The sequence below is a fragment of the Ailuropoda melanoleuca genome, chromosome 4 (genome assembly GCF_002007445.2).
Source record: "Ailuropoda melanoleuca isolate Jingjing chromosome 4, ASM200744v2, whole genome shotgun sequence".
Classification (NCBI taxonomy): domain Eukaryota; kingdom Metazoa; phylum Chordata; class Mammalia; order Carnivora; family Ursidae; genus Ailuropoda; species Ailuropoda melanoleuca.
In genome coordinates, this window is record NC_048221.1 from 20,119,813 (window position 1) to 20,241,692 (window position 121,880).

At 54.7% G+C, this 121,880-nt stretch overlaps 2 protein-coding genes across 10 annotated transcripts in view; one reads left to right on the plus strand and one right to left on the minus strand.

The window, feature by feature from the left end:
• Positions 1 to 16,887: 16,887 nt before the first annotated feature.
• POC1A (POC1 centriolar protein A) lies at positions 16,888 to 87,785 on the minus strand. 9 transcript variants are annotated; one of them, XR_004624714.1, is made up of 12 exons: positions 87,376 to 87,780; positions 84,219 to 84,303; positions 83,174 to 83,345; positions 82,604 to 82,783; positions 81,197 to 81,304; positions 80,104 to 80,219; positions 72,184 to 72,374; positions 62,669 to 62,737; positions 60,657 to 60,755; positions 36,915 to 37,058; positions 34,294 to 34,398; positions 16,888 to 17,641 (listed from the first exon to the last, which is right to left on the minus strand). XR_004624714.1 is itself a non-coding variant. In XM_034658405.1 (11 exons), the coding sequence occupies exons 1-11, from the start codon at positions 87,391 to 87,393 to the stop codon at positions 17,543 to 17,545; spliced, it is 1,281 nt and encodes a 426-aa protein (XP_034514296.1). In that variant the 5' UTR covers positions 87,394 to 87,774; the 3' UTR covers positions 16,888 to 17,542. The 9 variants fall into 9 exon arrangements, 8 of the variants coding, with proteins under 8 accessions (XP_034514296.1, XP_034514298.1, XP_002919021.2 ...); XM_034658405.1 differs by lacking the exon at positions 34,294 to 34,398 and having other exon boundaries at positions 87,376 to 87,774; XM_034658407.1 differs by lacking the exon at positions 34,294 to 34,398 and having other exon boundaries at positions 84,219 to 84,374; positions 87,376 to 87,773.
• Positions 87,786 to 112,384: 24,599 nt separating this feature from the next.
• ALAS1 (5'-aminolevulinate synthase 1) overlaps positions 112,385 to 121,880 on the plus strand; it is an 18,058-nt gene continuing 8,562 nt past the window's right edge. Inside the window, exons 1-8 of the mRNA XM_002918952.4 lie at positions 112,385 to 112,537; positions 113,701 to 113,920; positions 116,492 to 116,719; positions 117,507 to 117,656; positions 118,051 to 118,273; positions 119,292 to 119,476; positions 120,009 to 120,188; positions 120,525 to 120,689. Coding sequence (XP_002918998.1) covers positions 113,722 to 113,920; positions 116,492 to 116,719; positions 117,507 to 117,656; positions 118,051 to 118,273; positions 119,292 to 119,476; positions 120,009 to 120,188; positions 120,525 to 120,689 — 1,330 coding nt within the window. The 5' untranslated portion in view covers positions 112,385 to 112,537; positions 113,701 to 113,721. The remainder of the gene's footprint in view (positions 112,538 to 113,700; positions 113,921 to 116,491; positions 116,720 to 117,506; positions 117,657 to 118,050; positions 118,274 to 119,291; positions 119,477 to 120,008; positions 120,189 to 120,524; positions 120,690 to 121,880) is intronic.

The window sequence follows — 121,880 nt, forward strand, 5'->3', positions numbered from 1 at the left end:
CCGCGGCCTGACAGCCCCAATTAAACGGCAGCTCCGGCGGCCGCGCGCCGAGGCGTCCTCCGGGGGGCGGGGCCGCGGGGCCGGCGCCCGGGCTTAAAGGCGCCGCGCCTCCGCCGCCCCTCCCCAAGGGGTACGCGAGCGCGCTCGCGGCCCCGGGAGCCCTGAGACATGCACCAGCCCGGGCCCTCGCCCCACCTCGACCCGGACCTGGCTAAGACCCGCCTGGGGTGCCCGACCAAGACCCTTCCCCTATGCCCGCGCTCCCAGCTCTTCCGAGTCCTACCGTGAAGGGCTGCCCTAGGGACGTCCTGGCATCTCCTCCCCACTTGCAGTGAAGCAGAGTCTCCCCAGGGATAGGGCGGTAGGTGGGGGCGGTCACCCTGAACCAACATCCCCTCCTCCTGTCTGTCAACCCCATTCATTCATTTTCTCAGCGAGTTCATTCAACAAATGGAAACTGAACGCCTACTACGTGCCAGGCACTGTGCTTAGGAGGTCACCGTTTCAGGCGACTGTCCCTGTGATGTCCCTATGATGGCCACAGGTTCCGACACCTGAAAGGGGGTCCCACCCCAGCAGGCCTGATTGGGAATCAGCAAACAGGGGACTGGAGGAATAGGAGGACCCGGGGCCGCGCCACACTCCACAGGCAGGAGTGGAGAAATCCTGGAAAGGACCAGCCCTAAGGAGAGAGAGCGAGCCCTTTAAGAAAGCTTTACAAGCGGGGAGGTGACAGGCTCCAAGTGAAGCGCCACGTGACTTTCGCTCGGGGGCGGGCGGGAGGGGAGCTCTCCTTTATCTTCAGCTCTCTGTCTCCAACCTCCTTCCCAATGCACCAACCAGTTTTCGCGGTAGGCGGGAGTGCATCGCGCGGATGGCCAATCGTGACTGAAGGAGAGGGTTGGGGGGAGGGAGGCGGGGCTCGTCACCAGTTCCACCCAGCGCGGGGAAGTGGGCGGGGTCTCCGCGAGCGCGGTGTATCGGCTCGCAGGCGCGGGGCGGAGGAGGTGAACGGAGCCGCAGGTAGCGCTGGAACAAAGCGGCTCGACTCGAGCGGCGCGCGAGCGCACGGACTGCCGCGCTTTCCCCACGGAGCCAGGGTCATCGGCCCCGAGAGGGAGCTAACGGCTGGGCCCTGCAGTGCGCCCGGTCCGTTCCCAGCGGGTGGAGTGCCTTCACTTCCTGGCGGTTTCAATCTCCCACTCTGCCCGAGGCAGCTCGGCACACAGCCACCTTGCCTGGACAGAGCCCAGCAAGCCCATCACAATCTACCCAGCTATGAGGGTACTTCTCTGAGGTCAGGCCCTTGGCTGGCAGTCCGGGTGCTGGTTGTCAGGGACCGAGGCAGCGCTCGGAAAGGAAGCCTGAGCAGACCCACACTGGAGGGGACCTGCTGGCTGATGAATCATTCCTCAGCGGGCTTGTTGATGGCTGGGGCTTGTTGATGGTTGGCTGGAGCTTCGGGTACAGCAGCGCCTGATGAGGAATTGGTCACTGCTCTCACTAGTGGGAGAAGGGAGCCTCCACTGTGTCCCCGCAGCCCCTGTCCCAGCTGTAGTAGAAAGAACCCCCACACACACCCAGGCCAGAGGAGGGAGGCCCTGCCACCCCTCCCATTAGCTCGAGATGGCTCTCTGTCTCCCCTTCAGGACTCCTCCAGGGGAACCGTACAGGCTAGAGGAGAGAAATGTGAGGATGTGGGGAAATGGAGAAACTCCCCAGGAGGTGGGCGCATCCTCCAGCAGGGGTGTTAAGAAGGGACAGAAGAGGCAGGGTTCAGATGAGTCCAGGAGGAGGGAGGCACTTGAGGAGAAGGTGACAGTGGAAACAAAGGAGTGGAACAGAATTAATGCGTGGCTGTAGGAGCTGCCAGTGGGGCCCTGGGCTCCCACTCAGCTTGGAGGAGTAGCTGAAAGCCTTGGTTTTGGGTGGAAGCCCTGCCTCCAGTCTTGAACAGCTAAACATAGAGCATAAAATGGATCATAGCAGGGATGCCCTGGGTGCCCGTGTATGTGTGTGCATGGGGGGGGTGCACGGAACCCTCTGACTTACAGAGCACAGTCTGAGCTACTCCTTGGTCAGACAGCAGGAGGCCAGGACAGCCTCTGCCCAGGACCTTCCCCTGTAACTGTGAGTCTCCCTTAAGAATGCTGGGGAAGATACCTGGAAGAGGGAGCCTGGTGCCCTGAGCAAGGTCTTGGGATCAAAGACATTCCTCCTCTTCAGGAATGTGGCCTTTCCTGCCCTTCAGGGTTCAGGCCCTCCCCCACCGGCAGCCCCCAGGAGAGGTGCCCCACCTCCCTTCTGCCCCCTCACCAGGGTCTCCCTGAGGGTCCAGGTCTGGGTCCAGGGGGTAGGCTGGAGGTGGGGTATGTGCGGGCTGTCTGAGGGCTGCCCCCTTCTCCCACACACCTTCAGGCCTTTGCACATGCTACTTGAGTGGCCTGGACATTTTTGGCCTCACCCTTTGCTGGCCTTCTAGAAGATCCCAGTTCAGGTGTCACCCTCAGGGAGGCCTCCTCTGATCATCAGGCTAGAATTAGCCCCCTGCTCCATGCCCCTGGGCCCCCGGCCCCCATCTTTACTCTAGAATCTATCGCTGTCACTGTTCAGCACCCCCCACCAAACTTTCTCCCTTTGGATCCCCAGTGGCATGTCTACCTCCCCTCAGGCCCATTTGTCCTCCTGCCATCTGTCTCATCCCTTTTCCCCCAGGTGCTAGGCCTGAACCCATGAGGTGTGTTTGGAGCTACCTTCCCTGTCTGCACATATCCACTCCAGAACCAAAGAGTGAAGGGGCCTTCCCAGCAGGGCAAGTCTTGGCTATGATAGTGGGATGTTTGATGTGAACTGGGCAGATGTGAACCAGTGTTGCAGCCACCTCGCCACACCTCCCCCCCCCCTCCATCCACAAGGTTTGGAGACCCAGGAACTGTGTCACCAAGAATAATTTAAGCATCGGGTGCCTGGGTGGCTCAGTTGGTTAAGGGCCTACCTTTGGCTCAGTTCATGATCCCAGGGCCCTGCTTAGTGGAGAGCCTGCTTCTCCCTTTCTCTCTGCTCCTCCCCTCCACTCATGCATGTGCTTGCTCTCTCCAACTCAATCTCTCTCTCAAATAAAATCTTAAAAAAAAAAAAGAAAAAAAGAATAATTTAAGCATCTTGGAAGTAGACTTTCCTTTTCCCATCAGCATCCATGGATTTCTCAGAGATGGGCCAACATGTTTTGAACAGCACATGCCAGAGGGAGAGGAGGGTCGGATGGTCTGTTCCTTGCCCTCTTACCCTAACGAGGCTAACACAAATTTAGGGTGAGCTCCTGATGCTTCCAGGAGGGCAGTTTGAAATAGCAATCAATTTCACACCCTGCCATGAGAGCTGAGCAGGGGCTGGGGAGGGCCCGGGGACTCCAGCCTATCTGTGCCTAAGACCCAGACTGGGGGTCACTCTGTTTGTCCCAGAACCTTGGGACAGCTTCTTCCCCATCCCCTGTGGGGTGCCTGCCTGGGTTGCAGTCAGAACAGGTCATGTCTAAACCAGGCCAGAAGTGAACGGTGAGAGGCCTGCCAACTCTCCTGCCCTGGACAGAGCTCTGGCTGTGCAAGCCTGAGCTTGTACGTGTGCACATACTTATGTAAGGACACACACAATACAGGCCCAACACACATAGACCTACCCTATATCCACATATGGTCACAGACAGAAACGTGTGTGTGCAGAAATACACGATACACATGTGCACACATGCTCTCCATTAGCTGCACACACACACACAGACCCTGTAGCTCTGGGCACTTGCCACTCCTGTTGGAGGAGTGCCTGCAGACAGGTAGCCCAGAGGGCTTGTTACGGACTGGGAGGATCCACACGCCCCTTCCCCAGCCCTCCAATCACCTGGGCTCACCCTGTCCTATCCACTATTGCTGGGATCTCTGCAATGACAAGTTCTGAATGGAACCAAATTCTGCCCCTGCCTTCCTTTCAGCGGGAGCTGCCAGGCCCTGGGTGATGGCAGTGCAGCTCGGAGAAGCTGTTGCCTGGGACAGCTCCCGGGTTGGGGAGCCACGTGCCTGTTCATCCTCCCCCTGCCCTGCCCAGGTGTGTGGGGCAGAGGGGTAGGAGGACAGAGCCCTGGGGAGCAGGTGGGAGAGGGTCACACCCAGGATAAGCAGAGAACAAGAGCTGGCAGGGTGGAACTCCCTAAGGCTGCCTGAAGAAGGCAAAGGGGAAGAAATGAGGAGAGCCAGGCCTCTGTGGAGCCTTCCCACCGTGCGTGCTCAAACGTTTCCTGCCCTGGGCCAGGGAGTGTGCAGGGAAGGGAATTGGGACCTCAGAAGGGAGCTTGACCAGCGTAATTCCTGCCTCTCCCAGCTTCCCCGCAGTGGCTGAGCAGGTCCTTAGCCAACCGCCCCATGGGCATCCCCCACAGCTCACTTGAGAGTGCTCCCAGCCCACTGGGGCCAGCCTGAGGAGGCAGACTGGAGGGCAAAGCTATACTGCTCTACCATGCTTTGTCCCCAGCAGGCATTACTAGTCAATCACAGCCCTTTCTCTTGCTGAGCCATCCTCTGGCCTCAAAACCCTTCTAAGCAGGCATGACCAGCTGATTGATTGCGGTAGACAAGGGAGATAAAACCTATTTGCTAAAGCCTCACTTCATAGCCAGGCCAGCCATGCTTCTCTGTCCCCAGCCCCAGCTCACGCCTCTCTGACATCCTCCTGCCCCCTACTCTGTGCCCAGACACAGCATCTCTTCCTCATTCTGTGTTCCCGCCCTCTGAAATGATCTCCAGCTTCTGAGGGGTCATAGCCCCGGGAAGTCCCCCCAGCCTGACCTCAGCAGAGTCTTCTCCTTTTCTTAATCCTCCCCGTGCAGTCTGTGTGTTCTGTCCTCTACCCACTTAAGGGCAGTTCAACCTGGAGGGATCTGTGACTTCCCCTGTGTGAGCCCCTGTATCACTGGAGTCCCCCTGTGGTTGCCCAGAGTCCTGGGGCCCTGCCAGGCCTTCCTCATGGCCCCACCCTCCCTCCATTCCAAGCTCTCCCCAGCATGAAGTTTCCCTTAAGGGAGAGGGAGGCCTACTGGGCTGCTGTCTGCTCAGGGCTGATTTGGGACTGATGTCAGGCGGGCCTGGTTTCTGTCCTGGCACAAAGGCCACATCCTGTGTTGCCCTCATCCTATGGCAGTTTTCATATCTTCAGCCCTGCCTTCATCGGAGATTCCCCAGCAGAGAGACCAGAGCAGAGCTTGTCTGTCCTACAGGTGGGGAAGCTGAGGCCGAGGAAGGGAAATGTCTTGCCCAAGGGCCTGGCTCCAGACCCAGCCAGTTACTCACTTACCCACTGGGCCTGAGGTGAGTCATGTTGGCCCAGGTGATGGGAAGGAAACACATAAACACAAGTGGGCAAGTGGGAAGGGCAGTCTTGGAGGCGGGGGGTGGGGGGGGGAGCATCTGCCTAGGGCTCCCAGCTTGAGCACCCACACGCAGACCCCTATGGGCTTACAGGGCAGGCGCACACCTGTCTCAAAGCATGTTCCCTTCTGGCTCCTTGTCCAGGCTTTGCCTCAGCCCTGGAAAGGCTGTCAACACATTTGACAGATGGGGACACTGAGGCCCATGGTTACCAATCAAGCTGTGGTGGGGCTGGGCCCCAGATAAGACCCCAGAGCTCCTTTCCCCCAGGTGCGGGGTTCCCAGCTGACTCTTACTGTGGCTCTGGGCCCCTCCGGCAGGAGGAGAACCAAGCATGGTCCGCAGAGAGCCCTTGCTCTCCCTGCTCTTTCCTATTTCTTGGGGGTGGGGTGGGGGAGCAAGGGGACCAACACTGGCGGGGTGGGGGACAGACTGGAGGCATGTGAAGCTCTTCACCCCATAACAAGAGGGGGCTCTTTCTCTTGCACATAGCATCTGTGCTGTCAAACGCTCTTCCCATGTCCCTGGCCCACGTGGCTAATCCATCCCGTCGTGACTTGGTCTCCAAACCCACTTTCCCTGACGGTCACTACGTCATCCGGGCCCTCCGACCTCTCCCTGGCTCCACCTCGCCAGCCCTTCCCAGCCCCTGCTCCGTTCCTTCTCCTGCTCCAGAGCTTCCCATTATCCTGACAGAGTCCCAGCTCCTCTCTGTGGCCAGTGTGGCCCTTAATGATGGGGCTCTGCTGCTCTCCCCACTGCCCTGCCTCTTCTCAGGGGCCAGGATTCTCTGACTGCCCCCACTCTCTCTCCCTCACTCTCTCAGCCTGGCCGTGCCCCCTATGTTGTCCTCCTGTTCTGTCTTTAGGGCATTTGCACTCACTGGTCCCTCTGCTGGAACCCTCTACTCCCAGCTCTTGCCTTTAAATACCTTCTTACCCTTCTCCCCAAACCTATTCGTCCTCTAGAGCTGGCAGGGGCATCTAGGAAGTGGCTGAGCCAGCATTAGAACCCTGGACTCCTTCTAGACTGTGTTGTCAGCCACAAGCCCATGGTCCCGTGATTTAAAATGCCTTTGGCTCTCCCCTGCACACTGGGTGATTCTGGAAGCCTCCCCCTTCCATTTCCCGCTTAGGCCTCAGGATGTCCTGCATGACCTGTGCAGAGTCACCCAGTGAGATTACCTGGAGCCAGAAGAGAGTCCTTGCCATCAAGGGACGGATTCCTGCTCTCAACATGCCTAGCAGGACCTCGTCCCCAGCCTCAGGCGGCAGGCCTCAGTTTCCCTGTTTCAGAACCCCCCCCCCCGCCCCGCTCCTTGCCATCCAGGTGCAGTTCACCCTTTCTCCAAAAATTGAGCCAAAGCGCCCACCTCTTGGTGGACTCAGAGGTCCCTGGGTCCCCAGCCTGGGTTCCCATCCTGCATACCATGACCCACAAGCCTGGAGGAGGGGCTGGCCTGGGGGTTAGACTCAGCTGCGAGCCCCATCCACTGACACAGAGGTCATCCCTCTAAGGCCAGAAGCTACTCAGCAGCCTCAGGAAACAGGCTGGGCCTGCTTTCCTGGGTGTTCAGAGGGAACAGGAGAGAGAAAGAGCTCAGGGAAGCCCAGGTGGGCCAGGTCCCTGCCCCCAAGCCACACATGAAGGCCAGAGCCCTTCCCTCTTGTATCCCCCTCCCCAGAATCTTTACTCTGAACTGATTCCCCCTCCCTCTTGTGACACTTGGCACTTACGGGCAGTGCCTCATGAGCCCAACCAGGCTCCGAGGGACAGAGCCAGGGCTTAGGGGGAGGAGGACTCCTTAGCCACCTGCCCGTCTGGCCTTGGCCTCCTGCTCCAGGCTTCTGATCCTTCTCAGGCCCCCTCTGCCAGGAAGGGCCTGGAGCCCCAGTGGCTTGAGCAGGGGTGGGATGCAGGAGGGTGTCTTAGACAGGCAGTCCCGGCCAGAGCAGAGGCAGGAAGCAGTGATGGAGTTAGGAGCCGGTGTGTGTGTGTGTGTGTCTAGCCTTTGAGGCTGAGAGGGTGGAGGAGGCTGGGAATTCCCAGGGTATCTGGTGGGGCGGAAGTGCCAGGGGCCTGGGCTGGGTCTGCTTCGGGTGGGCCAAGGGGTGGAGACTGCTAGGTCTCTCTGTAGCTGCCAGGCCTAATTGCCTCATTAGTACCCGCCTGCTGCCTGGGCCTGTCTGCTTCCCTCCTCACCGCCCCACACAGCCCTGTTTTTCAGGAATCCCTCCTACGAGGCATTGGTAGTGACAGGGACGGTGACCACATGATCATGACGAGGCCGGGGAAATGGCCCGGGAGCCGGCCAGCATGGGCCAGGCACGGGGCTGGGGGGTTGAGGCCCCAGCACCCAGCGCCATCCCACATGGGCTCAGCGTTCCGGCTGCCCCGGCTGGATGTGCCGTGCTCCCAGCTGGATGGGCCCCGGGGGCAGCACCAGGAAACAGTCTAGAGGACTTCCCTTCCTGGCCCTACACTGCCCTACTCCTGCCGCAGGAGCGCGTACCCCCAGACCTGGCAGAATCCATCCCTGCAAAGACTAGGGTCTCCCAGGAGGGAGGAATCTAATGGACTCTGACTCTTAGGGCTCCAGGCAGGAGCCAAGGTGTGAGTGGGCCCCGTGTGTTGGGACGGGGTAGGAGTGAGCAGAGGGGTGGCGGATGGAGACTGGGGGCCTGACGTAGAGACCTGGTTCCAATCCTGATTCCACCAACAGCCTCTCCTCTCGGGGCCTCAGTTTCCTCCTCTATAAAGTGGGGGTGCACTATACCATGCCAACCACTATGAGGCAGGAGGAAGCCCACCACTGAGGGGCCCAGCGCAGGGCTGAGCACATATCCCCTGGCTCAACCCTCTTGTGCCCGGACAGGGCCCTGGGGGCAGGCGATGACCTCCAAGGGAGGGCTTCCTGGAGCAGAGGGATGAGAAGGGGGCCTGCAGCAGCTGTGCTGGGAAGTATGAGCAGAATGGGCTCTGAGCAGAGAGGCTGGTCCCAACAGGGGGGTTACACAGAGCACCTCTGCTGAACCTGGACCCGGTGGCTGCCCTGTCCTGAGGCTGATGTCGTGGTGGGGGCGGTGGCATGGACACTCCCAACACCTGGGGCCTGCCTGTGCAGGTCCCATCCTGTGGGGCAAGGCGCTGCCTGCCAGCCTCATGCCTTTGACGCTGTGGCCACGCCTGCCCACCCACCTGCCTGCCCTCCCATGATGAAGGGGAGGGAGAGATCAGAGTCATCAGGACCCCAGCATGACTCAAACATGGTCCTACCTCCAAGCCTGAGCCACACCAGCCCCCCTGCTGCCTTCTGTTCGTCCTTCCTCAGCTGTCACCCCCATTCAGTTCCCACCTTTTGCTCAGACCCAGCAGACAACAGCCCCTGCTCTGAACTCAGAGAGCCTTTCCCAGCGGGGGGCTATGACCCATACCTCCTGCCTCCTCAGGGCTTTTCCTGTAGCACTGTCCCAAGTGGGATCCATGGAACCCTGGGCCTGCCCAGTACACCTTCATAAAAAAGGTTATGGGGGGGGCATCTGGGTGGCTCAGTTGGTTAAATGTCTGCCTGCGGCTCAGGTCATGATCCCAGGGTCCTGGGATCGAATCTCACATCAGGTTCCTTGCTCGGCGGGGAGCCTGCTTCTCCCTCTGCCTGCCGCTCCTCCTGCTTGTGCTCTTTCTCTCTGACAATTAAATAAATAAAATCTTAAAAAAAAAAAAAAGGTTATATGGTCAAATGTCTGGAAAACACTATGAGATCTGTGGCCCAAGCTACATAGCACGGGAGTGTGTTAAAGACTCTGACAAGTCCTGCAAGGATATAGCTGGGTTTATTTTTTTCATCTGGCATTTCCCAAACTCTGGAGACCACAGGGGTGCCTGGGTGGCTCAGTCCATTGGATGTCCAACTCTTGATTTCAGCTCAAGTCATGATCTCAGGGTTGTGGGATTGAGCCCCCCATTGGGCTCCATGCTTAGTGAGGTGTTTGCTTGTCCCTTTCCCTCTGCTCTTCCCCCCATTCCTTCTATCTCTCTCTCTCAAGTAAGTAAATAACATCTTTTTAAAAAACCCCAAAAAACGCTGGAGACCACAGCATCAGTTTCTGGCATAACCTCCACTATTGGCTCATGGGACTATGCCCTCTGCATGTCCTTCAGGGGAGAAAGTGGCCTTATGTTGCCCACTGGCTTTTCACACCACCTTCTCCTCCCTTCAGATGGGAAGCTGAGGGTCATCAAGCGATCACTCAGAACCCCACATGCTTCTTCCGGCCTGCTGTAGGACCCTGCGTTCTATTTCCCACTGCAGGCCCAGCCACCCCCGTGAGATCAGAAGCTAGCCTGGTGGGGAGGCGAGGATGATAAACGGGCACGGGGAGGAGGAGAGGGAGGTCGGAGAGGGAGGAGGTGAGCCAGACACCCAGCCATGCTCCCCCCAACCACGGGTCGCCAGACCTTGGCCCCGACCAGCTCCGGTGGCCTCTAGCTCGAAGCTGCACAGGGCCGGCGGGGGTAGATGGGGAGGCTGCCGTGCCTCAGCATGGGAGCTGTGGACAGGCCCCCTCCCCAAGCCCAGGCCAGAGTTTGGTTACGAGCCCTGAGGGTCTCCTAATGAGTTCCACATGTGGATGCCTCGGAGAGGAGAGGAAGCGGGAAGGGGATGGGAGAGGAGAGGAAGCGGGAAGGGGCTGGGGCAGGGAAGAAGGACCTGAGAGAGGATTGGAAACATGTGTGGAGGAGGAGAGGAGGGGGAGGAGGAGGAGGGGAGGGGGAGGGGAGAAGGGTGAGAGCAGCAAGAGGAGGAAACTTTATCCCCAGAAGTCCTGGTGCCCACCCCCCACAAGGCTGGCTGCCAGGCTCCCAGGCTGCTCTAGGAGGCCCCCAGGCCACGGGTCTGCTGGGGGAGTGGTGGGAGAGACCCTCAGAGGGCCTACTCCTCTCCTTCAGGTGGAAAAAGCCCTGACCTCCTAGCCCTACTTGGCTGGGGATTGGAGCCATAAGGGGCAAGCTGGAACCAGCTGGGTGGGAGGGGCCCCGGCAGCACGTGGAAGCCCCTTCAGAGCTAGCCAGTGGCCAGGAGCGAAATGCTCCTTGGGACCCAGCCCCTCCTGGAGCTGGTGTGGGGAGCTGCCCCTTCTCCACCAGAGAGCCCTGGGGTGAGCCAGGCCGCTGACCTGTCAGCCCTGACGCCCACCTTTGCCCCTCTTGGCTAGTGGGTGGGCAGGGAGGCCTGGCATGTAGGTTGGCTGCCCTAACCCCATTCCCAGTCAGGTGGTCCCCCATGCCTGGGCACCTGGATTGGCCTGACGGCTGGAAGCCTCATCAGGAAAAGGCTATGCAGGGAGCCATGTTGACGTTTATGTGTGTGTGTGGGGGGGTGTCTGGTGAGAGAGACCCATGGTGGTTGGGGAGCAGAGTCTCGGGGCCTTGCAGGGTACAATGGCTTACCCCACCCCTCCCTAGAAGCCCTGGTTTTGAGCCCCAGGTTTCCAGCTGGCCGACCGAGGTTGAGCCTGGAGTGGGCCTTATAGCCAGCTGGCCCACCTGCAGGACTCCGATGCCGGGAGCCAAGCCCTTCAGCCTCTGCCTCCCGCCCCTTCCCCAGGACGTGGACTGGAGCCCAGCAAGGACAAAGTGGGCTCTTAGAGCTTTGGATGAAGTGTCACAGTGAATCTTCCCAGCAGCCCTATGAGACCACTGCTGCTCCCATCCCATGTTATGCATGAGGAGGCTGAGGCACAGAGAGGTGAATGGGAGCATTCCTGGCAGCAGGAACAGTGGGTGCAAAGGCCCTGGGGCTGGAATGTGCCCGGTGTGGCCAAGGAACAGTGAGGAGGCTGCTGTGGCTGGAGCAGCATGAGAGGAGGGTGGAGGGTGGCAAGAGATGGGGTGGGGGGCCAGGTAGGACTGAGTAGGGCCTCATGGCCGTGGTACACACTGGGGCCTCCCCTTGCTGTGGAGGAAGCTGGGGGACCACTGGAAGCAGCTGAGCAGGGATGGCATGAGCTATCTTACCTGTTCTCTCTTCATTATTTATTACTTTTCATCATGATAGCTTAGCAGCCCCTGGACGCTCTGATGAGAACAGATGGGGTAGGACAAGATCAGAAGTGGGAAACCAGGGGCACCTGGGTGGCTCAGTCATTAAACGGCTGTCTTCGGCTCAGGGTGTGATCCCAGGGTCCTGGGATCCATCCCCACATCGGGCTCCTCCGCTGGGAGCCTGCTTCTTCCTCTCCCACTCCCCCTGCCTGTGTTCCCTCTCGCTGGCTGTCTCTATCTCTGTCAAATAAATAAATAAAATCTTAAAAAAAAAAAAAAAAAGGAGTGGGAAACCAGACAAGAAAGATCAGGCACCCCAGCAGGCTCTGGCTCCTTGAGGGGCTAGCTCTGGGATGGCCTGAGTGGTAGGCAGGCCCAAGCTTCTGGGGGAGGTCGAGAGGGCCCTGACCTGCACAAGCCTGAGGCTCCCATCCCTCACCAGAGGGACCTACAGAGCCGAGGCTATGCCAAACCAGAGGCATTTATCCCCACAACGGGAGACTTTAGAATCCTCTTAAAAGGCATGGGCATCCTTGCGGGGGTCTCACAAATGGCTCTCAAACACACCCTAACAACCGGGGGTGCTAGACCCAAGCCCAGGACCAGGGCAACCCCAGGAGCAAAGGTCAGCTTCACAGTTTGAGCTAAGAAGTCCATGGCAGCAGCCCAGACATGGGCTGGCCCCGGCCTCTGTGACAGAAAGCACCTTCTGTTTCCAGTTAGCAGGAGCATGTGAGAGGCTGCCTGGAGGGTCTGGGAGGACTAATTACACTGCTTCTTTGGCTCCAAGTTTTAGAGGCTTCTGAGGAGCCAATCCAGGAGCAGTTGTCACAGGAGGAAGATTCTGGGAGCTCAGCTGGGAGTGGGGGGCACGACTTGGGCAGGAGGGTTTTCTTTGGGTGGGGTCAGGGTTTAAGGGGCTCAGTGCAGAGGTGCAGTGGGGCATGGGGCATCACAATTCTTCTAGAACTAGGGGGTTCTAAAGAGGCCTGCCCGGGGAGGGCTGGGGCAGGGCAAAGGTCTGGAAGAGGCCAGTTAAGCAGAGCATCAGCGGGGTGCGTGTGCCCTCGGCCAGGCCTGACACCAGGAGAGCTACACGGACTGGATAAACACGGGGCCCCAGCGCTCAGCGACATCCATGGCTCCTAAGGCAGTCCTGCTTCCAGAGCTGAGTCCAGGCACCCGGCGGGAGGAGAATGGAGATGGACCAGGGCTGACGTCAGGATGCGAGGCAGAGCGACGCTGCTGGCATGGGCCCTGGCTCCTGCGGGTCAGCCCCCTGCCTCCTGGGTAGCCACGGAAGTGCCCAAGTCCCACTTGCAGGAACACACACTGCGCCTGAAGGAGCAGCTTAGCGCCAAGAAAGGGAAGCTTTTGCAGAACATGACTTCCTCTCCTGCACATGTTCCCTATCCCGGAGCTCAGCTCTCTCATAGGTAGTAGGAGAGCGGGGTTGGGGGGTGGCATTCCTGCAGCCGGAAAGCACTCCCAGGCAGATGGGGCTCAAGGTGGCCTCACCTAAAGTGAAAGCACTCCTTGGCCTTGCTCTGTAAATAGGTTCTTGGGAGAGTGTTTGCACACAGCAGCTCCCAGGCCCAGGAGGGGCTGGCACGAAAGCTTCCTAATGGCTTTGCCCCAGGCTCCCTGGCCTGGCTCCAGTCCTATCTGGAGCACAGGCTGGGCCGTCCTGGGTAGGGAGTCAGGGGCAAAGCCTCTCAAAGACTTCCCCAGAGCGGCCAAGCCAGTGAAGCTACGTTGCCTCGGCCTCCTGGCTGGGGTGGGCTAGCGCCCGTCAGGCGACGGGACAAGGCCCCGCGCCACGGCCCGGTGACCACGGGAAGTGGAACGGCACCCAGGGCCACCGGGCCACCACTGACCTGCCACCGCTGCCTTGGCAAGGGGGTCCCTCCTCAGCAGCCTGGGGTGGGTGGGGTGGAGCGGGGGTGCTCAGTGAGAAGTCCCGGGGGGATTTCTGGCCCCCTTAAATGGCCACACACCAATTAAGGCGGGAGCCATCAGGGGCCCATCTTGAGCAAATCATTTAGGAAAATGAGGTTAATGACAGGGAGCCAGGACAACAGGGCCAGTGTGACTCACCGCGCTCGCTTGCTCAGCGGGCTGGGTTTCCGGGATTCCGGGTAATCACAAACACCCACCCTCAAGCCTGAGCTGGCCCTGGTGGCAGCCTTGCTCACAGCAGAAGCGGTGGCCTTAGCGTGCTTGCCTCTCGGGTGGGGAGGGCTGCCCCGAGCCCCCCTGCCGGCCGTCCCAAATCCCTCTGCACCCCTGGGGATGCCCAGGGTAGGGCCCACAGCATCAAGAGATGGGAACTCTGGCCACCTCGAATTCCAGAGCCAGAGGGACCCTGGGGCCATCAGCACATGGACACATGGACCAACTTCCGGGGAAGGGGCCTGACCTGCCAGAAGTGACAGCACCCCAGGCGGGTGAGGGGGTCACACAGGAACCACACTCACGCTCTGTGCCAGTCCCTGCTCGGAGCGTTTCATGCGCCCGGTTAGGCAGACATCATCTCACAGACGGAGACTCCACAAGCTTAGGGAACTCGTCTAGATCCCAGAGCCAGCAGGCGGCAGAGCCAGCATTCAGACTCGGGCAGTTCGACTCCCAGAGCGAACCCCCGACTCCACTGCTCCGCCCTCTTGGTGGCCTGTGCGCACACAGCTCACCAGCACGGAGAAGCCATGAAGCTGTGGCAAGCGGATCCTGGGACAGAGGGACAAGGACGGTGCCGGGTGGGAAGATGGCAGAGTTTTCAGGTCAGGCTGGCTGGTCTGTCAGGAGCTCAAGGGGAGGAGAGACTCCGGAATGAAAGGGGAGCGGACCTGCCACGGGTGACGCCAGGACTCGGCGGCCACTTCCCAGCTCGGTGGTCCAGCTTGCCCGAGGGGCCTCTCTCAGTGACTCTGGCAGAAGTACGGGTTCATCCTGGAATGCCAAGAATCTGGCAAAGGTAGGTGGGGGGGTTGCAATTTAAATCACCAATCAGGGCGCCTGGGTGGCTCAGTGGGTCAAGGGTCTGTCTTCGGCTCAGGTCATGATCCCAGGGGCCCAGGATCGAGCCCCGCCCGCTCCCTGCTCAGTGAGGAGTCTGCTTCTCCTTCTCCCATGGCCTGCCGCTCCCCCTGCTTGTGTTCAAGCTCTCACTCTCAAAATAAATAAAATCTTAAAAAAAAAAACCCCACCAACACCTGTTCTTGTAGTTCACGTTAGGAAAACTGGGCCACGAGAGGAGGGGGCGGTGGGAATTGCCTCTGGGATACACCTAACAACCCCTACCCTCACCGCACTGTCCTAGCAAAGAGAGAGATGCTCAGTTATCAAAATCCACAACCAGGAAAGATGGTGGCTGAGCAGAGCCATTTGCATTTCCAGAAGGCTGCTTCTGAGCTTGGCAGCACCAGTGGGAGGACTGGGAAGAGCCCCTATAAGGGGAGCTGCTGGCAAGGGCTGGCAGGGAGACACCACCACAAGAAAGGCCCTGTCACGTGGCCCCCAACCTTGCCAGGCCACCTAAAGCCCTCCTAGTCCCCATACTCCTCTCTGGCTTGGGAGGGCCCCCACAGCCGACCTGCCCCGTGTGGTCCCGCTCAGGGTCCTGTAGCGCCTTCACGGGGTGGGTGGGTGGGGTCAGAGCACCTTAAGGTCCCCTGTCCCCTTTCTCTCAGGAACAATCTGGGCCCCTACATCCTCACTCAGTGCAGTGAGGTCCCAAGTCAGGCCCCACGCAAGCAAGAAAAGGAACTCCTTGGGGAAGAACTTGGCCCCTGCATAGCTCTGCCTTCTGCATGTGACACGGGGACCCTCAGGCGTGGAGGAGGTGGGTCTCTGCGGAGTTTCAAGGACAAGTGCAGCTCTCCAAGAACCATCTGCCCCCAAATCCCGGGTCTGGCTGGTGGCTGCGTCCAGCAGGTGCGTGAGTGTGCAGAAAACCCAGGAGGGCCCGGTCTCTCCGACAGCCCGTGGCTGCCTGCGCGTGGGAGAGCCCAGGGTGGGCTCAGAGCAGCAGATCCGTGCGCAGTGAGGGGGTTGAGGAACCGGGCTGGGGCTTCCAGGGACGGAGACGACACCACTGGCCCAGGCCATTTCCCAAATCCCTAACAGGCTCTCAATCCACATTTTCTTCACAGAGAAATTCCCAACTCGATCCTAGTGTGAACTGAAGGCAGGGAGAGGGTCACCCTGGCCTGGCCCGAGGGCAAGAGCTGCCGCACTGCCTGGAGCCCTGGCTCCTGTCCTGCTGTCCCCAGTGCGGGGTACCATTGGTGTCTCTGGCGATGACCTCACCCTGGGCTGGCGGCTCAAATCACCAAAGCCCCAACACCGGGACCTCCAGCTTCAGGTCTGGAAGCTACCACAGGGCAGCCGGCATGGGAGGCGGTGACAAGGCTGACCCCACAAGCTGCACCCTGAGCAGGCTCACTTAGGGTGGCCCAGACTCCCTAAACGCCTTTACGGAGGGGGGCGCCCTGACCTCCCGAGGCATCCGAGCGCCTTACCCAGCAATTCAGACCCGCAGGCCCGCCGGGCCCTTCTACACACACGGGGCCATGTGGGAGGCCTCGGCAGGCCCCCGGGAGCCTCCGGAAGAGCCCGAGCCGGCAGCCTCTCCCCCACTCCCAGCTCCGGGGGCGGGGTGCCTACCTCCTAACCACCTGGAGGGGTGCTGCCACCACCGCCTCAAACAAGACGCTGAGGCTCCGAGACGAACGTGATGTCACCACGTCGAGGCGACAAGGCTGGCCAAAAGGCAGAGTCTGAAGCCTGTGACCCTGGACTGTGGCTTTTTCCCCACCAGCTGGAGGAGGCCGCTTCCCCAATGTCGCCGTTCATCAGGGCTCCACAGAGGCCGCCTCCTTGTCAGCCCTGGCTCCTCAGCATCCAGGCTCTGCGCCCGCCTGGAAGCCGCAGAGGCTGGGAACCTCATTAGCTCTGCGGTACTGACAGCTCCCGAGAAGATCTCACTCGGCCCCCCTGGCCCCCCAGGCCCCCCAGGGTAGGGCAGGTATGTTGAAGGATAAATACCTCCCTGGCTGGCTGGGCCCCAAGAAGCCAAATGCTGAAGGCACGGACGGCAGCCAGATGCGTGGAGAACACTCGCCTGGCTCTCCCTGCGCGCGTGCACGGGGAGAAGCCCACGGGAACCCTCGCGAGCAAATGGAAAGGCAGGTGCCGGAGTCCTCCAGGGCCCCATCAATGACGCCGGCTGGGGCCCGCCAGAGGGCGGTGGGTGCTGGCCAGGGGCGCTGGCTGTCCTGGCTCCCCCGGTTCCCTGAGCAGATGCAGACAAGAGTGTCCCAAGCACCCGAGGGGAACTGGCAGGGGCCCTCCGAAGCCACTGCTTTCATTCTCCCTCTAAGGGCCCTGGGGACGGGGTACTGATAAGGTCTCACTCAGAACAAGCCACTTTTATGACAAGCTCAATAAAGTCCATTTTAATTTCAGAGTCCTTCACCCCCATGCATACAGAGGAGGAAGCCACCGGGCCCCAGGGAACATGTGTGGAGCAGAAATCAAGGCCACTTTGAAGCCACCGCCTCCCCGCCCCCCCCAAGTGCATGTTCCTGGATAAACCTGACTCAGATGGGCCCCACGTTGGGCCTTTTGTCAGATTTAGAGAAAACTCCTGGCTCACCCATCCTATGGGCAGTCCGCTGCTAAGCTGTCATGGGTGGGAAGCGCCAGGCATATGGCAGGGAGGGGGACAAACCCCCGTAAGGCAGACTGGGGCTACCTCTTCCGGGGCAGGGGGCTGTGATCTTCGGGCCCATTAGGACTCCGAGGCAGCATACATTTTCAAGTGACTCCTTCGTATTAAACCAAACGTAGTCCACTCTGCGAGCACGGGCCCTGCCCATGGAGGCCTTCCACTGCCAGGGGCAGAGCCTTGGGGCGGACAGCAGGTGGCGGACAGCAGTGCATAACCTCTGGGGCTCGGCTTGGGGACGCACGTGATTCCCACAGAGCTGAATCCCCTTAATTTATTCACCCAAGTCCCACAGTACAAATCCCCGGCCTGCCACCCCCCAAAATCGACCGAGCTCTTGATTCTTGCCCCCTGATCACGGTGGCATTCTCTGCATGATCAGCTGCTGGGTCTCCAGGCACTGCTTCAGCTTGTCTTCCGTCAGTGTCAGCCGCTGCTCCAGGATGGAGACCGTCTGCAAAACAAATGGCGGTCAGGCTTTGGGGGATGGAGGGGCTGCACGGTGGCCCTGGGGATCCCCTCAGCCTGTCCTGCTCAGCTGCTCAGCCCGCTGTCCTGCCTGGTCCCTGTCTCGGTGGCTGTTGGGGACAACTGCGGCCTTTGTGTCTCCTCCTGGCTCTGCACGGCTGTTCTCTGATGTCCGTGGGCAAGGGGAGGACACAGAGAGGGAAGGGAGGCAGCGGGTTCCAAAGCCCTCGGTCCTTCCCCAAGATAACCAAGAGTGAGGATCCCCAGCCCCGGTAGTCTGGCACTTAGATGGGCGTCCGGAGTGCAATCTCCTCCTCACTGGACTGGGCTTCTGCCCACAATCAGCCAGAGACCATCACCCATCTCTGTTCCAAAGGTAAGAAGATGACACCCCCAAATGAAGGCACCCCATCTGGGTCCTGCCCATGTCTCAGGCCCTTTACCTCTGCACCTGGAGGGGCTTCCCAGGCAGGGAGGTGAGTGACTGAGCAACCCTGAGCTTAGCAGGGCCTCTGCCTGTCCGAGTCCAGTGAGGACCACTGCAGGAATATGCCATCTGGGAGTTAGGCCCTAACGCCATTTCTGAGCCCCTTTTCTCCTCTGTAATGGAAGGACAGTGCCAAGGTCACAGGACTCCTAGAGACCTCAAGGTGACTCATGATGGTGGCCAGCACTTCTTAGCTTGACCCACGTTGGCAACGCTTATCATCATGTTGGCTTCCGGAGGCTGAGCCCTTGCTCCCCGGCCTCTCTTGCACACCCAGCATGGCTGGCCTGTGGACAGAGCTGTCTGGCCAGCCAAATGCCCCCAGCTGCTGGGCTGCATGTGCCTCATGGGCCAGGGCCAGTCTTGCAGACATGGCTGCTGGACAAGGCTGCAAAAAACCTGCCCACCTTCTCTGGCTCTGGACAGAGTGCTGGCAAAGGGGCGGGGCTGTCTGGGAGCCCGCGTGCTCTCCACAGAGCAGCTGGCCCACTGCCCTCAAGGACTCCCGCCCAGGGCCTGCCCAGCAGTCACACGGCCAACCCCAGCCCTCGCCCAGCTGGACCCACGCTGGCCATGACAGCTGAGCTCCTCTTCACCTCCTCCTCGAGGGCTGGGTGAGCGCCTTGTGTGTGCCAGGCCCGCACCAGGCACGGGGTGAGTCCGCCATGAACGAGGCAGGCTTGGTCCCTGTGCGGTGCCGCCTACAGCCAGCAGAAAGGGGTCAGATTAAGAAACAATACTTTCTATTAATTTTACCCGTTTGTCTGTGGGCTTTCCCGAGGTTTTGCCACCTTCCCTGAGGCTCCAAGGAGGCTCTGGGCCTTGGTCCAGTGAAAAGGAAACTTTCCTTTCATACATTTAATAAAACATTGAAACATTTTGGGAGGGAGTTTCCCCTCTCAGGCTGCTATAAATTCTCACAGCATCCCGCACGGATGTCAGCTGCTCATGGAGGCTGCTCCTCCTGGCGGCTGGCCCTCTCTAAGCGAGCCGGCCTGGGCTGCAGGGGCCCTGAAACCTGGGGCATAGGCCTGAGCCTGAAAAGGTGCACGGCGCTCTGACAGGCAGAGCTGGGCTGAAGGAGATAGTCACACTCCCCCTGTGCTGGCCAGAAGCCGCGGAGGGGTCTGTACCTCGTAAAAGTGGCGGCGGAAACAGCCCCTGGCTGGCCCAGAGCAGCATTCCTGGAAGTTTCCACTGGCTGCTGCGAAACGCGCGCTGAGCCAAGCTCCAAAATCATTCCTCATCCAGACTTTTTCCGATGGCCCCGGACTCCAGGCCACAGTGGGGAGCCAGCCTGCTTTTCTTCTTTGCCCACCCCCTCCCCGCCCCTTTTAACTTTTCACAGGGACCGAGTCCTCAAATGTGGAGGCAGTGGGTACTGGGCCAATGTCAATACCAGGGGCGCCCCACATTTCACGAGGTCTCCACTTCGTTCCACGGGGGGCCCATACTCTAGCTCAGGAGAAATATGGCCATTTATCCATATTAAATTTCTTTAAAATAATAATAATAATAAATGAACACAACTCTTTCATAGGCCGCCCCCTGGAAGGAGGGTGCCAGCCTGGTTGTGGGCCTTTCCTTTGGGAGCTGTGAGGGGGTGCTTCGTGGCATGTTGTAGACAAAAAGGCTTAAAGTCCACTATTCCTCAAAATCTGCAGCTCCTCCTTCTCCCTGCCGTTCTCCCGCTTCTCCCCTTTTCCAGCTGCAGAAGACTCTGGAAGAGTCATCATCTCTGTGTTTGGTCTCTACTTCCAACTCCCCACACCCCCAGTGCACTCTCCCGAGATGCTGAGCGGCAGTCACCATCTGGGGCTGAGGTCCGCCGGGCTCTTCACGCTCACATTTGATCCCACCCGACCCCCATTTGAGCCAGAAGGATGGGCCGGGGAAAGGAGGACGATTTTCAGATATGTGTTCGTTAGAACACTGTCCGGCATTCTCTGTACCACTTTTCCTTAATAATCCTACTCTAATAAAGCGTGGGGTGTCATTTTCATGTAAAATGGCATCTTTCAAGATAAAGTGAAACCTAGAAATCCCAATGTCTAATTTCGCTGATGTATCTTCCCTCCACCAGGGGAAAGGTCTCCCCCACGACGGAAAGGCTGCCTTTGGGGCACTTGAGGAGCAGAGATCAAGCACGCTCAGGGCTGGCAGTGCAGACAGCAAGAGGGCAGGCGGGCCACCTGCGGGGACTCAGCCCAGGCCACCATGGTGCCACCATGCCTCCCAATTGCTGGGGCCTATGTGGGGACGGGAAAGCATCTGGGATAGCACATGGGCGGGCGAGGGCATCCCCAGCAAGGACCAGTTCTGGGCTGTACTGTGTGGCCTTGTTCACATATCAGGCATCCGGCAAGCCCCAGCGAATACATGCTGTCTCAGCATCCGGAGGGCAGAGGCTGTTCCTCCCGCTGCCCAGGGCCACACCAAGCAGGCTGCTCACCCCGCCTCGTGCTCCGGGTCCTGCCACACAGGGCGCAGAGATAAGGCCCACCTGCCCCAGAGGGTTGGAAGGAGCACTCCTGAAGCAAACAGCTCCACAGTCTTCCAGACACCCCCCGACCCCACCCCCAGCTCACCTTCTCACCCTCCTTTCACTCAGGGCAAATGACAGCTGGCCTTGCAAGCAGCCCCTGGGCCCACACGGCCCCTCCCCTTTCTCTGTGCAGAGAAGCGGTGGGTAAGAGGTCTGGTCCCAGCCTCTCCCCCTGATAAGTCCCACAGCTTATAAGTCCCCAAGGAGGTATAGGCTGGGTCTGGTGGCAGATGCTGAGGGAAGCAGCCCTGCCTGACCAGGGTGCCTGTGGGCCTCTGACTTTTCAGCAGGGCAAAGGAAAAGAGGAGAAAGGGCTGAGGAGGCCAGGCAGCTGGCTGCTGGGCAGACCTGTCAGGGCAAGGTGACCCATCTCCTAGGCCTCCTGCATGCTAGGGTCCAAACTCCTTCAGAAAGATCCCTCCTGTCTGTGGACCTTGGAGAAACCGGGCAACTCATCCCGTCTCCCTGGGCCTTGTGCCATCCGGGCAGCTTACTCTTGAGTCCCCTCTGTAACTGGGGTGTGGAGCCCAGACTTGAAGGGAGACTGGTGGGAAGACCCAAGACAGGGTCTGGGGAGGGGGGCGGTCATCCTAATGATTTCTGACACACTCTGCTCCAGGGGCTGCTCTTGGCAGCTGACATTCATGGAGTGCTCATGATACACCAAGCACTCCAACAATCCTTCAGGGCGGGAGCCTTCGTCATCCTCATTTTCACATGAGGAAACCAAGGCACAGTGCTATGAAGCAACTTGCCTAAAGTCCCACAGCTTGACAAGCCAGGGCTGGGAACTGCGGTGGCCCGGCTCAGAGTTTGGGCTAAGGCACTAGGAGCTGTACTTTTGCTCCATCCTCGTCATGCACGTATGAGGTGAGGCCTGGCCTTATTCCCCCCCACCTGCTCCACCCATGCCTGAAGACTACTGGCCATGTAACCCCAGGAGGCCTGTGTCCCCCCCACCCAATGCCCAAACTCAGGCAGCCTGAGAAGGAACCCGTGGATCTGTTCTTGCCCCCCAGCAGCCACCTTCTGTCCTGTCCAGGTCACCTGGCCGCGTGGCTCCAGATGAAATGAGCAGAAGCAGTGGGAAGAGACAACCCCCCAGGGTCACCCAGCAGCCCCCTCACACCATCAGGCCACCCTCCGAGGCAGGTCCCAGGCTGCAGACGCCCCATGCCCCGTAAAGCAGTCTCTCACCTGACCGAACATTTAGGTTTGGAATATTCATAAAAGTCACAATTTTGGCTACCAATTTGTGGATGAAAGGGACATACCAACAAGAACCTCTTAGTAGATACGCGATGAGAAACTATCCAAACACTTGAATTTTAGACACTGTCTTTCCCTGGGGTGCCGTGTCGCTCAGCATAAGTGATCAGTTCCCAACAACGCTATGGAACTCCCTCCACTCCCTGCTGGTGCCCCCCCACAACATGGGGCTCCACTAAACAAGGCACCTCTCTCTCTGAACCGCAGTGACAGGAAGCAGGATTCGGACTCCCCGCCCGGGCACCGTCACCCCTCGCCCAACACCGTCCACTTCCAAGGTCACAGGAGCCCCAGAAGTTTCATTGTCAAAGTCACACCTGTCAGAGGGTCACCTGGGGGCTGCTGTCACTGGCAATTTCCAGGAAGCCAGAGCCCTGGTCATGGGAAATAGCGCCCTTAGAAACATTCCTGTTTGCTGTTGAACGTATTCTGTTGTTTCTCTAGACTGAGGCCCGGCACACTCGGCTTGTGGCCCACTTCTGTAAGTAAGGTTCTGCTGTCATGCCCGCCTGTTTACGTATCGTCTGTGGCTGCTTTCTGGCGAGGATGGCAGGTTGCACAGCTGTGACAGAGACCCTCTGGCCCACAGAGCTGGAGAGTTACTGTTGAGAAAATTTGCAGAACCTTGACCCAAACTCTCTTCCCGCACTCCTCCTCAGCGCGCAACCCCGGAGCTGGCCTGTGTCGCCGAGGGTGACAACAGCACACACAGACTCGGCTGGGCCCGCAGGGTGCACACCGCTGTGCGGAGACGAGTCCTGTACCGCAGGACAGAGCAGCAGCGCGTGCTGGGAAGAACCGAGGGGTCTGGGTGGGGGGCGTGGCCCCAGGAAGGGAGGGGTGAGCAAAAGCTATGGAAGAGTTCAGCAGGCAGCGGGCAAGAAGGGCGCTGGGGACAGAGGGTCAGTGAGCACGGAGCCCAGAGGTGGCAGGGAGAGAAACGAACAGGAGGGATGGAGCAAAGGAGGCCCGTGTGCAGGAATGAGGAAGGTCCTCACAGAAGCGGGAGTTGGGGCCGGGGCCTGCAGACCATGCCAGGGGGCCTTGCCTTCAGCCTCCAAGCACAGGACGGTGCTGGTAGTCCTAGGCTGAGTGGGAAGCAGGCCTCTCTGGCTGCCACACGGGGATGTTCTGGAGAGGGCCTGCATGGCTGTGGTTAGGCGCCTTAGCGGCCTAACCAGAGACGCCCACGAGGCACGAACACCCACCACTTGTTGGTAAGTCAGATGGCGGGTGGGAGAAGGGACGTTCCCTGAGGCCCTGAACACAGGACTATCACAGGACAGGACGGCCCACAAGAGAGGTGCAGAATGGGCTCCAGACAGGACAGGTTAAGTGTGAGGCCCCTCTGAGGGGGCAGAACGGGGGACACGACGGGGGAGAGCAGTGGAGGCACAAGCCCCCGGGCCCTAGACAGAAGCTGGGGCATGATGATGCAAGGGATGCCGCTGAAGCCCTCTGGAAAGCAGCCTGGCCCCTCCGAGGGTGACAAGGAAGGGACAGCCCAATGCAGGAGACCCGACTGGGAGGAGGGTGCTGGAGGCATTGGGGACCAAAACCAAGAGCACGAGGGGGGCCAGCTCTGGCGGGGGGCGGGGAAGCGTCTGCGGCCTGACTTGGCTGCCTGAGCTCTCCAGAGGGAAATCCTCCCGGGGGACGCTGGACAAGGGCATCTTATTTGAATCCTCGTGCTCCTGCTAGCGGAGAGCAGACACTGATCTGTCCCGTCAAGCCAACACTAACGGGCGAGCAGCTTCTCTCACTCACAGTTCAAGATGTGTAAGACGGTTCATGTAACACCCTGAAGGGCCTTCTGAGTGGGGTATAAAAAGAACCGATTTTAAAGTGACAGGCTTGTATTTTTAGTCCCCTAAGAACTTCAGCGATGCTCCAAGAAGCTGCACCAAAATGCCAGTCCTCAGCCACATGTCTGGCACCCGGGGCCCCCAGCTCCAAGTGGGAGACAGCACAACACGAAGGACATTTCCACAGACACCGTGGCTCCGTACCTCGCCACCTCAGACGCCTTTTCCCGATTGGCATCAAGGTCTCCGAGGCCGGCCCAAGGCTGCGGGGCTCCAGCGGCTGGACAGTAGAGCCCAGCTCCCACGCTGTCCCCACACCCACCAATGGCCCAAACGGGCCAGTGTGGGTGCCCTGCGTGGGGCAGAGCCTGGGTGTGTATCTCCATTGACTTCCAAGGTGGCCAAGAGCACAGCCTCCACCCCTGGTGTGTGACAGGGACTCAGGCGTCTGTAGTGCTGCCAGAGGCCAAAGAGGGTTTGCAGGGCCTCTGCCTGACGGTGCTGCCCGAGAGGGCTGGGTGCTGGGGCTGGGGAGGCAGGGTGCTCCCACCGGCTCTGCACGGGCATCACGTGGAGGCGGTGAGAGTCCAGGGCTCCCTGAGGGAAGGAATCCTCCACCCTCGGAGGCCCCGCTCGCCTCACGGAGCAGTGCGCAGTCCTCTCGGGGCCACTCTCTCCCTGCCAGTTCCACCATCACGCTTTCCCTGGGCTTGGTGGGCTTCTCCTTTGTCCTTTCTGCCTACTTCCCAGCCCCCCACTTCCTCAAGGCATGACCTCCCCTTCTTTCAGCCCTGCTGGCCTCTTGTTTCTCCCCAGACTGGTTCTCTTTTGAGGCAGGCTTGTCCTGCATTTTTTCCTCAGCTCTTTCCCCTAGTCCTCATTTCTAGCTCCTTTTTAGTTCTCTTTTTCATCCCCTTTCCACTTGTGTTTGGGGAGAAGGCAAGAAAAGGAGCAGGATGTGTCTGTTCACAGAGAGTGAGCTCCAGGTGAAGTCCAGGCCCCTAACACGGCTCACCTCCTCTGGGGCTGACAGACCTGGGAAGGAACGCTCCAACTCAGTGCTTGGGAGGCCTTTGTGAGGAGATAACACAAGACGGGCTGAAGGAAATGCATGCCAAACACCAGCTACAGCAGGTACAAAGGCCCTGAGGCACAGAAGAATATGGCACACTTGGAACTCTCAAGGAGGTCAGTGTGGTTGGTCTGGAGTGGCTGAACAGGGAAGAGTGTGGTGGCCACAAGGAAGGTGAGGGAGGGGCCCCAGGGCTCTCAGCCAAAAAGCAACAGGAACCGGGAAGCCTCCACTCCCTGGCACTGCCTTATCACACTCACGGGTCTCAGCTAGTTTCTGAGTGGCCAGGTTTCAGAGCTGGTTCCAGAGTGAGTCTGGGGGAAGAGGCTCATTCCAGGAACTGGCCATGGCCAAGTGGAGCCTCAGCTGGAGGTGAAACGGAAGGGAGTGAACTGGCACTTCAGAACACAGACCCGGGGCAGACCCTCGGGGCCAGGGGCCTTATGGCAGCTGCTCCTCCGCCCACAGCACGGCTGCTACTAAGACCTTTGCTGAAAGCTTCTCCCCCATATAGCCCACAGGCAAATGTAGCAGGAAAGCTGAAGCCCTGACTTCCACGAAGCCCCGAGGGGCCACAGCACACCAACAGGGCCCTCCCAACACCCCCACCTCTGTCAGGTCCGCCACAGGCTGCACACAAGAGACTCTGGCTCAGAGGCGCTTCTAGGCACTGCTGTGGCCATAGCACCGGTCCTGTCTGGGTTGGCTTTGGGTGAAGTTGCTCGGCCACGACTAACAGCGAGTAACGTTTTGGAAGAAGGGAGAAAGATGGAGGGAGACCAGCCAGCCATTCTATGTGCCTTTCTCGGATATTCGGCCAGTTCCTTAGAGAACACTCCTGCACGTGGGGGCCGCACTCTAGGCCTCCCTGCAGCACTCCCCCATCCCAGCCTTCTCTCCTGCGGCCCCCTACCCCAGCCGGGGCGCTTCTCCGCGTCCACCTCCTGCTCTTAGTCAAAAGCCCTGGGTGAAGCATGGGGCCCCTCTTAGGTGGTTTTTATCATCAACATCCCCTCCCAGGTCTCCCTGGAACATGGAACGCAGGCAGGCCAGAGGTGGACAGGCTGGCTGGGCCAGAGAGCTCACCTCCAGCCACACGCCCCCCTCAAGCACTCTGCCGGGCTTGGGGCACAGGGTTGCGGGGCACTAAACCTGCCCTGGGACGGCAGTGTAGCCGGAAGCCAGGAGACCAAGCCATCGATGTCGGAACAGGGCAAGACAGACAGCGAGGCAAGAGGGTGAAGCAGTTGGGGCGGGGGCTGCCACATGAGCAGGTGCGTGCCGGGGCCGCAGAGCGGGGAGAGAGTCAGAGGGAGAGAAGTGAAGTACACAGGGCAGAGGCAGCACTGGGCAAAGGCCGCGAGAGAGCAGGGGGAGTGGTGAGCACAGTGGGGTGCTAGAGCGGGTGGGGGCTGCAGGAAGGGCTGACAGGGTGCAGGAAACCAATCCCGTGACTGGACTGTGTTGTCCCCGACCCCTCTGGCTGCTGAGTCAGGCTGGGCAGCGCCTCCACACCAGGGCTCTGCTCGAGGAGGGTCCTCACCAGATTCAGGCAGGCTACCCACGCCCCAGGGCCCCCAACGTGCGGCAGGTGCCCTAGGCCCCACCTTCCGCCTCAGTTTCCCAGGATTCCTGGGTCACCCTTCACCTCCACACCGCTTCTGCCATGTCCCTTCCCTGTGCAGGAGCTCATCAGGGATAAAGGACGGACTCAAGGCCCACGTTGCCTGTTACTACTGCTCTCTCTGACCAAAGCCACCTACCTAAAGCCCCACCCCAACCCCCAAAGTCCTCCAGGTCCCACCCTCACACTTGGGGTGCCCTCCTCCTCTCCCAGGATGTCCTGGCCATAGCACCAGGTGGGCCCTTGGAAAATGCTGTCATGGTAACCTCTGGTCCCCACCTTCGTCCTGTGTGGTAAGAGCACAAGCTCCAGAGTTGTCCTTCCTGGGTTCAAATCTGAACTTGACTACGAACTTGCTGAGCGGCCTTGGGCAAGTTATCTGACTTCAGATTCCTCATCTGTACAATGCATCTGTCCAGGCTCCGCTGTCACACCATATTAATAGCCATTATTTATGTGGCCCTTGCTCTGGACATGGGGGTGTACTGTGGGCAACATGGCTCCCCACCCCACAGGGGCCACGGCTGAGCTCTGGGCTGCAAGGGCCTTCAGGCACAGATGGGGCTTGATGGGGCCCCGAAGAAGGCAGCCTGCGGTAAGGCCTGGTAGGGACTGAGCCATCAGGGCACGTGGTGGTCTGGCTGCTCCTTAAAGTTCTCTTGTGACGGAAAGTTCCTTTTAATCACTTCCAGGCTTGTGGTTGACTTGGGCTCCTCCAGGCGGTCTCCCACAAGGGCTGGGACATCCCAGCCCCCTCCCCCCAACCCAGAAGCCAGATACCAGCAGTAGTGTCCCAGGCACCCTAGGGCTTAGGGGGAGGGCCCAGGTGCCCAACCACACCACTGGCGACCCTGGTGCCAGGCTGCGGGACACGTCCTGGGGTTGGCCACTGGCTCAACACCCTTGTCTCGACTGCCGCACAGAATGTCTAACTTTCCTTTGGTTTCATAGCAAAGATGGAAAAATGTGGAATTAATCTCCTTTGTAGCATGGTTTTGACTTCACTCAGATTTTAAAGATCTAAAACAGATGCAAGAAAAGGGGAATCTCTTTGCTGTGGGGTCTTGTGAGCTATCAAAACAAAGTGGGGCTGCCAGGCTCAGCGCCCGCACAGCTCTGCCTCATCTCCTGCCAGCTCCAGCTTTGTCTGCTGGTGTACGTCTGTGTGTGTGCGCACGCGTGTGCACACGCAGGGTGCTGTCTTGCGATGGTGCCCTGGCCAGCCAGCTGCCGTCTGTCGGGGGTGAACGGGGGCCGGAAGGGCCAGTACGGCTTCCTGGGGACGGGGCTGCTGGTCTGAGCCCAGCCCTTCCCACAAGCCAAGGCTCTGCCTCTCTGCCCCAGCCTCTGTCCAGGGCCCTGTGGTCTGTGGCACAGGGGCCTTCGAGTCAAAGGTGCAAATGCTGCCCCTCGACAGCCTGTTGACATCCATTAGTCCGAATGCCAGCCTCACCAGGACAGGGGCTTTTGTCTATTCTTGCTCACTGCGGTCTTCCTGTTTCCAAGCACAGCTCCTGGCACATAGTAGGTGCCACACTGGGCGCTGGATGGACAAATGCCAGGCCCTGAGCGTCACGAAGATGCAGACAATTTAGGTCCTGCACCAGCCAGCCCAGGTCCCCGTGAGCCCTCCTGGCTAGTGAGAACCCCCATCCCGAGCTTGGGCCTTGGACCTGGCAAGCTTGAGGGGCCAGTGGGGGAGGGACTGGAGGGTAGGTAGGCCAGAGGGGCCCCTGACAGCTGGCCTTGGCCTCAGCAGGATGTGGGGGTGCACAAAGTGGGGTGGGAGTCCAGGAAGCAGCCCACTTCCTCCCCTTCCCAGCTCAGGCCTCATTTGATGAGGGCAAACAGCTTCAAGCCCTGAGCTTCAGAGGGGAGAAATGGGAGATTCCCTCTCATGCTGACGTCTGACAGACTAACTTGCCCAGGATCACACACAGTCGATGCACACCAAAATGTGTTTCTGAAGACATTCCTTCCAATCTCTCTGGGCTCAGCAACTGTCTTTTTAACCAACCCCTTTCACCCCCTAGTCTGCCGCTAACAACACAAAATGAGCCTTTGTCCCTCGAGCCCACAGGTCCGTGTTTCTGTTTCACATTATCTCAGGGATATAGGATTTCTCTGACGTTTTTGCATCCCCCAGCCCCCAGCTCTACTGAGGATTAGCTCTCTTCGGGAGCAGATGAAACACTATTTTCTATTGGTGGATTAGCCACAGGATTAAGGAATCTTGGCTAATTTACCTTCCTTGTGGCTTAAAAGCAGCTCCTTTTAAATGAACACAGGCTTGTCCATCTTACTACTTACCCCCAAAAGAGAAGCTATAAGAAGTGGGTCCACTCACCACCATCCGTAAAACTGAAAGCTCCTGGGCCCCATGGGGTGCTACCCACACCAGGACAGAAGGTCTGAGCTGCATATCCCGCCAACACTGGCCTGAGTTCAAGCTCATCTCTTTGCCAGCCCTGGGCAGGCCACCAGGGAGGCAAGGTTCTAACCGGGACAGGCCCTAAGGTGCAGGATGCTAATCGCTGCTCGGCCAGAGGCTCTGCTGTACTCTGACTCCGGGGTGAGTCCAAACAGGGCTGAGCATGGAGCGTGAACCTTGGCTTGGACCACCCTCTGCATTCCATTTCTTGGAAGTTGATTCTTCCAACAATCTGTAATCCAATGTGGTAATTAATTTACCACAACCTGATAAAATACAATCATCCCAAGGCAGACAAACTGTCAGGTAGTTTGTTGGAGGCCTCAGGACAGCCTGACAACTCAACAGGACCAGCTCGGGGAGGAAGGGCTCACAGGATTCCCCTGCCCTGCCGAGGACCCACTGATCCATGGTAGGAAAGCTAGCCTCTCATCTTGGATGGTGTTCCAGAGCCACCAGCTGGGCCCAAATCAGAAAGAGGGGCATGGAACCACTCCCCCGGAAGCCATGCCTCTCTGAGTTTAAAGCATCTTTCTGGTTTTTCTCCCACAGTCCAGGCCTGCAGAGGGCTGTCCACGGGGCAGGCGGAAGAAGTGCCAGGCCCGACTGTAGCTCTCACCGACTCTGCTCTGGTGGCACTTCATTTGGGAGAGTGCCAAATGGCCACAGGGTCAGCTGTGACTTGGTTCACCACAGAGCCACGTAGGTCTATCTGGGACTGCCTGTCACAACCAGAACACTCATAGGCCCCTTCTTGGGGCCAGCGCTTAGCCCTTCCCTGGAGGGCCCCTGGGTCTGCAGAGGAGCGGGAGCAAACCACCCACAGTCCCCTTCCTCCCTCCTCTACAGTAATCGCAGAGTCAGTCTGAACAAGATTCCCCTGCATGGGCCCTGTTCTCCCACTCTAGCCCCTGCTCCCCTCTCCCCCGGCTCCAGGCCAGCTCAGGGCCTCACAGGCAAAATCTCCTAGGACCGTGAACATTCCTGGGCCCCCGAGGTAACCGCAGCCATCCCAAGCCCATCTGGTGGGCGGGGGGCTTCGATCTGCAGCTTCTTTGGAGAGGGGTGCTTTTTGCCACAACCGCCGAGGAGATGGAGCTGCCGCGCAGCCCACCATGCACGCATGAACACGAGCTGGTCCTGTCTTTGAGTGCCGCTAGCAGCGCCAGCCTTTGCTTTTTGCAAAGCCAGGGAAGCCGGTGGCTACACTGCCAAAACGAGCAACCGGGCTGGGGAAGGGCCAGGTCCTAGCCCCTCTGCAGCAGGCTACAATCAGACCCCAAGTATGCCTCTGACACAGACTAGAGTGTCCCGTCCCCAGGAAGCAGCCTCTTGACAAAGGAAAAACAAATCTCTTGTCTCCAAACCCCAAGTGGCGGGAGCGCAGGCTGTCCTGAACTTGACTTTGGCCCAAGGGCAGCTCTTGAATGTCTGTACAGAGGAGGACAGCTAGACCCCCTCTGAACGATGTAGGCCAGGTGGCCAGATGTGCCGACGTGGAGAGAGGGACCACGTTTGTGGGAAAGAGGAACCACCACCCTAGGCCACTGCCTGTCGGAGGGCTGCAAGCACCCTATAAACAGGAGTCCTGGCGGGGGGCGGGGCGAGATGTAAATTACGGCTGAATTATCTGATACATACATGCAAACGGAGCTTTCATGTTTGCGTGTTGCGCAGCTGGGGGCAGCTTGGCAGGATGACATTCACACGACACCTTCCAGATGGGTTCGGTCCGGACACACCTGGGAGGGCTGGCCCCCAGCTAAAACAGCACCACTGCTTTAAAATCTACAGTCTGTTTGTACAAATAACAGTTTGTCTGCCCAGGAAAGAGGTACAACGAGAGCCCGAGAGTTGTCAGGGCAGGCCTTGCGTTCCCACCTTCCCCACCAGCACAGAACTAGGCGCCTCACCCAAACTGCCCATCAAATAGGGAACCGCCAGGACCGTAGTGGGGAGGGTTGGGAGGTCTCAAAGCAAACAGGCCATTCCATCTAACTCCCCGAAGCACACAGACAAAATCCATAGCCTTGTTGAGTTAGGTCAGCAGAGTTACAACCTAGATGTTTCACAAACTCAAATGTCAGAGGCCCAAACAGCCGGGGCTGGGTGGGCTTGCCCCCGCCTGCTTCCCACTGCACGCATGTTCTAGTCCCGGAGCCCGGCGGCCCCTGGTGAGTCACAGGAACCTGAACGTGACATCACAGCATTGCTGTGGCCAGCCTGAAGCACGGGTGCCATAAAAAAACATAGTTGGAGCAGGAATTTCATGGTTTGGTATTTTTAAAAAGCAGAAAGATGTGAAACTGGAGTCGAAAATAACTCTGCTGTGGGCTTCTGAGGCGAAACCGCCAAGCCATGTGTCGGGCCCAGGCCCCTTGCCATAGCCTCCCCAGCTCTTGGGTACTGTCCTCGCCTCGGCGCCCCACCCCTTGCCCTTGAGGAAGATCCAGGGACTTTGCAACTCCAGACACCACCCGAAGCTCTGTCACTCACAAGTCGCAAAGGAAGCAAAGGGGGCCGACGAGGGAGGTGAGCTCCTGCAGCAAGGCTAGTTGTGGAAAGCAGCCTCTCCCTCCTCACAGGTGAGTTTTCCAGCCTTTGTGAAAGGGATCCCTAGATCACCTGACACCCCCCCCCAAGAACATGAAAGGAAAGGTCAGGGCCTCTGTTTTAGATACACATTGAATGCCCATCACCAAGCAGGCAGGCCTGGCAGCCACGGGGCCCACCCTGGAGTCCTTCCTCAAGGGGAGGGGAGATAGGAAAGTGACTCATGGAAAGAAGTCCCTAAGGGAAGTCCCGGCTCCACGTGAGGTGCTGACCTCTGCTGCCCACCCCACGGGACAGGCGGATGGGCAGTGCCTAAAGGCTCCCCTCTATAGCGGAGGAAACCAAGGCTTACTCAGATCTACACAGACAGAAAGAAGCAAAGCTGGGCCAGAGCAGCTGGGGCTCTTTTTCTGGACCTCGTAGTCCTCTCAAGTTGAGCCAAGTTTCGAAGACTTGGGGAAGGCCCAGCAGGTCAGTGATCCGTCGTAGCCATAGGGACAGGTGTGTGTTCTCTCCAGGGTGTGTGTGTGTGTATGTGTGTGTGTGTGTGTGAGGACAGGGTCACGAGAGGAAGAGGGGGTACCACTCAGCCCTAGCAGTTCTTGAGAATTCCCAAGCTGGGTTTTGAGGAACAAAAAGTTTCCAAAGAAAAGCCTAAACTCGGGGCACCTGGGTGGATCAGTCAAACATCTGCCTTCAGCTCAAGTCACGATCTCAGGGTCCTGGAATTGAGCCCCGCATGGGGCTCCCTGCTCATCAGGGAGCCTGCTTCTCCCTCTGCCCCTCTCCCCCTGCTTGTGCTCTCTTGCTCTCTCTATCAAATAAACAAAAACAAAAATCTTAAAAAAAAAAAAAAAAGAAGAAAAGAAAAGAAAAAGAAAAACCTAAACTCCATTGTTAGGAAATACATTTCCCCCCCAACAACCATTAAGATAACTGGATTCAAAGAACAGCTATTACAATAAGTTTATGTCTTGGAAGAGCTTTCGTCTTCGCCTAATGCCTGGGTCCAGGTTCAAGGCTCCCATCTAATGGGCTCCACGACCCATCCCTGATTTTCAACAGCCCCCATGCACCGCGGTCCCCCATCACCTCCTGGGCTCCCCTCCCTGGACCTGGGGAAAGAGCTCTTCTTTCTCTCCCTCTATCCTACTGCCTAATCAGACCACTAGAGTCTCACTGGCAGCTCAAGGGCATTCCTGGGACTCAAGTCCAGCAGCTGCAGAGGGCTGTGGAATGTCCACTCCCGACATGCCTGTGTTACCTGGCCAGCCTGGTACTTTCCCCACACTTTCCTGGGAGCCCATGGGCTTCGTGCTGTGCTTCACAGAACAGCTGCTGTCGGTCTAACACATCCAGTCAACCAAGGGCTTCCCAACAGTGCTCAGAGACACGAGCTTGCTCGACTGTCCCCACTTCACAAGGGAGGAAACTAAGGCTCTGGGGAACAATGTCTCCTGCCCAAAGTCACCCAAGTGATGAATGATGGGGTCGGTCCTCAAATCCAGGAGGGCAGGTGTGTCCAAGCTGATGGGCAGGTGGCTCACTCTACTCCCCACAGCTGGTAGGGATGTGTACGGCCAGACCCACCACAGCTGTTTGGAACATGGCATCCAGCTAGGATCGGGGTCCCAAGGAGCGCAGTGGAGAAATCAGTGAAGCCTCAAACAGCAACCTCACAGGGGTAAGGAGAGCTGTCTCCGACACAAAGAAGGGCCAGGGCGAGGGGGTGTACTCTCTGGCCTGGGACCTCAGGGCTACCAGGCTGTGATCACAGAGCAAGAACGTCTGGCCTTAACTTTCAGGAAGATCAAGTTTGGCTTGCAGATGGACTCCTCGATTAAGCTGTCCCTGACTACACCAAAACTCTCTAGCAGGGGAAGCTGCGGAGCCCTGGCCTACAGTGGGTTGAGCTCAGGATCACCTGGCATCCTGGAGAAGTCCCAGGCTGAGTGGCCCCTGGGGCTGGTCCGGGCCCAGCAAGCCGTTACTCACACCCTGTCCACACCTGGCATGATGCTAGCTGCTGGACACCAGGAGGCAGGATGACATGAGGGCCATGAAGGAGAGCCCTTGGAAAGTTGCAGGGCTCAGACAAACAGCGGGAGGAGGAAGCTGACGAGGAGAACATGATCCCCACCCTCTATGGACTTCCCATCTCAAACAACACTGTAGGGAGACCTGCGAGGCCAGGCCAGGCCAAAGGGCACACCCACCTGGGAGATGGACAAAGGCCTGTGAACCTTGCAATGCATTCCAAAGTTATCACCCCGAATGGGTACACTTTTAAAGAACAATGTATCACTTTATAGAAAAGGCATTCCTAAGAAAATAAAATGGTACAACCCCAACTGGGGAGTCAAAGGGCTGGAATTTGGATGTTGCACATGGCCTGAGGACAATTTGCTTCCCCGGGGATGATGGGCCTTTTGGCCCAAGAGAGAAGCCATGCTGCCCGCTTGCTGGTCTCAGACCCAGAGAGGGCTCGAGTGAGGAAGGGAACTCGCCACCCCCGCTGCGAGGGCTGAGACATGGCTCTTTTGGGCAGGGAGATAGTGGGGAACTGGGGGAGCTGTTTCCGGTGCTGCTGTGATCCTGCCGCCACCGCTGCCAAGCCCTGACTAATGACAAGCGCAGCACATGGCGCCGCTGAGCACTGCTCAGAGAGCCTCACAAGAGCCAACACGCCCAAACCTCACAACAGGCCCGTGAAGCGGCTACTCTTATCAGCTCTGTGCTCCACATTTGGAAACTGAGGCAGAGAAGTTAAGCACCTTGCCCAAGGTCACCGGGACGTACACTTAAGCAAGCTGATTCACTGCTCTCCGTGAGCGCGTGCTCAGCCGCCTCACCTCCGGGCCACTGAAGAGGACTGAGACTGGTCCCGGGCCTTCAGGCTGGCGCAGGTGGGCCACGAACATCCAGAGAGGAGGACTCAGTCACTGGGCCACACCAGCCTGTGGAGCAGGAAGGCAGTCTCAGAGGACTGTGAGCTTCTGCAACGGGGTGTCCTACACATGTCACCCAGGGGCTGAAGGCTCTGTGACTCACTCAGTAAACAGCCCCAGCCACTGCAGCCCCCCCCCCCTCAGTTCTTCCTTGGAGGATGTTCTGTGGGATGGAGGACTGGAGGACCCGGAAGGCAGCTTCCCTCTCAGAAGCCTCTTTGAAGTAGACTTCCTTGTGGGGGAGGGAAGGGGCAGGGAGGGGGGTGACACAGAGCAGAACAGCATGATTCAGACGACTCTGAAGTAGGAGTCCATGTTGGGGTAGCTGAGATACCCCTGCCCCTCCAGAGCACAGAGGCACATCAGGATGGTGGGGAGTGCTCGCTGAGGGCGTAGCGTGTGAGGCCCATCCCCACAGACCAAGGAGGCTCCGAGCCCGGCTGAGTGACCTACATGGGTAGCTATGCACAGCAGGGTCACCTGGCTCTAGGCATCGGGGAGCCTCCAGAGATGGGGCTGCCCACAGCCAAGCGGGTCCCAAGAGAAGGGAATGCCCAATCCCACAGGAGATGGCGCTGGTGTTGCTCAGAGACCTCAGCCAGAGCCCCAAATCCAGGAGAGGAGGTGAGTCTGGAAAACAACCAGCGACCAAGCTCAAGCACAGCATGCCAGTGAGCACAAATGCACCTCCTACCACTTTGAAACTAGGCTGAGGCCTCAAGTGGGGGCTTCATCTGTGGCAACCAAGATTCCTTCTCAAGATGTGTCAAGTCCGTTAGGAACACTCAGGAATGCACACTGTTTGGCAGAGCAGGTGACTGGCTGACGGGCCTGGCATCTGGCCGGGGGTGGAGTGCTGTTTGGATCTGCAAAGGGGCTGGACGGTGTGAGGTAGGACAAGGGAGCCACACAGCCATCCAGACCTGGGGCCAGAGGCCCAGGCCACAAGAGAGCCTTCATTATTCTTGGTGATGCCAGTTTCTTACAGAATTACTATCTCACTCCGAACTGCTAACACATAACAAAACCTCCCGTGCGCACCCCTGAAACACAGTGACGGGAAATGCTTCTAGGGCTATACTCCAATGAAGTGATCCAATGAAGCTATTTTTAACCACCTTCTCAGACTTAATTTCCAATTTTATCCTATAAAGTTCTAATTGATTCCACCTCCCCTGATCTCTCACTTGACAAGGCTGTGAAGAACAAGAGGCGGGCTTGGCAGTTTCTGACACGTTTGAGGTGGGGGATGTGCACGTTGCTCATACCTCTCTTTGCACAGACCTTCTTCTCAAGGGTTAACAGGCTTCCGGAAATGTCTGTCTGATGTGCCTATTATTCCCCACCATCACCACCACCACCATCCGCGGCCACTGATGCCTTTCCCTTCAAAGGTCCTTCCTTCCCTGGGCCCAAGGGGTGCAGGACCAGGCGGGAAGCCATGACATGCCGTGGACCACATGACATGATGGAGAGCCTTTCTCACCTGGCCCCATATCCAGAGGGAGGGAAAGGAGGGCATGCCACTTCAGGTCCATTTCTGCCAGAGACTCAGGGGTCCTTTGCCTTCCTCCCACACCCTTGGTTTACCCATGAGCTGGCACAGGAGAAGGCGGTCTATGCCCACAGCCGAGGTGAGGGAGGGGCCTGATGACCTTTAAATCCTGCCTTGCCACCCCCCCCCGCCCACCACCACCTACATGCCCCCCTACCAGCCACGCTGGGCTTTGCTCATTGTTTGGATGTGCCCGTGGCCCCCTCCAGTCCTACAGGCAGGCTGCTCCCTCTGCCAAGGCCACCCTCCTGCCCATGATGCCAGCTGCCACCTCTTGCCAGGGCATTCTGCTCTTACGGAAACTGCTGCACTCCAGTTCTGTATTAGGAACTGCCAGATGTACCTACACTCCAGAGGCCGGGGCCCACGTCTACCTTGCTGATGACACTGGTCAGCCCCACCGCTAGCATTTACTGATGGGTCCCTAGAGCCAGGCATAAGCCAAACACTTCCCACAGATCGCTGTCCTTTAATCCTGACCACGAACGGGACGTGGAATCCACGACCACCTCACATCACAGAGGAGCACAGCAGGGCTTGGAGAGCCGAAGGGATTCTGCCAAGGTTGCTTGCAGGATAAGAGCAATGCCAGCTCAAAGCCAGAGCCTGGGCTCCCAGATGCCTTGACTCACTGCTCACAGTTCCCTGGCACGCCCCTAGAGTGTGCCCACCCCACGATAAGTGGGATGAATGGACAGTGTTTCTTTCCAAGCTCTGCTGCGGCCCAGGCCAGCCCTGGGAGGGCACACCCTGGCAGAATCCAGCATTGTCGATTTTGGGGTCCAGGGGCTTGGCCAGGACTCAGATGGCTCTGAGAGCCAGGACCTCAGGGCAGGCACTGCAACTTCATTCATTTGGGCTGGAAAGTAGGTCCATTATGATGATGTTTTTTAAAAATACAGCACCTGCTGCCCAACTTCAAATGGTCCAAATGCCAGGCCAAGTGGGGTGAACGCACGTCACGGCCTACCTGGGTGAGGACGTCCAGCTGGCCCACTATGTGCTCCAGTGTGCTGGTCAGCGTCTGGGGCACGCTGATGGGCTCCTGGGGCTGGCTCTGCACCGACTCCTGACTCCTGCCTCTGCCTGGAGGGACGGGGAAATCCACTTCTGGCTAAAGACAATGAAAAGAAAGGGAGTCCTTTAGTCCTCATTCGGTGCTTAAAGAAACACGGAGAGAGGAATAGCCCCTCCAAAGGATGAAGTGGAAAACCACCAGCAAACGAGAACATGAGTTCCAAATACTGGTGAGAAACTCAGTGTGGCAGTACTCCTACACCCGGGCCACGCGCCCCCTTCAAGGACTTCCTTTCTGAGCAGAGGCCGTGAGTGAGGAGTGCCATCCGAGCACATGGCAGTGAGGGCTGGAGGAGCCTGGAAGCGAGGGGCAGGGGGGCTGCTGAGCGCCGCCCGTTGGCTCCTGGAGCTCATCAGAGTGGCCAGGCCAGCTGCCGGGCTTCTCATGCAGCCTGCACCCTCCAGCAGGCCCCTCAGAGTCCGGAGACCCTGAAGCCCATGCTGGCTCTGAAGTCACCCCTCTTCCTGGCAAGCTCAACGCCCATTCCCTAACCCCAGAGTGAGCATGGCCTAGAACTGGGGGGACGTTCTAACCCCGCCCTAGTGCAGAAGCCCTGAGAAAACAGGCATTGTATGTGAACATTCAGGTGCCTGGTGGGAATCAGAATCCAGGGGACAGGCACCCTAGGCTGTTGGAGACAGCCTTCCAAGGATGTGAGGGGTCCGTATTCCTGCCTGAGGTGCTCCAGGTCCCAAATGCAGAAGCCAGCCTAACCTTGCCACTACCTCCACCCTCAGATACACACCCGCAATCCCTGAGCACAGGTGATGTCCTAAGGGGACTCATCCCAGTCCAACATTGGTCCCCCCAAATTCAGGCACCACTCTCCATACAGATGAACATTTCTCCTAACCCAGGAAGCACACTGTGCATGTGCCCAGCAGGGTGGGATTCCCAGAGTCACCCAGTTCCCGAGGACACCGTCGGCAGATGCCCCAGTTTTGGTCTTGGAACCTTCCTCTGTGGACTTGCTCCCTGTGGGAATGACGTGCTGGGGGAGACTCACACTCTCGGCCAGCCCCAAAGCCCCAGTGACCCATAAAGGCAGCCACACTTGGGGCTCAGGGTTTTAAACCACGACCTCACAAACTTCCAAATGTTACCATGTCACTCCTTGGCTTTGCCAGTCCTCCAGGGCTCTCTACCGCCCTTGGGAGAAAATTCAAGCCCCTTGACAGGGCACCTCGCTCCAGCCTACCGCCTTCCACAGCTCTCCTCCTGCCTCTGCACCCTCTTGCCCAGTTCCCAAGCTCCCTATTGGAAGGCCCTCAGCCACCCTTCCTTCCCCCTGCCTCCAGCATCCTAGTCTCCACTCGCTTTGCAACCCCGAACACCTGATCAGCAGCTCTTCTGTGCCCCCCCACGCCGGTGCCTGCCCCACCCCTACCCCGTTCCTCCAGCTACTCCCTCTCCAGGGCCAGGACACACGAGTGGGACGAATCAAGGCTTGCTGCCCACAGGGCCCACTGCCCATTCATGGGTCCGTGTCCCTCTCCCTGTCTCCTGCCTACGCTCACCACCCCTGTCCCTTCTGAATCTGGGACATCACTGGGCTCGAGGCTTGCCAGCTACTCATGGGCCACAGAGCCAAGGCTACTCCACCCAGCCAGTAGAGTATACTGGCTATGACTGAGGCTCACCGAGGCCGCCTGCACACGTGCCCAGCAGTCAGCGTGCATCTGAGTCTGCCCATCTCCTGGACGGACCCACAGTGGCCCCGTCCTGGGAAGATGTTCTGCTCTGGACATGCTCACCTGGGCGGGCATCAGAGACTCTGAAGAAAATCAGCCCAGGAGAGGGTTCCCAACCAGCCAAGGAGGGCAATTTGGCACATGGACCCTACTGCCTATTTTCCTTTATTTGGAAAGTGCTCTAGTCTCATAGCTAGCAAACTCTCCAGGGCATGTCCATTTGAATCTGGAAAATCACAGGCTCTGGAGGGGAAAGGGAATTTGAAGGTGAGACACAGAGCTCGAAGGGTGTTCTCGAAAACAGGAGCAGTGCCACGCGCACAAGCCCATCATGAGCATGTCTGCTGTGTGCTGCAGCCGGTCTGTGAGACCTTCGCCCACCAAGGTGGGGGCCCCAGTCCCCAGAAATCAATGCACCTGACAGGTGTGGGGGTTTTCCTTCTGCTTTGTAATGCAAGTGCTTGACTTCTTAACTGCCCAGGCATCCACTTCAGAGAGGCAGCCACTCAAAGAGGGCTATCTTGAACAAACACGCTGCCAGCCCACGACCAGATAAAGAGCTGGGCCACCTCCCACCCACCATGGAGGCTCCTTTGTTTCTGAGATCTTGGTAGATTTTGATAACTGACCATATGGTCACGTCATTTTTTTCTTAAATTCCCACTCTTATGCTTAAAATTCACCAATGAAGAGTGAGCCCTTAAAACCCCTAGGCCTGCTACCCTCAACCCCAATAAAAGTGGAACCCCAGGGGCTCGCTCTATCTACCCTCTACCCTCAGCCTTGCTGCGCAGCCTCACGTGTGCTGTGTTATTTCTAGGTTCCTGTAGGTATTAAACCTTCATTTTTTTCAAAGGTTCCTGATGGTTACTACCGAACGGTATCTTGCAATTATAATAAGAACTACAAGGGCCGGTTCAACCACAACATTGGTGATTGACAGAGACTGGCACAGTTTCAGATCCCAATGCCTATGCAGGAGTCCACCCCAAAAGGAAACGTTTCAGAGGCCTCCACCAGCCCTCACCTCACCGCAGGAGCCCCCAGACCCAGGCAGCAATGTCTAGAGACAGCAGAGAGCTGCGGGGATTCAGAAAGGCCTTGGCTGACATCTGATCTCCAAGACTGATCGGCGAGGGGGCCCTGGGCAAGAGGCTTAACCTCTCTGGGCCTCTACTTCCTCACCTGCAAGATGGGGGTGATAATTGGGCCTGCCCCCCAAAGGGCTGGGCTGTGGAAGGCACTTCTCTGAAATCACCAGCAGGCCTTTCTTGAGAAGCAGCTCCAGGCCTGTGCCCACTGCTTCCGGAGGACCCCCTCCCCCACCACCACTTACAGACATGCACACTCTTCCTTTGGGCAGGGAGTCCCCATGGCTCTCTCAGGAAAGGCCACGAGAGGGAGGGTGGGAGCCAGGCAGCCCTCTGTCCCGACAGCCAGCATCCTCAAGGAGTGGCCAGACGGGTGCTGCCTGCTGCCTGGGAAGGACGGAATGGAAAGTCTGAGTGTTTCTGAAAAACGGCCCAGAAACTGACAGAGCCGAGCTGAGTCTCTGGAAGCACAGTGATGATGGGGAGTGGGGGGAGCAGGGGGGGAGCTCCGCTGACTCGCCATGGGAACCCTTCTTCTGAGCCCCAACGGAGCCGGCTCCAAAGGTGCACTAAGGACAGCAGCCACGTGCCGAGCCAGGGAGGCCGCCTGTGGAGGACAGGGCCGCAGGAACCGCCACATTTGCCTGCCCGCTCCGAGCTTCTTGCAGGCTGCGGCCCGGTTACAACAAAGGAGACGGAAGCTCAGGGAGCAAGTGACCGTCGGGAGGGCCCGGCATCAAGCCTCCCTCACAAGCCCGGGGTCCTGCCTGGCCCAGACTACCCCTCTGGCCGCGCTGTCTGGTCCTTGTCTTCCCTGCCCCAGCACACAGCCCTCTTCTGCTTCCTGTCCGCTGTCACTGGCAGACCCCACCGCACCTCACACGCCACCAGGCCAGCGTATAGAGATGGCGGTGGCTGCTGTCCACTTGTTACCTACCATGTGCCACCACGTGCCAGCATTTACACACATCACTTCACTTCACCCTTACACCAGCCCTTCACAGCAGGCGTCATTACGCTTATCTTTCAGATGGCGAAGCAGGCCCAGCGAGGTTAGCAATCTTGCTCGCAGTCACCCAGGGAATGACGGAGCTCGGATGGGAACCACCCATAGTCCAGGCCGTTCCCTGACATCAGGTCACCTCTGACGGGTGACACAGCCTGCAGTTGTGCCCCCCCATGCCTTCCACATACATCCTGTGTCTAGTACTTACTTTCTGCGTCACTGCCCCTTCCGCCGGCCCTGGAACCCCTGCCCAGTACAGAGCTGGACACAGAGCAGGCCCTCCACACACCCCGGCCGCCTCCAAGGGCCCAGCCCACCACGGTGACATTCCTGGGTAATGAGACCTTCCCCAGGCACGGGGCCCACGGCCCCACCCCACACAGCGCTGCAGCCACTCACCTGCACTCAGCACCTGCACTCCAGCACTGTAGAGATGCGGCCTTCCCCAGAGCTGGGCAAACAAGCCGTAAGCAGAGATAAGGAGATGACGAACGGGAGGGGGAACAGACGCACGTACCCGGCTGTGAGTAATGACAGTGACGGAACACCCGGAGCAGCACGTGTGGGGGAAACCTTATCAGTGCTTTGCCCGTTCAACATCAAAGTGTCCCGGGGGCCCTGCCTGGTGGTTCTCAGGAACATCGACATCAGCACACGCTACATAACTACTCAGCAGCATTCAGCTTTCATTTTTGCCCAACACAAACCTCTTCACATCAAAAGAAAAAAAAAGGTGAAAACTCAGAAAAGACCAATCTCTTTTACTTCGTGGAAATCTCACTTGGGGTCCGTAGGGGCCCCTCACACCCCGCCCTGGTATCAGATCCTGGGCTCTCACAGCAGGCTCATCTTCTACTTACCTCGGTGTCTGTTGCCGCCAGCCTGTCACATGCCACCAGGAGGTCAGCACTTTGCACACGGTAGAAACTGCAGAAATATCTGGTTGATCTCAGCCACTCGAACACATGGGTCCCCAACCCATACATTTATTAAAAAACAAAACAGAACAGCTTGTAGGTCTTCCCTGTGACAAGAAATCAACCCAACTGGACTGACTACAGTCTCCCTTGTTCATCACCAAGATGTAGATATGGATAAGGAGCCCCTGCCTAGGACGTAGAAAGTTGGGGAAAATATTAACCCCATGCTAACAAGAAAAAGACGGACAATCCTCAAGAATTGTAACTTTCTTAAATTGGAGAACTGAAGTCACAAAGCAAATAGCTAGACTGAAATCTAAGGGAAGAGACTCTTCTAAGGAAACCAAAGTGAGAGCGTCAGCTCCTCTCTGGCAAAGCATGGGAGGAAGAGACACTCAGTGCTACACAAGAGCGTGAGAAGAGCCGAGTAAAGCCAACACATTGCTAGAGGCTGAATATAGAGAGGGGGAGAGTGAAGAACCCCTGGCAGATACGGACACAAGGTGAGTTTGCGCCCACCCACAGGTTTCTCACAGACTTTCACTGGGGCTTCATGAAAAAAGACTGGGGGCAGGGCAGGAGATGTGAGAAAACCATCCTTGAGGGTGCAGACCTGGAGGAAGGGAGCGGGCACGAAGCCCTGGCAGGACCCTTTTCCCCTACAAAACACAACCCATACACTACTGGGAGGAGAACAGAGAAAGAAAAAAATCCTCTGCCCTTTGGAGGAGAGGCAGGCAACCATCCTGAGCCAAGATCACTCAAGCTTCCTATGGCTGAGGGAGGGGATGGCCTACTAAGAATGCCCTACTTCTGAGACCCAGGGAGGTAGGGCCTGCCTCAGACTGAAGCCGGGGCCAGGACAACAGAGAAAACCCGCAACAAAGCCAGACAGCACCAAGAACCAAGGAGCAGCAGCCTATTGCTGGGGTAGGGGTAAGAGCATGGAAACAGATGCCCTCTGAGGCACAGGCCCCCTAGGAAGGTTGAGAGCTGGGGATGGAACAGGAACGCTGAGAAAAATCCTCCTACACCCAGACCTCACCCTAAGTACACAGTGGCACTAAACTCAGCTCAACTCCTGATAAGACTATTTACTTCTGTCTCTACTAGCCAAACCATGATGTACTGCATTTAATCAAAAATTATGAGACACACAAAACGGCAAGGAAAAAAACCCCACTGTCAGACAGAAAGCAATCAGCAGGGGCACCTGGGTGGCTCAGTCGGTGAAGCGTCTGCCTTTGGCTCAGGTCATGATCCTGGAGTCCCAGGACTGAGCCCCACATGGGGCTCTGCACTCAGCTGGGAGCTTGCTTCTCCCTCTGCACCTCCCCACTCATGCTCTCTCTCTCAAATAAATAAATAAAATCTTAAAAAAAAAAAAAAAAAGAAAGAAAGCAATCAGCAGAATCAGGTGACTTTGATGTTGGCACTACCAGACATAACATTTAAAGTAACTATGACTAATATGTTAAAGGTTGTATTGGAAAGTGTGGACAACACACATGGACAGATGGGAATTCTACCAGAGAGGTAGAAATTATAAGAAAGAGTGTATGAAAATGCTAGAGGGGCGCCTGGGTGGCACAGCAGTTAAGCCTCTGCCTTCGGCTCAGGGCGTGATCCCAGCATTATGGGATCGAGCCCCACATCAGGCTCTTCTGCTATGAGCCTGCTTCTTCCTCTCCCACTCCCCCTGCTTGTGTTCCCTCTCTCACTGACTGTCTCTATCTCTGTCAAATAAATAAATAAAATCTTTAAAAAAAAAAAAAGAAAAGAAAATGCTAGAAATCGGAATCCCAGTAACAAACACAAAGAATGGCTTTGAGGGGCTAATTGGAAGCCTCAGCTCAGCAGAGGAAAATGAATCAATGTCCTTCAACATTGATCAGTTCCTGAACTGACATAATGGGGGGGGGGGAACAGAACAGAGCATCCTTAAACTGTGAGACAATATCAAATTGTCTAAGACATGTGACTGGAATCCCAGGACGAAAAAAGGGAGAAGAGAGACATTTCTTAAAGAGCAAATTAGCTGGTAGTAAACTCTCTGAGCTTTAGACTGAAAAAAAGTCTTTATTTTTCTTTCATTTTTAAGAGATATTGTTGCTAAGTACAGAATTCTGGGTTGACAGTCTTTTTCTTTCAATACTTTGAAGATGTTACTCCAGTAACTTCTGGATTGTATAGTTTCATATGAGAATTCTTCTGTGGTTTTTACCTTTGATCCTCTGTATATAATGTCTCTTTTCTGTCAACCTTCAAGATTTTCTCTTAATCTTTGATTTCCAGAAGTTTGAATGTAATTTGTGCAGGGTTTGTTTTTGTTTTTTTTTTAATTCAGCCTCTTGTCCTTTTTCTGAGCTTTTTGGATCTGAGGTTTGATGCCTTTCATTAATTTTAAAAAATCCTTGGCCATTATCTTTCCAGTAGCACCAAAAATCATGAAACGTGTTATTACTTTCCTACAGCTGTTCCAACAAATTGCCACACTTGGTGACTTAAAACAGCAGAAATTTATTCTCTCCATGTTCTAGAGGCCAGAAGTCCAAAATTAAGGTATCAACAGGGCCCCTGCCCTGTGGAAGCACTAAGAGAGAATCCTTTCTTGCCTCTTCCAGCTTCTGGTGGCTCCAGGATTCCCTGGTTTATGACTGCATAACTCCAGTCTCTACCTCCATTGTCACATGGTCTTTTCTTCTGTGTATCTCTTGTAAGGACAATTGTCATTGGATTTAGGGTCAACCCAATAATCCAGAATAATCTCAAGATTTAGCTTAATTTCATTGGCAAAGACCTTCTTCCCAAATAAGATCACATTCGCAGGTCCTGGGGGTCAGGACACAGACATATTTTTGAGGAGGCCACCATTCAACCCACTACAAAATGCTTAGACATAAATCTAACAATATATATGCAAAATCTATGCTGAAAACTACAGTACACTGATGAGTAAAATCAAAGAAGACCAATATCAATGAAGAGATATACCATGTTTGCATACTGAAGGCTCAATGTTGTTGCGATGTCAGTTCTCTCTGAAATCAGCTATAGGAAACAAGAAGCTGATTCTAAAATGTATATGAAAAGGCAAAGCAGCTGGAGAAGTCAAAACAATTTTGAAGAAGAAAATTAGAAAAACCACATTACCTGATTTCAAGACTTAGTTTAAAGCTACAGCAATCGAGACAGTGTGGTACTGGTAAAAAGATAGCTGCATAGATCAATGGAACAAATGCAGTCCAGAAATACACCTACAGATATCTGGTCAATTAATTTCTAACCAAGGCACACAAACAACTTAGTAAAGACAGTTGCTGGAACAATGGAATATCCATACGTAAAAGAATGAACTTTGGTACATACATCGTACCACATATAAAAAGTAACTAACTCAGAGTGGATCACAGACCTAAATGTAAAACCTAAAACTGTAATATTTATATAAGCTTTTCTTCTAAGACATAGAAGAAAATCCTTGTGACCTTGGATTAGGCAAAGATTTCTTAGGTATGACACCAGAAGCATGACCCAAAAAAGAAACCATTGCTAGAATGAACTTCATCAAAATTCAAAACTGCTCTTTGAAAGACACGGTTAAGAAAGTGAAAACACAAAATACAGACTGGCAGAAAATATTTGCAAGTCACTTTTTCTAGTAAGGACTTGTATACAGAATGTATAAGAACTTTCAAAACTCAATGAGAAGACAACCTAATTAGGGAGGACTGGGTGGCTCAGTCGTTAAGCATCTGCCTTCAGCCCAGGGCATGATTCCAGGATCCTGGGATCAAGCCCCGCATCAGGCTCCCTGCTCCACTGGGAGCCTGCTTCTTCCTCTCCCACACCCCCTGCTTGTGTTCCCTCTCTCGCTGGCTGTCTCTCTCTCTCTGTCAAATAAATAAAATCTAGAAAAAAAAAAAAAGACAACCTAATTAAAAGAAAAAAAACCACAAAGATTTGAATAGATATTTCACCAAAGAACATACAAAGATTGCAAACAAACACATAAAAGATGCTCGACATCATTAGCTTTTAGGAAAATGCAAGTTAAAAATCACAGTAAGAGGGACACCTGGGTGGCTCAGTCAGTTGGGCGTCTGCCTTCAGCTCAGGTCATGATCCCAGGTCCTGGGATCGAGCCCCACGTCAGGCTCCCTGCTCAGCAGGGAGTCTGCTTCTCCGTCTCCCTCTGCCCCTCCCCCTGCTCTTGCTCTCTCAAATAAATAAATAAATAAAATCTTTTGGAAAAAAAATCACAGTAAGATACCAGTATACACCTAGTAGAACAGTCTAAAGTTAAAAAGCCTGACCATACCAAGTGTTGGCGAGGAGGTAGAAAAATTCAAACTGAGACACTGCTGGGGAGAATGTAAGATGGTACAACCACTTCAGCAGAGTCTGACAGTCTCTTTGAAAGGCTAAACATACACTTGTATGTCCCAGCCATTCCACAGCTGCGTTTGTACCCAAGAGAAAGGGAAATATATGTCTGGAGAAAGATAAGTACATAAAAGTTAATGGCAGCTTTATTTGTAATAGCCAGAAATTGAAAATAACCCAGATGTTCACCAACAGGCAAATAAACAAATTATGGTATACCCATTCGATGGAGCACTACTCAGCAATAAAAAGAAAAGAACTACTGATACAGGTAACAACATGGGTGAATGTCAAAATAACTAGGCTAAGTGAAAAAAACCAGACCAAAAAGAATATATAACTACATGATTCCATTTATATCAAATTCTGAAATGCACACACTGATCTGCAGTGACAGAAAGCAGATTAGTGGTTGCCTACAGCTGGAGGTGGAAGAAGTACATTGAAATAAAGAGGCAAAAAGGAATTTTGGGGATGAAGGGAATATTCCGTACCTTGATCATGGTGGTGATTGTGTCTGTCCAAACTCATAGAGCAATTCACTTTTTAAAGATTTTATTTACTTTATTTATTTGAGAGAAAGAGAGAGCACACAAGCACGGGAAGGAGCAGAGGGAAAAGGAGAGGGAGGGAGGAAGGAGGGGGGAGGGAATCCCAAGCAGACTGTGCACTGAGCATGGCGCCCAATGTGGAGCTCAATCTCACGATCCTGGGATCATGACTTGAGCTGAAACCAAGAGTCGGATGTTTAACCGGCTGAGCTACCCAGCAGTTCATTTTTTAAAATGGTGAATGCTGGGCACATGGCTGGCTTAGTCGGTAGAGCATGTGAAGCTTGATTTCAGGGTCGTGAGTTCAAGCCCCATGCTGGACATAAAGCTTACTTTTAAAAAAATGGATAAATAAAATAAAATGGTGAAGGCTATGATTTGTATGTTAATAAGCCTAACTTTAAAAAAAAAAAAAAGATGCAGTTACAACTGAAATACCCCTAGAAGCCCAACTTAGAAGCCCATCACGTGACACTGCGCTTGGCACTACCCATCACGGCCACTCTGTACTCAAGGTGAACATCACTAGCTCTCCATTGGACATTACCAATGGGCCAAACCCCAGGCTGAAGACCCCAGGTGAGGCCCATGAGGCCCACCACTGGTCTGGGGATTACAGTTCCCAGATGCAGAAACCCAGCTCACGTTTCAGGGCAGTTCAATTTCCAAAGCCTCTATCTCCCTGGTTGTCAGTGGAGGTCCCCAGGCAGCGGCCACCCAGTCTGTGGAATGTCAGGCCCCAGCCACTCAGGGGTCCCTATGCAGCTTAACAGTCGGGAGCAAGCAAGGTCTGCACACACCTGGCCAGCAGCCAGGAGTGGCTGGAGATTTACCATAAAGATGCTGTGTGCGGATGTGACTGAAGGCCCTGCTCTGGTAAGTGGGGTGGTCAATTATTAACACCTGCTCAAGGTGGAAATTTCTCCTTCTCTTTTAATCTCTAACACTGGACCTTGACCCCTGCTCGGCCTGTTCTGGAAACAAACTCTGTCACAGACAAAAGCACCCAGGAACTGGTCCACGGCTTGACTCTGGGCCAGAAAGGGGAGAGGAAGGTGACTTGGGCCCAAGATGTGGGCTGTCTCACTGGTATGCAACTTGTACAGAACCAGGCGGCAGCCTGGCTGGCCACGGCCCACTGAAAACACCAAAGCATGTCACTGTGTTTCCAAAGCAGGACTGAGCACAGAACTGGAAGAAATGGAGAGATACACACACACCATGATTAAATCTTTTCAACTTAATCTTTCATGTAACTGCTCATTGCGCAGTCCGCTAAGTGAGGGTGCAGAGATTCGTGGACATGTTTCTTACAGCCTTTGCCTCAGGCCTTTGGCTTTGACAATTTGCCCTCATGAAAAGTTAATGGGTGTCTATGTCTGTCTGCCTCTGTTTGCTAAACCTGATCCTGGCAAGGACAACAGAAAAGAGGACAGAGCTCACTTGAGCTCATGTTTCTCTCCAACTCTTCAAGTGGAAAAAAGGCACGGCCGTTTTCTCGAATCAGAGCTCTGAAGAAACCTGGTACTGTATCCACCACACATATTTGTGGACCAGATATACAAGAGGCTTGCTTGCCCTATAATTTAGAGTTCCGGCCTGGAGTCCAACAAGAGAGAAAACTTCTGGTTCTAAACATAGCCCTGAACCCAAAAGGAATTCTGGTTGTCTTAAAATCATCTAATTGTTCGACAATCTTGCCAATGTTCTTCCAAGCCAGCCTAAGTATGAGTATGGGATTGGTTACCGTGTTGGCTTTTTTCTAGAGGATGAATGTGCAGGGTGACTTCATGTGTTCCCCACAGCAGGCTCCCAAGGAGGGCAGGGTGCTGGGTCATCTGCGTGCACAGAGGGAGCCAAGAGGCTCAGAGACACAAGGCCCGGGGCCAGCAGGGCAGCCTCCAAACTGAATTAAACGCTCCATGATGACAGACCACATTTGGGTCTAAGAACCATCCCTGGACCCCAGGCCCCCATTGACGGGAAGGGGACAGGGTGTCCTTTGAACTAAGAATTGTGAAGGGGTCGAAGGATGGGTCTAAAACAGAAGAGGGATCCACATGCTTGACCCACCCTGGGACTCCAGGTAGCTCAGCCCACTCTCACCCCACAGGGCTCTTCTCAGAGAGGGAGCGGGCCCTTTGAGGCGGGTGGCATCCTATCACACCTGCTGTCACTCACAGACCTGAGGGGCATGTGGGAGATGCTAAAGGCACAAACCAAGGAACCCCATCTCCTGACCCAGGCTCAAAGCAAGGCTGAGGCCTCCATACCCAGGTTCGACCAGCCACTCCTGGGCTCCACCCGTGGCGACCTCCAGCTGCCCCCCAGCCACTCTTGGAGACTTTCCAAGTATCTCCCCCACACAAGAGGGCTGATATATAAAGCCAATTTTTTGAAGGAGTGAAAGGATTGCCCTGATAAGCAGGAACTGGAAAGTGATTCCAATGACCAAATATGCCCCTCAGAGAAAGTAGTGGAGCTGGGAAAGTCTGTCTCACCGCAGTGGCGTACCCAGGTGAGGGGAGCTGTGGGGGGAGAAAAGAGCAAGGATGAGCAGGGGGAGGAAGACCCGGCAATTGCAAATGGGTGGAGGCCATGAGAGAGCAAGCGGGCCATCGGGCAGCGAGAACTTTCCTTGGCACAGAGGGGGTCCCTGGCCCTCCTCCCCAGAGGGGTGCTGAGGGAGCAGGAAAACACCCCAGACCTTTAGGGGATGATGCCCTCCAGGCTCTCATACCTGGTACAGCCAGAAACACACACAGGTGGGCTGCAAGGCAAAGCTGGGGGCCAGCAACAGGGACAGGAAGGAAGAGGGCAGGGGTGGGGTGGGGTCGTCTGCTCGGCCCGAGGAGGCCACAGGAGAAGGCAGGTCCGTCATGAGCCTGTGCTCGGGCCAGAGAACACCTGCTGAGTCTGCCCCACAGCTCCTGGAGCGGATGTGCACGCTGGAGCATCTGCACAAGCTACATGACTGACAAGCAGAGAAGCCGCCCCGCAGCCCCCACGGCGGTCAGCAGCACCGCTGTAAGACCATTCCCTCTGAACACGACCTGCTTCTTCCAGGGACAGCTCTTGCTCAGTTCCATCCCACAAACGTGACCACGGGGCCCACTCAGGGCTGGGCACTCACTGAGCGCCTTAGGGTCACCTACCCCCTCCCTCGAGACAGAAACACCTACCCTCCCACCGCAAACACCTGAACCGCATCACCCAGGGAGGAAGACGAAGCCCAAGGACTGACTGGAGATTTTCTTTTAAAAAATTAGACTGCTTTGAACTAATTTTAGACTTAGAGAAAAGTTGCAAAAAATAGTACAGAGAATTTCCATATATCCCTCCCCCAGGCTTCCCCAGTGCTAACCTCTTACATAACCATGAGGACAATGATCAGAGCAGGAAATTAACCTTGGGACAATACCATTAACCAAACTAAGGGCCCCAGTTGAGCTTCACCAATTTTTCTACTAATGTCCTTGGATCCTGCTGTTCCAGAATCCCAACCACGACCTCATGCTGCATTGAGTTACTTCTCCATGGTCTCCTGCAATCTGGGTCAGCTCCTCAGTTTTCCCTTGTCTTTCATGACCTTGACACTTTCGAAGAGTACTGATCAGTTCTGTTGTCAAATGTCCCTCGATGTGGGTCTGCCCGATGTTTTCTCATGATCGGAACAAGGTTATTCATTTTTTGACGAGAACACCACAAAAGCCAACCGCCTGACATCGCAGGACTCATGTGGACAGGACGTATTATCAGGGGCACTGACCTTGATCAATGGTCATGGCCTCTCTGCCAGGCTTCTCCAATGCGAAAATACATCTTTCCCTGTGTAGTTAATCTTGGCTTTGAAAATGTGGCTTTTTAAAAGGGAACGTGGTGCTGTCATTACAAACTCCGCGCTGTCAGCCCAGCCTGCTGATGGCTGCAGCTGCCCTACAGATGAGAGGCAGCTAATGAAGATGAGCGGCAGAGCCGACGTCTCTGGAAGACGCCGGAGCTCTCGGTGACAAAGAGGAACAGTAGCAGTTTATTTATAGATCCACTTGAAGACAGCTCATTGTAACTACTGGGGTTGAATTTTTAAAACCTCGGGAACAAAGGCTGGCTATTTTAAACTCTCCTTGCACTTAGTTCAATGGAGAGTGTTACAGGCACCGACCACACCCGGGCATCACTCCCAAGCTCGGCAATTCAGATTTTGTGTAGCATCTCAGGACACAAGCACAGCCTGCCAAGACAGATAACCACGACTGGCTCTATCTACCCCGCAGAGGCAGCAGGCCTCTTATGGGCCAAAGCCCTCACCCCCAGGGAGGAGTCGAGGGAGGGCTGCATCCCATGGGGTCTCTCACCCTCCTCTTCCTGGAAAATTAACTTGCACACAGCTGTTGTGAACCAAGGTTACATCACCTCTCTCCCTGCCTCCCCCTGCAGGCTGTAAAGAGGGACAGCGCCCTCCAGCGAATGCCTGCCCCAGGACAGCAGGCGCTGGCTGACACATCTCCAGGCAGGAACAAGGGTGTCCTGGAGTTCGCAGTATACAAATGCCCTGGAGGACAGTGGAACAGTGGCACCCCGGAGCTCCCGAGCTCCCGGCCCCAGCCCAACTGCACCTCTAGCCAAGACTGCTCAATCTCTCCAGGCAGCAGAACCATGGTGGGGAAGGGAGACGTGGGTTTTCTCAAAGCCTCCCACGTCCTTATTTGAACAAGAAGCACAGAGCCATATTCTTGACACAATGTGGAATAACGTGAGTATGGACTAGGCATTTGATAGTAAGGGATTATTAATTTTGTTGGATGTGACAAAAGCACTGCAGTTATATAACCGAGAAAAGTCTTTATTTAGGGTAAAATAATGTATCTGGGATTAAACAAAAATACTCCAACTCTTCTAAAAAAAATGGGGGGAGGGAGATGAACAAAATAGACTGGCAAAACGCTGAAGCTAGATGAAAGATACATGCGGGTCTGTTATACTGCTCTCTCTACTTTTTGTGCTAGCTTGAAATTTTCTATAATATAAAGAGTTTTTGTTTCGTTTTATTTAGTAAAAAAGAAAAAGCTCCCGAGTGCCTGGATAGAGCCGTGGAGCTGAGGCCAGGCGAGTGAGACCCCAGGGAGAGGCTGAGGACATGTCCCCAGTCCGGTGTCCTGGCATCTGCGAGCACAGGAGGCAGATTTGTCTGAATCCATCAATGCTTGGGCCGCTCTTTGGCACGGCCACAGAGAAATCCCCCAATGGCACCACAAGCATTCTGTGAACCCTGCAGCAATGTCCAGACCGTCAAAGAAACTAATTTTAAGATAATCTCCATGGAAACCATCTATTCTGATTTTTTCCATGGTAACCGATGAGAACATAAACACAAGCACTATCTCACCCTTACACCACATGGGCCAACGCTGCCATCCAATCTGGAGAATTCAAGCTGCAAAGGGCTTTTTTCTACTGAAAATGAGAAGTACTGAAACTTCTAGTCCAGACATGCGTATTCTCCCACCTCCATTGCGCAGTCACTGCCCATACCACTCCATACACCTGCCCCCAAACTGACAAACAGGTCAGAAAGTGGTTTCCTTCATTTAACCTTGGGACCATCAAAAACACCAAAAGAAAGAGCCAGAGCCTGCCTCTTGCCTCACTGCCTCAACCCATGCTGCCCACAGACTGCAGGCATGTGTCCACTGAGCTTGGATTTCCAGAACATTCTGTGTTCCGGTGGCAGGCTGGGCACCACAAAGAGACCAAGGACCCAGCCCTCCGGGGAGACCACAGGCCAGCGAATAACTGACTACAGGAAGAGGGGCTGCTCCAGCAAGCAGACCGCTCCGGCAGGTGGGGTGGGAGTTCACAAGCTGCAGGCCTCCCTGGGAAGGCTGCATGGAGGAGAGGTCATGGAAGAAGGGAAATGGCAGAGTAGAGCTCTGCTGGGGAACAGGGGGTGCAGCCCAAAGAATCATAGTCAGACTCAAGCAATGCAGTCTCTTTCCACTTGTGGCTCATTTCTTCCATTTTCAGGTTTCTGGGTTTGAAAAGATAGCTCGGAACTCAGGAAGACCCTCAGATCCCAACAGCCTCAGTTGGGGGCCACCCTCTCTGTTTTGGAGTCATACGTGGTCTCTGTTGGCTCTCCTGTGAAGGAGACACAACAGCGTGGCCTGACTGACGGGGCTGTAGATGCTTGTCACCACTGTCAGCAAAATGGCAGTGTCACGGCAGTGGTCCTGGGTCATGTGTGTCTTGTAGTAAAGCATCACGAGACATCACGATATCAGGACCCCAACTCCCACTGTCCTCATTTCCCCACGTGCAATGTGGAATCTCCACTGACCTTGAACCACACTTTGGGTACCAGGGGGACAAGAAAACCTCAAACAGTTATGAGACCCTTGAAAGAGATAACAGAGCTCTGAAAGGTGTGTGTATATGTGTGTGTCCAGGCTCATGCTCCGGATGTGTCCCCAAGCACGCAGAGCTAGACGCAAGGGCCCTCCGGGCCTTGTGTGGATCCCAGAGTCAGGTTCTTTGATCTTCCTGACACTGTGAATGTCTTACCATGCCTTGCCTGGGATTTCCAAGATCATGCCTCCTTCCTGTTGGCTTAAGTCATTAAATAGGCTTTCCTTCCTAAGCATCCTGCCACTCTCCTCTGGATAGGGACCTACCTGTTTGTGGAACAGATGAGAATTTTCCAGGGGCAGGAAACTACCACTCCAAGGGGCTACTCTGAGAATGGGGTACAGCCTCTGCCCCATCCTACAGCCCTATCCTCTCACTGCCACTGCTGTTACCGCTGTTTTGAGATTTGGTCCTATTCCTGATACCTGGAGGGACTTCCCCAGAAGGCTCCGGAAAGCAGACCTTCACCTGAGGCCTTAAATGTTGAGCCACCAGCGGCCAGGTCATCTCAAGCTCAGGGCCAGAGACTCTCACCCACCAGCATCCCGAGAGGCCCCACAGGCTCTGGAGGATGGGGGCTGATGGAGGCACCCACTTATGCACGGCAGGAGGCAGGGACACTGAGGACAAAAGGCAAGTGGCCCACAGAATGCAGTTTCAAGAGCAGGTCACTGGACCAATGCAGCAGCACTGACGGACAGAACAAGAGCCGAGACAGGAGGACCGGTGGCAGAGGCCCACAGAGGGCTGTGCTGGGTACCATCCTCCCCCCTAGTGCATTGTGGCTGGTAATAAAACCATCCAGCTGCCTGCCCAGTTGTAAGCAGAGCCCAGTGGGTGCCTCTAGGTTTAAAGAGCCCAGAAGGAAGCACTGGGATTTCTTTTAACGCTAGACTGAGATGAAAACCGAAGCCATAGCACTTTTCCTCTTTTGGAAAGAGGCGGACTACAATTCTCCAAATTGAGCTGAAAGGGACCCCAATTCTCCAAGTGCTTCTTCCAAACTGTAGTCCCCACGACCCACGGAAACTTCCCAAGATGGTCAGAGACTCTCTTCTTCCCCCATGTCCCTGCCCAGGATGCCACGGTCACAACTGGCTAGACTGTTTTCCAATAGGCCAGTGACTCTCAGAATGGGTCCCTGGACCATCGACATGACCTAGAAATTGCCAATTCCTTACCAAGTCAGACACTCTGGGGATGGGGCAAGCTGTGTTTGACAAGCCCTCGGGGTGATTCAGAAGCATACTGAGGTTTGAGAGCCACGGGCAAGAGGCTTATTGCAACCCACGTGAACCGGTTGAAGGCATGTCTCCTCACTGCACCGCCAAAGGCAACTTCCTCCTTCCGGTAAACACAGTCATTATTTAATGAGCCTGGTAGCAGCCCTGACCCACCTCCCAGTAAACTCGGTTGTGGCCTCTGGAAGGAAAAGGAGAGGGGATCTGGCCTGTTCCCCAGGAGCAGACGCAACAGGTCAGAGGCTGAGGGAAGGGCCCAGCCCCCCATGCTGATCCCCAGGGCCAGGGTGCCCCTCTGCAGGGCACATCGGAATCTTTGGTGCTCCTAGACTTGGCGCAGCCACATTACCCGCCCCCCACCCTCACCCCCCTCCACTGTCCAAGGATGCTCTGACTCCAGCAGGAACTTTCTTTAAAGATTGTAGCTTGGTAACAAATATTGAATCCTCTTTATTTCTATTCTCCTGTCTTCCCGTGGAAACTAAGAAACCCAGGGCACTTCCCATGACTTCCACTCTGGTAAAGGTGAGGAAAATGCAATCCCAGTTTGAAGCGAAGCATCTTGTCTGGGGGCCGCTGCCGCCCAGAGTCGGCAAAGGTCTCTGTGATCACCCTGCCCCCACCCCTGCAGGAGGATCTTCTACACAGTGAGCCGGGAAAATGGAAATGTCCAAAGGATGTACTGGAGGCTGAGAAATCGGAGCACAGAGAATCAAGACGAACGCTTGAGGTTACAGGAGAGACTTGCCACGTCAGGCCAGGCTCCAGCTTCATCACGGATCAGCAAATAGGCACAGTACAGCTCTTAAACTGCCAACCAAGTGGTTAAAGGCTGTCGGGAGTCTGGACCCCATGAAACCAACCCTCTTGCAAGATGTTACGTGCCCTGGTCTATCCCGACTCACCTGCTGACAAGAGCCCCTTTTACTAGTCCTGGGAAATTCAGAGCCGGAACAGGGTCAGTTGGGGAAAGGAGAGACTCCCTTCTAAGACACGTAACTCTGCGGTTCACTCCTGCTGGAAACACCCACAATGCCCTGTCTGCCAAGCGTCCCCTCGAATCCATACGTCTCCCCACTACTGAAAACAAATGCCAGCCAGAAATCTGTCCTCCATGCTCCCAAACAGAGGGAAATCCACAAGGCAGGTGGAAATGGACCCCATCCTCTGCCTCAACTCCGACTCCTCAGGCTAGGTGCCTGGAGTGAGAACCCAGGTGCCTCAGATCCTCCTCATGAGGTAAGATCCAGCATCAAGACTGGAATCAGAGCCCAAGAACCCCTACGTCAAGCCCACCCCTGGGTAGCACCCCAACACAGAAAGTGGGAGTGGAGACAGGGGTGCAGAAGGTGGCTGGGGCTTCACCCTCAGAACCAGAGGAACTAGGAAGAAGAAACAGGCCATCCTCAGGGAAGGCTGAGCCCTCAGTTCAGGTATTCTTGGCTAACCTCGCCTCCTCCTCCTGGGGACAGTTCTAGCACTGAGGCTCTGGGGGGGCCCAGCCACTTTGCTTTGAGGAGTCATGGGAGTGGCGGAGGAAGAGAAGCCTGTTTCCATTCACCTCATGGATTTGCTTTTGCATCTGGGAGCAGAGAGGACTCGGGTCTCTCATCCGAAAGCAGAACTGATTCCTGCAAGGGTCTAAAACCCTCACTGGACCTCACAAAGAAGACCTGCAGAGAGGAGTCAACATCAAAAAAGAGCTCAGTCAGAATCACCCCCTCTACTGCATGTTGTCCCCCACCTTAGCAAACTGGGAACACACAATCACCGCGACCGGGCGGGGGGCTCATCCTGCTCTCAGTCAGACAGAGGAAGGAAGAGGGACATTTTTAAAATAGCTACAACTTGGTGAGCGCTTGCCATGTGCCAGGCGCGGTTCCAAGTGCCTGCTTGGCATGTACCACTTCGTGAAATCTCATGAAGGAAGGCCTGGCGTCTCCTCATCCGAGGTTGAGGGGCCCCAGAATTCAAGGTTACTGTCTGAACTGGAGGGCAGCCAGCCCTGAGAACTCGGGAAGCACTTTTCAGTTTTCCTGAATTACCTGGAATTCTGCATTCTTCCCCTCCCACCCCGCCTAGCACAACCTTCCCTCGCAATTGCACAATGGGCTCTCAGGTGTTTGGAGGAAAGGCAAGAAGAGTGAAGCAGAACAAATGCATCTTCGCTGTTAAAAGTGGTTTTAAGGGGCGCCTGGGTGGCTCAGTCGTTAAGTGTCTGCCTTCGGCTCAGGGCGTGATCCCAGCGTTCTGGGATCAAGCCCCACATCAGGCTCCTCTGCTGGGACCCTGCTTCTTCCTCTCCCACTCCCCCTGCTTGTGTTCCCTCTCTCACTGGCTGTCTCTCTGTCAAATAAATGAATAATATCTTTAAAAAGAAATAATAACAAATATAAAAAAAATAAAAGTGGTTTTAAAAATGCTTCTGTGGTTGAGGCAGAAATCAGTCCTATGGCAGCTGGGCGTGGGGAGCAGGGGCCAAATCCAAGGTCAGCCAAGACACAGTGACCCTGATGCCTCACAGGCTGGCCCCAAAGCACTCATGGCAGGAGGGAGCTGGGAGGGAGTTAGAACCTGAGTGGCTGAGTGTGGAGAGGACCAAGGGAGGCCTGGGCTGCAGCATAGGGCAGAGGTGAGCACCAGACCCTTGAAGATAGCAGCCTGAGCGCCTGCTGCAGACGACTCGCAGGGCCCACCCCCTACCCCCACACATGCCCCTCTGAGGAGGCACTCTTCTGCTCGCAAGCAGCCCTCCCGACCTTCCTCCAGCCTTGCAGCATGTCACAGGGCAGAACATGGAGCTTCCTGGCCACCCTCAGCCCAGCTATTGGGCTGGAGTCCTTCTTCTGCAGACTTCCAAGCAGAGAAAGCTCCCCAGTCACAGCCCTAAGCTCTCTCCTCCACAACTGAGCCAGGAATAGAAGGAAAATGGAACCCATTATTCTCATTCTGAAGGGCTGGGAAATGGCTTGTGCTTTTCAACATGAAATGTGCCTAAAAATAAGCTGTGAATTTCAACCAGAGGTTGAAAATAGCTCTGGCAGTGAACAGAGCTCTGTTCAGAGTGAGCTCAAGGATGGCCTTCATTCCAAGAGTGAGAGCTGAAGGCTGCAGTCCGAGCAGGGGTCCAGGGCAGGGGGCTCTCCGGGGCAGAGGGGCTGTCATGCGCTCACAGGGCTGCCCTCGCCATGCTCCACCGGTCGGCCTGCCCTCTGGCTTTAAAATGCCATACTCTATAAGACATATGAGACACACAGTACCTGGCCTGGTAGCTCCGTAAGAGCCCCAAATGCTCAGGTGCATCTCAGGCAGCTTTAGGGCCCCAGGACCAGGGGATAAACAGAGCTAGAGGGGGAGGGGGTCATAAGGTTCAAGAGCTCCTGGGGCCTAGGCCAGGTCAAGCCACCCTGGCCAGCCACCAAACCACTCACCAGTTACTATCTCAGAGCCAGGGAAGCCAGCAGGCAGGAAGGGCAATGGTAAGTAAAGAAAACCAAGTTGCTAAAGGTCCTTTTTGTTGTTTACCATCACCTCTGGAAGATTCCAAAGTTTAACAGGCCAAAATGACATTTCCAAAAAATAGACTTGGATTAGAAAGAGTCTAGAGACCTGAGCCACAGCTGCCAGGGTGAGCCCAAATCTGGCGCAATCGAGCAGAGCCCCTGGCTCTGCTCACACTCGGGGCAGCCCACCCTCCGCGCCATGGCCGCGCTCCTCCTGCCAGAGAGACAGCCCCACCCCACCCCCATTCCTACACTCCTGCTGCTGCATCCGCTTCCGTTCTGGGCTCGCTCCCAATGCAGGAGTTACTGTGGTGATTCTCACCTGGAGGCCATTCTGCTCCCCGGAAGAGATCTGGCAATGCCTGAAGATGTTCTGGGTTGTCACAACGAAGGGTGGGGAGATGCTACCGGCCGCTAGCGGGGAGAGGCCAGGGATGCCGCTAAACACCCTGCAAGGCCCAGGATGGCCCGCCCAGCAGCCTCAGCAGCTGCGGGGGCGCAAGCTGATCAGACGCACCAGTTCCTGGCACGTGGTGGAGCCGAGACGCCGGCTAGCCATGGACTCGGTCACCAACTCAGGGCCAGGGAAGCCTGGGGGCAGGGAAGGGGAGACTATACTCCTCGGCTTCCCTTCCCACCCCAGGGGCAAACCTAGCTGCTGGGCAGGGCTGGACCAACTGGCTCTCCTGGGCGTGGGGAGGCGAAAACACTCTGGGGACGATAGTGGTAATGGTTGTACACAGGTGTGAACGTACTTCACACCATTCAACTGTACACTTCAAAATGGTTCAGAAGGGAAATTTTATGTCCTCTCTATAAAACCAAACCAAACCAACCAACCCACCCAAAACCCCTTAGCTCTCCTCTTGGCCTGGGAGTCCTGAGGTCAGAGACGCCCTTGGAAGTGGACCCCACGAGGTGCGTACGCTTTGGCGCGAGTGTGTGTCTGGATGAGGGCCCATATACCGCCTCAGCGTCCCACAGGAGCTTGTGACAAATAAGGGAAAAGCCATAAACAACAATTTTAGGGCTAATAAGTCAAGTCACTGTGCGGGTTAGCAGAGTTCACCTCTGTCCCACATGGGGTCCTGAGAGCCTGCCTAGGGGAGTACTCAGGTCCCACTGTAGAAAAAGAGGCATGGGAAGAATGGGTGCTTTGTCTGGGACCACACAGCCAGGATTCAGAACCAGTTCTCTGACCCCACAGCCCATACCCTTTCCCCTGTGGGAGCACCACAGGGCGATACCCAGTGGAACTGTGGCTCCGGCTCCGGTGTGGGCCGAAAAGGTAGTATGAGAACACACGGGAACACATGAGCTATTCACCCGTCCATGCCAAACCCTGCCCTGTCCTGCTGGCTTCCCCCGCCCAGAAGGCCTTCGCGCTAGATTATCAGGCCCCGCAGCTCTGGGACGCAAGGGCGCTCCACACCCCTTATCTGAGCAGGACTGAAGGGACAAGAGGCAGCTTGTCCAAGCCGCTTGCCTAATAACGACAAGAAAAGGAGTATGGGATTCTCCCCTTGCTGGTGATTACTAACCATTACCAAGAGGCAGGTGGCAGTGCCCTCTCCTGGGGTGGGGGAGAGCTGCCAGGCAGCCCTCTGCCACCTACAGTTTCTAGCTTGGTCAGCCTTGCTCAGAGGGGCCAGTGTGGTGAGCCTCCAGGTGCAGGCATCCAGGCAGGTGACTAAGCCCCCGGGGTCTCATCTGGGAATGACAGTAGTAACTTTATCCACCCAGCTTGGGCTCAGCTCACTGTAAATAAATGTCCAGCACATGGGGAGCTAGAGGGGAGATGGCGCTCACCCCACAGGAACCCAGTCCTGCAGTTTGAAAAATGCCTTTCTAGGCAGAAGACCAAACAGCAGCCAGCAGACCACCATGCAACCTAGTCATCCCCACCAAATCCAAAAGCTGAGAATTGGCTACTCATTAGCAAATGTGGAGAGAGAACAAAGCCTCCCCACCCAGGGCAACCCTTGGAAGAAAAGCTTTAACTCTCAACCTGGTCTATTCCTAGAGGTAGCCCCAACACACAGAATGGGGGTGTGTGTGCATGTGTCTCAGGCTGGGGTGGGGGATCCCTCTGCTGGAGCCAAAGAAACCCCAGGATGGACTCAGAGGCTTCCTGGATCTATTCTGGGCCAGCCTTGACTTGCTGGGGGCCTCGGGCAAGCCGTTTCCTGTTGTCCAGGCCGGTTTCCCTGCGTGGGAGAGGCTACACTGCCTCCAGGGCTCAGAAGGGAGAGATTTAAACACCCTGCGGCCCCTGGGGCTAAAAACCCTCAGGGCTCCACATCCTTGGCTTGAAAGCTTATTGCAGCCAAAGCGGAATGCAACTTTATTCAATGAGATCCTATCAGTTATCAAATTTTTCCCCAAAAGTATCTGTCAAAAAATATTATTAACTATTTTAACTCAGGAACACTAAATGCCCTTTTACTGACAAAGGTACTAAAAATGGTTTGTGGCTGAGGAACTTCCTTTCCATGGTTTAAAAAAAAAAAAAAAGGGAAGTGAGAGCAACAGGGCTGGGCCTTTCCCATCCGTCCCAGCTGTGGCTCAGGCCCCACGCCCTCTAGGAACTCTCCATCGGGTCCTGTGGCCCAAGGTTCGGCATGGGACAGGTCCTCCCTTTCCTCAACCAACAGTAGCCTGTGCTGTGGAAACACTCCCCCGCCAGACGGCACAGGGCCTCGCACCCAGCGGTCTCATGGCTTGTTTGTACATTCTAGATTTGAAACAAAGAACCACAAGTGCCAAAGTATTATTTGCTGGTCACCATGACCCCCCCTCCAGAATTTCAGGGCTCAGGACATGCCCACTGAGCCACTTACCAGATTCCCGGAGGACGTGGCCAGCGGGGCTGGGGGCCTGTGCACTTTTATGACTTCTCCATAATCCACAACATCAAAGTTACTCTTCCAAACCATCACCTGCCAAGAGCAACAAGCAGACAGACATCACACCAGCCCTCCTTCACGGAAAAAATGAGCCCAGAGGTGACCCCCAAAGTTCTGGGCCAGTTGCAAGACAGTCCTCATCCGACACCCCAGCTCAACTCTGGGACCTGCCCCACCTTCCAGGCTTTTTAGACAGACTCGAGAAGACCTGGGCTCACCACCAGGATGGAGTCGCTGCCTGCCACCACTAGGCCTTGCCCTTGCTGGCCCCTCCCTACAGCGCCCCCGCGTCATTGGAGCTGGCTCCTCCGGCTAAAGTGCCTGCTGCAGCCACACCTTCCCGGAGACACCGTCCCTGGTCTCCTGCTAATCTTTATCATGACCCTCTATTGATGTCTGTCCGAGCATCAGGCTCAGAAGTTGTTTAATTTCTGTGTCTTTCTTCCTTGTGTATCGTCTGTCTCCCCACCAAAACAGAAGCTCCCAAGCGGAGTGGCCGGGCCTTCAGTTACACCAGACCACTGCAGTTAAATTCCTGGGTCCACCCTTTACTGTGTGGCTCCAGGCAAGGGACTCAATCTCTCTGTGCCGCAGGCTCCTCATCTATGACGAGGGGATGATCCTAGTTCCAACCTCACAGGGCCCTGTGACGCTCACAGGAGACAGCTTGGCACAGACACTGGTACCCAGGGAGCCATGGGTAATACACCCATTATTCCATGGTCCACTTGAAGGATCTTCACGTCCTGAGGCCCCCCAGCCAAAGGTTGGCAAAGGGCCCTGCTGGGGAGCCACAGTGCCCCTGCTAGAGGGTGACAGCCCCAGGCGGCTGTCCTCTGCCAGGGTCACTTACAGTGTGGCAAGAACTGTGGAGTGTGGCCAGTGCTCAACGGAGGCCGCAGAAAGAGCCCCAAACCCACGTGAGATGAACACTCAGCGTGCCTAGGATGCTTTCCTCGTTGCAACGCAGCCACGAGCCTGGCTCTTTGGGCGGCTGCTCGCCACTCCTAGAGCCCTCTGTTCACTGCTCCCCGACTGATGGGCACTAAGGCCTTCATTCCTCCTTCTGTTTACAAACAGAATTAGCACGCGCCCCCTTGTTTGTAGGGCCTTGTGTAACTGCACTAGTGCCAACAGCTGAATACATTCCTGGGAGTGGAACAGATTCGCATGTCTCTCCAAAAAGGCTCTCAGAGTTGACTTTAAGAAGGCAGCCAGAGAGTTGCTCGCAGTGACCGCCTGAGGAGGGGCCACAGTGGGCGGAAGCCCTACTTTCTACCGAGCTGCCTCTTGTACCACGTGAATTTCTTTTACCAGGACTATTTATAGTGTGACTTTACTGTACTATTTTCCCTTGTTTAAGCAATGAGCCAGGCCTCCACACTCAGGGACAGCTCAGGGGTCCCCTGGGCCTTCCTCCTCCCTTGTTTGGTTAGCACAGGAACCGGTGCTGGGATGGGAAGACGCCCACGGTTTCTTATCCAGGCTGTGCTGAAAAAGCCTCCAACTACCTTCTGCTTTCCTGGCAGAAGCTCAACCCGGGTCGGTCCATGGGGTTGGGGCTGGGGCTCACTGGGAGGCCAATGGGACTTTCCTGGGCTGAGCAGTCAGAGCTGTGAGGCCCAGCGTCAAGAGAATGAACATTCTGGGCAGGAAGCTCCAGGGCTGACAGGCACAGAGCCTCAGCACAAAGGGTGACAAAACAGGGCTGGACCTCTTCACACATGTTTTCTCCCCGCAGCCAAGCAGTTTGAAAACGGGGTCCCTCAAATAGCTCACGAGCAGAGCACCCTGGGTCTGAGCGCCTCACCCCAAGGCTTAGCCTTCATGGTCGCCGAAAGCCACCAAGGAACCTGGTGAAACCTGGTCCCTCCTCAAGGCGCCTTGGCCTCCTCTTCTCTTCTGATAAGTATCAGCCAACATTCCTCACACAGTTCTTTACTTACTTGCTCATCAGACCCTCCAGAAGCAAAATACTCTCCTGTTCTTGAAAAGGCAACAGTAGTGGCTGGGCCCTAGCAGAACAAACAAAAAAGAACAAACACCAAAGGTCACTTGAGCTTCTAAATGCACAGGAAGCAAACCAGCTCCCAAACAAGAGCCGCGGCAGGACAAAGGGCTGAGCACCTCACCGAGCCCCTAGTCCTCCCCAGGCTTCGGCAGAGGCACCTGCAGGAGCTCAGCCACGAGTGTCACTGCTGAGGCCTCTGTTCCCGAGCACTGCTGACAGCACAAAGGCCGCGCCACAGGGTCGTGGGTGGGCAGAGAGGAATGAGCAGGACAATGCGCCCTGATGGCCCTGCTGGGTTGACATCACCATTCCCGCTTCCCAAGGGCAAGCTGGAGGTCAGAGAGGTGCACTGACTCATCCCAGGCCCAGCACCGGCTCCAGAACTTGGTCCCCTCCGGCCCAGGCCATGCTCCCCCCCCTCCCCCGCAGCCGACCAGAAAGGCACGCGGCCCCAAGGAGGAGCCAATGAGCGGAAGCAGGGTGCCATCGTCAGGGAATCCAGGGAATACTAGAGGCCAGAACCGGGGCAGGAAGGAGGCTGAGGAAGGGATTATCAAAGGTGCCTAAGCAGAGGAGCCACAAGATGCAGCCCCCTAATGAGCATGTCACATGCCTTATGTTAGGACCTTGGGAGGAGAAGGGCCCGCTCTGGCTTCCCCGGGGCTGAAGGTCTGCACAACTATGGGAAGGGTGATGCCAGACCAGTGCAGGCAGCGCGTGGAGGGCCTGTGAGCACACCCAGGCTTGGAGGAGCAGAGTCATGATCTCCCAGGAAAGAGTGAAGGCTCTTTCCCACATGCCTGAAATCCACTGCAGAAAGAGGCACGGAACAAGACTGTTCACACAGCGCGGTGAACCAGCAATTCCTCCTGGCCAAAGTGTCAGTCTGCCAGTGCCTGGCATTCCTCAACAAAACCAGAAAAAAGAGGTTCTCTCCTAACCGATGACACTGTGGCCACGGCCACAAAGGCTGCCCCCGTTCCTCCGGACCAGAGCAGGGAGAAATAAGAGCCCCAGTTGCCCAAATGAGGTGCCTCCGGCCGTGGGGCTGGCAGAAGCAGGGACAAGGGGAACACTGGGATGCACCCTCCACTTGATGCCAGAAAAGGCCAGACAAGTTATGGGCTAGAAAAGGGATCTGTGGTCATGGACCAAGAACAGCTTCTGCCTGCCTAGAAGGGACAGGCAGGTGGAAAGCTGCCCCCTGGACCCAAGCATCCTGGGCAGGACAGAACATTCTTCCACTTCCCGAATCTACCCGTGGCTCCTCCTCTCCACGATGCCCATAAGGAGGGTGGCGAGGAAGAAAGTAAGTACGAGCCAGTTAACACTGACCTGCACTAACCCACTTAATCTTCGGAGGACGGTTTGCATGCTGACCCCTCCTATGGGTGACACGTCCCAGAGGGGAGACCAAGGCCTGAAAGGTCCTGCCTCCTCCCTCTGTGCCTCTCCCTGCCTTCGCTCACAGGTGGGGCTCCCAGGGCCTGGGGATCAGGGCAGCCGGGCGTCCTACATGGCCATCCAATAGGACAAAGGAGATCCACCCTTATGACCGGGAACGACATCAATGACATCGGTGAGTGTGAAATGCCAGGTGCAAGGCATCACGGGCTGCCAGTGTGGGGCTGAGTGCGGGAGGGGGAGGGGGCAAGTCGAGCATCCCTCAGATACTCTTCCACATGGACAACCCCCAAGGCTAGACAAGGTGAACAGGACTTATGGGGTGGTAGGGGGAGGAAATTTCAGATGACTCTTACTTGATTCTTGGAAATCCTGTAATTTCCCAAACTTTGAATTCTTAAACAATGAGTATATGGCGTTACTATGTTAATATAAAAACAAAACAACAAAACTATTTTCATTTTGAGGAAAAACAAAGAGGGAAGAGGGAAAAGAAAAGGAAACCAGGACATGGAGTGTCAAAAGAGCCAGGCTCTTTGCCTGCCCAGAGTGCATGGAGGAACAGCCAGTTTCCAAGAAGTCACAGCAACTAAGGAACCACACAAATACTCATCAGTCTCCTTTCCTGCTGTCACTCAACCACCAGATGCCAAGCTGGGAACGAGATGCTAGAGGCCAAGCTGTGGCAGTGCCCCTGAAGAAGGCGGCCGGCAGTCCAAGGCTTGGTGGGGGACTGGGACCAGAGAGCAAGTGCTAGAGCTTTCCCCAGAGTCCAACTGCCCAGATACTCTGGGGATGGCGCCGGCAATAGGCGAGCAATAAGGGGGCAGGGCCCGCAGTCCTTCCCAGCAGTGCCCGTTTATCCAGAGGACAGCTTGCCTCCTGCACCGGGTACCTTGCTGTTCCCAGAGAGAGCACCTTTCCACGGAGGCTCTCGCCTGTCTGTCTGTGGCCCACGAAAGCAGCTCTGCCACAGGCCAGAGGCAGCAGGGACCGGAATGAAGACCAGGCTTCTCTACTACTTCATCCCACCCTTTCTGGGGCCCAGACAATCCCGGGCCCCACCGACCTCGCCAGACCACCCCCGCTTCCTGCCCCCACTGGTTCTCCAGCCCCACCAGCCTGCTCACTGCTCCTCAACGCAAGCTCCAGAGGGTCTCATCTTGCTTCAGGATCTTCTGGCGACTTTCTGCATTGAGCTCTTAATTCAGTTATTTCCAATCTTTCTCAGTTTTAAATAAACTCCTTTAAGGCAACACACTGGCCTCTGATTTACTACTTTCGATACACCCCCCAAGTTTCCAACACGCAGCATTCTCACTGGCAGCCGCCTCCAGATGTTTAGTTTCCACTGCAGTTCTCTTTAGCCCAACAGTCATTTAGGTGTGCGTTCAGGCTTCCAAACCACCGGGGCTTGGGCGAGGGTCCCTTTTATCACTGATAACGATCAGATGGGATCCATGTTCTTTGAGATCATTCTGCTTTCAAGGTGGTTACTCTTTTCAGTTAATTAGTCACTCTCAACGCATTAGTTCACTGGCTCGGGGCAGAGATGTTGTCAAGTTGTTTCTGCTCCCAGGCAAGACCAGCTTCTGCCTGCCCAGAAGGGACAGGTGAATGGAAAGCTGCCCCCTGGACCCAAGCATCCTGGGCAGGATGGAAAGTTCTTCCACTTCCCGAATCTACCCGTAGCTCGTCTCCAAGGTGACTCCTGAGAGGGACTCCTGAGAGGGACTCTGAGCTCCTGGCTGAGATTTCAGCAGTGTGGTCTGATTGCCGGAGGCGCCCACTGCCTGACATCCCGGTCCCCATCTGCCTGCAGGCCACATCCACTGGCAGGGACTCCTCACAGGCTCAACCAGATCCTTCCCTCCCTCTCCAGATCTGGCCAATCGGTCTTTGGTGAGATGATTCTGCTTGGTCGTCCCAAGCACGGGATGCAGCCTGGCCTCCCACTCCACCCACCTTCCTGACCCAGCCACACATGGCCCTCCGGCTTGGCTGGACCCACACACAGTCACTTCATCACATACTGTCTGCCTTGACAACCTCCAGACCCAAGGGACCCACAGAGTCTGCTTTCTTCACTCTCACACGGCAAAGCGTCAAGCATCAATCAAATCAATCAAGAAAGTTAAAAAAAAAAAAAAAAAAGAGGGAAAACAAAGGAGCCTGGTGTTTAGATCCCACAGCTCCTAGTGACTGTCCCTCCACAGCCCCTGCAGCTTGTCCAGACCCCTCCACTCTCCTCACCCCCTTCCACCTGACTCCCTGAGGCCTCTACGCGCCAGAAACTTTGGCCACTGTGTCCACAACAGCTATGCTGGCAAAGACCCAGCCAGGTACCCCAAACAACACCACCTAACAAGGGTTTGAAATGTTTCTCACTGGCTGCCAGAAAACAAATAGGAACGTCACACCACATGCCTTGAGTCAGAGGTAAAAGAGTGACCATCCAACAAAGATATGGAGACCAAGGAGGCCTGAGAAGCCCCTGGCATGGGAACTCTGGTCTCTGACGCACCCAGGCTGCTCCTTCCACAAACCCTCACACCAGGGAGAATCCTGCAGTCGCTTGGCAGCACCTGCCGTGGGCTGACTCTTATGTCTGAGTAGTGACTCTGGGGACAAGGAGTGGCCTCTGGGAGGAGCTGGGGTCCAGGAATGCTGAGGCTCTCTCCTGACCTTGGCCAAGGACACCGGCTCCCAATCCTCAACCTGGGCTGCTGGCAGGGGACAGAAGGCCAGGCTGACCTCTTGGTTTACCGAGGTTGGAGTAAATGAGCTGTTCTCCCTCTTGATGTCCTCTCACCTCTCCCAGGAGGTGCCCAGCCATCCACGCTGGGTCTGAGCCTCCCAGGGATAAACATAATTCTCCAAAATGAAATGACTACACAAGGCCGCAGAACGCTGGAAGAAATGAGCAGGGGGGCATGTTCGGAGAGCTTCCTTCCACCTGGAGCCACCTGAGGGGCAGCCCACGGGCTCCAGGCCACGCTGTTACACTGCCACCTCTCCTCCTCGACCCTGTGTCCCCCTTAATGCCACTTCCCCAGCCCCAGCCTTGGCTCTGGCACGGCACAAGCTCCCGGTAACCCTGGTGGATCCTATACCCTGAGGCTGTGATTTCACAACAACCAAGCCTCAGAGCACAGCCCCGGGTATGGACGGCAGTCCTGGTTTGGGGTTCTAGGCCCTCGAGCCAGACGGGGTGCATGGAACCACAAGCCCAGTGGTCCCCGTGGAGCTCAGTCACTCCGCAGCAACACGAACGCCAACTGCCTAGCCAGAAACACCAGATTTAACTCCCACCCACGTCCTGCCCACCATCCTCTCCCAAATAGCTCTGGGGACTGAAACCAAATGAGCATGGCTCAAGATTATGTTTCAGAAAATACAGAAAAATAAGTCTGTATTTCTAGCACACTGCCCCCACACTTGCCACAGAGAGCTATGTGGGCCTCGCTCAGGGCACAGGGCTTTGGACAACAGCTGTACCTGGTGGGAAAGCTCTTCCTTCTCTTGCTCTTCCCTCCTGCAAGGTGAGGGGTGGGAGACACTGTATGCTGACATCCCTAAGTTACTCTACCGGATCCAGCAAGAAGCAGGGACTCCTCTTTCTCCTCCTTAACTGCCACCGCTGTGGCTGATCCCCAGAGCAAGACCTTCCAGAGCCTCAGAGAGGGCAATGGCACCCCTGCCAGCCCATTGCCAAGACATCTGGAGTCTTGCCAAGTCCTCCAGGAGTCAGGCCCTAGAAAAGATGGCCTGATGGGCGGGACTCATAAAGGGCACTGCCAACAGACCTGTGGACCAAGGCCCCAGCAGGCCACACCGACTCAGAGCAACTGGACGGGACAAGTGCATTTAGGCAGACAGTCCCCACAAGGACGGATTTCAGGAGCTGTGTGGCCAACGAGAAGCCAAAGCGAGAGGATGTTCTGGAGGAGATGAGGACAAGCATAAACAAAACGAAGACCTAGATAAACCCTTCAAAGACTCCGTGGCTGATGGAAGGAAGGGAGACAGGCACTCCCCAGCCCAGAAGGGGAGGGGCTGTAACTTTGGCCCATGCCCACCAGAGGGGGCACAGCCATCAGAGACTCCTACTGTGGACTCCTTTTCCTTCCAAAGACTGACTGCCCACCCAGGGTGCCAGGAGCGTGCCCGTAACAGAAACGTTCAATGGCCTTTTAAAGAGCTCTCACCTGGGGCCTCCTGGGATCTTTTCTAAGACCTGAAGTGGAAAAGGACTGGTACCTGTGAAGACCTACCATGCCGGGTGCTGGGGCCTGTAGACACGCGCTCTCCTGGTATGAGGCAGATGCAGCAGTTCTTACAAATAAGGAAAAGCTCAAGGTCCTGCCCAATGTCCCAGGGTAAGAGGCAAAGCTGGAATGGTGTGACCTGGACGCCCTTCTTCCCGTCTACAGCCTCCTGGAGCTCAGGCTTTTCGGCTGAACTAGATGGGAAAGTACCCATGGCTTTTCCAAAGCAGAAACATGTGGGTTCAAGCTATTTGTTCCTGGAAATATTGGGATGTTTCCTTAAAAAAGCGGGGCACTATCACCTGCCAGACAAGGCTGTGTGACCCCCCCCTCACTGAGTGCCTCCTAGCACTCAGCCTCCATCAAAGATGCTGGCAAAGTGACTGGTGCAGGCTCTTTACCAGTTCAGTCTGCGGACAGAGAAATTGCACTGGTGTTCCCAGGGCCGAAGGCAGAGGAAAGAGGGCGATGCGCCACACCCAGGCTGGCAGTGCCCTCCCTACTCTGTCCACCCTCCGCCTGGGGTGGGCAGATTGGCCGGAGGTAGAGGGCTACCCTATCTCTCAGCCCCACAGGCTCCTCAGCCTGTCCCGCCACCCCCTGCCTTGGCAGAAGCTCCAGTGTCGGCTCAGGCTGTGTCTGGAAGCCTCCACCACCCGCTGCCTCCTCACGGCTGAGGGCCCTCCCGGCTGGAGCCCCAGAGCCGTTGAGAGGCTGGGGCCTCAGGGCTGGAGAGCAAAGGGCCTGCCCAGCTCTCAGCCTGGCACCTCGTGGTCCATAACTTGAAGACACATGGCGGAGGCCTCTGAGGAGACACACGGGCCCCAGCCACAGCCAAGGAACCATTCCCGGGTACAGCCGAGGTAGCGTCCAGTTCCTGTGGGGCAGAAGCCTCTCTCAGCCCCCAGCAACATCCCCTGAATGACCCTTTGTAGCTCAGAGGCCCAAAGCCAGGACTGCAGGAGAGAAACACCAAAATCCTTGAGGCCCACATAACCTTATAATTGACGTCCACCTGTAACCTCACAAAGGGAGCCAGCTCCACACGGGCTGATGGGAGGTACGGCCGACTGCATGCCAGACAAGCACCAAACTATGGCTACGGTCAGACCCCTGGGCTGACGAGCTGCCCTCAGCGCAGCACAGGAGACCTGGGCTATGCGGGGTGAGCCTGATCTTAGTTTGCACGCTTGGCAAGTATCTCCATCCTGGTGCCCCTGTGCCTTTAGGAGACCACTGAATGGCATAAGACCCTTCTAGCCTCAACCCAGATAAGAGAGCGTCAGCCCAACAGCACTGCCTCCCCTGAGCCTTCTTTTCTACACTGACCCTCCCTCACTGTTCCCCCAGAGGGGCTGGCTCAGGCCCTGCCCTCACAAGGGACAGACAGACACTTCCCAGAGCCCCCTCCTGGCCAAGGACTGTCTCCCACCGGCATCAGCTCCCTTTGGCTGGCTCCTCTCGGCGGGCCTGACCCTGAGCCTGCGCTGGCCCTCCTCGCAGGTGTGGAACCGGAAGCATGAGGCGATGTGCTCCACTTGGCAGAACAACTTAATAGCCTTCCCTCCCATGCCTGGGGACTGTCCCAAGGAGGGCCTCTAAGTCCAAACTGAAGTTTCATGGGGTTCCCTCCTGCTGGACCAGAATGAGGTCACATAGCAACAAGGCTGGGACACAAGCACCCACAAAGCCCGTGGGCCTCCTACATAGACCAGTGATCTCAAAACACGAGCGAAATCACAACTCAACAGCTAAAAGCTGGACGTGTGAGACAAGTGAGTAGGGTGGAAACCGCAGAGACTTGAATACCAATCCCAGCTCTGCCACCCTAAGCTGCGTGGGACCCCTACAATTCCAAACCAGTCCCTGGGCCTCGGCAGCCCCCACCTGGATCAAAAGTACTTTCAAATCGGCCATCTTTTTGCCTGTGGGTCAGAATCCCTGGGCACCGAGGATCCACTCGGGAGCCCTGGGGCTGCTCAGTCCCATGCTTCGGAAAGTGGCTGGTGGCACCTGGGCCTGATGGGGACACTGAGCCACCTCCCGGAGCAGAACGTGAATGCTCAAGTCCCCAAAGAGCCCAGGTGTGCAGCTTCCTGGAAAGACAGGCCAAGGAACGGACTTCACAAGCCGGGAGCCTATGAGGACACCACACCTGCACCGGGCTGTGCCAACTGCCAGCTGTCCCTCAGCCTAGTTCTCCCATTTCCAGGTTCCACAGCAGACAAGCAACTGCGGTTTCCCTTGGTCCCTGTGTCACTTCTCCAGGAGAACGTCAACAGGTTTCCTTTATGTGCTTGAGGCTGTGCCCGAACATGGGACTGGCATCTTAGACATCACATTTAAGGGTTATCAGGCTAAGAGGTGAGTCAGCAGTTTAAAGAAACCTCACACTCACTCACACACACGCACGTACACAAACATCGCAAAAGCCCTAGGTAGGTAATCACTTGGCATGCCTCTGTTTGCATGATGTTTCTGGATATTGCTTTTTCTTTCTGTGGGGAGTGGGGGAGATAGCACCATTCGTGGGGTTTTCAAATGTCCTCCTGGTTATACGATCTCAAACTGGTTACGCGTGACTCTGAATAACTGACTTGCCAAAGGGCTAACAAGGTGGCTTCCCAAGAAGCTTGTGGCGCAGCCATCGCCGCGCCCAGAGGCCAGACAATACACTAGATGGGCCGGCCCCGGGGTGGGGGATGGCACCGCCAGTCCCGCACTCCAGACACGTGACAGGGAGGACGAGCGGTACCATGGGTGAGGGGAGCAGGCAGCCTTCCAAGTCCCAAGAGAACAGAAGAAAAGGCCCACACTCCCACCCCAAGCCATGGCCAGTGGCCCCCACATGCCCGACTCAGCTCGCAGTGGAATCCAGAGCCCCAGCTAGACCCCTCACACCTTGCTGCCAGCCCAAGACACACAAGCTCTCTCCTCTCTGCCTGCCTCCTGCTCACGGTGCGGAGGGGGAGGAACTGAAAGCTCTTGTCTCTGCACCCCCGGCCCCACTTGGGTGTGGCAATTAGGTCCCAATAGGAGACATTCCAATGACTGCTCGGCTCTGCAGGAGACAGCTCAGCCGCACTTCCCGACAGGGTCGGTGTCAGAGGCCGGCACTCAGGCCAGCAGCTAGGGAGCGCTGCCAGCGGCCCCCCTCACCACGGCCTGCCCGCAGGGGCTGGTGCCTGGTCACTGCCCACCCAGGGAGTCCAGGCCACCGGCTGCACTGGCAAAAGTCATTCAGAGAGAAGGCCTCTGCTGCCTCGATTCAATTCCAGGAATTCGCAAATACACACACACAGGAAGATGTCCCCCCTTAGCACCTGCCTCTGAGACACCTTTCTGTCTGCAAAGTCATCAATGCCTGCAGAACCCCCAAGAGATCCCAATTCAGGGCAGGGGTTCTGGGGCTCTACTCAACTGCTGGACCAAGAGACTCCTGAGATCACTGTGAGACAGAGTCTATGCAGCCCCCTGTGGGAAGTGTGTCGACCACTTCCAGAGGCCTCCCCTCCCACCCTCACCCCAGTTAATTCCCGCACTCTCTTCCCAGCTGCAGTACCAGGCCTAGTACTTCTGCCAGAGGTCAGAGGTCCTGTGAGGAGCAAACCTGTTTCTGCATCTCACCCCACTGCCCAGGCTGTGAGGGGACCACAGAAACCGTCCCCAACGGGCTCCAAGGGAAGGGCCACCTCGGGTGAACTCCAACCCCACATGGGCCTCGAGATGGCACCTCCGCCTCCCTCCACACCACTCAGCGCCAGGCTGATGCCCTCACCTGATGCCCATGGAGCGTGTAGAGCAGCCGGCCCTCCATGAGGTCCAGAATCTTCAGGGTCGAGTCGCTGGAGGCCGTGAGCAGGTAGTTTCCGGACGGGTGGAAGGAGAGGGCATTCACCGCTGCGCTGTGCACTAGGGGAGGGACATCGGTCAGGCGCTGGCTGGGAGGCCCAGAGATGCAGCTGGAGCCTGAAGATGGGCAACCGGGGCCAACAGAGGCTCGGCACAGGGCTGGGCCAGGGTGGCCACAGCTGCAACGACGTGGGGAGCCCCACAACCAAAGAACAGGAGCGGACTCATCCAGAGCCGAGGACAGGCAGCAGGAGACACAGGGCAGGCAGGAGCCCAGGCAACAAGGCCAGAGGGATCAGGCGATTCCTCAAGCTCTCCCGCCACACGGAGCAGTCGAGCTGGAGAACGGAGTGCTCAAACTCAAACGTAATGCCCAATCTGTCTCTCACACCACTACTTAGGGGAAACCGAACAGAAAAGACAGTCCCTGAGGTGCCAGTTTGATGCCCCTGCTCTAGGAGAGTATGCGTGTGGGGCAGGCAGGCAGACGGTAAGATACACGCTCAGGAGCCCATCAGGCCTGGGTTCTAATCCCGGCCTCACCACTATTCCTCACCCTAAGGCCCTGAACCCGCACCCTGACACGCTGTGCCAGCTTCTCCTGCTGTATCACGGCACCCAGGTGCTGGGGCGCGGCAGGGAGGAGCCTGCCTGTGAGGCCTCTGTACAGAGGGAGCCCTCCGATGGGCCTCTCTGCTGTCCCACACAGCTTCCAGGTCCTGCCGCCCTACCCACTCCACAGCCCAACGTCACCTGTGACTTCCTTTCCCCAGTGGCCTGGCCCGAGCCCCACCATCCATCCTGGTGACCCTCACTCAGCGAGATCCAGCCACCCCAGCCCTGTCAGCTCCCCAGCTGAGACTTTTGCCCACCTCTTCCCCTGACCTCGAAGCTCACTGCTCAGTCACCTCCTCAAGGAAGCCCCCCGACCCCACGGGGACCACCCCCTTGAACTGCCCTCCTGAAGCGCCGTAAGTCTCCGCTGGGCGCACTCCTCACCGCCGTGTTTTACATTTCTGTGTAGCTCTGACTCATGGCCGGGTCCCCCACGAGACCCTGTGCTCCGTCAGGCAGGGGCTGTGCTGGGTCCTTGCCGCCTGGCTCAGTGCCAGGCACTGAGCAGGACTCAGAAAGCGGCTGGTGAGTGAGGGAGCCAGACCCAGGCAGGCCACATGGGGACGACAACGTGAGGACCCCCTACATCACAGCTTCTTAAAGCAGCTGCTGAAGACGACCTCGGTGCTTCATCCCCACTACCCCGGGCCAGGTGGGGGACACCAGTGGGGGTGGGGTAACCGGGGCCCACGGAATCAGAACCGCTACAAACAGAAAGACAAATTCTAAAATCAACCCCTCACCCTGGCCCTGGGAGGCCTCCAGAACCAGTGTGAGGCCAGGAAACACATCCGCCGCAGGTCAGCCTTCTGCAGAGCCCATGGGGTGGGGGAGGCCTCAGACACCAGCCCAGCTGATGTGCCAATATGCCTGCGGAGTGTGGGTACATGTTCCCAAGCACACTTAGGGGAGACAGCCAGGGCTTTACATAACACGGTATTTATGTCTGAGCACCCTCTAAGCACCAGAGCTCCAGAAGCCGGCCTCGGAGGGGCCAATGGGGTCTCCACAGAGACAGCACAGAGCCCTCACAGCCGGTCGCGCTCCCCACACTCGCGGCCGTGGTGGGGGAGGGGGAGGTCAGCATCCTCAGTGTTTACCAAGACTTGGGGCATGGAGAGCCAAAGAATAGAGTCATAGCTGACCCCATCAGGAACCGAACAGGCACCAGTCACAAGCAGTAGCAGAAAGAACATCTGTAACGCAGAGTGTGACTGCCACTACCCACATGTGGAAGGGGACACATAATGCAGACAGAAGTGGATGGAAGCCCCAGATACAGACCTTCTATAGAGTCCCCTGGGGAGGACAGGAATACAGGGACTTCTCATTTTTACTCTGCATACTTCCAGATCTTTTTTTTTTTTTTTTTTAAACCATCGGAACACAGTCACTGTGATTACACAACTGGGTGAATGATAAAAAGTGAATCCTTCCTTCCCCACAAAAGAGTGAGTCATGTCCCGCTGAGTCTACAAGCTAAGAGCTAGTGCCCTGCACTCCCAAGGGGCCCGTGATGCTCGCCAGATGGCTGGTTCACACTGGCAGGGAAGTGCGGTGGGGGGAGGGGAGCCCTGTTACCCTCAACCCCTCAGCCCCACAGCAGGACAGCTCTAAGAGGCAGCCTGCCCCCCATCTACCTCCCCAAGTCCTATCTCCCTTTGGGCTCCTTCAAATGGCATGTCTACCTCCCCAAGCCTGGAGAAGGGCACGCTATTCTCGTTTCTGCAGCCCTTGGCAGCCTGTTCTGGAATGAACGCCACCCGCCCCACCTGAGACAAAGCTGGCAGGGGAGCAGCTGGGGCAATACGGTGCATCAGGGGAGCGTGAGCTCAGGAAGCCCAGGGCTTCCCAGCACCACCAGGGAAACGGGGTCAGGATGTGGATACCACGCCAGGGCCTCCCAGCTGGGCAAGTCTACCCCAGGGAGGGAATCTCCCCCAGAGGAAGGGCACCAAAAGCCCTGCTCCACTCTAAATGACAGTGATATCCAAGGCCTCCTCGCTGGGGCAGAAACATCTGGAGCCATTTACTCCAGAAGAGGGCTCAGCTTGGGGGAGAGGATGTATTAGACACCAGGACCCATTGCCTTTCCCTCCTCATTCTCCTGCATCACCCACCAGCCCCACCAGCCTGGGGCAGCCTCTCTGGCTCTACAGAGCTGGGAGATACATTCTAGGGAAGTCGCATCCTAAGAATCATCCCTGCATGACAGTCCCCAGGTAGGCTCCCGCCATAAAGTCCTGAGCAGGGACTGGCCAAGAATAATCCACTTCTCATCAAACCCAAAGCTTGCAGGCCTTCTTCTTGCTTCCATGGCAGTGATCGGTGACAACTGATGGCAGAGCGCCATTTGGGGACAGCCATGGGCTCCTGGCTATGATCCCCCAGAGAAGAGACTCCAGCTCAAGGTCAGAGACGTACCAACATCAAGACTCTACAGGTCACCAGGAGCCAGAGAGGGTGGCACCGAGACCACTGCAGATCCTGCCCCTAAGCCCTGGGCCATAGCTGTGGGCAGCAGGTGGCCTAAGGAGAGTCCTAGGTACCCATGATCCACTCTGCCCACACAGCGCTGCCATGTACCAGCCCCCAGAAAACCTGGCCCACTGCCCAGTGGGCTCCAAACTGACCAAGGGGCCCAGAGAAGCCCCAGGTACCCAAGTCGGAGGTACCTTTCTAAGGCAGGCCACACCAGGCCGAGCCCCAGCCCACCGCCATCAAAAAAGGGCTCAGCGCCCTTCACCCAGGGTGGCTTCTCATAATGTGCAACTGGCATCAGCAGCAACTCTGGGTTGACGAGGGGCTACGGAGTCATACGATGACGGTGCCCTGATACCAGCAGGTAAGGATGCTCATAAACCCCTCTGTGGGAATGTCACATAAATGCTGGCTTAGGGACGGTGGGAAAGGGCCAGTGAGCTGGCCAGAGCAAGTGGAACAGTGCACTGGCCTCCTGACCAACCCTCTTGGTCTCAAAACGTCAAGCAAAGGCTACAGGCCTGCCCCACCAGATGCATGGCTGCCTCAACATCTTCCATGACCGGATCTGGGGTACGGCGGAGGGGCGTGTTAACAACCAGGGGACAGAGAACCTGGGACTCCGAGTTCTAACCAGAATTTCTGGAGAGGGCCGAGCCAAGCCCTCCCAGGGACCTCAGGAAGCAAACGCCTAGAATCAACACAGTGTAAGGAAGGCAGCACGGGGTGGCAGACAGAACGCCGCATTCAGGGGCCTTCCGCTGGAGACTCAGAGTCCCAGCTTCCCAGCTGCAGGACCACGGGCAAGCCTCAAACTGCCCATCTGTGAAATGCGGAGGAGCCCTGCCCTGCTAGCCCCCCGGGCCGTCACTGGATAGCGGACCTGCACGTGCCTGTGAGCCGCAAACTGCATTATGGGCTCTGGATGGGGGTTGAGGCTCAGATGTCAGAACAGCCTTCATGTGGGCTTGGAGCATATGGAGCCTAACCCACCTCCGTGGGGCCCGGCACTCCCGGGGCTCCAGCAGCCCCACCGTCTCCTTGCTGAATTGGGAAACCAGAACTGCTCCCCACAGGGACAGGCCAGAGCCAAGAAACTCGTTGCCTGAGACAAATAGTGCCAGCTGCCTGCCGTTGCCCAAATTAACTCCCGACAAGCCAGCACGGGACAGGAAGTGTCCTCACGACTCTCGACTACGGGGAAGCTGGACCCAGGCAGGCTGGGGTTGCAGACCACACACTGCAGTACCAGGAATCAAAGGGTCTCAGAAAAGCCCAACAAACTCACGTGCCCCAGGCCCACCCAGGAGTGCCTGGTACTCAGCCAGAGTCCCCAAGGAAGACACTAGATGTCACGGTAGCCTTAAAAAACTTTCCTCTGGGGGTGCCTGGGTGGCTCAGTCATTAGGCGTCTGCCTTCCGCTCAGGGCGTGATCCCGATGTTCTGGGATCAAGTCCCACATCAGGCCTCTCCGCTGGGAGACTGCTTCTTCCTCTCCCACTCCCCCTGCTTGTGTTCCCTCTCTCACTGCCTGTCTCTCTGTCAAATAAATAAATAAAATCTTAAAAAACAAAAAAACAAAAAAACCAACTTTCCTCTGGGCTTCCCAGGGGTCAGGGACCGAAGACAGCTCAGGCATCTGCTACCAGAGTGCCAGGAGTCCTTCTCGGGGAATCAGCCTCCAAAGAGACGCCCCTGCACCTCTAAGGATGAGGGAGCACCTGCTACTCAGGGGCCGGGGGAGCCTCTCAGGTAGAAGGTTCGGCCGTGGAGCTCTTACGGGGAGCCGCTAGACCTGAGCAGAACTGGCCAGGTCCCTCAAGCAGCACAAAGGGTGAGGGGTACGTGTGCCAGCCCGTGTGCTCAGATCCACCGGGCTCTCCTTGAGCGCAGAGGGTGAGAGTAGAGGCAGGGGGAGGAACTTGCTGCCCCGTGCGCCGTGCACTGGGCAGGGAGCTGAGGAAACCCGATCGTTTGCGGGACACTCTGAGCCCCCCAAAACGTCTGATCTATACTGGGGTGGCTTAGGAACAAGACACTGGGTGGCTCTGTCATAGAAGCCGAGGACAACAGCAAAAACACACTGAAATCTCTCTGCAGAGCCTGTCAGCCTCATGCACCCCGGGTCNCCCCTCAAGAGCTCCAGGGACCTCTCCAGCACCCCCCACCCTCCTCGACTGCCCTACATCACTCCCCCTCCCGATCACGCTCTTCAGGAGACTCTGCGCTCCTTCATGCCCCTGGCTCTGCCCGTCAGCCCTCCCAAACTGGGAGACGGCTCCCACCCCTCACTCTGGCTGCTTTGTGGGCCTTTCCTTCCGCGGCCCCTCAATCTCAGGGACCCAGGATATGGCCTCAGCCCTTCTCGAGCCCCTGATTCCTGGGCGCAGCTGGCCACTCAACCCCCAGCATCACCTCCTGACTCCATTCAGTCTCCAAAACCTATCCCCCTGGGCCTTATCCCTGCCCCCCCTCAGAGGCCCAGCCCTCACTCAGACATCGGGCACAAGCGGGCCACCCACCAGTCACCCAGACACACCAGCTTCCCACCCATGCAGGCTCTCAGCACTGCTGTCCTCTCAGACAGACCTTCGTTCCTCGAGCAATGGGACCAGTCCCAGCACTGCCAGCCTGGTTGCATCTTTGGGACCATGGGCCAGAGTATGGCATTCCAGGTCCTCCCCAATGGGTATCTGTTGGTGCACCCTACAAACACCAGACCCATGCTCCTGATCCATCAGAGGTGAGGCTGGACCCTCCCAGGGTCACCTAGAGATCCTCTCCCTTCAGTGTCAAGACTTATGTGGTGAAAAGAAACAGTAACGAGAAATTAAAAGAAAAAGACTTATGTGGTACAAACCACATTTCCAGTACCGTCTTATAATCCTCACATGGATCCCCATCTGTCCTGACCCTACACTCAGAGGCATCTCCCCGCACTCCTCCACACCTGCCAACCTTCCCCCAGTCAATCGTGCAGATGTGCCCAATCTCCAACCCAGGCCTGGCCCAGAGCAGAAGACAGGCCTCTATAGTCTGAAGGAGGAGAAGGAGAGGTGTGGTCCCCAAGAAGAGTAGACCCATAGCTGCTCTGTTCTAGAAGCTCTGCCTGAGGGACGCCTGGGTGGTTCAGTCGGTTAAGCATTTGCCTTTGGCTCAGATCATGATCCCAGGGTCCTGGATTGGAGTCCCACATGGGGCTCCCTGCTCAGCGGGGAGTCTGCTTCTCCCGCTGCCCCTTACCCTGCTTGTTCGCTCTATCTCTCTCTGGAAAATAACTAAAAAAAATTTTTTAATTAAATTAAATTAAATCAAAATTAAAAAACGAATAGCAGCTCTGTCTGAAACCGCGGCTGTAACAAACCCCAGGGCTCTCTGTTGAGGAAGGAACCAGTTATGCGGCTAGCCCCTGCCACCTGGTGGTGGTGTAGGGCAGTGCAGGCCAGACTCCTACTCCAGGATCTCCAGGACCCCCGACTTGGCAACAGGGGCATCATGAACACAGTACCTGGTTCCTGCTTGTGCCAGGAGCTCTCTAAGCTCTTGACACAGACCAACTCATTACCCTCCCAACACCATCTGTGAGGGAGGCCCTATCACTGTCCCGGGGGGCCCAGAGGAGTCAAGTGACCTGACAAGTAGGAATGCTGAGGCTGGCCGCGGAGCCCACCCGCCACCATGTGCTTATTAATTTTTAAGACCAGGAGCCTCTCCCTCTTCTTGGGAGATATGCTTGCCTTGGTTACCTCAAGAAAGTGCTGTCCTCAACATCTGAGAATCAGCTAGGAAGGGCTCGTAGGGGGTGGAAAGGAGAGCTCCGAACCTCAAGCCCCAAACCTTCGTCAGACACATGCTTCCCATTTTCAGGTGTGAATTCTGAAACGTAGCCCATGGACTTCAAACTTTGTCCCAAGTCAACGACCACAGCTCTTCAAACAACTCTAGCTCTACCCCACCCCCATCTCAGCCCCAGGCCCACCCACCGTTTTGTCCCTTGCACAACTCCTAGTTCCTCCTGTGGCCCCTCACCAGCCTCCCTCCCTAGCCCCATCCCCACAACTCAGGTGGCTCATGGCCCTGCCCAGTCACACCGGCTCTCAAGACAGTTCCATCCTCCAGTACCCTCAGCTAGGTCATCCTAATCACACCCAAGTCTGTCCCTACCCCACCTCCTGGCTGGAGCCTGACACGGCCCATGTTGACTGCCTGCCACTCTGCCCTCCAAGGGCTACCATTAGATCAGGGGACACAGCCCCAGGGCTGCCTCCTGAGCGTGGTCTCTAGCCGAAGTTGACCCTCCATATGGTTCATGGCTCCATATCTATGGAGGACACCATGAGGCCAGAGGTGGCCAAGGTCCCACAAACACTGACTTCCTTTGACCTGCCCCCTTCGCCCTAGCCCTGGAGGCAAGTAGCACGGGCAGCCCCTGAGAAGGAGCCCTTGAGCAGAGCGCTGCCCAGAGGTCCACTGTGAGCTCCTCGTGTCGCCCTGCAGTACATGAGACTCTGCTGGCTCATGAACAGCCACTAAAGGGCTTGGTGGATGCCAGAGTGCCAGGATCCCCCTCCAGGCCAGTGTTCTGAGCCAGCACAGCCACAACACAGACTACCGGCCGCTGGAGGTCCCAACAGGCCCCGGAGTCCTCCCCACTGACTGGGGCTGTCCTCAGGCCCACTTCAGCACCATGGCAACGAGCCCGCCACCTGCTCCCGCCCAGTCCCACCACGGCCACTCATGGACACTCACGCTGATAGTGCTGCAAGAGCCGGTGCGTCCGCACGTCCCACACCTTCACCGTGTTGTCCATGCCCGCGGCGGCGATGCACGTGCCACTGGGGTGGAAGTCCACAGAGGTGACAAAGCTGGAAAGACAGGGGCCACCACATGCTAGAGGAGGATTGTCCTGGCTCAGAACAGACCCCCAAACATCCAGCCCTTTCCCATCCCCGCACATCTGCTCAGGCTGTTCCCCAAACCCGGAAGACCTCCCTCCTGCCCCGTTTCTTTACCAGATGGCCAAGGGATAGCAAAGAGAGGGTGAGAACAGCAGCTAGCAGTGACCAGAAGTGGACTCACCAGGGAGCAAATCCCAGCAGCCACTTCTAAATACAAGTAGAGAAAGTGGTCTTCCGCCCAAAGGCCAGCTGACAGCTCAGGATGGTCAGAGTCAGAGCTGGGGCCCTCAACAAAGCCGGAGATAGGGCAGGCCCTCCCTGCTGAGGCCCCGCCCCAAAGAGCCAGAAGGGCCCCGAGGCCGTGCTGGTGGACCTATCTCCGGAAGACAGGCCAAGGGCCCCCAATATCCCCACATGTGACACACAGGCTGGCATCATGGCCAGCTGCAGGAAGAGCCTTTTCCTGGGGCTCCCAGTCCACCTGAGGAGGGCAGAAGCTGGGGTTCATTGAGGAGACCAGAACAGGTGAGGCCCTGCTCCCATGCAGGCTCCTCCCTCCCCCGATGATGCGGCACAATGGGAACCGCCACCAAGAACTTACAAGAACCGGACAAGCCTTTCATTTATAAACCCATCACCATAGGTAACACACTAACATGATCTGGGGAGGTGCGGGGTCACCTTCTTTCAGACAGACAAGCCACAATTCTGAGAACTGGGAAGCGAAGGGAAAAGAGAGGCCCCAAGAATCACATGCTTTAAAGTTGAGCACCCGTTCTTTGTGGGGATGGCAATGAGGCTGAACCTCCCACTCACACAGGAAAAAATTCAGAGACAGAGAGCAGCAGAGACGTGGCCCCACATAAGGCCCCTGAGGCCCCTTCACACCTAGGCCCATGATTTCATGAGCACCTGCAGGAGGAGGACAGGGTCCGGTGACTTACCCGCCGTGCTCACAGTAAGAGTGGACGCACTCCCGGCTCGTCTTGTCCCACAGCTTGACAGTCTTGTCATCGCTGGCAGACACAATGAGCCGACCGTCGGGGGAGAACCTGAACAGGCAGGGCACAAGTCACACCACCACCGTGGGCGTTGCACACTGTCCTCCACGGCCCTCTCCCTGCACTGCCCACCACCTGATCCCACAACCAGCCAAAGCGACGTGCCCTGCTCTGACCCTGCGTGATCCTGAGCAAGTGGCTTTCTCTCTGTGAGAAGGGTAAGAATAGTACCTACCTCATGTGGAGCAGGGAGCAGCGTCGGGTGCACAAGGCCCCCAGCACTGCACATGGCACGTGGCAAAGTGAGTGCTGACTGCTGATGCTATTAGCATGAAGGCGGCCCAAAGTCACCATCAGCATCATTGTCCTGTTCCCAGGTCCCCCGAGTCCACATTTGACTCTGAGAACCACTGACCAACAAAAAGGTGTGGAGGTCCTGGGGACCCACCACCAAAGGCTGGCGTAGGCTCCACCCTGGTTTGCTGGCCTGGCCCCTCCTATTCTCAGGAGCCCAATGGTGAGGCCTCTCCGAGCAATCAGGGACCTCCCAGGACACTGGAGCCCTAGAGAACAAGTAACTTGCATGGGGTCCCCAGAAGAACACCGTGATAGCCCCCGACCTCTGACTCTCATGGTTTTCCAGTGTCCCCATACCTCCCGACCTCTTCCTCTAGAGCACAGAGATCTCTGGAGAAAGGATCAGAATAGCTGAAAGTAGGTATATTTGTGTCCACAATCCTTGGACCCTGAAAGGTCCTTTGGGTCACCTGGCCCCTATCCCCACAGCACTGGGAGAGCCAGCCTCCAGACCAGCCTTCTCAGAAGCCTCGACCCCCACCTGGCAGCTTGAGCAAAATCACCTTCTGAGAGGTAGACTCAGTTTCAAACCCCAGCTCTGCCACTAACCCAGTGAGCACCCAGCGGCAAGATACCACACTGTTCTGAGCCTCGGTGTCCTCATCTGCAAAATCGGAATGACATTTAGTCTAGCCATGCTGCCTGCCATGAAGTGAAAAGAAATCCTAGAGTGGTAGTAGCGACATCATCTTGTCACGATTACTCCTGAACAGCCCCCGCTGACTTGCTTCCGGCCACATCAGCCTGGATGTCAGGGGCTCAATCGTGGCTGGCAATGAACTCGCTTGCTTGCCATGTAGGAGCTAGAAGCTCCTCACCAATTTACAATGTGACAGTTTCTTTGCTCCCACTTCACAGATAGGGAAAGCTGAGGCTCAGGAATATGAAAGAGTAGCTAGCTTGCCCAAGGTCATGCTCCTGGCGCCTGGCAGCGCCTCGGTGCCCCTCAAGCCCCAGGTCCCTCCAAGGGCCCAGGGGCAGGACGAAGCTCACCTGGCACAGCGGACCCAGTTGATGTGCTGGCTCAGGGAGAACAGGAATTTCTGGCGATGAGTTGACCACACCTTAACTGTTTTGTCGTCAGAGGCCGTCACAAAAGACTGGCCGTCACTGCAGAAGTGGACGCTCCTCACTGTGGCCGTGTGGGCCCGAAACACGGTAGACTCGCCTTTGCTGCAGGGACAGGTATTCCAACTCAGGAGACCCGTAGCGGCGATGGGAGGGCCCGTGAGTACATCAACGCGCTCCCCGCCCCTCAGGGGCCCCTCCCGACATCAGCGTAGGCCTGCCACTCCAGCCCCCCACAAGGAAAGCCAGAACCAGCACCCACCCTGCCCATGTGTGAGCAGCATCGGATGGGAGCCCTTCTGGGATGGCTGCAGTAAGCCCAGAATCCCTCTCCCGACCCTAAGGGGAGGGCCCCAACTGGAGCCCCAGCTTCTGATGGCACCTCTTCAGATGTCCCACCATGACAAGTCCAGAGCCAGGATGGGGACCTGAGGGGGGACAGCTCTGACACCGGGGCCCCAGGCTCAGACAAGTCCTTCAAAGTCTGTAACTCACACATTGGGTATCCAGATCCGGACAGTCTTGTCTCGGGAGCCTGAGGCCAGCAGGTGTCCCGAAGGGGAGAAGTTCACACAGGTGACAGCATCCTTGTGGCCCGCAAAGCGGTAGGCGCGTGACTGGGGCTTCATGTGCCACACCATGAGGCATGAGTCCATGGAGCCACTGGCTGAGAAAGTAGGGATGCTGTGACCCTCAGCTCTAGCGGGCCTTGAGTCTCCAGCAAGACGATGGGGTAAGGGGACAGGAGACAGACCACACTTCCAGCGACTGCTGAGTTGGGGTTTGGAGCATGGATGGGCTGTCAGCTCTCCGAGCAGCAGGCTCACGTGGGAGCCAGACCCAAGAGATGCCCTTCACATGCCAGCCCTGGGCTGAAACCCTGTGGGCCTCTGAGAAAACCTCATCCCCGTGGGGTCCCCCACCCCCCATAGTCACATCCTAAGGGCACTAGAGAGCAAGTCCTCCCAGCCCAACCCAATGGGACTTTTACCATTGAGAGGGCCCAAGTCAATCAGAAACCTAGAGATCCCCGAGACAGATCCAATGATTTCAGTTCGCTCTTTATCTACAGTGACCAGTAGCCTCTGGCAGGGGACCATGACTATGGGATGAAGGGACAGCCTTGTCCCTAGAAACAAGAAAGCTGTGTAGGAGCCCCCAAGCGACCAAGGCGCAGGTGTACTCAGCTGCTGCACAAGGACAGCAATAGGAGGGGAGTATGAGCCATTGTTTAGGGCCATTCCACCAGCCAGACCCAAGAGATGGGCGGGGTAGCTGCAGTGAAAAGCCCAGACCCTGGGCCCACCCTCCAAGGTTACGTGCCCTTGGCAAGGCCCCCAAACTCTCTGAGTCTCGCACTCTGCGTGTAGAACGTACATGCCCAGCACGCAGACAGCTGGCCAGCTGAAGCAAGGTGCAGGTCTAGACAAAGCCCCTGGGTCCCCACTGTGCCCTATGCCCCCCACACCACACCTCCCAGCTGGAGACTCAGCCTTCTCAGCTCATAACCTAGTGCCTAGGAAAAGATGCCTCCTCTCACCCAGCTGCTTTGTGTTGAGACTGAAGTCCACACAGGTAACTGCATCTCGGTGGCCCTTAAAATGCCTCTCCAGCGAGGGGTCCTCCTGCGGGAGAGCCAGGGTCAAATGTGTGAAACTTCAATGAAGAAGGGGCTTCCCCAGGGCCAAGACTCTTCCTAAAACAGCCAGGAGGGTTCAAAAATGCTCAAGGCATGATCTTGTATATAGACAATCCTAAGGAATTCACTAAAAAACTATTAGAGCTAATAAACCAGTTAAGCGAGGTTGCAAGATCAACATATAAAAATCTATTATGGGGCGCCTGGGTGGCTCCAATGGTTGGACGTCTGCCTTCGGCTCAGGTCACGATTTCCAGGTCCTGGGACTGAGCCCCATGTCAGGCTCCCTGCTTAGCTGGGAGTCTGCTTCTCCCTCTCCCTCTGCCTGCCTCTCCCCCTGCTTATGTTCTCTCTCAAGTGAATAAATAAAATCTTAAAAACAAATAAATAAATAAATAAAAATCTATTGTACTTCTGCACACCAGCAATGCACAATCTGAAGAATGATAACAATTCCATTTATGACACATGAAAAAGAATAAATACTTAGAAATAATTCAATAAGAGGGGTGCCTGGCTGGCTCAGTCAGTAGAGCGTGTGACTCTTGATCTCGGGTTTTGAGTTTGAGCCTCAAGTTGGGTGCAGAGATTACTTAAAAATAAAATCTTTTGGGGTGCCTGGGTGGCTCAGTTGGCTAAACATCTGCGTTCAGCTCAGGTTATGATCCCAGGGTCCTGGGATTGAGCTCCATGCCGGGCTCTCTGCTCAGCGGGGAGCCTGCTTCACCCCCTCCCTCTGCCTGCCGCTCTGCCTGCTTGTGCTCGCTCTGTCAAATAAATAAATAAAACCTTAAAAAATTAAATTAAATTAAAATTAAAAAATAATAAAATCTTAAAAAAAAGGAATTTAACAAGAAAAGTGAAGGCTTATACAGTGAAAACTACAAAACACTACTGAAAGAAATTTTAAAAGACCTAAGTAGATAGAAAAATATCCATGCTCATAGTTTGGAAAATTGAATTTTGTTAAAATGCAATACTCCCCAAATTGAGCTACAGATTCAACACAGTCCCTATCAAAATCTCAGGTGCCACTTTTTGCACAAATTGACAAGCTGATCTTAAAATTCACATGAAAATGTGAGACAGCCAGAATAGACAAAATAATCTTGACCAAAAAAATGAATAAACAGTTGCTATAGAAAAAATTCCACTGTTCCTCAAAAAGTTAAACATAGAGTTATCAAATGACCCTGCCCACCATTCTAGGTAAATGCCCCAAAGAACTGAAAGCACGTTCACACCAAAAGTTGTACACACACGTTCATAGCAGTATTACTCATAGTAGCCAAAAAGTGGACAAACGTAAATGTCCATCAACAGCTGAATGGATAAACAAAGTGTGGTCGCTCCATACAGCAGAGTATTATTCAGCAGTACAGAGGAAGGAAGTACTGATACATGCTAAAACATGGATGAACCTGGAACACATGTTAAGTGAAAGATGGCAGACGCAAAAGGCCACATTTTGTCTGAGTCCACTTCTATGAAATGTCCAGAATAGGCAAGTCTATAGAGACCGAAATTAGATTAGTGTGGAGAAGGGGAGTGACTGTTTAATGGGTACAGATTTCTCTTTGGGGTGACAAAAATGTTTTGGAATTAAACAGTGACGATCAATGGACAACACCATGAATGTACTAAACACCGATAAATGTTATATTTTAGAAGGGTGAATTTTATGGTATGTGAATATTACAATAAAGCAATTTTTCTAAAAGAATCAAGGAGAGAAAAATGGAGGCCTTTCAGCAACCCCCATCTTGGGAATCAGATTCTGTACCCTCAATCTCACTGTGGACTGGCCAATGAACCCAAAGGTCAGCCTGGACAGGCCCCAAGGGGCAGGGCCACCATCTCTACTGCGCCCAACAACGTCAATGAAGCATTAGTTCAGGACACAGCTTAGGAAGGCGGAAAAAATATTGCAGAGACTCTCTCCACCCAACAGCAGCTTGTCTTTGTGCTTGAACAGTTCTAGCCCTGCCATGCAAACATCTGCCCCTACCCCAAATATCAGAAACCTCAAAGAAGCATTTTGGGCGCACCAGGGAGCCCAGCAAAACCTCCTCTTGGGAAAAAATGTCGTTGGGGCAGAGTAAGACTATTGCCACCCGCCAGGCCTGTAACCAGAACAAAGGCCCCCACGGCCCTGTGCCCAGCTCCACCCCCAATACACCTGCCTGAGTCTCCCTTTCAACAAGAAAGGGAGTGGCAGCTGGGGGAGGGCCCCCAACAGAGCAGCAACTGCCTCACCAGAACCTCTTGGGAGAACAAGTGTAAGATAATGCCCACCTCTAGGCTCAATAGGCAGAGGGAAGTTCAGTTCCACCTCTAACCAGGGGGCCCCTAAAACCTCCCAACATCCTTCCCACCTCCTAACCCCAACGGGCTCTGTGGTTCCTCACCTCCCCCAAAGGTGGTTTATATATGGAAGGAAGTGGGGAGGGACTTATGGGAGGGGCTAGATTAGGGGTCAAAAAGCCTGGATCTTAAATCTGGGCCCTCTGCTCAAGTCCCCACATGACAACAAGCACCACCCAGCCTTCCTGCCTCTCAACCCAGCCCAAAGGCCAGACATGTTTAAACAACCTCTCAAAAAGAGGGGTCTGGAGGAAGCTGGGACTCAGGGCTCCCGGTCCAGATCACACTGCAGACCTGGGCTGTCCCGTCCGAGCAGGGTGTTCGCTCAACAAGCCCCTATCCAGCCACCCACTGCTCAGGATGGTGAGACTGAGGCCCGGGAAGCCCGGAGCTGGCCTCCGGCCCGATCTCTGGTCGAAACGTACTAGTGCTACTGTCTCCTCCGCTAGGATGCAAATCCGGGGAGCAGGGACTCGTTGGTCCGCCCCAGTAGACCGCAAAGGGTCCGGCACTCAGGAGGTGCTCACTACGTGTCCCGACCCAGCGCCCCCCTGCACCGACGGTAAATGGGCCGGAGAAGACTGGCTCGGAACCCGGCGTCCCACTCGCCCCCTCACAGCCATCGCCCCGGCCAGGCGCCCACAGTCCCAGCGGGGAGACTAAGGCCGGGCAACCACCGCCGGCAAGAACTTACAGGACAAGGTGCAGCCATGGCGGGCCGGGGGCGCCCAAGGCGCCGAAGAAGGCAGCGTCGGCCGTTGCGGCCCTTTCAGTTTCCGCGCCCCCAACCGCCGCCAATAGCAACGCGGGTCGCGTCGCCACGCCCCGCCCACGGCGATTAAAGGAGACGCAGCGCCTCGGCTTTTGGTCCCACGGCCGGAAGCAGCGCCCTGTGGCCCGTTCCACAGCCTCCGCACGCAGCCCCGCTAGGTCAACAGCCCACGGACGCCGCCGCCAAAGATCTCCGTCCACTGTCACTAATCCCCTGAGAAATCACAAACCCAGGATGAGGGATTCACTCCACCGGCCCGTAGCTCGGTTTACGAGACGACGAGCACAGCCTTCTGGGAAATACAGTTTCAAGACGGCCGTCACCTTGAGTCTGCAGAAAAGTGGAACTACTTTTCCCAAGATACCTTGAGGGCGGGCCGGGAATAACCACCGGTAGGAAAGGCTTCAAGGATCCCGGAAGTGGAGGACACGTGGGTCATTGTATTTGAGTCGTCTTAAAGGGCCCTTGAAACCAGCATTCGCCCAATACCGTAAGGGCTAGTTAGTCGCCCCTCAGAGATCCTTTAAATGGTTCGCTCCTCCGAACTTAAAACAAGTGTCGATTCAAAAGAACACCAGTCACTTGGAATCAGATCTATGGAATTCTCCATGGGTGGAGAGACCTAGGTTCTATTCTGTTATTGTCCTGCCTCCTTGTGTGGCCTGTGTCCTTGGGGAAAAAAATACCTTTGCCCGGGCCTCAGTTTACCCATTTGTAATATGAGGGAGTGTGATGAAGCTTGGCCCTCTCCAGAGCCCTCAGCCCTGAGAAGCGGTTATGAATTACATGTTTAAAAGAGAAGGAGACATTTCTAGATATGTCTCCTGAGGCAAGGGAGACAAAAGCAAAATTAAACTAGTGGGACTATATCAAGTTAGAAAGCATCTACACAGCAAAGAAAATAATTAACAAAGCCAGAAGACAATCTACTGAATGGGAGAAGACATTTGCAAATAAAAGGTTAGTGTCCAAAATATATTAGGAACTTATACAACTCAGCACCAAAACTTCAAATAATCCAATTAAAATAGGCAGAAGACATGGGCATTTCTCCAGAGAAGACATCCAGATGGCCAAGAGACACATGAAAAGATGCTCAACATCACTCATCGTCAGGGAAATGCAAATTAAAGCCACAATGAGATACCACCTCACAGCTATCAGAATGGCTAAAATCAAAAACACAAGAAACATGTGTTGGAAAGGATGCAGAGAAGGAACCTTCATGCACTCTTATTGGGAATGCAAACTGATGCAGCCACTGTGGAAAACAGCATGAAGTTTCCTCAAAAAATTAAAAATAGAGCTACCATATGATGTAGTAATTCCACTACGGGTATTTACCCGAAGAATAGGAAAACACTAATTCAAAAAGCTATATGCCCAGAGGGGAGAGTGGTGGGGGATTGGGATAGGCCGGTAATGGGTATTAAGGAGGGCACATATTGCATGGTGCACTGGGTGTTATATGCAAATAATGAATCATGGAACATTGCATCAAAAACTGGGGATGTACTGTATGGTGGCTAATATAACAAAATAAAAATTATTTAAAAAATGGGGTGCCTGGGTGGCGCAGTCGTTAAGCATCTGCCTTCGGCTCAGGGCATGATCCCAGCGTTCTGGGATCGAGTCCCACATCAGGCTCCTCCGCTGGGAGACTGCTTCTTCCTCTCCCACTCCCCCTGCTTGTGTTCCCTCTCTCGCTGGTTGTCTCTCGCTCTGCTAAATAAATAAATAAAATCTTTTTAAAAAATTATTTAAAAAAAAGTTATATGCCCCCCATGTTTATTGCAACATTATTTACAATAGCTAAATTATGGAAGCAACCCAAATATTCATCAGTAGATGAATGGATAAAGAAGATATGGGGTGTGTGTGTGTGTGTGTGTGTGTGTGTGTGTGTGTGTGTGTATAATGAAATATTACTCGGCCATAAAAAAGAAAGAAATCTTGCAAATTCCAACAACACGGGTGGATCTAGAGAGTATAATGCTAAGTGAAATAAGTCAGACAGAGAAAGACAAATACCGTATGATTTCACTCATATATGGAATTTAAGAGGCAAATGAACAAAGAAAAAAGAGACAAACCAAAAAAACAGATTCTTAACTATATAGAGAACAAACTTATGGTTACCTGAGAGGAGGTGGGTGGGGAGATGGGTGAAACAGGTAAAGGGGATCAAGAGTACACTTACCATGATAGCACCGCATAATGTATAGACTTGTTGAATCATAGTATTATACATCTGAAACTAATACAACACTGTATGTTAACTATACTGGCATTAAAATAAAAAATAAAAGAAAATAAATTAAAAAGGAGATATGCTAAGGGCCTGGCCACCAGAGGCCATCCCTGCTCACTTTATGCTGTCGGAGTGTCCAGGCTGTCCTTGTCCAGACCTTTTACCCTGTCTCCGGGCATCTTCCCAACCTGGATCTGACCTGGACCGGATGTTTTGCAATATTCAGGAACCTTCTGTCACCTCCCTGGACAGGCCAGTTTGGCCAGACTCCAACACCGATTAGGATCTGGCCAGGCCTGGAGGTTTCTCACTACATCCTGAAACCAAAGATGGTGTCTCCGTGGACCTCCAAACCAGAGCAGATTCAGAACCTGGCACAGGTGGGTAGCGGGCATGTAGAGGACTGGGTCTCTCCTTCGGACCTGGAAAGTCTGGGGCCAGACAGAAGAAATGGATACATTTAATCCCAGCTTCACTGTGATTTGGCATAGAATTGTTTTTTTTACATTACAAATGTTCAGACTCATTTAACTCAGACACCGAAATTCTCCTTAAAACAATAAGTATTGTACCATTCACACACCCCAAAATTGTTCAACACTCTTCAAAGGATGACTTTCAAGTCTTCCCACCAACATTCACGACTTACTCAGCAATTCTTTTGCCTGCTGTCCAAACACTTAAAGTGAATAAGTAGGAAGAAAAAAAATTAAAGACAGAAAAATCTATCCATTGAATTTAGAGTTCTTTTATTGTTGTTATCGGTAGTGCTTTTGGTTTTGTTTTGTTGTTTTGTTTTGTTCGTGTAATTTTAGCTATAGAACATCCCTGGTCTATGGGCGCTCATAATCTACAAAACTGAATTTACAGAAAGCCTTCTGTAAAATGATTTTCAAATGTCAAGCTGGCTCAAAGTAACAGGCTCTAAAAGATTTTACTCATTCTCCCGACTCCTTCCAGATCCCACCATCTTCTATCCTTTCCCACTGGAAGAGGAGCTGGGGATGCCCCACCCACTCTTGCTCATTTATTCTCCAAAAATTGCAACACCACATTCTGCCAACAGCACGGAGACAAGCCATGATCCACCACTGACACAACCTGCATAAACCAAGATTGGTGCCTCCACCTTCTGACTGAGCAGCCCCTACCCTGTGCCACCTCCATCAGACTGGACTCCATTTCTACCTAAGTCCCCTATGTTGGGGATAAGTATGCTCAATGTTGGAGGAGCCAACATTGCTGGCCTCCATGTTGGGGGACCTCCATGTTGAGGGGGGCTGGAAGAGTGCTCCTCTTTCAAGCCCCCTCGTGACAGGAATGTTTCTATCCTGATATAAAGCCCATAGGTAGGCACCCCTGCAAGAGATTCTCCCCCCGTCATCACTCCTAGACCCCCTGCCCAAGAGCCAATGCCACCTCAGGGTGAGGCAGAGAAAGGAGGAAAGGCAGGGATCACACCCACCCACATAGTCCAATCCGCCCTGCGCCTGGAAAGCCCCATCAGTTCTATCACTCAGCCCTGCACAGTGGCCTGGGCTTGAAACTCTGAGCATGGCAGCTCAGGGCTTGTCCCTCAGGGCTTGTCCCAGCGTCAGACACATCTTGGGAGGAGCCCAGGCCCTGCCGCCTCTAAGCTGGGTGATCCAGCAGGAGTCACGCCATATCCCTGAGTCCCCATGTCCTTGATTATAGAATAATCATAACATATCTGCCACAATGGGGGAGGGGGGATTCCATAAGCCATTGATTAATGTCAGACCTTGACACTGAGCTGCCACTTAATACATTTTTTTTAATATGACCTCAGTCACATCACGTACCCCCTCTGCTCCAACCATCTAGCTGATACCTCTCCGCCTCTGCTCCCACCTCTCCCCACTGGGCTGCCTCTGCTCTAGCCACATTGGCCTTCTTGCTGTTCCTTGAATAAGAATGTGCCAGGCACACTCCCATCTCAGGACTTTTGCACTGGCTACTCTCCCTGTGTCCACTTGGCTCAACCTATCGCTCCCATCAGGACTTTGTTCATATGTCACCTTCTCAGTGTGGCTTTCCCTGGCTACCCTACTTAAAACGCCAACTCACCTTCCCTCTCCCTGCTTTATTTTTCACCAGTGACTTTGCCCTCTGACACACTGGACTTCTTGGGTTGTTTTCTTCTCCCCTCTTAGAACATCAGCTCCAGGGAAAGGATGTGACTATATTCCTGCACCTCGCACAGGGCCCGGACAGAGTGGGCTCACAGTAAATTTTTGCCAATGAAACAAATGAATCATGACAAGATTGCTCATAGATGGTTATAGAACCTGTGAAGGGCAGGACTGGTTCTCAGTGGGAGAGACGGGGAAGGGATTAGGGTAATCAGGAAAAGCTTCTCTGTGGGGGCAGGAAAACCTGAGCTTTAGAGCACAAATGGGGCTTAGGTAGATGGGGGGGGGGACAATTCCAGTTCAGGGAACAGCCTAGCGAAAGTCTGGTGGCAGGATTGAGTGTGGGGTATCTGGAGAGCAGGGATAAAGCAGGTGGGCTCAGAAGTGAGGCTAGATTATAAGGTCACAAACATTGACAAGAATCGTGGGGATTGGGCTCAATGGGTCGGGGGGCCTGCCACGTGTCTCCTCCCAGGGCTGAGGGAAGCCAAAGAAACCTCTCACAGATGAAGCTATGATATCAGGACTGCCTATTGTGGGAGTGATGCCCGCAGGTGGGAAGTCTCATTGCAATTCTGGGCCTCAGTCCTACCCACTGTGGAAATGGTGTTCCCTGCAGGCCAAACTTCTCTAAAAACAGGCCATACCCCAAGCAGGGAGGAGTCTAAGGGGCCACAAGCCTTTATCCTTGCTCAGCCCTGCTCCTCCATCCAACAGCATTGGCCACCCTGGTAAAAAACCCACACTGGTGGGAACACAGGGGAGTCCCTCTGGGTGAGCGTCCACCTTGAGCCTGTCCTTCCATATCGCAAACAGTGAACGGCATGGCTAGAGTGGCTATGGCAATTCCTGGGGCAGTGATGTCCGTGAACCTGGGACCTGTTTCCAGGAGGTGTGAAGAAACAGAGCTGGTTGGCAGCCACACTGCACCATCCACTCAAGTCAGATGGCGAAGCCTCTGTGTGCTGGGTCCTTCTACCCACATCCATGAGCATGACCAATGCCCTCCCTCCCATAACCGCAGGCAACCCCTTGGGAAATGCTGGGCCTCCGTTTCACATTGTCCAGGAAAAAGGCAAGAGGCCAGAAAAGCCCAGCTGGGATAGAACAAATCCCGCAAAGCTGAGGCCCACTGACCTTGGCTCTCTACAAGGAGGGCTGGGGTGGGGTGCAAAGGCTGTAAAGGGTCTGAACTCAAACCTGAGAACCTTCCTGGTAGATAAGGAAGACAGGGCTTCAGAGCAGCAATATGGTGGAGGCAGCACCAGTGTCTTAAGAGTTCCATTGGGCCAAGGCTGCTCTAAACCCGAGGGACCAAGAGAACTTTCTATGATGATGGGAATGTTCTATATCTACACCACCTAATACAGTAGCCCTTGGTTACATATGACTATCAAACACGTGAAATGTGGCTACTGTGCCTAAAGAACTGAATTTTAAATTGTCTTTCATTTTCATTAATTTCAATGTAACAGCCATATGTGCCTAGTGGCCACAGTATTGGACAGCACGGCCCTAGACTGTGAATTGGCTCTGAGGTCTTAGGCAAGTCACAGAGCCTCTCGGACTTCAGTCTTCTGGTGAGGCTGTGAGCAACATAGACCCGGTCCACAGTAGCCAAGGTAACTCTTTGTCCCTATGCCCCATTGCCCAGCTGTAGGGGAGAAGGCAGGGAATCCGGTAGGGTGGTTGAAGTTACAAGCCCAACCCCGGGGACGTGGAGCAACACAGTAGGATGCAGGCCACTACCCCTTAGGCCCCATAGCAGGACTTTGCTGGCTGGCCCCCAGAGTATTTAGAGTGAGAAGATGAGACCAGGGGCCTGAGAATCAGAGGATAATTGGATTTCCCTCCTCCAGGGAATCCTCAACTGTGTTACAGTGGTCCACCCCAGAAGGGGGGTCAGCAGAAAAGTAACTGACAACTTTAACTTACCACAGAGTCACTCTATACCAAATGTCAATGAAGTCTTAGTCCCAACTCCAGGAGCGATGCAGCATTTTGCCCATTTTACTGATGGAGAAACTGAGGCACAAAGTTAGTAAGTGGGGAGCCAGGATGAGAACCCAAGAACTAAGAACCCTTAAATAGCTCAGGCCCCAGTAGAACTAGAAAGGGCCTCAAGACTTGCACTCCCAGGTGCCTGGGTGGCTCAATCCGTTGTTGTCCGATGTGATTTCAGCTCAGGTCAGGATCTCAGGGTCATGAGATCGAACCCCACGTCAGGCTCTGTGCTGGGCATGAGTCTGCTTGAGAGTCTCTCTCTCCCTCTCCCTCTGCCCCTCCCCCAACAGCAGAGATGGGGACTCAAAGTGTCCCAAAGTGGCCAACTGCACACTAGAAAGTCCTTTGTTGTCTTGTATCTTATCTTAAATAGGCAAGTAACTGTAACCTCTACTTCTCTTTTAGTATCTTTTTAATATAAAATAAATGTTTTGATGATGGACCAGTTAACTCCAAGTCATGACGATACACAGCAATACGCCCCCGGGTACCCTGCGGTTTCATGCTCCCCCTCCACCACCCACCAGTGAGAAGCAGGCTGTAGAAGAGTCTCTCAGCTGGTCGTCAAATGGGAGGAGCCTGCTCCTAGGGCCTAGGGCTCCTTCCAGAATCCAGGGTGCAGCTGGTTTAAATGTCTATTCCTCAGCCAGCTATTGAGCCTGACCCCTCAGGTCTGGGTAATTCTTATGTGATGGTCCTGGTACTTCATCAAGAAGCCCTGGGCAGGGGCACCTGGGTGGCACAGCGGTTAAGCATCTGCCTTCGGCTCAGGGCGTGATCCCGGAGTTATGGGATCGAGCCCCACATTAGGCTCCTTTGCTATGAGCCTGCTTCTTCCTCTCCCACTCCCCCTGCTTGCATTCCCTCTCTAGCTGGCTGTCTATTTCTGTCAAATAAATAAATAAAATCTTTAAAAAAAAAAAAAAAGCAGCAGCCCTGGGCACAGTGGGGGCCTGGACAGCCCTGCTCTGCCCCCAGGGGGAGCTCTCACCCACCTCTGATGCTCTGGCCAGGCACCCAAGACTAGACAAGTCTCAACTCTGACCCTAACTTGTGCTGTGGTCCCATCTCAGGCCTCAGCTTCCCCATTGTCCAATAAGGATATCCATAGGGGACTTCAAAAGCCCTTCTGGGGGGCGCCTGGGTGGCTCAGTCGTTAAACGTCTGCCTTCGGCTCAGGTCATGATCCCAGGGTCCTGGGATCGAGCCCCACATCAGGCTCCCTGCTTAGTGGGGAGCCTAATTCTCCCTCTCCCTGAGCCTGCCGCTCCTCCTGCTTGTGCTCTCTCGATCTTTCTCTCTCTCTCTTTCTCTGTCAAATAAACAAATAAGATATTTTAAAAATAAATAAATAAATAAAGCCCTTCCAGTCTCAGTAGGTGTATGTGGCTAGGCAGACTTCCTGAGGCGAGGGGCCTAGTCAGGCCTCCTTTGTCCCCCTTCCTCATTGTGCCACACTGGCCTCCAACACTCCAAGCTCAGGTTCAGCCTTCGCACTGGCTGTTCCCTCTGCCCGACCTGCCCTTCGCTGGGTTCCTGGCTTGTCTCAGGCCTGGACCTTCAGGCGTCAGCCTGAATGTGAACTCCTCAGAGACACCTCTTCTGGCTCTCTCCTGCCTCTGTCTTCCTCGTGCTTGTGTGCCACTGCTTTCTCATGCATCTACCCTGGACTGTGAGCTTCAGGAGAGCAGGAACCCCCTCTGCTGGTCACGGGGGGGGGGGGGGTGCTGGGCACTCATCCCTGGCCTGACACAGGGAAAGGTCACCCAGACTTTGACAGTTCCATCCCTGGGGTCACTGGGCCTGAGGAACACAAGGAAATCCCTTCAAGAAATCCAGTGGTGCTCGGACTCAGGGAGGGGCTTTCTATTGGTTTGGGAAGGAGGCAATTCAATTCTACAAGCATCTGTGACATGCCCGCTGTGTGCCTAGCCCTATCCTGGCATCACTGCATTATGGAGGGTCAGGAATATAGCACCCCCCGTGCCTGGCTCCTCGGGGGAGTCAGAGAGGGAAGGAGCCATGAAGCAGGCTGAGCCCTGTGAGTGTCCTCCCAGGGGTTCCAGCTCAGCACGGGCGGGGTGGGGCGTTGCCCTCTGTTGACAAGATGGGGGGCTTCCAGGAGGAGGCATGTGGGGAAGTGGACTTGAAGAACAAGCAGGTCTTCTACAGAGCAATGGCATCCCAGGCCCCAGAAGGGGAAGGTATGGGTTGGAAGAGATACACAGCTCCTCCAGGCTGAGGTGGGCACTGACAGGCCTGCCGGGTGTGGACTCCCCTCCACTGTCTAGCTGACCACCCAGCTGCTCCTGTGCTCTTGAGGATGGGCCCCTCCTATCCCAGCTGCCAGGAGCCAAAAGGTTTATCCAAGTGACAAAGGCTTCCTGTGGTGAGTCATCCTTGAGCCCCAGGTAAGGTTCACCCCCCACAGATTACTCACATGCTCAGGGCCAGAACGGCCACCCTGTGCTGGGGAGACACGGAGTCCCAGAGAGGACGGGGCTTGTCTTCTGTTCCTGGTGGTGGGGGAGAAGGGGTTTGGCGTAGACGTGGGATGTTTACACTTGTCAGTCTGTATTCACTGAAACCCTTCATGGCTCCCCACCCTCAGAACAAGGCCGGGTTCCCCATAGCCCATCTGCTCGCCTGCTCCAGGCTTGCCTCCCACCCCACCCCACCTCTTGGGCCAGACCTTGTGCCTGGTCTACCCTGTTCCCTCTGCCTGGGGGGCCCCCATGTTTGGCCTCTCAGGGCAAACCCTACCCTCTATCCTTGGTTCAAATGCCCCCATCCTCCATGAGCAGAACGAACAAACAGCTGCTTCTCCGGCTCAGACTTCCTCAGGCCAGATCCTGTGCTTCTATGGCTCCCGGAGGGAAGGGCTTATCAGTTGAGTCCGGTCCCCTCTCTAGCTCACCTGGATCCAGGTGTGTGCATGGCTGTGTGCGTGTGTGTGTCTGCATCGTGACTGAGGATGCATGCGTGTGTCTGTATGTGAGTGTATCTGTGTGTGCGCATGCGTATGTGTGCCTGTCTGGGTATGGCTGACCGCGTGTGCCTGCGTCTCTTAGTGTAGATTCTTCCAGAAACTGATCCTAGAACAGCTTCAGGGGTAACTCATCCATTCGGGAGGTGATTCTGGGAAACAGCTGTAGGGAGAAGGAAATTGAGGCAGAGAAGAGAGGGCAGCCAGTGAAGGGTGTGTTATGAAGCAAGTGACCACTGTGGGTGACTGGGGCCCAGTCACACTGGAGAGCTTGGGGACACAACACAAAACAGGTCCCGGGGCATCCCACCTGAGGATCTGGGAGACAAGGGGTGTATCCGCACATTCCTGACAGCCAGGGTGGAGGCCTGGCCCGTCTAGGCTCTCCTGTGCCAGGCCTAGAGCCTTCTGGGGAAAGAAAGCCCTCAGCAGCCAGTCTTGGGTGCCAGCAAGGAAGTTGGGCTTGCGTGCGGGACAGGGTTTCAGTGGGAGGAGACCAGGGAGAGCACCGCACTGTGTGTGCTGGTGCCCTGTTAGGCCACCTGGACACAGGGACTCCAGGGACCTCTCCCGTGCAAACTTCTGCTGGTTCAGGAAAGGTCAGCACATCGGGCAAGGGCTGGCCTTGCCCTCCTTCCCTCTCCCAACCAGGTTGGCTCAGAATTTGCCCAATCATCCCAGGCCTGTGCCAAATGTGGCCAAACAGACCTGCACTTGCTTTAGGCAATGACAATTTCCACCCTTGGGCCGGGGTCAGGGTGGGGGGAGATCAAAGCAGGTTGAGGGCCAGGAGCCGGGGAAGGCTCACATGCAGAGAAAGCACCCAGGCCTCCTCTGTCTGAAAGTTGCTGCCCATGGGAGCCTGGACAGTAGCGGGAAGGGCCACGAAGACCACACAGAGGAACTTGGCCTCCGTCCTATAGGCAGTGGGGAGCACTAGAGGCTTGGTGTGTCAGTGAGGGGTATAGTCAGTGCTCCCCTTCAGGAGGACCACTCTGTGAGCCTGGAAGCCCGAGCACTCAGAGGAGGTGCTTAACTGGGCAGATGGACAAAGCCCTAAGTGTGACAGGTGACTGACCCAGGGCTCAAAGAGATGTGCATGGGGTGATGCTGGCCAGCTGGCTACTCCTCTTCAGGGAGGGCTGATGGCCAGTTACTATCTCAGCAAAGTTGAGGAATTCAGGAGCTGCAGGACAGAGCTGGGGTCCGGGAACCATGGGAATGGGGAAAGGGGAACTGCCCGGCCTCATTGGCTTGGTCTGATGGCCATCGGTAGGGAGCTGGGGTGAGACAGGAGTCTAAGTACCCTGGGGCAGTTGTCCTTGGCAAAGAGAGAGCATGGAGGTCCCAGCAGGGACAGCTCCAAAGACGCCCCTTCAGAAAAGGGAGAGGTCCAGGAACAGAGAGGCCTGGGCCGTTCAGACCTAGGGAACAGCAGGAGTAAGGGGTCCGGACAGCACAGAGATGCGGCAGGAAGAGCAGCGGGGTGCTGGGCTGTGGGGCAACCAGAATTCCCACATGAACTGAGGCCAATGTGGGGCCCAGGGGATAGGGAGGTGTGCCCCTGAAGCCTGTTGGGGAAGAGAAGGAAGGAAGTAGGACTGGAGCTTGGGGAAGCCAGGACACTGGAACAATCTAGGGCTAGCAAGGATGACAGGAGGCCACCAGCAGGGAGGGCATGGGATCTCCCTGGGGGCTGGGGAGGGGGTGTGCTTTAGCGGGTCAGGGGATGGGGACAAGGAAGAGGGTGACAGTTCTGGGGTCCATAAGGGAAAGGCTAGAGCTGTGCAGATCTGGATTCAAATTTCAGGTACAACACTGACTTGCTGTGTAACTGTGGGCAACAGCTCAACCTCTCTGAGCCTTGTTCCTCATGTAATGGAGAGCCTGTGGAGGCCATAACGGAAACTAGGTTACCAGTTTCCTAGGGCTGCCCTGGCACAGGCCCGGGTGGCTTAAAATAACACAGATTTATTCTGTCATAGTTCTGGAGGCCTGAAGTCAGAAGCTGAAGCGTTGACATGGTCATTCTCCTTCTGAAGACTCTAGCAGAGGACGCTCCCTGGCCCTGTCCATCTTCTGGTAGTCCCTGAGTTCCTCAGTGTGGGGCCACACGACTCCACTCTCTGCCTCCTTCTTCAAGTGGCTGTCTTCTTTCTGTGTCCACGTTCCCTCTTCTTGTATAAGGACACCAGTCATGGGATTAGGGCCCATCCTCATCCAGTATGATCTCATTTCAACGTGACTGTATTTGCAAAGACCCCATTTCCAAATAAAGTCACATTCACAGGTACGGGGGAGACGGGGTGGTTAGGACTTCAACATATCCTTTTGGGGAACACAGCCCTAGGGAATAGGGTTGTCGTAAGGATTAAACTATAGGCCTGGCACACAGTAAGCTCTCAATAAATGGTGATTTTAAAAGGAAGGCAGGGTGGGGGGAGATGGTGGGAGCTCAGACCGGCAGATTTTCCTGTGGGTACCCACGTACTCACACGTGCACACTTGTGTGTGCCTGGGCAGATACGAGTGCACAGGAAGCAAAACCCTGCTCAGGGAGAGACACCCAGCCAGGAAGGCCTGGACAGGTGGCCCAGAGACATCAGCCCTCAGTCTACCCACCAGGCAGAGCCATTCAGAGCAAGGCTCGGGGCCCAACATCAGCTCACTGGGCAGGGGGCCCAAAGCCAAAGCCTTGCTTGTCAGAAAATTCCTTGGGAATCCTGAACAAGGCCACCAGTGACATCATGTGCAAGTTCACACAGTCTCTGTGGGGGGCTACCAAGGCCACCCAAACACAGCCTTGGCATGGTGGGGGAGGGCCATAGGGATACTGCCAGCACAGCTATTTGTGGGGAAGGCAAGACACAGAATCAGACTGGCCCCAGGGACCCCAGTGAAAATCCTGGGCAGCCGCCCTCCACCTTAAGGAAGAGGAGGTGAGAGGAGGGTCTGCCACTCCCCCACCCCCTCCCCACAACTCCTCCGCACTTGTCAGTCAGACAGGCCTGGCTAACCCTCCTTCCCCCAGCTGCCCACTGGGATGACCCCGAGGCTAACTAGAGCCAGGGGAGGGGAGTGCAGTGGGGAGAACAGGCCTGGCCCCAGTTCCTCAGAACCTTCTGGTCTCTGCTACAGGACACCCTCCTAGCTCATGATGAGGATCACTGTGGGCAGCGGAGTTCATCAGCACCGCTGTGACCTCCAGGGAGAAGCACCAGGAACACCGAGTACTCCAAGGATAGGCACTGATAAGGCTCACTGAGCCAGTGACAGAGCCTGGCTGCCACAGGGCCACTCCCCACGGCCTCAGCCTAGACACCTGTGTGCTCCTCCCCAGCCCCTCCCAGGGCACCAGACCTGACTTCAGAGAGCCCCATCCGGAGTCCACCTGTGAGAGACTTCCCAGCTGCTCAGGCCTGCCTGGCCTGGGAGGCCCAAGCTTTAGCCCCGCTGGGGCTCTGGGCCGCTCTGGTTCCTTTCACTTCAGAGTCCTCCCCCACACCTCCTGCCCCCAACCTTTGCTGAGCACTGTGCTTGGTGCTGGGAACAGTCATGAGGCAGCACGGCCCTGGCCTCATGGAGCCAACATGCAGGGCTGTGGAAACTGCTATGATCCCCGAGGGCCTCTTGGAAGAGCAGGGGTACAAGGCTGGGTGGGAATGGAGGGGTGAGAATGAAGGGGTGGGGGGAGGGCTGCCCCCAGCAAGATCTGGGGAAGGAGCATTGCAGGGCAAAAGGAACAGACACAGCAAAGGCCCCACGTGGGGATTTGCTGAGTGGGGTTAAGGGACAGAGAAACGAGTAGAGGGAGAGTGTCAGTGAGGTGGGTGGGCCTTACAGACTCCATGAGGACTTGGCTTCTCCTGAGCGAGGGGGAGCCATAGGAGAGCTTTGAGCAGAGGGGGATCTCTGGGGTTTTGCTTTAAAAAGATCCCTCTGGCTGGGGCGCCAGGGTGGCACAGCGGTTAAGCATCTGCCTTCTGCTCAGGGCGTGATCCCGGTGTTATGGGATCGAGCCCCACATCAGGCTCCTCCGCTATGAGTCTGCTTCTTCCTCTCCCACTCCCCCTGCTTGTGTTCCCTCTCTCACTGGCTGTCTCTGTCGAATAAATAAATAAAATCTTTAAAAAAAAAAAATCCCTCGGGCTGCTCTGGTAGAAGATCCGTGATTTTCCCTGTGATGTCCTGGCAGGGAGAGCTCCGGAGAACTTGCAGAAATGCAGATTTCCTGGCACCCTGCTGAATCGGAAATCTTCGTGCCCCTCAAGCGGCATTGCTCAAGGTCTCCCACCCCACCGGAGGCTTGGAGAAGAGAGCAGGGTGGGAAAGGAGACTCACGCCATCTCCCCACCCACTCCCTGTACCCTGTTGCAGCGCACAGGCTGACAGAGGCTGTGCCAAAACCCACAAGCACGAAACCGGTTTGCCTTTGTTCAGCCCAGCTGAATTATATAATAGGCTTTCCTAACCTACTTGACCACAGGATTTTTTTTCCAGAGAACACTGGTAAACGTCCTCCACCAGTGCTACTCCAGGTGCACTTTGGCTTATTTTCTCTGGGTTCCCGCACTGCACCTGGTACACAGTGCCTGCTCAACAACTGCCCTTTGGAAAGTATATGAATCTCTCCATGGTGACCCTGACTAGGCTTGGGTGATTTACAAACCCACTGACCTTTCCTGAGCTCCGGGAGACATTCTGACTTCTGTGTTGCCCCGGAACCCTAGAGGTCTGAGAAGATCAGGAATAAGAAGGGGAAGACGGAGGGGCTGCCACTTGGCTTTTCCAGAACAATGACCGTCTCCGGTGCTGAGACACTCTGCCAGAGCTCGTGGCTGAGTTACACAGCAGCTTTTCTAGAAGGTTATTTTTGCCAACGTGTTGCTTGTAGAAGGCTTGAGTGAGTCCCCAGAGGTCAGTCTTCCTGGACCCCTATCTCCAAGCCGGGTGCCTCCTCCTCGGGCCCTGGCAGACAGCCAGGTGTCAGGCCTTCTCGAGGGGCCCCTTGGAGGCCTCAAGCATAGCCGGCCTCTCCTTTGTTTTCAAGGAAACTTCACTGGGGCCCATTCATTAGTGAGAGGCCTCTGCCTTGAAGTTCAAGTAAAGCCAGATGTCTCCAAGGAGCCCACAGCCCAGGAAATCCCAGAGGGGCCACAGGATCATAGCTGTTCCTATCACAAGTGCCAGAAAAGACTAGGAACCACCAGGTCCATGCCCCTGTTAAACAGGTAAAGAAATTGAGGCCCCAAAAGAAGAAACTGTTATTGTCACGCAGCTTGACTATGATACCCCAGGGAGCTCCCTGAGGCTGCAGAGGTCAGCTGGGGACTTTTCAGAGTTGCACAAGACCACCAGGTCATCCATGAGTAGGAGGGCCACTGAAGAGGCAGGCTGAGGGAGGGACAGTCAGGGCTCATGAGAGCTTTGATCTCATCAGGGATGTGGGTGGGGGAAGGGATGGTGATGCCCCATCCCAGGAAGCTAGTGAGCACCTGTGGGGGGGAGCGGTAGCAGCAAGAGGGAGGGATGAAGCAGGGTGCACAACCCCGTGACCCTGCACTCCACATGTGTGCGACACCATGTATGACAATGTCACAGCAGTGGTGCCCTGCGGCTGCCCTCGTATGTCTGCCTGTAACAGTGTGAGTCCACAGCTACGGATGGCTGGGAGCATGTGTGCTGCTGTCCCTCTGATCAGAGTGACTGGCCGTGTGGCCGCGCAGGGGGTGTCGGTGACTCTGGCACCCGTGGGCCTGGAACCACTGCACAGATATTCAGTGTGCCTCCCAATGTGACTAGCGGGTTGCTCCGGCAGAAACCTGGCCCTAAGAACTCACGAACCTGCTTTGTCACTTCAGAGCCATCAGCAGAGACACGGGCCAACTGTAGAAAGCCTGTCTGCAAACGCAGTTACCCAGAGGTAAAGGGAGAGCCCTCCTGCTGCACGGCAACGGCCATCCTCTGATGTGTTGGCCACGGAAGGCAGCAGGACAAAGACAAAGAGACGGGTGAAGCCCTGGGGTGGGGAAGACTGGCCACCTGCCCCGTGGTCTGTCCTGCAGCCCCCATCCCAGCTCTGCTCCATGGGACTCAGTGGGCTCCTGGCCATACACACACGGTCCACAGACCAGGCCCAGGATCAGAGATGGCCTGACCCAGGACGAGCACAGAGGGAGGTGGGAGGAGGACTGCATGGACACCTGCGAAGGCCCATATGTGCTTGCATCTGGAGGAGAGGAGGTGTGGCGGTGGGGTGCTCAGGATGTGGGCACTCACAGATCTCCCCGGGCAGGCTCCTGCAAATGCCCAAGACAGCCGGTGCCTTGTCAATGACCTAGTGAATAACCCATCTCTGGGCTATCTGCTGACTGGCCATCTGCTTCTTGCTTTCCACACTTGCCTCTTTGCTGACACAACCTGCCCACAAACTGCCCTGTCTCTGGGGCCTGAGAACCTACCCACACACGTGCATTCACACCCAGTCCACAGCGAATCCTCGTTTATTCACCCATTGCATTTATTCACGCATGCACGCATTTGTTCGTCTGTCCATCCAGTCATCTTGTGAGCCACCAGCCCTGCTGACCCCCTCAACTCCCCACCCCCAGTCAGAACAAGGAAGGCAAAATCCCAACGAACCTTGATGTGAGTAGCTCAGAAAAGAGGAACCTTGGGGCTAGAGAGCATGGTGGCCGTTAGCTGGTGGGAAGCACTGAGCCGGTGTCACAACCAGGCGGCTGCATCAAGCTGGATGGGCTCTGGAGGTTGGGTAAGTGTCACGGGGTGGCCTCCCCCCATGCCAGGCCTCCCCTAGCTGGGTCTGGCACTGCCACTCTGCCTGAAGTCCAGGGTCTGCCTCAGCTGAGGCTGAGCCCCAAGGCTTCAGAGATGTCCCTCAATCTCTGAAGAGATTGAGGGACACAACAAGGTTCATCTCTCGGCTGGCTCTCAGGGCCCCTCCACTGGGCCCTGGTGGCCTTGGCTGCCCTTCCTGCCCCTCCCCACCAGCTGCACCAGCCTCTGTGATGTCAGGGAGGATTCGAAGGACCTGGAGCCCTCCCAGCTCCTCCCTACCCTCCCTCCTCAGGGTCTTCAAAGGTCTAGAGAGCCCAATTGAGTGCTCTCCACCTCCCGCAGACTTCTCGCCCATGCCTCCTTGCTCACATCTTTGACATGATAGTAGTAATATAATGAAACATGCCCACACCTCCTCAGTCCTGGGCATGATGCCTGGTGTTCCCAACTTCCCATGTTATAAAGTGCATTGGCCAGAGCTGGAAGTGGCCAAGGGCATGAATTTCCCTGCCTGGCCTGCTCCACCCCTAGTCATCACCTGGTTGGCTCCTTCTCATGCACCAGGACTCACCTTGGACATCCCCTTCTCAGAGAGGTCTCCTCAAGCCCCCAAGTAAAGCAGTCCCTGTCCTTACTCAGACCACCCACGTGAGCGCTCACTCTGTGATCACGTTTGCATGGGCTCGTATTTAATATAGATATAGTCTATATAGTAAATATAATACATATACATATATATAGTCTCCCCCACTAGACCATCCCATGGAATAGGACTACATCGGCCTCGTTCTGTCTTAAAACCTAGTCGCTGCACAGTAAGTATTTGCTGAATAAATAAACCTATTTACACATTTCCTGAAAGCCACCTCACTTCATCAAGGGTCTGAGGCTGTTTATTACAAGAACACATACAATTCAATATGAGAAGAAAAAACGATGTTGGAATCAAAGATTTTGACCTGTGACCTAGTGATTTCCTTTCTAAATGTCCCACACCCCCATACAAGGAAGTCTGTTCAAGAATTTGTAGGAGAGTGGGGCGCCTGGGTGACTCAGTCGTTAAGCGTCTGCCTTCGGCTCAGGGCATGATCCCAGCGTTCTGGGATCGAGCCCCACATCAGGCTTCTCCACTGGGAGCCTGCTTCTTCCTCTCCCACTCCCCCTGCTTGTTCCCTCTCTCACTGGCTGTCTCTGTCTCTGTCGAATAAATAAATAAAATCTTAAAAAAAAAAAAAAGAATTTGTAGGAGCAACCTACTGGAAACCACCAAAGGACTGGTGAGGAGCTAGGCTGGTGAAGCAGGAACATCAGTGCCGTGGGGTACTGTGTAGCCATAAACAGGATCTCTGCTCACTATGGGGCCCTCTCCAAGCTGTAGTGTGAAATACAAAAAGCAAGGAACACAGAGGAATATGTTTTATAAATAGAGCTCATTTAAAATAGGCAATCAATGAATGATTGAGCAAGATCTTTCTGGAAGGACCCACGAGAACTTGGGAACAGTAACTGTGTCTGGCACAGACCCGGATGAGGGAAATTTCTTTGTTTACCCCATCTTACTATTTGCATTTTAGCCATATACAAATATTATGTACACAAATAAGTTTTTGTCATTTAAAAATATAAGAATTCCAAGTGTTCACATAAAAATCTGGATGTGAAGCTTTTCTTGAGAAAGGGGAAGAAGGCCTGGCCATACTAGGCTGTGTTCCTGGGGATGACAGTGAGCAAGGCTGAGATGGAGGAAGGCCCAAGGCACCCACTGCCCTCCCCCATCTAGCCCTGTGGGCCCCTGTGCTGCCAACCGCAAGTGCATGCTGCAAAGGGACTAGCTTGCTAGGTCTGCAGGGTGGAGGTGGGGCTTAGAAGCCTCCCCCAAAGCAAAGGGGTGGTTATTTGGCCATCACTCCTGTGCTGATCTCACTCCAACCACTCCAAAGGCCACCGCAGGGCCGCAGCAATTCGGGGGCTGGTGAATGTTGGCATGTCACAAGCTGGCTAGTCTTGCCCAAGAACCTGTTAACTCAGTCCCAGCCGGGCCCCAACAGTGCCTCTGGTCTCACCTCCCCCACCAGGACCTGAGGGCTTTCGTTCAACCCCAAGTGAACCCCTGGAGAAAGGGAGCCACCTGTGGCCCCTTGGGCCCCTCCACCCGAGGTTCTTGGCAAGAAGGAGGGTGACAGGGCGAAGACACATTGAAAGAGGCCAGAAGTCAGGAGTGGCTCTAACACTGACCCCAGCTCTGACACTTGGGACAAGTCACTTTTCCAAGCCTCAGTTCCCTCAACCATAGTCACCAGTTAGCTCGAACTGCGTGCTGTTCCGGGGCTGATCCTGACCCCCAGCTGGGAGGCGGCATCCCGGGGAGCCCTGTGTCAACCTCTCAGGTAGCAGCTCTATCAGTCGGGCTTCTCCACAGAGACAGAGCCAGTAAATAGATGTAGATATGTGGAGAGAGAAATGTATTTCATTTTAAGGAATTGACTCACAGGACAGCGGAGGCTAGCAAATCTGAAATATGGAGGGCAGGCCGGCAGGCCGGAAACCTGTACGAGGCCCACCTACGTGGCCTGGTCAAGGGGACACATAACATTCAACCATCACAGAAAGTACCACTCCCTTTTTGTGCATGAGGGAATGGAAGCCCAGAGAGGCTGTGCCATCGGCTGAAGGCCAGGGAGCACACAGAGAGCGGAGCTGGGATCCGAACACCAGCCTGCCTCCACTCCCGAAGAATGGGGCTGCTCATTGCCACTTCGAGGCACACGTGGGAATTCGATGCGGAGACACGCACGAGTGCCAGGCCGAGGCAGAACTCAGCAAGGCAGGAGCTGCTCTTAGGGATAGCTGTTAGCCCTGAAGAAGGCTGGAGAGGGCAGGGGGTCTGGGAGAGGAGGCAGAAAGGAGGCGAGTTCTAGAGTACGGGACAGAAAACCTGTAGCCAGGGCCCCCTTTCCTCCTTCCAGGTGCCCCAAAGAGAGAAGGAAGGAGGAGGCCTCTGCCAGGCCGTGAGCCCCAGTGCAATGCTTCTGGGCCCAGAGCCACAGACCCAGGTGCAGGGGATAGAGAGGTAATGCAGTGTCCACGAGGGTGTGGGCTCTGGAAGGACCCTGAGGCCATGGCTGGCTGCCCAGAGGTCCCTGCAATAGGTGACTCCTATGAGTCAGGCTGGCGGGTTCCTTGGCGGGCACTCCCATCTGCCTACCCACACTAGACCTAAGTCCTGGAAGTAGAGAGGAGCTTCCACTCAGATCTTGAATGCTGACACAGTCCCAGTCTCCTCCCAGCTGCCTCAGCCTCCTGGGGGTGGAGCAGACCAGAAAGTGCAAGGCCACCAGGGGAGCCGTGCTCTCCGCTTGCTGGCTGTGTGAACTGGGCAGGCTACTTAACCATTCTGAGCTTCTGCCCCATGCGTGGGGCCCGTCATTCCACTGACCTGTAGGGCTGCTCCAAGGGGAGCCAAGGTTGTGCATGTAGTCACGGCACCAGGACAGAACGTTGAATAGAGCTGTTCTTGCTGCCGTACTTGTTCACTGTATTATTCTCTTCCCTGGCCTTCCCCTAGTTACCCCTGTCCACCCAGTACCACTTCTCTGAGCCTCATTCACTCTTTCCCCATTCCTCCTCCTTTGTTCCAGCTCCCCAATGTCTGGACAGAAGAGGCGCAGGGCAGGCCTTTAAACGCCTCTGGGGCCAGCGAGAAATTAAGGGCCTTGCCTTGGTTGGTCATCACATTGTTGATAACAGGGGGATTCTGGCAGCCGTTGGTTGGGACTCCACTCTCCCCCCAACCTCCACCACACTTCTCCTTCTTCTGCCTAGCCCCAGCCTCCCTGGCCTCCTGATGTCCCTCCTCTGCACCAGCCCCCTCGAGCCTTCACTGGGCACCCCTCAGCCTAGCCGCCTGTCGCTCTGACACCAGGCTCCGGCTTTGAGGTGGGTCTCCCTCCCTGCCATTCTCTGTCCCAGCAGCCTTGCCCACACTGGTCATAGCCTCAAACATAGCTACTTTCCTCGCGTCTGTCTTGGCAGCAGCCCAGGAGGGCAGGGAAGGAGGCTCCAACGTGGGCCAGAGGAGCGGGGTCTCAGCCTGCTCTACCCATCACCAGCCCAGCACCTCGCGGGGCCTGCCCTGGCCTGATCCACATGCAGGAGCTGGGGGGGGCGGGTATGAAGGAGGACAAGTACCAGGGAACCCACCTCTTGGTCAGTCCCTTCCAGAAAGCCCCTCACAGCCAGCCCGATCTTTCCCCTAACCCCCTGCCTCAGACCGTCCCCTAGAGGCTGTGAGGGTGGAAGAGCCCAGTGTGTGTGGCCTAGAAGGCAGGACACCTGGGTCCCCTCACAGCCCAAACCTCACTTGCTACATGACCTTGAGTCCTCTCGCCTCCCTGGGCCTTAATCACCCTAGCTCTCAAATGCATTACGCCTGCAGACACACACTCTGGTGCCTACAGAGCAAACATATGTCATTGCTTAGATGACGCATATCCTTAGGGTTGGGACCCACTGATGAGAGGGCTGGTAGAGAACTGGAGAGAACACATCCACCTGGGCCAGCTCGAGGGCTCCAGTCCTGCTGATCCCTCCAGAGGAGTTGGAAATCTTTCACTTTCACAATCTCCTGACTGTTGAATGTTGACAACTAATTCACATTTTTAAAAAGCACTGTGTGGGTCAAAGAGAACATGTCTGGACCACAGTTTGTGGGTTCTATCCTAGACTAGGTCCAGGTGTCCTCTGGGGCTTTCTGGGAGAATAGTGTTTGCTCTTTGGGGGATGATGCTATTTCCTGTGTACAATTCCCCCCTGACCCACACACACCTGGAGGATTTGATGGCTTTGCCCCAACCTAGCCCCTTTCTCCCCTAGCTGGTCAGAACCCACTCTTTGCTCCAAAGCTGTCTTTACAAACCCAGGCCCAGACCTGTCCCCGGTGGGCCAGAGCCTAAGAGGGTTCCAAAGGAAGGGCCTACACAAGACAGGCGTTGGGGACTTCAGGACCTTCCTACCCTGCCCAACCCTTAAATTCCATTTCTTATGGTAACTCTTGGATCCTATTACTATAAACTCTGGAGCTCACATTTCCAACTCTCCAGGGAAGAACTGAGCTGTTTCCAGAATCTCTAGCCATTCTGCAAGGCTGATCTCCCACTCGTTGCCAGCCACCCCAAGGAGCACAGCTGGCTCACAGCCAAGGCTACACCAAACATCAGCAGCACAGGCTAGAGGTTTTGCCCATCTTCAAAACTGTCCCCAGGGGCAGCTAGCTGGCTCAGTCAGTTAAGTGGTTAAGCGTCTGCCTTCGGCCCTGGCTCTAGTCATGATCTCATGATCTCTGCGGTCCTGGGATCCAGCCTTGCCTAGCGGGGGTGGGCTCTTTGCTCAGCAAGGAGTCTGTTTCTCCTTCTCCCTCTGCACCCCCCCACCCCGCTCATGCATGCTTTCTCTCAAATGGATAAAAAAAATCTTTTTAAAATATTTTTTTAAATGTTTAAAAAGAACTGTGCCATGTTCATCTGGATCTCCTTGGGGTGGGGGGCTGGAGGGATTTTTTTTTTTTTGCCTGATGGATATTGAAACTAAGGCCCAGAGGAAAGCCGTAAGCTTGTCTAAGGTCCTTCATCGGCTCCTTGACCCTCACAGACGGGCACTACTACAAGTAGCTTCTGGGGCTCAGAGTGGAAAAGGCTGAGTTCTGGGGCTGGAGTTGACATTTTCCTTCTGCCTTGACCGCTGGGTGAGTGCTGCGTGCAGCAGCCCCTGACGGTGACGAAAATGATGACGATGATAACACAGACTGGAGTGGAGGGAAGAAATGGGGGAGGCCAGGCCCCAGCATGGGGTCTGACCTTGCCTGAACTCCAGCAGCTTGGTGATAAGATGGATTTGTACCACAGCTCTGAGGGAGGTCAGACAGCAGTACGGGAGGAAAGGGAGCAAGGAATAGAGGGAAGGAAGGAAAAAGAAGGGGGGAGGGAGAGGAGAGGAAGAAGGCTGAACCCAGGAGAGGGGTCACAACTCTGCCAGAATGGGCCCCGCCCAGACTCCTCAGCATGGCAGGTGGGGTACTCTCACTTCACGGAGGCGAAAACAGGTTTAGGGCAGAGCCAGAGTTAGAACTCATGGCTTTAGCCCTTGCCCTTCAAAGTCTCAAACCAGAAACCGCTCAGGAAACATTTCCCAAGATGTGGCCCTAAGATATGCCACCCCCACATTATCGAGAGGCCTGGTGAAGACGTAGATTCCTAGGTCAGGATCAAAGGGACATTGCCAGGGAATATGTGTTTTGACCAGTGCCCTGGTGATGGGTCTAGAGCCCTGACGCCGGAATCTCTGTGGCCCTTTTACGGCCTCTGTCTGACCTCCTGACCTCACATTCTGGCGGCATCCCTGAAGCCCAGCTATTCGGGCTGACTCACACTACCCCCCTAGGACAGGCCAGAGACCTTTCCACTCAAGGTTTCACTTATCAAGTCTCTCAGTCCCATGTACACCCACCCTTCCAGCTGGAACTTTCTCTTCCAGAAGCCTTCCTGGTGGTTGGGATCCCCCCTCCTTCAGCGTCTGGGGAGTAATAGCTTCCTCCTCCATCTGGAATTGTTTACAACATTCTATTTCACTTTCCATGTGAGTTTCTTTGTTTCTCAACCTTTCCCTCTATTAAACAGGAAACTCCCAGAGAGCTGGAGACTTGCTGGTTTAAACAATAAGCCTCTGAAATCCATGACTTCACCTGACCCTCCTGCCAACCCCAAGTGGCAGGGCTGGGAGAGCTTTACAATGAGGACAACGAGCCTCAGAGAGATTGCGACCTGCCCAAAGCCAAGTAAGATTCAGAGCCAGGCTTGGAACCCATAGTTAGTTCCAAAATCCAGTTCTTTCTGCTTCTGTTTTGCCTCTGACCACTCAAACAGCTCTGTGAGGCAGGTAGAACAGGGATTATGATCCCATTGCCCAGATAAGAAAAGTGAGGCCCAAAGATGGGCAAAGCACCCAATACCATCTTTACTGAGTTTTCACTTCTGGCTGCTCTTGGGTCTGAGTCCATGTGCTGACCTTTCCTGATGCTTCCTCTTGGGCTAATTGGGCACTTTCCAGGGCCCCTCAGGAGGCTGGGGCAGAGCTGGGCCCGGCGCTCCCAGGGCAGAGCCCTTTTCCTGGACCCTGGACTGGTCCCAGTGCCTCTCTGGACCCAGCTGCCTCCTCCGCATGTGGAGACTCACCTTGCCTGCCTCTCAGCTGGCTGGAAGGGGATTGAGAAGTACCTGGACACATCTTGGTCACTATCGCTCTGGACTTTGTCCCCTTTATTAATGCCCAGCTGGGGAAGGAGCAACCTGGGTGTCCCCTTCTTCAAGAATGGAGGAGGGTAGCTCTGAGCCTGGCACAGGCCCAGGCCAACCCAGCTCAACTTAAGCTGGGAAGGGTGTGGAACAAGGAGGCCAGATTCCTGAGAGGGGTTTGCCTAACCCTACCCTGCAGGTGTGGACTAGGGGAGACCCAAAAGAAGCCTGGCCCAACTCTAAACTTTGGGACAGAGTCCTGAGCCACCCAGTTGGTGCCCAGGGTGGCCAGCAAGGGACTTTGGACAGCCAGCAATCGAAAATAAAAACAACAGTGCTGTGGTTTTGGAATATAGGTGAGGCTTAGTGGGATGGAGTCTGGAGCCAATGACCAAGAAAGAATTCTTGAGATGTCTTTGGTGCAAAATGGTGGTTTTATTAAAGCACGGCGACAGGACCCGTGGGCAGAAAGAGCTGCACCAGGGTTCTTGAGGAGTGGTGATGGTATACTAGGGGAGTTGGGGGGAAGAAGGAAAAGGGAGGTTTTGAAAGAACTTTCATATGCTAAAGAGGAACAACCTATAAGAGACCTACAAAATACCAGCAGCCTTGCCATTGTCAAGTTAAGGTTGTTTTACCTTCTAACAAGGTTATTTACATTAAGATGGTTGGGAGATTCCTGGAAGAATGTCACACATGTCCCACCCAGGAGTGGGAGATGGGGGGGGGGGCGAGGTTGCAGGGTGTCAGCTTATGCTTTGTCTTCAGCTAGCCTTCTGCTCCCGCGTCAATAGTATGTGTCAAACCCTAACCCTGTGTCAGGCCCTGTGCTTCCACACCACCCTCAGGTTCTCAGAGCTGTGTAGTCCACGGTTCCATCCAGCCCTGCCCCTCCTCTGCCTCATGCTATGTCCCTTCGTCTCAGACCGAAAGTGCCACAGGTGGGTCTCCTTTTGCTTCTGCTCCTCCTCACTCCAAGAATTCCCCCTCCAGCCTTCCCCCCCACCCCCGCCCCCAGATCACTCCCAGAACCACTCCATCCTTGGGCAACAACACCCCCACCTCTTCCGGGAAACCCTTAGTCACCGACGGGGCGGTGGCCTGGAACCCCCTTCTTTACGCTCCTTCTTCTATATCCAAAGAATCCATTTCTACAGCCCCCTAACCCTCCAGTTGTCTCCAGTGGCACTTCTCCTCCGACTCTGCCCTTTTATGCCCTACACGGAGACGTAGCGTTCTGAAGCACAGGGCAGTTAGTAGGGAAGCGAGAAGGGGGGGGGCGTGTAGGATACAGTCGTCGATCAAACACCGTGCCCCTACTCCTCCCGGAAGGCGATTCGGGAAAGCGTAGGTCCTACCCTCCCCTCCCCTCCCCGTCCTGCGCTTCCTACTCTGGGAGCGCGACGCAGGGCGCTTGCGTGAAGGCAGTCCGCGCCCATAGCGCATGCGCAGCGCTCCCTCCGGCTGTATATTAGGACGACAGCGCTCGCGGCCTGAGGCTTCTCGCCGACAAGGGCAACGGGTTTTTTCGATTTGGCTTGGGTGCCTGCCGCCGCCGTCGCAGCCGCCGCCGCCGCTTCCTCCTCCTCCACAGTGCCCCGCGCAGGTGAGGGCTCGCGCTCTGGGTGCGGCGCCGGCCACGGAAACCCCCGCGTGTCCTGGCAGCCTGCGCCCAGCTCGCCCGGTCGTTAGGACCCCATCCCCCACTGCTCCCGTCACCCGCCTCCTTGGGGTCAGCGTTCATCTCCCAGACCCTTAGCCCATTGGGCTGCTTCAGTTTCCCCCGTTCGGCCCCCTTCTTAATTCCCTTTTAACCGGCCGCTTCTTCAGAATTTCTTTTTCCCGTTATTCTCAAGCCCTCGACCCCGGATAACCTCTGACCTCCCCCTGCCGGGGACCACCACCTAACTCCAGACCTAACGCCCTCGATTTTACAGCTCCTGCCTCTCCCCAGTTAGCCCCAACCGCGTCCCCTCCTACCCCTGCCCTTCTTTATGGTCCCTCATTTCTCATTCTTTTTTTTTTTTTTAAGATTTTGTTTATTTATTTGATAGAGATAGAGACAGCCAGCGAGAGAGGGAACACAAGCAGGGGGAGTGGGAGAGGAAGAAGCAGGCTCATAGCAGAGGAGCCTGATGTGGGGCTCGATCCCACAACACCGGGATCACGCCCTGAGCCGAAGGCAGACGCTTAACCGCTGTGCCACCCAGGCGCCCCTCATTTCTCATTCTGTCCTGTTGGAGCTGTGGAGGATGACCTCGAGGAAACCCTTGCCTCAGGGACCCAGAGCCCAGCTGGGTGCCTTCCTCAGATTTGGGGCTGTGAGGACCAGAAGTTCAGGATCCCTGTGAGTCCTCTCTGCCTGGATGGATGACAGTGGCTTCTTCCCTAGCCTCACCTCACCTGGGTGTATGCCAAGGTGTCTTATCTGCACTGTGCATCTCCCCGACCTCCCAAACCTGTTCCCGACCTGTACCTGTCCCTCGTTGTTCCAGCCCCTTGGTTGTTAATCATCGATCGACATTTACTTCACTTGGTAAAGTTGCTTTGCAGGTGCTTTTGTGTAGAGCTGGGGAATGAAAGAAGTGAGTATGGTTACCACTGCTTAGTTGAGTCCCATATGAGTGCCGTCCTTAGACATTTTTGAGTGAGACTTGTTATAAGGGTACTCTTGTTAAAAACTGCAGGTGACACCTGAACCCAGTGACCTCGCAGTGGTATTTGCCTGATTATTAACAAGTGTTGATATCACTCCTTGTCTTTCTTTAGGATCAGTGTACCCTCTCGGACATGGAGACTGTTGTTCGCCGCTGCCCATTCTTATCCCGAGTGCCTCAGGCCTTTCTGCAGAAGGCAGGAAAATCTCTGTTGTTCTATGCCCAAAACTGCCCTAAGATGATGGAAGTTGGGGCCAAGCCAGCTCCTCGGGCTCTGTCCACTTCAGCAGTACACTGCCAGCAGGTCAAAGAAACCCCCCCGGCTAATGAGAGTAAGTGTCATTGGCAGTAATGTAGGAGGTGGCAGTGTTTGCGTTCATCACTAGACTAGAAGCACTTGTAGTCCATAGCAGTGACGAGGGACACAGTAACTGAGGGGGTTTTACTCTATGCCAGGCTTGGTTCTTTCCATGGAGTATCTCATAATTGTCATCCTAACCCCGGAAGTGGGCCCTTTAGTTTTCCCATCTTTAAAAGTGAGACAGTGGCCGGTGTGCACCTTATAGGTTTCTGGATTGCATGTCGGTTTCTGTTGGAGTTTTAGCGTTCGTCAGTACCTAATTCGTGTAAATATAAAGTTGGAATGTTCTGGGGCACCTGGGTGGCTGTCGGTGAAGTGGCTGACTCTTGATCTCAGCTCAGGTTTTGATCTCAGGGTCATGAGTTCAAGCCCCACATTGAGCTCCCCACTACTTAAAAAAAAGTTGGAATGTTCTGTTTTAACCTTTCCTTCATTAAATATTTGGCCCTTTGGCTTTTTTTTTTTTTTTTTTTTAATTAATAGACTTTACTTTTTGGAGCAGTTTTAGGTTTGTGGCAAAATTGAGTGGAAGCTTTTGGCTTTTGAAGTTGTGACTTTTTTCTTTTATAAATTATTTTTTTATTGTGGTAAAATGCACTTAACATAAAACTTACCATCTCTTACCAATTGTACAGTTCAGTGGTATTAAGTACATTCATATTATGTTGCAACTGTCACCGCCGTCCAACTTCCAGAGGGCTTCAGCATCCCAAACTGAAGCTGTGCTCCTTCAACACTAAATGCCCCTCCCCTACCCCCTAGCAAACACCATTCTACTTTCTGTCTCTATGAATTTGCCTGCTGTAGGAAACTCAATAAATGGAATCATACCGAATTTGTTAAAGTAGTGATTTTTTTTAAACACATGTATCTTTATTTTATATGTAAATTTTTTAATTTTGTTTTTAATAAAGGGATCAGAGTTTGCTTTTGTTTTGGTCTGGCTGTACCAGGAGAGGATGAGGCTTTTCAGGTTTCACTTAATCCTAGAGAATAATTCACCTTACAGGCTCTCGCAGGTGTATTCTCTGGATGTGTTCTTGTAAAAAAGGAGTGTTTTGTTTTGTTTCTGTAAGCAGAAGGGATTTAATCCTTTGTAGGATTTCTTTTCCTCTTTCCTCTTTTTTTTTTTTTTTAAAGATTTTATTTATTTATTCGACAGAGACAGAGACAGCCAGCAAGAGAGGGAACACAAGCAGGGGGAGTGGGAGAGGAAGAAGCAGGCTCATAGCGGAGGAGCCTGATATGGGGCTTGATCCCATAACGCCGGGATCATGCCCTGAGCCGAAGGCAGACGCCCAACTGCTGTGCCACCCAGGCGCCCCCTTCCTCTTTCCTCTTTTAGGATTTAGTTTTGTTTTTGTTTTTTTTTTTTTTACTGAACAATCAAAATACTCTTTTACGATTCTGTCCCCGGCATAGAGGAAGTTGAGTAGAATGTGGCTTGTTCACTTGGTAGACTCTCACGCAACCGTTGCAAATGACGTTCGCAAACTGTTCACTAGCTTAGGCAGATCTTTATAATGAAAAGGGAAAACTAAGCAAACACATGCAGAATAGGTAAAACTCTTTTTAAACTTGTACATAGGGAAAAAAGATAATTTACCAAGATGCCTGTAATGGTTATTCTTTGAGGGATGGAACACTATGATTCTGGGTTTCCCACAGTGAATATCTATTACTTTTACAATGAATGAAATGAACTTCAAAGCAAATTTTTTGACTTCTTAGAAGATTTTAATAAAAACTGTATTGAGACATCTTACCCAAGTTGTAGGAAGGGTTAGCCTCTGACTCACAGTATTCCAGGATGAGGCAGAGTAAGACTTTACTAGAAGAAAGGTGAATGAATTTGCTCCAGGGGAGGGGAAAGTCATGGTGACTAGAAGCACAGTTACCAGCCAACCGTGTTAAGTCAGTGCACTTCTTTGATGCATTTAGATGAGCAAGTAGATGAACTGTGTGAATGTGATTTTTCTCAGCATACTAATAATTTGAACTCTATTAGACAACAATTGAAAAATCTCACTTTTATCCTAATTTCTTCTGTTAAGAAAATCAGTAATTTATATGTTAAGCAACAGCAAGCTTCTTTGTCAAGCAACTGTTTCAAAAATATTAGCGGAGAAAAAATTGTATGAACACTTCTATTTACCTTCAAGAGTGTGTCCTCTCGTGAAATATGCTATGTGTCCTTTGGGTAGATTTACTGGGAATCCTCCAACTCAAGAACTCTAGGCTAGAGTTCTGAAACTAGAGAATACTAGAAAATACACCTTTTTGGTGGATTTATAAGGGAGAAATATGGCTTTGAGAGATAGCTGGATTGTGCCAATTAACTCCCCTCAGGAACATTGTTTTCCAGTGAGGCAGATGAGAAAACAGTTCAATTAGCAGAACTTAATAGAAATAAACTTGTGCCTGAAATGTGGGGGGAGAGTAAGTATAAAGCATGTCTTTGAGGCAGTAAGAGAAACAGGGGCTTTCTTGTGTGTTGTGCAACCAGATCTGATGCTTCGGTTTTTCCATTTCACCCCCCCAGAGGACAAAACTGCCAAGGCCGAGGTTCAGCAGGCTGCTGACGGATCCCAGCAGACTCCAGATGGCACGCAGCTTCCATCTGGACATCCCTCCCTTGCCACGAGCCAGGGCACTGCGAGCAAATGCCCTTTCCTGGCGGCCCAGATGAGCCAGAAGGGCAGCAACGTCTTCCGCAAAGCCAGTCTAGAGCTTCAGGAGGATGTGCAGGAAATGCATGCCGTGAGGAAAGGTAAGCGCATGCTGGAACCGGTAGGAAGAACGAAGAGGTCCTTTTGGTTCTTTTGATCCTTCCAATTGATGTATGAGCTATCATTAGGGTAGCATTTGTATAAAAAACTTCCTCTTTTAGGGCCAAGGAGGAAGGTCATCAAGATAGGCAGTCAGAGGACTGCATGAAAAGTGTGGGACTTTCTTTCTGGTGTGTGTGAGCGTAGGATGTGACCACTTTTTATAGTAATTGCTTCATTTCTGAAAATACCCTGCTGGCGTAAGCTGTTACCAACTGCCCTTTGTTTCTTTCCTGCCATCGGGTGGGATAAAAGGTAAAAAATAGTGTTCCCACAGTAATTGAGGGTCTTAGGACTCCCAAGCTGTGTGTCTTACAGATGGTCATTAAGAGGCAACCTTAATTCCAGTTGTGACGATAGCCACAGAGCACCAGAAGTCCCCAGGAGACCTCACCAGCAGAAATGATGCATATGGCCAGAATCGTCTTCCATGGAGAAAATTGAGATTAGGGTTGGTGGAGTGGGAAGGTGGGGAAGACCTGCCAACCAATTAGAAAGCTTTGGGCTCTAATATTCATTAAAGCTGTCTGGTAGCTCAGAAAACAAAACAACACCAGGTGTCGCCCATTAAAATAGAAGGGAAAAAGAAAAGCTTCATACACTCAGTTGCTACTAACTTTGGTTATGATCAGCTTTTTTTGGTGAACTAGGCAGTAATTCATTTTTGACAATGTTTCTGGAAAGTATTGTGAACTCAGAATACTTTTCTTCTTGTTACCTTTGTTACAGAGGTTGCCCAAACCTCAGTGAACTCCAGTGTAATTAGTGTGAAGGCCGATGAAGGGGAGCCAAGTGGACTGCTGAAGAACTTCCAGGACATCATGCGAAAGCAAAGACCAGAAAGAGTGTCCCATCTTCTTCAAGATAACTTACCAAAATGTAGGTCTCGTTGTTCTTTGCCTGATGCATAAGAGCGTTTTTAACTTAAACATACATTAGACTAACCACAAAATTGTGTGGTGAGTTAGAAGCCACGTCTCTTGCTTTAGTGCAGGTGGGTGTTCTTGGCCGTACTAAACACGAACCCTGTTGGTAACCTGCCTTCTGTTCCCTGGCTCTGTGCTAAACAATTGGCATACCCAAGTCTCATTTGAGATCTTCACGGTCTCAAGATGAGGATGTGCTATGACTTGCTCACATGAGTACTTCGTTAACTTGTCCAGAATCGCCCTGTTGTTGGATGACCAGGCTGGGGTTGGAACCCAGGTCTTTTGCCAAAACCCAGATGTGCTTCCTAACCATCCATCTGTCCTGTCTTTTGTTTGGTTTTTAGCTGTTTCCACTTTTCAATATGATCGTTTCTTTGAGAAGAAAATTGATGAGAAAAAAAATGACCATACCTATCGAGTTTTTAAAACTGTGAACCGGAGGGCTCACATCTTCCCCATGGCAGACGACTATTCAGACTCTCTCATCACCAAAAAGCAGGTGTCAGTCTGGTGTAGCAATGACTACCTAGGAATGAGTCGCCACCCACGAGTGTGCGGGGCCGTCATGTAAGTAGCCCTCCGCTTTCAGATACCACCGACGTTATTTGGCAAGACGTGGATGATTTAGAGGGATTGGATCTTTAATGGGGGCCATATTCAGAAGCTGAAAGTGTGCCATCACAAAATACAAAATATTCTCTTAGCCTTTCAAGATATCTACAGATGACTTTTAGACCAGAATTCACGAGCAGGTGGTGGAGTCCCTTTGTGTGTAAGGGTTCAAGTGTATGAGCTCATTGACTACTCGTGTCCGTTCACTTCCTGCCACTCCTCAAGTGAGCATGCCTGCAACCCCAGGTGGCTTTGCACGGGTGGATGGAGAATACAAATCCGGCAGCACTGGAGGGAGGACAGTAACGGGTGGTAGATCCATCATTCGTGCACTTCAGGAGGCTCGCCATGGCTAGAGACGCTGGGGAGGCTGCTTGCAAAATCTCCAAGGAGGCTTGCTAGAGTCCAGTCTGAGGTGTAGCAATAGATCTCTCCTAGTATTATGGGACTAGTTTCTAGAGGGTTTAGGTTCAGATAACCGCCATCCAAGATGTCCCTGTAGAGACAGATGTTGTTTGGAGAGAAGCTTGTTGGTCAGAAGACACCTTAGTAAGTTAACTCTGCAAATACTAAGTACCTAGTAGCTGATAAACACTTGTTCTTGACGATCCCTAGAGGTATTCAGGATCTCCTCACCAACACCCTAGTGTCGTCACCTGCCACCTAGTCTAAAGATGAAGTCAGTTGAAACTTCTGGCCCCTGGTTTCACCGTGAGAGACTTGCTAGAGGAGCATAAGATTCAGTGTCCTAGGGGCGCCTGGGTGGCACAGCGGTTAAGCGTCTGCCTTCGGCTCAGGGCGTGATCCCGGCGTTCTGGGATCGAGGCCCCACATCNTTTAAAAAAAAAAAAAAAAAAAAAAAAAAAAAAAAAGATTCAGTGTCCTAGCTCCTGGGGAGAGGAATGATTCCCATAATGTCCAGAACCATGAGGTTTATTTTCTGTCTGCCCCCCCCCTTTTTTTTAAATAAAAGGGAGACGTTGAAACAGCATGGTGCTGGAGCAGGTGGTACTAGAAATATTTCTGGAACTAGTAAATTCCATGTGGACCTGGAGCAGGAGCTGGCTGATTTACATGGGAAAGATGCAGCACTCTTGTTTTCCTCGTGCTTTGTGGCCAATGACTCAACCCTCTTCACTCTGGCTAGGATGATGCCGGGTAAGGAAGCCTGTCCCGGGTGCCTTAGAGTTTTTTGGGTTTCTTAGGAACAGCAGGGATATTGACGACACAGAGGACTTACCGAAAACAGTTAAGAGCAATGAGCGTACTGGGAGCATTTTTTCTTGAAACATGAAGTGCTCACTGCATGTGAGAGGTAGCAGTGGCAGACGATACTAACGAAGGTCTCATCCTTGAGCTAATTGCTTCAGATGTGCTTTGTATTCGAGGAAAATCCTTTGGCGAATTCTCTTAATCATTGGTAGTTATCTTTTGATGGAGTTTGGCACGAGGTGGCCAGATTTTAAAAGCAGATTGGTTGTCTGCCATTGGGTTATTCTACACCTGTGGGCCTTCTCAAAGGAGAAGCACTAGCTGACGATTTTCCCAGGAAGAAACTGGCTAGGAGTATCTTTCCTACTGGGCAAAGCAGCACTTTCAGGGCAAAGTCCGTTGTCCCTGTCTAGGAAATAACTTGTCTTTGGTGCAGATGGCAGTAAGTAGCGTTTTGGTTTTGTTTTTGTCGTGTTAGGCTGTGAGATTTACTCCGATTCTGGGAACCATGCCTCCATGATCCAAGGGATTCGAAACAGCCGGGTGCCAAAGTACATCTTCCGCCACAATGACGTCAGCCACCTCAGAGAACTGCTGCAAAGATCTGACCCGTCGGTCCCCAAGATTGTCGCATTTGAAACCGTCCACTCAATGGATGGTAAGTAAGCAGAGGCCAGTCTGAAACCTTAGATGAAAAACTAGGCCTGGACTCTTTGAAAGTGTGATGCTCATTTTGTTTTTGCAATTTCTTTTTACTCTGCTAGGATTTTGTATTTGGTGGATATTGTATAGGTTGGGTGAATGTAGATTTTCTATTCTGGCTCTTACTAGGCTCTGAGACCCCAAGATAACCTAGAAACTGGGGGAAGTTCATTGTTTTTCTCAATATTAAAAATGATACCCTTAGAACAGAAGTTATTTTGTTCTGACTCTGATCAAAACAGAAATTTATGAAGTAGCAAGCTCTTCAGAGTAGTGTGTGTTCTCTCCGCAGGAGCAGTGTGCCCACTGGAAGAGCTGTGTGATGTGGCGCATGAGTTTGGAGCGATCACCTTCGTGGATGAGGTCCACGCAGTGGGACTGTACGGGGCTCGAGGCGGAGGGATTGGCGATCGGGACGGAGTTATGCCCAAAATGGACATCATTTCTGGAACACTTGGTATGTACACTCTCCACATTCTGTAATCTGCTCTACAATTTTATTCTCCTAACAAGGCCAGGGGCTCGCTGGGATCAGGTGAGGGGTCAGGGTGATGGCCTATAAAGCCTGGACCGCTTTCTGGATGAGTTTGTATCTTCTCAGTGGTGGTACAGCTTAGCAGAATCCCTTGAATTATGGAGGCATGGCTCCCAGAACCAAAGTAAATTTCACAGCCTCACATGACAGAAATACTCTTTGTTGCCATTCGAGCTCATTCCAAATGTAGTTCTGGTTCTAGCTACATGCCATGGTGACAGCCTCTACTCTCTGTCCTTCAAATTGTTTCCTTATATTTAAAAAAATATATATATATATATATATATGTATATATATATATGTGTATATATATACATATATATATGTAGTGCTGTTCTCCTGGAGCATTCATGAGGACCTGTACGTTCAGGTGTCGTGAAGCACTGAGCTCTACTTCGTATTTGCTCCTCCTGGGTGAGAAGCATTGTGTCCCGGAGCTGGGCACTGTCGCCGTGGTGCCTGCTGGCTGTGAATCCTGTCTGCCCCGCTCCCCAGCTGTGTGACCCTGGGCTGGTAGTTCGTTTCTGCCCCTCAGCTTCCTCACCAATATAGGTTTCCCCACTACCCTAAAGTAGAGTGTCCCTTTGAAACCTTTCATAAGCCAGCGTGGCATAAAGCACAGGCACAGGTGCTCGTAGACCCAGGTCAGAGCTGTGGCGTGGCGGCCTGCTGCTGGGGTGCCGGCTGCAGTTCCCGGGGCAGGGGCTCGGCGGGGCCGCTCTCACAGTTTGGGGTGCACGCTTGCCTCTGTCATGGCTCGCTGCCACCCACCAAAGGCTATTTTCACTTTTCACTTTTTATCGTAAAAGTGAAAGTTCTCTTCAGATTTCTTCCTGTGAGTGAAAACAAGTACTAAGTAGGTTTCTCATAAAAGTGAGGTGGCATAACAACTTTGGAAAAGTAGGGACACTTATATAATGGAGATAACAGACCCTACCTCCGTTTTTGTGGAGAAGATGAATGAGTTGTGTGCAGTTACCGTAGACATTCTCTTTGCCTGTGAGGACTCTAGAGAGATGAAAACGTGAATTAAACAAATCTGAGGATTTCAAATTTAGTAAGGCAGTTGGAGACCCAGGTCACATTTAGCTAAAATGCCAGTTCACAGCCTGC

Bases quoted from the DNA above. Each gene is read 5' to 3' on its own strand.
- POC1A (XM_034658405.1), bottom strand. The intron at 82,784-83,173 runs GTGAGTTACAGA...CTGTCCCTGCAG, and splicing joins CGGATCTGGATACCCAATGT to CAAAGGCGAGTCTACCGTGT. The intron at 62,738-72,183 runs GTGAGGGCATCA...TTGTTCTGCTAG, and splicing joins ACACGCTCCATGGGCATCAG to GGCCCAGCCACTACTGTTGC.